The sequence below is a fragment of the Acartia tonsa genome, chromosome 2 (genome assembly GCF_053477335.1).
Source record: "Acartia tonsa isolate MP-2025a chromosome 2, ASM5347733v1, whole genome shotgun sequence".
Taxonomy (NCBI): domain Eukaryota; kingdom Metazoa; phylum Arthropoda; class Copepoda; order Calanoida; family Acartiidae; genus Acartia; species Acartia tonsa.
The window spans coordinates 29,314,078-29,439,455 of record NC_137261.1 but is presented as its reverse complement, the minus strand read 5'-3'; the positions used below and the strand labels follow the sequence as shown (position 1 = coordinate 29,439,455).

The following is a 125,378-nucleotide window of genomic DNA, read 5'->3' as shown; positions in this document are numbered from 1 at the left end:
AAGATAACTAAGGGGATCCAAATATCTCCCTTTCCGTCAAAACACCCAATGTATTGGTTAAATTTCACCTAACAGACAACTAACTCTTTGATTGCACGACCTTTGTCTGAAAATCTCATGTTATTGAGTTCGAACCTATCTCCTCCTCGTGTTGAGCCACGGTCGCATGTTCATTGTGCGCTTCTATACTACCACCTGAAATTAATTTATGGGGGTGTCAAAAATCATAGAAGGGGAGTAAATTTCACAAAATTCTATGCACGCGTCTGAATTCGTGGTTCATGTATTAGCTTTTATTGTATTGACTCTTGTAAATTATGTATCACTATCTACTCAACAATCTTACAACATTGAAAATTCAGGGAGGGGGGGGGGGGGGAGCATTGGGCTGTTTTATAACTGTTTGTATCACACTAGTTCTCAAGATTTTATAACAACGTTTTTCATTCGTTGACTGAACAACTTTGGGGACTTACAGAAGGGTTGATTTTGTGTATCATCGTAACCCTTTAGATCCCAGGAAAAATCACTTATTTGAAAAACGAAGCTATTATGTAATTTAAGTCTGTCCGTAGGTTAGTAGAACGTTAGAAGCATAGGAAGAATAGCTTCTCTATTGTCATTATCAAAAGGTTAACAGGTTTTTAGCTATTTTGCCACAAAATCTAAACATTTTAGAAATATTGATAATGATTTGATTTTTAAATGGTGATTTATAGGAGGTTTTGGAATAGTTTTTATACTATATTTACATATCAATAGGTAAGTTAAAATTTTTGTTCATAAGCCTACTTGAGATTTTTGTAAATTTCTGCTTTTTATTACGAATTTGTAATCCTTGATAAAGTACAGTTATTGCATAAAAACTCTGACCTCTGGGAAAATAATTTTATATTCAATAAGAAAAAACTTGCTATTTTAAAAATGCAGGAAAATTGGAAAAAAACACAATTGCACCGCTTGTTGTTTGAAGGCTAACAATATAATAGCTGGTATAAGCTTATTAAAAACAATGAATTGATAATATATGTAGTGTGTAATGTGTATAATATCCAGGGAGTAGGGGAGGGGACAATGGATCGAATATTCAATTTTTAGGAGTCTCAGACTTTGGGTACTGGCTTAAAGGGAATGTGCAAGAATTTAGCAGTTTCTGACTGAGTTTACTAGCACATGAAATGCCGCTACTCGCTGTGTTAGTTTTTGACAACATTCCCATTATTAAGGAGCCCAATTAACTATAAAACATCAATGGCGGTCAGACCTCTTTTTAGCAGGTTTTATGCTATTTTTGTATTTTTCACATTTTTCTCAATATCATTGGTGTTTGTGGTCCAATTTCAAAATTTTTTTCAGTTTTAGATATCAAAATAAAATTTCCTGTCTTTTCAAGAAAACAACTATGACGGTCAGACTGCCTTTAAGCAGGTTTTAGGCTATTTTTCACATTTTTATCCATACCTTTGGTGTTTATGGTCCGATTTCCAAAATTTTTTCAGTTATAGATATCAAAATTAAATTTACTGTCTTTTCAAGAAAACATCAATGTCGGTCAGACTGCCTTGTTGCAGGTTTTTGGCTATTTTTATATTTTTCACATTTTTCCTCATATCTTTGGTGTTTATGGTCCGATTTCAAAACTTTTTTAGTTAAAAATATTAAAGTTAAATTTCCCGTTGTTTTGAGCATCCAGTATGTAATTTATTTTGACCGTCAGTCTGTTAGTCATAGTACTGATATATAAGTATTAAATTTTTTTTAAAGATGTTGAAAAGGTTTCGTGATTTTTCCTCAATATACATGTTTTTGACAACTAATCTTTAAATTCTTATACATAATTTTTGTGCTTCGCTACTTATGGATGTTGTCATCCTTGTTTAATTACAGATAAATAACTAAACTTTGCTAAGAGAAATTAGAATTTAATTAAAGCGAAGCTCTGAGCGGTTGGACAAACAAACAAATCACTTGTAGAGTGTCAGAACTGAAATTGCAGAATATTAATATGTATATATAAGTATAAACAAAATTGTAAGTAAGTTTATTGCAAAACTGTTTAAATACAGGATACTTTTATAGGACATATTTACATTTTTAGGACTTGACTATAGAGATGCTTAGCTTACAACACTGAACCTTGTTGTCCTAGGAATCAGTAATCCAAAAATCAGACGAAAAGGGTAATAACATCATACAAAAAAAATGTTATAAAAAAATGTTTTCAATGGGCGTAAGGACTTTCTGGTAAAGGTTATTGAGTTGTAGCTTTCTAAATCGGACCTAACTGTTATAGAAATCATCAAGCAAAGTTTAAAATCGATATAACAATTGTAACATGTCTAAACTAACAAAAAGAGCTTACCGTTACGGACATACGAACCATCCCTTATTGTAGAAAAGCTTCGCTTTAAAAAATAGGTTAACTTAAATAACATAGCCCTTAATCTTTGTTTATGTGAAATGTGCCTATGGCAATTCGATATCTCTTGCTTAATTTTGCCAAGATGCAATTTGGCTGGAAATTTGTGGTTCAAATATGGTTTCATTCATTAATAGTGGCGAGACTTCTCAATTCAAAATGTTGATCCGTTAGTCTGTCCAGCTGAATAAAAATAAGAATAGCTACTTATTTGGAATTCCATTATAAAAATCTATTGACCATTAAATAAGGTCCATATAAGCTAAATTGCCGACAAATTTTCCCCTGTCAATATATTCACGTATATCATATATCCATTATTATCAATGAACAACTGCTCTAACTGTGCCTATTAGTCTTTTAATTTTGCTTTGCTATCAATCAATATTATCATCCTTGTTACAGACTATAAGCTCTTAGCTTGCAATTAATTGATTTAATTGTAAATGGGCTCCTGCAAGATAAATAATAATTGGCGTGGAAATTAAATTTTATTGTCTATTTGTAATAGGAACTTTATATTGGTATAATTAAGGATAAGTAGATTAAAACAATTGATATAAATATATCTTTTGGTCACTGTAAATAATTAAATACAAAAGTATAAGGATGTCTATCTGTGAGTCTGTTGTAAAAGATTTTCTAGCCTATAAACATATAAAGTTTTATTTTATCACTGAGAAAGCACCCCTAGAAAATTGCTCTCCCAAAAAAAATTTATAACAAATCTTTCTTAAAAATGGGGAGGGGCTTCTCTCCCACACCATTGCTAGTATACTAATAAATCAATAACTTGTTTTGTCCGATGCCTTTAAAAGAATTTTCTATAATTTTGCATGTAAAAGCATTGCAGAGAGAAAGATTTGACATTGGCTAATTAATTTTGATGCCTTCGAAATTTTTTCCCTCATAATAAAAAGTTAATGTTGTGTAGAAAATTAATTATAACGGTCAAGCAGCTTCTTTTAATAGATTTCAATAGAATTAGCAAACCTTACTTTTTCTTCCAGATTTTTATCTCCACCAGCGAATTCATTGTAAATTTAACCATCTTTCTGTGTTTACATTCGAATTATGGTGTATTCATTTCAGTTTTTTAAAAGTATGATAATTATTTATAGCATCGTATTATACACAGCTTTCCGCGAATATTGAAAATGAAAAATTGTAAGATTAAAACCAGTTTTGTTACACCCCAAAGGTCCGAAGTCCTGGGCTATTAAAACTTTCCAGAATTTTCCTAAAATTCGCGAGAAAAAAAATCAAATCAAATCAAACGATTCAGAGGTGCTAATTTTTATATCTCTAGTTTAAAATTTGTGGAATTCATTTTTGTAGAATCATAATATACTTTACTGTGATTAATGATGTTCTTGTTTATTTTAAAGAAGAGTCAAGCTCTGTTTAGTTTTATGGGACAGTTAAATCTTTAAACCGAGAGATTCTTAAAGAGACACTCTTGGTAAAGTGGCTATTGGCATTTTGTTGACATATAATAAGAGCTAATTTGTCTGATTTTTTCGTGGACATTATGCATTATGTACAAGTATTGAGTTGTTAATAAAACAAATAGTCTGTAGTTTTGATCACATGAATTGAAGATTTAATCCTTACCAAACTATTAATTTTATTATTTTATTTTTCTAAGGGTAAGAGACGCAGGCACAAGCGCCATAAATCGAATTAAAGCAAATAATTACACTGAATTAAATAGCCAGTCCAAGTGGTAATTGAATCAGGGATCTGAAGATATAGGACAATTTCCGATAAATTTATCATTCTATATAATGATGCACACAATTACTCCTTCTGTAGATTATGATTAGTGGTTGAAACGTTTGGACATTCATCTTAATGAACCAACCAATCAAAATTTAACAATAGTCTCCAAAGTTTGGTAGCTAACGAATAAGAACGTTTTTTTTTATAAAACTTTGGGGACTAGTGTAATAATGTCCCCTTCCTCCGTGTAATTGAACACCTATATACTGATTATTGTTACCAAAAATAAATATTTGGTTCATGCCTCCAACTATTATCAAACCTAAGAATTTATGGTAAACCAAAATAAATTGAAAAATAAATGGTTGAATAATAAATATTTGAGTGGTAGCTGTGTTATTAGAGAATTCATAGATTTTGCTCTGGTGGAATATAGAAACCAAACCTTGTTGTGAAACAAGAACACTTTTCCATATTATGCGCAGCAATCTTTTTTTAAAATCTTGTGATACATTCAATGAATTTAATGATAATTTAATGAATTTAATGATAATTGCTCTGGTGGAATATAGAAACCAAACCTTGATGTGAAACAAGAACACTTTTCCATATTATGCGCAGTAATCTTTTTTTAAAATCTTGTGATACATTCAATGAATTTAATGATAATTCTTAAACATATAGATAATGCAAAAATCAATTTTGAATGGTGTTCATTGCTAGCATGTTTGTTTGTTATGAAGTACGTGTCAAACTAAGGGCCGGACATACGGACTGACAACCATAATTTTAAAGTAAACTGGCAAATAAAGAGAGCAATCCCTATAATGAAGTAATAGGATGTATGTTTGTTTGGATGTCTGTCTGTTTGTACCGAAGGATCTCGCTAACCGCTGGACCGATCGGGTTCTCCTTAACAGGGTAGCTTATCATAGGTCACGGAAAGGTTTATAACTATTTTGGGGAAGGGTACCACCACCATCCCAAAATAAATCACCCCTAGAAAAAATAAACTCCCCCCCAAATTTTTTTAAAATTAAAATAAAATGACGTTGTGGGAGGGGGGGTCATCACCTCTCCTGCCCTACCAAAAAAATTTAATTCCTTTTTTAAATCGAAATTTAAAAAAAAAATGGGTTTTGGGATTCAACTTCTCCCTTAAGTGCCCATAAACTGCCACTTAACTAAAAATAAAAGTTTATGAAAATTTAGGAAGGATTTTTTGTTATATCCTGCAGTTTGGTTTCTGTACTTGAACAAAGTTAAATTTATGGGTCCTCTAGAATCAGTGCAACCTATGTATGTTTATTATTACTGCGTTATTGTAATAATTATAATATCATCATATTGTATGTGTATTGTGTAATGTCTAGTACCTAGTAAGAATACAAAACAAAAAATTATCATAAAAGGAAAATAGCTTGGAAAAAAGGAACTTTGGCTTTTTCCATTTAAAAGTTTTAAGCTCATAAACGAATTTAATCAAACATAAATTTTAGTAATGTATTTTTTATGATTGACAACTAAGCAATGCGAGTGGTTTTTATTTTCCATTTTTCCAATCTTTCATAACTAACTAAGTTTACTGATGTCTAAAGTCTAAAGCCTAAATTGGTATTTAAATTATATTTCTGCAACTGACGGATATTATTAGAATAACGTTAAATGATAGATTTGGTAAATTGTAAAATTTGTTTTAATATTACAAATATTATAATAATTGATATTCAATAAAAAAAGGTCATGTGTAAGTAAAATACTCTTTAATATTTTATTTTATAGTGTGTGTGTTTCTTGTTCAGAATTATTAAAGGATGAAAAACAATTTAAATTTTGCTGAAATTAATTTTAAAGATATGATTTGAGTACTTATATGTGTAGGTCAGGGTTACCCTTACTACCCAATATGGTAGGAGGATACGAAATCGCAATAAAACATATTTTCTCTTGCAAACTTTCTTCATCTACTTTCAAATACTAAAAAATTCATCGATGTGGAAAAACTTTTGGCACTATATCAATGCCAAAGATAGATTCAAATTAAAGAAAGTTAAAAAGGCATTATGATTCACTATAATCTATCAGGGATTGAGGGGACATTAGGCTGTTTATAATAACGTTTTCTTGATAATTTTGAGGACTTTAAAAAGATTAGGATTGGTTGGTTTATTAAATTGAGTGTCCAAACGCTTCAACCACTAGTTATAATCAACAGACTGGGTAGTTTTGGGAATCATGTTGGGAATGTATGGTATATATTAGCGATTTTACTGACAGTTTAATAAAAGTTTGAGTTTTGGTAGCACCTCTTCACCAAATATTAACCACAAAACCCCCATGATGATCAACTGTATGGCTCCCTGAAAAGGTAGGTTTTGTATTACAGCAAAGTAAAAGTGTTGGCAAATTGCTGAACATGTAAGATATTTAAATGTTTCTTCATTTAACCCTATTTATTTTTCAAGCTATCCTAACATTTAAACATAAAGAAAAAATTGAAAATTATTTTATAGAAGGCATTTTAAAATGCATGTGTCTTAAAACCTCCTACAAGAGTTTACACTTTATTATGATTTATATGTACCGTCCCTATCATAAAACGCCCCAGTTTGAACAATTTTTTTATATTTTTCTTGATCTAATGCAACAAGTAAATGAAATAAACTTACCCATTATTATATGCGGAATCGCGGATATATAAATTACTCATTTAAAGCAATAGTCGACGACGTACAAACAGAGGTTGAATGTACAGATATATCATAATAATTTAGTGCTACGCTATTAATAAAATTTGCTGCTTTATGAGAGCACAAGTGCCTGATTTTCTTCATGTAGCAGACATGAGAGGAACAGAGGGGGGGGGGTATCCTAAAGATTGGGGTTAATCCACTTTAATTTGGCATAATTATGGTTGATGCTTTGCTATTGTCCTACCAGTACACAAAACAAGAAGGGAGGGGACATTGGGCTGTTAATTACACAAGTCCCCAAAGTTTTATAATAACGTTTTCTTATTCGTTAGCTTAACAATTTTCAGGACTTTTTGTATTTTGATTGGTTTGCTAATTAAGTTGAGTGTACAAAAGTTTCCAACACTAATTGTAGTATACAGAAGAGGTAATTTTGTGTATCATCATTGGGGATGAACATCTATTTATCGGCCATTGTCTTACCCCTTTATATCCCTGTGTGCTACTAGTACACCGAAAGGATTATGTTATTAAAGTTAAAAATTAAACAAAAGTGTTTAAGTATTAACTGAAATTTTTTAATGCAATCTCCTATTTCTCTTTAGAAATTTATAGTGTATTATTCGTAGTGATATGTAATTTTAGCGACTAAGCCCCTAGAAACTATGAGGGGAAGGGGTGGGGTTGAGACTACCATCTAATTTTTTAGCTTTTAAGAAAAAGTAAACAATGTTAGTTTATTGTTGGGAGGCAGTTAAAAAAGAACAGAAAAAACCTATAGGAGATTAACTGTAAAGATATCTAATGAAATATACAGACAAACATCCTGTAACTTTAAGATAAGGACAAAATAAGTTAATCTATAACCTTAAAGTACGTTTTTCTTGAATATATCCAGCTCTCTATTGCAAATGAGGCAAAACGAGCAAATTTTCTGCACTCATGGTGAAGTTAGTATTCTTTATGTCTACAAAGAAAATAAATTAGACTATTTGTGGAGGTCTCTTATGTTTTTAGAGCAGATAAGAAGATCTTCTTTTTACTTAAATTAAAATTTTAATTATGACTTATTAAGCAAGAACCTCTTTATAGTGCCTACAAAAAGATGATGATATTAGAATAGTTTATTATTATTCTAATATGACTTAAATCCTGGTTTTTAGGCCAAAAGTTTTTAAATTTAGTGCCTATAAAAGGGGCCGAAATATCCCGATTTACGTCATATTAGAATAATGGACTATTTTTCATAGGCACTAAAAAGAGCTTCTTTAACCTCCGATTTGTAACTGTTATGGTTTTGTAAAAAAACTTGCTTGATGAGAACTTTTTAAATTTTCTTAAAAATTTGTCAATTAGATTATAAATTAAATCAAAGAAATCAAGGCGACCCTGTCCCGATGTTGTAGGGGGTCTTTAAAATAAGCTACTAGTGTCGGAAATATAAACACAGCCAAGTTCCCGTAAAAGAACAATAAGCAATTTGTAAATAGACGAAAAGAGTCTTTACAACTGAGGCCAAGTAGTTGTCTGGATTATACATCTACACTTATACAAATATTGATAATATATTTGTTCTTTTGCCTATTAAATGCAATATATATATAACTCTATTTTCATACATTTTATAGTTTTTTTTCCAATATGGCTTCAAAACCGATTAATATCCGCTGGATTACAACCAGTTCTCATGGCCAAACTGAAAAATCATGTACATATAGCATCGTATTAAAGACAATTTGTCATTTTAATATCCACGGAAAGCTGTCTATATCACAATGCGATAAATAGCTATTATCTATCTATTTTCCTATTCATAATTTTGAATGTTATTGTAAGTATAAACAACACGCTGCCACTGCTTTAAGTATTCGCAAATTAATATAAATTAAATTTTTATAGGGACTGCTAAATTGAACAATACCATTCAGTCTAAGTATGCATTGTTTTGCTTTTATGAGTGTTACTACAATTCGACAAATAGAAAATTATATAGAATTTTTGCAGGCTCGTTGCGAAATTTTGCTAAATGTGTGCGCGAAGCGTTCAAAAATTCCCCCCTGTAGACAGACATACATACATATAAACTGACAGACAGAAAGATAGGCAGGCTGACAGTTAGGCAAACAGTTGGATTGACAAACCTAAAGTTAGACAGACAGACTTTAGATTGACTGACAGACAGACAGTTAGACAGACAGAAATTGGGGGAGGGTACTACTAACCTCCCAAGCTAAATGGCCCCAAGAACAAAAGAACAGAAAAAAAGTAGTTTACTTTTCTACTACTAAACTACTTTTATGTTTAGTTATAAAATATTCGATAAAAATTCTGACTTTATAATGTTATAAACAATTTTGAAAAAAATGTCATGCTAAAATGTTGGGACGACTTTCTTATGAAGGAAGGAAATACTTCCCTGAGGAAAATTCAGGGACAAAGGAATAATTAACAGAGTTGTCCATTTAGATATACTATTGAAAAATAAAATACATAATAGTTATTTATCGCATCGTATTATAGACGGCTTTCCGCGGGTATTAAAATAAAAAATTATAAGACTGAAACCAGTTTTGTTGGCCCGAGGAATTGAGGATTTTATGATATTTATTTTATACCCGTAGAAAATTGTCTGTAAAATGATACTATGCAGGATTTTTCAGTATGGCTGAGACCTGATTCTAATCCAGCGGATATTAATCGGTTTCGAAGCGATACTGGAAAAATTTAAAACAATCACAACGGCATTAGAAAATATTTGAGGTATGAAAATTTTGATTACTTCTTTCAATCTATTCTATACTAAAGTTTTAAAATCTAACAATTACATTTAAGGATATATACAAACAGTTTTGAATCAAAATTTAATGGTTTATGTTTATAGTTTTTCTTATTTCCTTATCTCTGATGAGGCATAGAGCCTGCAAAGATGGAGAGTGGGGGGGATTCTTATTGAAGTTAATATGTTGCAATTTCCACAGTGGTCGCAGGATACCCTTTGTTACCTAGCATTGGGGGACAAGCGTGTCACTTATACCAGGGTGTCCCAACCGCATTTTCCTTGGGCGGTGGCTTGGCTACCACTATTGCAATCTAGTCTAAAATGGATAAAGACTTATTTTTTGCTGTAAATCCTATTACATAAGGTTGTAAATAAATTATTGTGTGTTTGTTCTTTAAGATTCTATTAACCACGGCACAAATAAAGTAATATTACTGCCCCACTCCCACCCCCTTCGAATTCAGAGCCCTAGATGCTTGGGGCGCAGCAGCTAATTCATAAATCAAGTATCTGACTTTAACTGAATAAAAAATGTTTACTAGTTGGTATTATTCAGCTGCCAACAGCCGCCATGGTTTCTTCAGCGTCTGTTGCTGCCCATTTTTAATTACTAAGATTGGGTTACTTCAGAATAATGCGGCTCAGCTACGGCGGTGAGTTATCAATAATATCCAAAAACTGTAATAGTAAATGGTTGCGAATTCATTGAAAAAGTCATCAGAATGTGAATGCATTTGCCGAGCCCTGCTTATACAATTCCTTTTTATGCTGCTGGGTTGTTGCTATTTTCATAAAATTAGTATTTAATTCAACCACGGAAATTAATTTTTTAAAATTCTCTGTTGGATTTTTATGTAGGAAAAGTGCAAGCTTTTAGATTAACTTTTTATCAGCTTTTACCAATAATGAAATTAATTCGAAAAAAACACGAAACCTATACGTGGTTTTCGGCTGTCGTCGGGGGGCAACTATTGGGGCAACATATATTAAAACTGACGACCTTTCCATCCCCCCCCCCCCCATTATACCTTTTACCTGACTTTTTATTAGAAAAATTAAGCAAATTAAGGGGATTTAAAGGTTTGAGGGGGGTAATTTGCTGTATTTTTAAAAATTTGAGGAGGGTAAAATTAGGGGTTTCAAAGTTTAAAGGGGGTAAACAACCCTCTATTAATATAGAATCTATATATTGCAGAAACATTGCAAATTATAGTATTTCCTAAACTTGTAAATTATCGCAATACAAACTTGTGCCTTGTTACACATTAGTATGATATTGAGTGACAGTTTGGCAACTTAAATATATTATTAGAAAATATTATGGTAACAAATTATTTAACATTTGGAACATTTTTGGTAGCGAGACTTCGTTATAATTCCAACACATGTCCGTGTGTCTTTTGCTCTTTTGTCACTCAATGGATGATAAATTGACGTACATCCTTGATGATTGTTGACCCAATTACACTGCAAGTTTGAAAACAACCAATAAAAATTCAATAAAATTACTCAAAGTTTTTAGCTAACGAATAAAATAGAGTGGTAAAGCTTTTGGTTTCCAGTGTAATTACAGTAAAATGCAAAAAAGATTTGAAGATTTCTTATTCTATTGATTTCTGAGCTTTCATACTTATGAATGGTGGTTTTTTACTTGTTTTTTTTAACATAAATCAACACTTTAACTATTACATTGTAATTTCTTGAAATTACATAACTTCAACAAAAATATGATTTCTCTTTAAATTTTTATCTCCTTTAATAAACAGTTGTATATTGTATATTAAGAGATATAAGTTTTTCGGAATTTTAATGTAGGGAGTAGATTTGAAATCTGCATCAAATTTTAAGGATTTTTTATAAAATTCGTTTTTTGTAAAATTCTTTATCTAAAAGCGAAAATACATTTTAAGTTAATTAATTTTGACCAATAGGATAGGTGGATTTTAAACTACCTGCGCTCTAATTGGTTGAATGATGTACGACATCCAATCAGAGCGCAGATTTTTTAAATCCACCAATCACAGATGCCAAAATTAATTAACTTAATTTGTATTTCCGCTTTTAGATAAAGAATTATACAAAAAACGAATTTTATAAAAAATCCTTAAAATTTGATGCAGATTTCAAATCTACTCCCTACATTACAATTCCGGAAAACTTATATCTCTTATTGTATATATCTATGTACTAGAGTTGGGCTCGATATAATTATCTCGCTATTGGCTAGGTTTATTCAATGTTTTATTTACTTTCTTTTGGTTATCTGAGTTCTGACTATTAACCCTATTCTTCCATTATCTTTTCCCTGACGATTTCTTTCTTTTTAACTATTTTAGGATCTTAATATTTTTTATTTCAAATTATCGTCCTAAAAGGGTTAAAATGTTTATTTAACTGTTAATTTTAATTCAATATCTGACCACATTACGCATGTATTGCTAGTATCAAATTATTTTAAAACTAAGTTTTCTTTTATTTCCTATATTATAAATTTAAATTTTCTGTTTTATGGATAGAAATTTAATACTTCAATATAATTCAAATAGCAACATGAAATAAAAAAAATTAATCTATTCTTCATACAGTAAAATAATGGGTCTTATAGTTCTGGTCAATGAGAGTTTATTACGGATTATTGGAGCACTATGAGTTTTAAACATTTATCGCTTGGAAAACTTGAGCTCATATATATAGACACTTATTTCCTATACAGATCTGTCATGGATCTTGATGCAATAAAGCAGGATGTTTTGTAAATGTTAAAAATTGGAAGATTTCATTAAATAAAAGTTGTCGCAAATATAGGTATTAAATAATACAAATTAGAACTATGTCTGTCTGCCCGTCCATCTGAAGCTTAAGTTTTCGGCAACGGCTGAACCGATAGGGTTTTACTTTATATTGGTGGTTTTAAGCTATTTTCTTGGTTTGGGATAGGACATCACAAATTTTTTATTTTTTTTGTGAAAGGACGTGTTCACAAAAATTCTTTAAAATGTGACTTAACTTTCTACAGAGAAACTGAGTTACCCCAGTTCATTACCTCTTGGGGCCTAGCCCCTAGAGGCAAGTGGCGAAGCCGCTAATAATAATTATATGTACATAATTAACTATATGTATACAAACTTTATTCAACAAAAGAAGCTGAAAGACCTTGTCGTGTTAAATCCATTTTCCAGAAGCAAAACAAATTTAATTTTAGTGAAATTATTTCTGCTTATTGTTGTAATAATAATCAAAACAAGGATGTACACGCACAAAGTATACAGAAAAACTGAAACAAAATGTTTCTCTAAAACTATCTGGTATCCTAAGTAGTAAGTTTTTTTTGTCTGTAGCAAAGGATCTTGCTAACTACTGAACGGATATGGTTCTCCTTTACAGTGAAGCTACTTATATGTCCAGGGAACGTTTTTGGCTATTTGGGGGAAGGGTATCTCCACAACCTGCCCACAATCCCCCTTTAATTTTATTTTGAAAACTTTAATTTAAAATAGTGAGGGATGAACTCCTTCTATTATAAGCGCCCCTAGAGGCTTCTGGAAAAGTTATGAAATGTTTTTTCTATGAAATCATTGCTATATAGAAAACACTGTGCATAATAAAACAAAAGTAGTACAGAGGGCAAGATCATTTACTTTTATATGATGCAACCAGTATATTTTTCATACGTAGTGCAGTGGTAAGTAATGAAAGATATAATCATATCCATACCAACATCACCCCCCTTCAAGATTATTTTAAACTACATTTTAAATCAAATAAACATTATAATGACCCTTAAACCATTAGAAACTGATTTTTTAGTTCTTAGCTTTTTAAAATCTTTATCAGACAGAGGTTTTGTGATTTTTTACATAATCCAAAACCTAGCTGCTATTTCATATTTTAATTTATAGATGAATTTGTGCACATAAAAAGGGGGGGGGGATGTGCCACTTTTTGAAATTAAAGGTAAAACGCGCATGATCTCAGCCATAGGCGTCCAAGGGGGGGGGGGGGGGTAATGGGGCGATTACCCCCCCCCCCCCCAAAAAAAAAAAGTTTTTTCATTTCCCCCCCCCCCATTTAAAATTTACCCCTACCCTGGGGGTGCCGTAGGCACCCCCAACCATTTAGGAGGGGGTATTTACCCCCCCCAAAATAAAAAATCTCTAATAAAAAAATTTTTTGCGCGCTTCGCCGGGGGTAAATTTTTTTTTGGGGGGGGGTAAACTAAATTTACCCCTGCCAACAGATTTCAGGGGGGGTAAAAAAAATTTCGCCATTTTACCCCCCCCCCCCCTTAAAATTTTTTACCCCCCCCAAAAAAAAGCTTGGACGTCTATGATCTCAGCCAATAAAAGAATTACAGCTCTAAAAGTTGGCACAGCAGTTGCTTTTGTGGAGAACAATATGGAACTGTGAAGAAACGGCGGCGGAACTGCCGCTCCCGCCGAATTTTTTTTTGCCTTTTCTCGCCATAATAGACAATTTTCAATCATTTCCTTATATTTTCACTTGACACTTAAAAGATTTTACACTTTTAAACATTGACATGTTTGAAATATTACAAGTGTCACGTGAAAATATAAGGGAATTTTTTTTATGAAAAAAAAAGTTATCTCAGATGATTCAAAATTGTCTATTGTGGCGAGAAAAGCAAAAAAAAAATCGGTGGGAAAACGGCGATTTTCGGCGGGAGCGGCGGTTCCGCCGCCGTTTCTTCACAGTTCCATATTGTTATCCATAAAAGCAATTGCTGTGCCAAATTTTAGAGCTGTAACTCTTTTATTGGCTGAGATCATGCGCGTTTTACTTTTGGTTTCAAAAAGTGGCACATCCGCCCCCCCCCCCTTTTGTGATCTGAATAATCCAGGGATAACCCACCTATCGCGAGTCCAAATAAACATCCCTGAAGCACTTCAAATGAAGGTGTTAGGGACTCGGATGGAACGACTTTGCTTTTATGAAGTTCTTCTTAAAACCTCTCTATATATGATTTATTTTAGGCTGAATTTTCGTGACCTTTGCAAAGCAAGTGATAAAAATGGCCATTTATTAACTCCCTTCAGGAGTGGTTTTATGAAGAACTTTATAAAAGCAAAGTTGTTCAAAATTTAAAATAAATAATATTTGCTTTTCTTGTCATGATTATGCGGCAACTCCTAGGGGGTGAAAATTGAACTTGAAATTTTCAAATCTAATTTTCTCAAAAAGCCCCCGCTGAAATATTTTGGTTTTACCTGGAATAATCATGGTTTTATGTCTATTTTCACCATACATAGGTCCCAGGGCTCGGCACTTACTTTTGTCTTGATTCAATTCTAGACCACAGTGACCCATATCCTGTTGTTTTTGTTAGGGCATGCAAAGATATTCCTGAATTTTTCCCCCTATTTTTTTGGTCCAATTTTTGGGCAAAAATTTGCTGAAGTAACAAATGAAAGTATAGGCAATAAACTACAACTTTGCTTTTCTAAAGATCTCTTGCAAACGTTCAGAACATCGTTGAAAAACGGTTTTTAAAAAGTTGGTAGGGGTGACCGGAATTGTACCCCCCTTCCGGAATAACCAGAGTTGTGGATCCGGATCCGCATTTTTTTGAGTCCAAGGATCCGGATCCGCAAAAAATGCGGATCCGGATCCTGGGGTATAAATCAGGGGTGTATATTCTGCATGGGATCCCCGGCTCAGGGGGGGGGGGGGAATAAAAAATAAGTGGTTGGAGGGAAAAATTAAGAAAACTGAAAACATTTATTCCATTTCGCCCCCCTCCTTGGTTAAAAAAACTAAAAAAATGTGTGGTAGGAGGGATAAAATAAATAAAATATAGAGTTCTTTATATATTTTTCTATTTCCCCCCCTACTTTTTAAGAAAAATCTAGGGGGGAAAAAAAATAAAAAATTTTGTAGCAGGGAAAAAAAAATAAATCTTGTGCAGAATATACACCCCTGGTATAAATTTATGGAAAATCTACCTAAATTTATATAAAATAGTCACTTACAAAGACATTCTCGTGATGAGAGCCAATCTTTAAGGTTTAGGTTCAGACTTAAAAATTAAAAGTATTTTTGACTTCGAGATTAAGGAATAAATATTTTTTGAAAAAAATGGTGATTTTATTTTTATTGTCAAGGATCCGGAGTCGGATCCGGATCCGCATTGACCAAATTTTGAGGATCCGGATCCGCATACAATCAATGCGGATCCACAACACTGGGAATAACCCCACGCTACCCTATTTAAGCAGTTTTTCAACAAATTTACTAACCTACAATTTATTTAGATTTTTTTATTCTGCTTATTCAGTTCTGACATGTGTGAATGTTAGCTTGTCCAGCCGTTTTAGCTTCGCTTTAAAGGATGTTGTCCTCATTGTTATTTCAAAAAAAGGCATAAAAATTACGTTACAAGTTTATTATCGAAATGCAGTTATTACATTTGAATATTTCTAATTATAATGAACATATTAAAATTATCATTTATCTAAAATAAAATAATTAATCTAAAAAATGGAGAAAAAAACATTCACGCGTTGGTGTCAAATTTTGACAACTTGTTTAGAAAATGATAATTTTTGACCATATTATTTAATTTACAGCCGACAAAGGAGAACAATAGTATTTGTGGTTAAAAAAAAAGTTAGTAAAACCTGAAATTTTGTGTAAGAGGAGGGAGGGCATTTCTTACTGCCTTCGTTAAAATTATCCTTGAGATTAAATGACATTGGAAATTTTAACCAAAATAGCCAAAAAAAAGTACCGAAAGTTGCCCAAATTAAGTCATTCTCTTGTCATAAAAGAACAGTTTTACATAAAAAATAAAGATACATAGTACATACTGATAATTATTACACCCCATTTTGTCAACTTTGCTCAAATAGTTTTGATACAAAATCAATTTGAATTTTTAATACTTTTTTTTGCAAAAAAAATCTTTGGAAATATTAAAATTCTGCCATGACAGTACTTTTAATGAATATGAAAAAAATGGGTTTGAAATAAGTTGGGGGGCTGGTATAATTATTTCTTAATGATCATGGTGGTGCGTACACTGAGTTTTTAATTAGCTGGCATGTTGTTTGTTTGGTGTCGTTAGGTTGGCTTCAACCTCATTTTAAAGCAGCCTTGGGTAGGAAAAGTGTGTGATTTTATAAATTAATTTATAACGTCAAATTATCATTCAGTCATATAGAAACCAAGGGCCAATGACGTTAAACAAAATTTCCCCTTTGGATAAAATAATGGACTGAGAAGTTTAGACTAAAGTAGATAGGTACCAATCAAAAAATAAATCAAAAGATAGGGGTAGGTTTCTGGTAGAATCCGTAAAGGTTATGTGTTATAAGTTAAAAACAGTAGTATAACGATAAAAATTTATGTTAACTTTAAAAAAACAACAATTTGTCTACCTATGGTTCTTTTCAATAAGAAAAACACATATTTAGTGAATATTATCGTTCTATTACTATTGTTAAGCCTTAAAACACACCTTTACGGATTCTACCAGAAACCTACCCCTCTCTTTAAAATCAGTACCCAAAGTTTCATATAACAATGGTAATAACAACGTTGTAATAAAACTTTGGTTACAAGTGTAATTTGCGTCCAATATCCCCTCCCTTCAAGAAAATAAGAGAGCCTTCTTAGTTTCTTAGATCTTAACAGAACCTAAGTATTCAACTTTTCCAAGGTATTAATTAAAGCTTAACTAATAACAAAAAATACAAGTATAGATGTATAACCCAGACAACTACCTAGCCCAAGTGGCTGGACATTATTCGTCTGCTAAAAAATTGCTGAATGCTCTTTTGTAGCAACTTGGCTTTAATTATATTTCCGACGCTATTGGCTAATATTTAAAGACCCAAATGAAAGTTGGTTTAAGATCCCTATATCGTGGGTAGAGTTACATATAGCTCGTGCCCCCTCTTTTCTTTAACTTTAATGTAATAACACACACTGTTCTCCTGCCTTATTGTATTGAAATTATTCTCCAGCCATGGCTCTAGCCTGGGCCCTCACTCTGTTCTCATACTCTGATCTGTTCTGGCAGTAGCATGTGTAAGCCTCGGCCTGCGCGGGGTCCTTGATGTTAGGGTCGTTCAACAAATCCTAAAATCAGTTACACTATTTTATTAACTATATTAGAAATTCAAAACATTTAAAGTACTTCAGAAAAAAAAACTTTAAGATTTAATGACAAAAGACTAATCTTAAAGGCTTTTTTTAAAACTGCGTGTTTATCGTAAGAAATAGTGCAATGATTATGGAATGTTTTTTGCTAGGACTTATTGGGTTAAGTTAAAAATAGTGTCTAAAAGCAGGCTCATAGATTACTTCTAAATTTACCAGTTCTAAAGGATGGCATCCCTTGTCTTTTGAAGCCGGCCCCTTAAACTTTACCTGGATTCCAAGAAGAATTTGTTTGATGGTAATGGCGGGTCTCCAATCCTTCTCTTCGTCCAACAAGGACAGACAAACTGTGCCGGATGGGTACACGTTGGGGTGGAAAAGTGGGGGAACAAACTTCACCTTGGGAGGGGTGCTGGGGTAGTCATCCTGAAATATGTTAAGCATTATGAACAATTCTAAAGTTTAAGAAATGTAGTTAAGTTTTACCCTACATGGACAAGGATATAATATTAAATACGTCCATAGTAAGTGCAGTTAGAAAAACAAAACATTGTGCCACAGGTTTCTAAAAGCCACACAGTCAACTTAAAGTGCAGTTAAAAAGCGGATTGGTGACAAAAAAAAACCTTAAAACTTGGCAGCTACATAAGACTCAAAATAGCGGTTAAGAAATGGTAAGCTCAACTGCAGCTGTGGCTCCCTACAAGTATTTAATATATTTTGTCTCGTGTGTATTTTTGTCAAACAAAGCATCAAATTCAGCACCTTGACAAAACACATGAGAATCAATACACTATTACTTGGATGTTGCACCAGATTTTTATAAAGAGATAATCGCATCCACCCTCTTTACCCCATCCTCTCCCCTCCTAGTGGATAGACGAGCTGACCAATAGATAAGGTTCATATTAGCAAGCTAAATTGACGACAATATATCCACATATAACTTATTCACACAAGTTACCTTGAAAATCATCTGTCCCTTGTACAGGCCTCCTTCCCATGGAGTTCCCTTCTTGCCTGGGATAGCATACTCCCACAACATCAGGTTCATTGTGCCATCAGCGTTCTTCATTGGTCTACAAATATGAATATTATTGCTTGGATGCTGCAACAGATTTTCATGTACGAACTGACCAATAAATGAGGTTTATATTAGAAAGCTATATTGACAACAAATTTTCCCCTGTCAATATTTCAACGTATATCGTAAAGCCATTGGGCTACAAAAAAAATTCCAAAATACTTGGTCTGTACTCTAAAATGAAAAGAAAGATTCTAATAATACAAGAAAAGACCGCTATTCAGGTGAAATTAAGAGAAATATCAAGGCTAGTAGCTAGGAGTACTTTTTGATGGTGTGCTTGCTTTGGGCGTTGATTTTTATATTTTAAGAGAAACAAGGACTGCTCAGTCTCTCTAAATTCTTTACTTCCCTCCAATAAAATATCTGAATTATTTAAAATGAGATTTATTCATCTAATATCGATCTAATTCTAGAACCTTACATTGTTTTTAAATCCCCCCTACACTAGAAAATGTTTTGGCATCCCTGAAAGGATGTGTACTTCAAATTAAACCATTAAATGTGAAATGTATCTACCTTGCAATGTAGCCGAAAGGATGATCTTTACGCCAGTTCTTTCTCTCCTCAGAGAGACGAGCCTGTGCAATTCCCGCCATTTTCTCTGAAATTTTCACAGTTTCGTATCAACATTAACAACATAAAGAGGTACGTTACATTGGTGGGATCATTCAGGGGACTTTATGCAGAATTTTAATTAGGTTACTTTATTTGCAATATGGGGGTTAAATAAAATAGGAAATCGTTTCTATCTCAGAAATCTAGTAAATCATGTTTTAAGGAGCATTTAAGCACATTTTTTCAAGGAAAATGTCTTTAAAATTTTAGGCCCCCGTGATGTTATCAAGCATATTAAAAACTGGATTACGAGATCCTTCAATATCACCCTTCCCCATTTGTAAGGTATCTTAAGGTTATAGAAATAAAGGTAGTAGAAAAGTTACTTGAACTGAAATTTTTTTCATCTACTAAATCACCTGAACCTGTTTCCCTATCGTGAAATGATCCCTTTACTTACATAAACAATAAAGCAATAACATACGATTTTTTACACTGTAGGAATATAATATGTTAAATCAAACTTTAAATTGAGTTTTATAAAGCACAAAAATTTGAGAATTTAAGACAAGAATTTGAGAAAAATAAATTCTATGAAAATCAACACGGGTAAATAAAACTCCTAAATCAAAATAATATTCTATCACAGTTCTATTATTAATATTAAATATAGTCATTAATAATAATGAAACAACAGTGGGCTAGAAAATAAAAAAGGTTTAAAGAAAATAACTTAATATTATCTTAAACTTATTATATTTTCTAGCACATAGTAAAGACAGTATAAAGAAATATTCAATATGATTATGTATACACAATACATAATTACAGTGGTTTCTAAACTAATTCTCGTTCAGTTCTGACAAAATTAAGGTTCATGTGAATGAAATGTCTTTTTGAGTAGGTAAATGAAATTGAAATTAGAAATTTACCTATTTTGTTGGTTAAACTTTTGAAACCTTTTTCGTAAATAATATCCAATTGGGTAAGTTTCATCAAAGTTTTCTTAGAAAAAATAATTTAAATTAAAGCAATGATCCTCTATAAATTAAGTAGGTAGTTTTAAGTATTAGCAAAATGAATTAAACAGCATAGTTTTTGAGAAACAAATAAGATATGTAATGTATGATTGTATTATCCCCGATGCTTTTGTTAAAAGAAGAAAAGTTTTTCATATCATATCACTGGAACGTGAATTTAAATTTTTTGGTAGAAATTAAAACTATTTCGACGATACTGTTATTGGACGCTCTTTTGGGGACTAACCCTTATTATGATATCTTGACAAACAACACAAATAAAGTAAAAAATCCAAACAATCTGAATTGTCTACATTTCCGGAACATTCCAGAAATCATAGACAGTAAGGGAGGCTGTGTAGACAGGACTGTAATTATCTTCTTCACTCATCAGCAGAGCATATCTCTCCAGGTCTATATTCAGATCAATATGGTTCTCTTCACTTCTAAACAAATAATTTCAAATTAGTCAGTCGCTTTCGCTCATAAAAATGAAGAAAAGCCCCTCTGGGCTAACAAAATTGGTATATATAATATGTACAATGGGATGAAATAACCAATCTAAAATTTAAAAGGCGAGATATACAAAGTTTCATATGTACAGACACACGTACATTCTACACCTTTAACAACCAATAACTAAATAGAAAAATGAAATTATTTATATAAAAAAATTGGCTGCACATACCAGTTTTTGAATTTGCTAGCTTAATCTTTCCTATTAAATAAAGAAATAAGGTTTTATATTTGTCTAAAGCTCAAGATTTCAATAACTACTGAACTGATCGGGTTCTCTATTTTAAATAAGATTCACTGTGACGGTTCTATGCTATTTGATTTTCCGTTTTAAGTCTGAGTTTTAAGCTATATTTCTAGCCACTTGGAATACAGAGCCCCAAATTGGGTTTACATGAATTAACATTAAAATTATAGATTACCGGTAGCACCAAAAGCCTTAGCATAGAAGATTTATTTGGTAATAAAAATTCTATTGGTTTGTGGGCTATCAGATTCCCTCTGCTATTAGTACCTATTAATATTATCAACAATAAATACTTACGTATCATTTTCTAAACGTTCAAGTTTTGTTGACACTCCATAAACAGTTGTACGATCCAGGTATATTAAGTCTCGGCTACAGTTAAATACTAGTCCAGGTATCACTTTCAATCTGAACAACAATTCATATTTTAAAGAAATATAAAAATATTGTTACATACCTACTCAAATTCCAAATTACATCTATTAAATATTAGCCTTGCAATAGTTAAGTGCAATAAAATGTAACCTTTAAATAGGAAACCTAAAATATTGAGTATATATAAATAATAATACCCTAGACCCTTAGAAGACAAAGCCTTGTACACCACCATTAAGTATTATTTAAAGGTTTAAGTGGTTGAGATGTTTCAACGTTTATCTTCTTTGTAGGTTAATAGAAAAAGAACATTGAGACTAAGGTTAAAAAAATATTAAAACAAGATACCTACCATGGGAAAGGCAGATTTTATAAGATTAATATCTTTTCCATTTCTGTAGTAAGTAGTGGTTTTAAACGATGTGAAGATTAGTATCTTAACTTTGTCTATCGTTTTGTTAAGTTTATTTGAAATCAGACACATTTTACATCTTGGCATAAGTAAAAGGCAGGGCTAATACCTGCGGTCTGTAAGATCCAGGTATCCCAAAGAGACGCCAAAATCATCCACCATCGAGGAGCTGCTGTCCGTCCTCTGGGCACCGCGGACAGGAATTATTTTCAGGAATAGTTTGTTGTCCTCCCATTTTAAAGGAATCTAAAATACAAACAGAGTTGAGTAAAAATATAAAACTGGAATTTAGTTTCTGTCTAGTCGTGTTTTACCTTAATAAAAAAAATTGGAGTTTAATAATCTAAAATTATGATTTTTCCCGGTCTGATTCGACAGAATACTTTAAATAATACTCTAATAAAGTAACCCCAACACTAAAAATTTAATGCTAGATATATTTTTTGGAAATAATTTAAAAATACATTTTTAGTGAAATGATTCAGTACTTAGTTACTATAAATAAGTGTTTCTTTCTATGAATCTTTCATTCATCCTTCCTCTCTCTCCCTTACGAAGTAATGTTTACATTTACCAAGAAAAGTTTCAAATTTAACGTTTGTTCAACTTTGAGATAAAGACCCCTATTTATCGGATAACCTGTCTTAATTTGAAAATGTAATACATGTTTTGAAGGACATACGCTCGTAATAAAGCTGCTATCTAACAATATAAAACCTGTATGGAAGAAAGAAAATGATGGGACTGTATTGTGTGTATCCTATCCCCTGTTTTCAAGTCCATGATGGTCATGAGACCCTCCTCCAGGACCCTCCAGCCAACGGCCAGGAGGTTACCTGTCCCGTCAGACAGGGCCATGCATGTTGTCTCATATACTGTATCAGGTAACCGTGAACTTAAAATATTTAACTTTATTTTCAAAGATTTAACATTAGTTGGTAATTTTTAAGATAAAATACCTAACGAAGACAACTATTGGATAATACAAATTGTAAACTGTAATCCAGATAAAAATATTTAAAATGTGAGGGAATAAACATGTAATAAAAAGTTGTGGTGTGTTTAATGGTGCAAAACTGTAACCTATTCTAAAATGCAAATTGTGTGACTTATGTAACACAATCAATCGGCTTTAATCGGCTGGATTAGAACCGCTTGTCTGAAAAATTATGTATAGCATTGTAATTTAGACAATTTTTCACAAATTTCAAAATAAAAACTTAAAAAATTAATATCTACCAGTTTTGTTAGTCCGGGCCATTATTGCGAAGAATTTAGTGTAAAGGTAAGTATATAATAAATGTTCACCTGCTAGGTCTAACAATAGGACCTATATAGCCGCTGTTTGCAACCATTCGAACATTTAGAAAGTGGGTGATTCGCATTCCTCCTTCCTCTAAAATTATAAATCAACATTTAGTTAAACTTTAATGGAATTTCGATTAAATTCACAGTGGGATCCAGTGGGACATCCAAAAAATTTAAAATTGACTTTTATCTATCCTAGGAATTAATAATGGCTGTAAGTAGACAGCTAGAAAAGAAATTTTTTTAAAATATTCATTTTTGGCGGATTTATGCCATTTTTAAAAAAGGTAGTGAAAAATTTCTTTTCAGTTTTGATGATTTTCCAGATTTTTTTACACAATTTTTTCAAAGCAACAAAAAATACATTTATGTTCATCTTATGAAAATAATTTTTGATTGAGGTACTTTTCAGATACCTGTACCAATGTCTAATTAAAGAAAAATTTTTAAAAAATATTTTTTTGGTGGTTTAAATTGACATTTTGTGAGAAAATTTCACCAAAAATATTAAGATTTTTAACCCCAAAAAATCAGTTTTCTCCATTTTACCCAAAAACGGCCAGGATGCCCCGGGTTTTGCAATAATAATATTAATATGCAACATGTATTGTGTTTAAAACAGTTTTCATAACCTGGGGCCTCCCGGCCGTTTTTGAGTAATTGAGCATTTTACATTGCATGGTTTGAACAATTTCGTTCTTGTTAATTTGAAATTTTCCCTCGTTAGAGGGGGAAGGAGTCATTTTAGAGCCCAAAGTCATCTCTTCAATGTTTTCTAACTTTTTGAGGCGGAACTTTCTTTACTTATGCATTATTTGCCTCCGGCCAACCGTTTCGCCGTTATTTGCCGCCGTAGGTGTGATTTTTAACGATTTTTGCCGTTCTCGCGGTTTTAATGGACATTTAAGGGAACAAGGAGTCCTTAAAAAAAGATGACTTATAAATACTTTTATTTTAGCAATTAAATTTGCTAAATTTCATGTGTTCTTAAAAAAATTGTATTTCTAACTGGTTTTGGTTCAGCAGAAATTTAAATTCGGGGATTAATTATAATATTGCAAAAACATTATATATGCGTCTGAGAGAGAGAGAGAAATATACGTTTGAGAGAGAATATAATATGAGCAATTATGTTTATATTCTTATACAAACTTTAAATGAAGGTAGCTAGACTTAGAATAAAGGTATTAACACAAAATCAAAAGTGTTTTGAAAATTATGTTATTGTTGTTTATATCTGTAAAACAAAACATTAGAAAACATGCCTCATTAGTGTCCTATTTTACTTATACTGGACCTACCTAAAAATGCCGGGACTCGAACTGGGTGCACCTGACGCTATATTCATGTTCACAAACATTGTTTGCATTGAAGAAATATTTACATAGACGTTTATTTTGTTAAAATATTCCTATCATAACTAAAGTTATGAAGGTTTATAGATTTTTTAAAAATAGGGCAGCTTCGCTCCTCCAAAACCGCCAGACGTACTTACCAAATGCACATTAAAAGTTAAAAGGAGCAAAATTTATGTTATTTTTGAGTTATTTATTTCGTCAAATACAAGCTTTTTTATTGATGTTTACTTTTGTCTACCCTTAATGTCCCGTTTTTTGGCAAAAGATCCCACTGTGAAATTGTTATCACTAAATACTGGTTAGGTACAGTTATTTTATAATGTGTAAAAATCATTTAATAAAAACATGATTTATTTAACAATCAAATACTATTAGAACTTTAAACCATTATTTGCCAATTGACTAGAACATATTCAATGAATATTAAATAGAGATTAAATAAACTTTAACCCTATAGTGTATGAATATCAGGTCCATCTGAAAAAACTTCAAAGGTGTATTTGTATTGAATTAAATGAATAAGCTGTGCTATAGGTATTATATTTTGATATTTAAAATAATTCAAGATATATATCATTAGATACTAACCTAAGAGCCTCATCCTGCTAGCCCTAGTAACCAACCAGTTGGAGTTAACTGCAACTTCATGCGCTTCCAGCCAATTTTCAAAGTTATCATCGGGCTCAAAATCAAGCATACTTCCCATAAACTCACCACGCACGTTTTCAGGACACATAGAATCTATTTTCCAGTAAAAAATTGTCCATCCTAAAACATGATTTCAGATTAGGTGAAAACATTAAGTACCTACATGTTTTCTTCAACAAAAGTGCAACATTTTTAGTTCATTACTTAATCTTAAACTTTAGTACAGTAAACCGTTCATTGATTTTATAGATAACTTGCAGCTAAACCTCTAGGTGCACTTAACATTAATGTTGGGGAAGGGAGTATTTTATATCAACTTTGGAAGGTTGCTCAAAGGTACCCTAACCCCAAATGAAAAAAGCCGTCCCTACGTCTATGTAAAGTTTTCAAAGTACAGGAGACCCTTACCTATTCAACGAAACACTAACAAAAAATAGTCATCCTCTTACTTTTATATCAGTTTAATCACAAATATGTTTTAAATAAATTAAAATTGTAACTTTAATGGATTATTTTTCTACTTGTATTCAAAACAAAAATACTCACGTGATAATAAAATTAGCAGTTTGTTTGAGATGGCAATATTATAAACTCTTCCAAAATTTGTGGCAATCTCCCCAACCATTTCATCAGTTATTGTATTATATAATCTGACTCTGGATCTGTCAGCCCCAAGCACAGCGAGGGTGTGGCCATGCAGTGCTAGTTCACAGGGCCTGAATAGAAATTAAAAATGAAATGGGACATTTTATTTGATTGTTATGATTCCAGACGGATCAAGAGGTCCATTAAATGACTATCATATTGTCTCTGGAATCTAGTGTCTTTTAACAAACTTTTTAACTTAAAAAGTGACTTTTTTACATGATTCATGCATCATTATACAAGATTACTTTTCAACAAAACTTGAGCCTTAATTAAAAGAAAAAAACACGTTTCGAAATTATTGTCTGTTAGGTATCTAAGCAAGGAAACATCTGATGAAAAAGGGCAAAGATACGTTAAAAAAACACACATATATGGTACTGCTTGACAAAGAGTCATCCAATTAATGTATAGACTGGTACTTGATTTTTTTACTTGTAAAAATGATTGTTAACAATTTGTTAACCACAGACTTACTAGTCTGTTGTATCTTATCATTTGATTGGTGAAAAAATTGAAGGAAATCAATATACCTAATAATTAAACACTTGCCTCATAAATTCTGTTGGTTCTTCAACGGATGGAGTATGGTTTATTGTTCTTAAGAATTCAATATTTCTGGCGTCCCGTACATCTACAGAACCATTGGCTATACCCAAATATATTTTATCCTAAAATATTTAGTCATTTAGTTTATTAGTTACTTAAAAAACGAAAAAGGGGGAGGTAGGTAGTCCTAAAATCCCGTAAAGATGTGTGAGTTTTAAGGCTTAAAAACAGTAGTAGAGCGATAATATTCACTAAATATAAAAATATGTTTATGGTTCTATTTACTAAGGAATACACATAAGGGGGGGGGGGGGGGGGGCGTAATGACATTTATTCGTAATCCGTGAGCAAAATGGTCTAAATATTTAGCTAGACCCTTCAAACTTGGTATATAAGCCTAGTCCTATAGGTATTACATCTAAATGGCAAAAAAATCCAAATTTTTTTATTTTAAGGTTAGGTTAGGTAAGAAAAACCCTGCGGAAATGGGGTTTTTAGGCTTTTTTGATCTATTTTGATGTGGAAACTTACCTTAAATTGTTTTTTTTCTTAGGGTTTTCACTTAAATACACTGTATCTATTCATATGGATATTATTTAAGATGATTCAGCAAGTCGGGGACCGACCCCAGGGGGCTAGGTGGGTGGCCCACAGGGGTAAAGTGCATTTTTCCCAATACATATGTTGTGATACATCTAATTATAGGTTTTTTAGGTCAAGGAACTCAAATTCAGAGCAAATATAAGCATTAGACTAATCTGAAGCTAGCCCCATCGGGCTAGGTTGGTGGCCCGCAGGGGTTAAGTTCATTTTTTCCAATATATATCTTGTTATATATCAAAATATAGGTTTTTTTAGGTCAAGAAACTTAAATTCTGAGCGAAAATTAACATTTGACTAACCTGAAGCTAACCCCCCTAGGTTGGTTTTCTGCAGGGCTTAAGAGCATTTACCTAACCTAACCTAGAAACTTACTTATATTTTTAAATGTTTTTTCTTGAATAAACTTTGTCTATTAATGAGGACTTTATTTAAGATAATCCATCAAGTCGGGGACCGACCCCAGCGGGCTAGGTTGGTGGCCCGCAGGGGTTAAGTGCATTTCTCCCAATATATATGCTGTGATACATCTAATTATAAGTTTTTTAGGTCAGTTAACTCAAATTCAGAGCTAGAATTAGCATAAGACTAATCTGAAGCTAGCCCCAGCGGGCTAGGGCGGTAAACCCGTAGGGGTTAAGTGCATTTTTTCCAATATACATCTTGTTATATATCAAAATATAGGTTTTTAAGGTCAAGAAACTCAAATTCAGAGCTAAAATTAGCATAAGACTTACCTGAAGCTAACCCCTGTGGGCTAGGTAGATCTTCTGCAGGGCTTAAGTGCATTTTACCTAACCTAACCTAGAAATTTCCTTTTTTTTGGTTTTTTTCTTGAATGAACTGTGTCTATGAATGAGATTGAGGACATTATTTTAGATGATCCAGCAAGTTGGGGACCTCCTTGAGTCAGCCTCCTGTATGAAGAATCTTTTAAATGATGGCTTTAGAACTGAACACTGTGTATCTATGTAAAACCTAGCCCGCCTGGGTCAGTCCCTGACTTGCTGGATCATCTTAAATAATGTTCTCATGAACAGTTTATTCAATTAAATAACCTTCAAAAAAGTAAGATTCTAGGTTAGGTTTGGTAAAATGCATTTAAGCCTTGCAGGCAACCCACCTACCCCGCAGGGGCTAGCTTCAGATTAGTCTGATTCTATTATTAGCTCTAAATTTTAATTTCTGGACCTAAAAAACCTATAATTTTTTGTATGACAGCACATACTTTTTGAAAGTGCACTTAACCCTGGCGGGCCACCCACCTAGCCTGCTGGGGTCGGTCGCTGACTTGCTTGATCATCTTAAATAATAAATAGACACAGTTTATTCCAGGTTAGGTTAGGTAAAATGCACTTAAGACTTGCAGGCATCCCACCTAGCCCGCTGGAGCTAGCTTCAGATTAGTCTGAAACTTTTAGTAGCTGTAAAGGGGGGGGGGGGGGGCGAAAGTGACACTTTTTGTAACCAAAACTAGAAGTCAACAAAGGAACTCAACTAAAAAAAGAGTTACAGGTCTGAGATTTTGCATGGCAGTTGCTTTATAGGGGTACAATATGGAACTGTGAAAAAACGGCGGCACAACCGCCGAAAACCGTCGTTTCCCGCCGAAATTTTTTTTGCCTTTTCTCGGCGGTTTTCGGCGGTGCGCCGCCGTTTTTTCACAGTTCCATATTGTACCCCTATAAAGCAACTGCCATGCAAAATCTCAGACCTGTAACTCTTTTTTTAGTTGAGTTCCTTTGACTTTTAGTTTTGGTTTCAAAAAGTGTCACTTTCGCCCCCCCCCCCCTTTGAGTTTCTTGACCTAAAAAACCTACAATTTGATGTATGATAACACATACTTTTTCTAAAAAATGCATTTAACCCCTGCGGGCCACCCACCTAGCCCGCTGGGGTCGGTCTTCGACTTGCTGGATCATCTGAAATAAGATCCTCATAAATGGACAGTTTATTTGAGAAACAAAAACTAAAAAAATAATATTAAATGTAAGTTTCTAGGTTAGGTTAGGTAAAATGCACTTAAGCCCTGTGGGCAACCCAACTAGCCCGCTGGGGTTAGCTTCAGATTATTCTAATGCTTATTTTAGCTCTGAATTTGAGTTCTTGACCTTAAAAACCTATATTTTGATATATCACAAGATGTATTTTGGAAAATAATGCACTTAACCCCTGCAGGCCAGCCACCTAGCCCGCTGGGGCTAGCTTCAGATTAGTCGGTCCCCGACTTTCTGGATCATTTTAAATAAAGTCCCCATTAATAGACCCAGTTTATACAAGAAAAAAACCTGTAAAAATTTAGGTAAGTTTCTAGGTTAGGTTAGGTTATATTTTGATATATTACAAGATATATATTGGAAAAAATGCACTTAACCCCTGCGGGCCACCAACCTAGCCCGCTGGGGTCGGTTCCCGACTTGCTGGATTATCTTAAATAAAGTCCTCATTAATAGACAAAGTTTATTAAAAAAAAACCAAGTAAAATTATAAGTAAGTTTCTAGGTTAGGTTAGGTAAATGCTCTTAAGCCCTGCAGAAAACCAACCTAGCCCGGGGGGGTTAGCTTCAGGTTAGTCTAATGCTAATTTTCGCTCAGAATTTGAGTTTCTTGACCTAAAAAACCTATATTTTTATATAACAAGATATATATTGGAAAAAATGCACTTAACCCCTGCGGGCCACCAACCTAGCCCGCTGGGGCTAGCTTCAGATTAGTCTAATGCTTATTTTAGCTCTAAATTTAAGTTCCTTGACCTAAAAAACCTATAATTAGATGTATCACAACATATGTATTGGGAAAAAGGCACTTAACCCCTGTGGGCCACCCACCTAGCCCCCTGGGGTCGGTCCCCGACTTGCTGAATCATCTTAAATAATGTCCATATGAATAGATACAGTGTATTTAAGTTAAAACCCTAAGAAAAAAAAATTTAAGGTAAGTTTCCACATCAAAATAGACCAAAAAAAGCCTAAAAACCCCATTTCCGCAGGATTTTTCTTACCTAACCTAACCTTAAAATAAAAAATTTTGGATTTTTTTGCAATTTAGATGTAATACCTATAGGACTAGGCTTATATACCAAGTTTGAAGGGTCTAGCTAAATTTTTAGACCATTTTGCTCACGGATTACGAATAAATGTCGTTACGCCCCCCCCCCCTAGTGAATATTATAGTTCTACTACTGTTTTTAAGCCTTAAAACTCGCACTTTTACGGAATTTTAGCACAATCTACCTCCCCCTTTTTTATCATATTGACTGTTGAAGGATTTTTCTTTAAACCTTTCCCGGTTAGTTATCAGAAATTGGTTGAAAAGTGTATATCCTTCAAAATACCCAAATCTGCTTGTTATTGTTAATTTTGTTATGAAATGGACAAGTGAATAAATCTAGGTCCCTTTTATTCTCTTGAGTGAGTGGAGATAAGATGAATCCTAAACTATTACCTGGAAGACTGCCATGGAATTGACTGCTCCATTTTCACCGGCACTGAAATTTAAGTCGGGTATAATAAATCAAATCATAGCTTCAAAATATGTTAGGTACAAAATTAAATAAGGCAATTTCTATGTAAGGTAAGTATCAGACGGACATACGGATTTATTCATTTAAAAAAGAAATAGCTCCGCTGTTTTAAGGCTTACCTATACTCCGCGACTAGATGGCTGTTTGACTGTGAATACCTTCCCTGCAGCCAATTACTTGGAAGCTCATTGTGTAATAAATAGAAAATTTGTTTAGTTTCTGCCAGGGAGGTGATACCAGGGTCCCATGACGAATAATGCTTCCTAAAATAATCAGAGGTCAACAAAACATAAAGAATATTATAAATAGCATTAATGAAGTAAGCGAAAGTTAAAAAACAGTACATTTACGAAGCGGGGATAATTCTAAAAGTAAAAGATTCGCACCCCTCGATCCTATCTTAAACTCGTTCCGTCATTGGTGAGCTTCAACGTGTTAAAAAAAAACAAAGTAACATTTTATGTACAATCTTTTCAAGAAAGATTTCAATACAGATAAATCTTTTATAATCTTAATCATACTTGTATGGGGAGGGGAGCCCAGGGTGTGTAGGTATATTGACTAGCTTAATTCCCTGCATGGTCGCGATTATCTCATAAACAATCATGATTATTGTTTTTCTGGTCATAATAACCATACAGCTACTAGATAATATAGAACAAATTAAAGTGAACTTGTTAAAAAAATTACCTAACACAGAAAGGTTGAGATAAAAGATGTTTCTTGTAAAAATTTTCAATAATAATCTGACTCCATCTAGAAAATAAATAAATAATTAAATATGAATTAACTTATAAAAATTCACTGTGGAACAAATAAAGGAAAAAGTTGTCTAGTCCAATGTCGAATGTAACAAAATTTTATTGTTGAATCAAAATACTTATTTTTCAATTTACTAAAAAACCCAAAAAGAAAGAAGACTCGATCATAGCTTCTATAGAACTATTTTTATTGTGATGATTGAAAAAATGTAATTTAATCCTATCTTTACCCCCCTGTGCAGCGTAGCGACCGTGTGATGATAAAAAGTATGATCTTATATATTTTATGAATATATTAGTTACCTGATACACGTATCTTCAATTATACATAAACTTTCCAAATTAAGATAATCAAATATTTTAACCAACAATTCTGTTGGTAAATCATTTATATGTACATTCATAACCTCTTTACATTGTAATATCTAAAATAGGTAACAATTCAATAAATAAATATCACTAAATACAAAAATATTGATGATTTTAAAGTAAAAAATAGAGAAAAAACAAATGACAAACTTTTGGCATCAAGCTCCTTCAACAGATTTGCCGACACAAAGTTGCCAACAAAAAATAAAAAAAAGTACACATATTTTTTTTGTTCAACTAGACAAAATATTATCAAAGCTTTCACTGATATCAATTTAACTTTTATCAAGATATATCCATAAATAAAAATAAAATTTATTGAGATTCAAACTTTTATTAAATAAATTTATCATTACAATACAAAAAATACATACAATAATAAAATTTTAACTTATTAATGAAACTAATAAAAATGATTGCTGCCAATGTTGTAACATGAATGATTGTTATAGCATGAAACTGGATTAAACTGGTTTTATTTGTGTGAAACAAGAATTATCTACAGTACAAAAATGTACAAGTTGGAGTCTGAACCTTAAAAAAAACAGGCTATTTTAACAAATTTCTTACGACTGAACCACTTTATTAATAGAACCACATAATTTCCATTAAAAACAAAGAATTTAAAAAAAAATTTTTTTAAGTATCCGTCTCCAGGTGGATTATTCAACATCATACATTATGGTATAGAGAGTATGGTGTTGGCGGATTTTTCTTTTCTTCTTATCCGCGGATTTTCATACGCGGCATTCAATAGAAAAGAGGAAGGAAGATAGAGAGATGAAAATTGAGAAGGCATGTTGGGGGGGGGGGGGGGATAGAAGAGAGAAAGGATAAGAGAAAAAAAGGGAAGGAGTCGATAAAAGGAGAGAACCTCGACTATTCTTGGGAGGGAAATGTTGCCAGATATAAAAGTCATTAAAAATCATATGTTAAATATATTCTTTTTTCATGCTAAGTTTAAGATTAACGTGAAAAACAAAAAAAATGATTTTTTTATTACATTTTGGGTAATATTTTCAAATTTATCTGGCAACACTATTTTATACCCGTCCCTTTTTTCCATGAATACTTCCCCCCATTCTCGACTCTTTATTATTGTTTTTCAGCTGATTTAGGATTTTGTATTTCTCTAAATTTCTCTCTCTCTCCTTCGTCTCTGACTCTGAGAGTGGAAAGAGGAGAACTTGAGAAGTGTTGTCAGAGAGGAATAGGTAGGATTGGGGGATTGGGGACATAAAGCAACAGAGAGAGAAGAGAAATTGATATCCTTATTAATGGATATATATTATAAAGTATGTACGTATGTTTATACTTTATATGAATGAGTATGTTATACTAATAATATTGACATATGGAAAAAATCATATGAAAACAATTAATATTTCGTTGTGGCAAACAATATTTTTTATTTTCAGAATACAATGTAACACAATCATATTTTTGTTGTTGTTGAAATTGTGATTTGATGTAATTAATAATGTCTTATCACCAAAGTGATTCAACTTTTATCTCTTCCTCCTATGGCTGGTTTATTTATATAGTTCAATATATTAGGTAAAAGAGCATGACATTTAACAAACATTAAAAAAATATTGAGTTTTATGCACTTGCTTTTTTTTGATAATTTTTATAAGTATTTTAACAGCTGTTATAATAAAACTTTATTTCATTTATTTTAAAATTAGAGTTTTGTTGTGAAAATTTAATATTGATTTCATATCTATAAAAGCTTTACTCCTAATTTTGTTTTAAATATTAATTATTATGATATGACATCTAAAATACTAACTAAAGGCGTCGTCAAATTTAATTTAGTATAAACTAGTTTTGATATTGGTCTTTGACTTATTTTTAAAGTTTTGATCGATATACGAAACATTAATTCAAAGGGTCAATTGTCCTTTATTTTATCACTGAATAAATTATTAATTAAATATATATTAAAATTTTCTTTATAATTTGCCTTAAATGTTCTTTTTATCAGGAAAATGGGATGTGGCCTTTTCAAGCCTTCACTTGTCATAGAAGGCGAAAAATATAATGTACTAAAAGAAATCGGCGAGGGCGGTTTCAGCACTATAGAGCTAGCAGAAAACAACAGAACTAAACAGAAAGTTGCCATCAAGAGAATTACCTGCCATTCAATAGAAGATCAAAATGCTGCAAAATTTGAAATTGAGGTGCACAAAAAGCACCCACACGAAAATATTCTTGAATTGTTGGGATCGAGTATTGTCGGTGAGGCCGATATTGTTCATAATTTGACTAGCGAGGCTTTCTTGGTGCTCCCCTTCTATCCTTCTGGTACTTTACATGTAAGTTAATGGTTTTTTTTATCTAGTGCTCGATAATCATGGCAGGGCTGTTTATTACACTAGTCTATAAAATATTAAAATGACATTTTGTTATTCATTGGGCCAATAACTTTGGGACCTTTACTAAATTTTTATTGGTTGGTTTATTGAGTTTAGTAATTGGGGTTATTTTTGTATTATATCATTAGGAATGTACATAAATTTATCGGCCATTGACTTATCCCTTTTAAATGTCTGGAATGAGGGACTGGAGAATGGATAAATACAATATTTTTTTTATTGCAAAGTTTCTATTTTACAGTCTTATTTATGATAATGTGCATTGTAATATTTCAGGATCTGCTTGTTATGTGCGGTGAAAGTAAACCAACTAGATATTTGAAAGAGAACGAAGTATTACGGCTATTACGTGGTATAAGCTATGCCCTAAGAGAACTACATTCAGCCAACCCTCCACTTGCTCACAGAGATATTAAGCCTCAAAATGTTTTGTTGGAACCAACAGTAAATGGCGGCAACAAGCATAAGAACAATAATATTTCAACCCAGGGATATATTGATTATTAACTATTAAGAGTATAAACAAGTAAAAAGGTCCAGTAATTTAAAGAACTTGCGCCATTTTTATAGTTGTTATTATCGTAAAGGTAGGCGTTTTAAGACTTTAAAGCAGGAGTAGAACTCTAAGATATTGCATGGCAGTTGCCCTTATGGGTACAATATGGAACTTTGAAGAAACGGCGACGAAACCGCTGCTACTGCCATGCCCAAAACAGTTTAATCTCGCCTATTATTTGTTTGCTATTTCTCGCTAAATTAGACTATTTTAAATGATATGTAAGACAAACTTTTTTCTACTAAAGATGTCTTTATATTTGCTACTGATTGATTTTATTTGTTCTAAATATATTAAATATGTTCCACTCTTTCCAAAAACAAATACTTTTACGGAAAATAAGCATAAAAAGCGCTCTTTATATCAACTTTAAATCACCCTATGTACTGATACGTACGACCGCACTTTAAAGCTTTAAAAATCAATAGATCATCTTATAGTTACCTGAAAACTGTGATTTCAACCCAATTTTGATGGATCTTGGTTCTGTGGCTGCGGCCAGAGTGACAGTAAAAAATTCCAGAGACGCTCAGTTTTTACAGGTGCATAGTTTCTTATCATTATCATTAGAGCAGTGTGAGTACATTTGCGACCCAAATGTAAATTTGATTTATTTAACATTACATTATCCAAGAAAGATACAGTCAGTCTATATATTCCTATTCAAGTACATCTAATCCTATTTTACATTATTTCTGTATTGGAACTAAAGCGGATACGCCGAAGCCCTAGGGGCACTTGAGATTGTTGGGAGTTGAATTCGACTCCCATATTTCTATTTATTTTGGTTTCATAAATTTTTATATTTTTTTAAAATTTGATAAGAAGGAAATGTTTTGGGTGTTAATAACCTCCTCCAAAAAACTATAAATCTTTTCAGGACCTATGAGTAGCTACACTGTAAAGGAGAATCGTATCGATCTAAAATAGCTTTATGTTGCTGTGCTTCTTATCAAGAAAATCATACACTGAGTATTGTGTAGTAAACAATTTTGTTGAGGAAAGTAGAAAAATAATACATTTATTTTAACAAATAGATCTGAAAACCTTAACTGTGTAGAGGATAAAACAGTTAGAAAACTTAACCTAAATATAGATTGGTAAATGATACTGAATTACAGGATACCGCAGCAGAACGTTGTTCCATGGCGTACAGGCCTCCAGAACTGTACATGGTCCCCTCTGTCTGCGAGATAACAGAACGTACAGACATCTGGTCCCTTGGCTGTCTTCTCTATGCCATGATGTTTCTGAAGGGTCCTTTTGATGCTGTGTTTGAGAGAGGGGATAGTGTTGCGTTGGCTATCCAAAATGGAATAGGTGATATTCCTGATTTAGGTGAGACTTTGCTCTTTATTAAGGGGGGGGGGGGGGGGGGTTTAATGCAACCATCTCGTAATCAATGTATAAATGGCACTTAGAATTCGAATTTTGATCTGAAATTTTGCATGAGTTATACTTGGTAGGTCTATTTTCCCTAAATCGAACAAAAAGTTGGAAAAGTAACGGCTGGCAGCTGGCGGCTCAGCCGTTTAGCCGTTTTTTGCCTATTTTCAGGGCAAATTCATCATTAATTACGTAGGAATCAACTTTTAAAAACATATTTTTGGTTTAATTCATGTTAAATGATAGCAATAACCATTTTTAAAATTTCTAGTGCCAGCTGCTAAACGGCTAGAACCGGCTGAAAACGGCTGGGAGCCGCCAAGAGTATGATGAGTAGATAGGGCATGTGACATGTCTAGGGGTAAGTTTTTATGGTTGCTGAGCTCAAACAAGCTACCAAAAATAGTGGCAGCCCATCCATATGGCAGCTGGGTAACAGCTGCAGCTCAGCTGATAGCGGCCAAGAGTAGAATAAGTAGATGGGGCTTGTGACGTGTCTTGGGGTAGGTTTTTTATGGGTGCTGAGCTCAATAATACTACAAAACATAGTGGCAGCTCATCCATATGGCAGCTGGGTAACGGCCGCTGCTCAGCTGGGAGCGGCTAAGAGTAGAATGAGTAGATGGGGCTTGCGACGTGTCTAGGGGTAGGTTTTTAGGGGTGCTGAGCTCAAAAATACTACCAAAAATAGTGGCCGCCCATCCATATGGCAGCTGGGTAACGGCCGCAGCTCACCTTGGAGTGGCCAAGAGTAGAATGAGTAGATAGGGCTTGTGACATGTTTAGGGGTAGGTTTTTATGGTTGCTGAGCTCAAAACTGTTACCAAAAATAGTGGCGACCAATCCACATGGCAGCTGGGTAACAGCTACAGCTCAGCTGGGAGCGGCCAAGAGTAGAATGAGTACATAGGGCTTGTGAGGTGTCTAGGGTTAGGTTTTAATGGGTGCTGAGCTCAAAAATAATACCAAATATAGTGGCCGCCCATCCATATGGCAGCTGGGTAACAGCCGCAGAGTGGCCAAGAGTAGAATGAGTAGATAGGGCTTGTGACATGTTTAGGGGTAGGTTTTTATGGTTGCTGAGCTCAAAACTGCTACCAAAAATAGTGGTGACCAATCCACATGGCAGCTGGGTAACAGCTACAGCTCAGCTGGGAGCGGCCAAGAGTAGAATGAGTACATAGGGCTTGTGAGGTGTCTAGGGTTAGGTTTTAATGGGTGCTGAGCTCAAAAATACTACCAAAAATAGTGGTGGCCTATCCATATGGCAGCTGGGTAGCAGCTGCATCTCAGCTGCGAGCGGCCAAGAGTATAATGAGTACATAGGGCTTGTGACGTGTCTAGCTGAGCTGTGGATGGGCCGCCCCTATTTTTGTTAGTATTTTTGAGCTCAGCACCCCTAAAAACCTACCCCTAGACACGTCACAAGCCCTATCTACTCATTCTACTCTTGGCCGCTCTCAGCTGAGCTGCAGCCGTTATCCAGCTGCCATGTGGATTGGTCGCCACTATTTTTGTAGTAGTATTAAGCTCAGCAAACATAGAAACCTACCCCTAGACACGGCACAAGCCCTATCTACTCAATTTACTCTTGGCCGTTCCCAGCTGAGCTGCAGCTGTTACCCAGCTGCAATAGGGATGGGCCGCCCCTATTTTTGGTAGTATTTTTGAGCTCAGCACCCCTAAAATCCTACCCCTAGACACGTCACAAGCCCTATCTACTCATTCTACTCTTGGCCGCTCTCAGCTGAGCTGCAGCCGTTACCCAGCTGCCATATGGATGGGCAGCTTCTATTTTTGGTAGTAGTATTAAGCTCAGCACCCATAAAAACCTACCCCTAGACACGTCACAAGCCCTATCTACTCAATTTACTCTTGGCCGTTCCCAGCTGAGCTGCAGCCCTTACCCAGCTGCCATATGGATGGGCCACCACTAATTTTGGTAGAATTTTTGAGCTCAGCACCCATAAAAACCTACCCCTAGGCAATAGACATGTCACAAGCCTACCCTTAAACATGTCACAAGCCCTATCTACTCTTCATACTCTTGGCCGCTCTAAGGTGAGCTGCAGCCGTTACCCAGCTGCCATATGGATGGGCTGCTTCTATTTTTGGTAGTAGTATTGAGCTCAGCACCCATAAAAACCTACCCCTAGACACGTCACAAGCATTATCTACTCATTCTACTCTTGGCCGCTTAAAGGTGAGCTGCGGCCGTTACCCAGCCGCCATATGAATGGGCAGCCACTATTTTTGGCAGTATTTTTGAGCTCAGCACCCCTAAAAACCTAACCCTAGACATGTCACAAGCTAAACCTACTCATTCTACTATTGGCCACTCCCAGCTGAGCTGCGGCCGTTACCCAGCTGCCATATGGATAGGCTGCTTCTATTTTTTGTAGTAGAATTGAGCTTAGCACCCATAAAAACCTACCCCTAGACACGTCACAAGCCCTATCTATTGATTCTACTCTTGGCCGCTCCCAGCTGAGCTGCAGCTGTTACCCAGCTGCCATATGGATGGGCCGCCTCTATTTTTGGTAGCATTTTTGAGCTCAGCAACCATAAAAACCTACCCCTAGACATGTCACATGCCCTATCTGCTCTTCATACTCTTGGCGGCTCCCAGCCGTTTTCAGCCGGTTCTAGCCGTTTAGCAGCTGGCACTAGAAATTTTAAAAATGGTTATTGCTATCATTTAACATGAATTAAACCAAAAATATGTTTTTAAAAGTTGATTCCTACGTAATTAATGATGAATTTGACCTGAAAATAGGCAAAAAACGGCTAAACGGCTGAGCCGCCAGCTGCCAGCCGTTACTTTTCCAACTTTTTGTTCGATTTAGGGAAAATAGACCTACCAAGGATTACTCATGCAAAATTTCAGATTGAAATTCGAATTTTAAGTGCCAATTATACATTGATTACGAGATGGTTGCATTAAAAACCCCCCCCTTAAAGCAATAAATAAATACCCTATAGCCATGTTCGTACAGAGGTGGGTTATCCTTTTTCAGGAAGATATAAGGCTTCACATAAGCATCCTGTTAATTTTAAGAGGATACCAGCGGCTTTTTTTTGAGGCGTGGGGGGGGGGGCGTGATTTCTCTTTGAATGGTGTAGTGTTACCCTCCTCCAAAAAATAGTTATAAACCTTTTCAGGACCTAAGACAAGGTACACTATTAAGGAGAACCATATCGGTTCAGTGGTTAGCAAGAACCTTCTGTGCAGAAAGATAGACACACAGACCTGTTACTTTTATAAAAGGTCATAATAAGAATATTTTTTTGCAGGTAAAACCGGCCCATGTTACAGTCAGGGCCTCCTTGAACTATTGCAAAAGATGACTAACTTAGATATCAACTTCAGACCTTCTATTCATACAGTTATAGAAGATACAGAAACCTTAATGAATTCATTTAAGTCTAGCAATAAGGAAGCTTATGATATATGTTAACAAATTGCTCTTAGAAATGTAATTCATGAATTTTTTGTCAAATCTCAGTCTTATTTTGAATTATAGCCCTAAAAAAAATTGTAATTTGTTTGCATTTAATTAATTTAGCATTTGTGTAATAGGAGTCTGCATTTAACATACTCCAAATTTAACATAAGCAATATTAAAAGCTATAGATTTAATAAAGCAATTATTTCATGGGCAAGAATATATTTTTATATTGCCAAGAATTTTGTTTTAAATATTATTGTCTTGCATATTAAATGTTAAATAGGTATTTTACAGACCTATTGTATACCTACTAACCAGCAATTATCCCTCTAAAGCTTATATCTGTGTTATAATTGTTATGTGATGTATTTTTTTTATATCTTTACCTACCGAGTGAATTTTATATCAGCTTACCTATATAAATTCAGAATGGAAATAACGGATAAAGTCGTAAATGTGAATTTGTGAAAGATCCTTATTTCTTTTGTTTATTGGTTTAAAGTCTTCGAATAGCCAAGCGGCTGTCTGTTTGACTAATGTACAAATTCATCATAAAAAAAACGGCCTACAAATATGAATTTGTAATTCACAGGCTAGCAATTAAACACAGTCGTTTTCAGCACTTATTCTCTGGGATCCTAAACATTTCCGACTTTGTCCGAGAAAATAAAAACAACCCTATTTTCATATTTGATATATTTTATTACAGAAGTGAATATGTTTATAAAGAAATTAGAGCTTTTGTAAAAAACTGAGTGAAAATGAGCTCCGCCCCTAGTATTGCTAGTATTATAGACGGAGGGGTCGAGGACGTGACGCCCCTGGCCCTCCCCGTACAAGATGACAACTCGCATCAGGATACCTTCCCGGACATTACGTGAGTATTAGTTATTTATCTGCAAATGTTATCAAAGTAATGATATTTTTTCTGTATTGCTTCATAACCGGTTAATATCCACTGAATTAGAACAGGTTCTCAGCAAATTCATGTATAGCATTGTATTACAGACAATCTTCAATGAACTATACCTATTTGGTTTTCAGGATGACTAAGTCATTTCTGCAGAGCAGCGGTAGCCGAGGATTGGCAGGTTTCTGTGTTTGGACAGCTCTATTTCTTACTGGTTACCAAATATTTCAATATCTAAGGTAAAAGATATTGTTGTTGTGTTGATTTGAGGAATATCATTACGAGGAGAAAATACAGATAAATAAAGCAATTTCTAAAGTGGTGGGGGTTGAATTCGACCCAACCCATATATTTTATTTAAGTTTTAAAAAGAAAAAAATACATCTAAAAACTATTCTGGTCATTTTTTCTTGGAGATTTCTCTGGAGATGGCGGTGGTACCCAGCTCATACCAATAACGAAATTAATTCGGAAGAAAATCACGAAACCTATACGTGTTTTTCAGCTGTCGTTGGGGGGCAACACATCGTAAAATTGACGACCTCTCCATTTGCCCCCCAAATATTATTTTAGATTTATTTTGCTTGTTGGTTATACCTTATTCCTTCCCCAACATAATTATAAACCTTCCCAGAACCTATGAGAAGCTACATTGTAATGGAGAACTATATGAATCGGTTCAGATGTTAGCGAGATCCTTCGGTACACACAGACACACACCGAAATACTTTCTTATCTAAAATTAATATTTAGATTGAATGGGAAATAGATATCTTTGTATTTTGTTCTTTTTAGATATTACACGAACCCGGCTGAGCAGCGCTGGATAATACGTATCCTGTTCATTGTTCCTGTGTACGCCCTGACCTCGTGGTTGAGCCTGCTCTTCTTCAGCTTTAATAACTTCTATGTGTACTTCAATGCTGTTAGGGACTGCTATGAAGCCTTTGTCATCTACAACTTCTTGAGGTAGAATATAAAAAAGTAAGGATGACAATATCCATAAAAGCGATGCTCTACAACTAAAAGGAAGGACAAACGTACAATTGTAGATTGTCGGAACTTAGTAAGCAAAACATTAATTTGTATAAATTAAATTGTTGTAAAATTGTGTTAATACAGGACAAAGTAAAAAGATATACATAAATTTTTAGGATTTAACTGTAGAGATACCTCGCTTATAATGTAGTACCTTATAGTAATTTTAGTAAAGATTAGATACCTTCAATATTATTATTATTATTATTTACGTAATAGTATTAATATATGATAAATATTTGTTTTCAATTAACGTGGTTACTCTATAGTCACGAATGATATACTTAGAAACAACGTTCGTTTAGTCGCTACATAATCGTTTTCGTAAAAGAAACTAATGACACTTTCTGCTGACTGATGACAAAATTCAAAATGTCACACTAGATTATTATTGACTAAAATAAAGAGGTAACCTTAAAAATTGTTTGATCTTATTTTTGTTGTGTTACTTAATGTTATATACTTTGTTTTAGTTTGTGTTATGAGTATCTCGGAGGCGAAGGAAGTATTATGTCGGAAATTCGCGGTAAACCGATTAGGTTAGTATTTAAAGATTTAGTCAGGGATCTAAAGGGGTAAGACAATGGCCGATAAATTGATGTACAATGTACATCCTTAATGATTACCTATACACCCTTCTGCATATTAAATAAGAAGTTAAAAGTTAGAACACTAAACTTAATAAAACGACCAATCAAAATTAAGGGGCGCCGTGGCTGAGTGGTAACACACTGAGCTACGGTGGTGAGAGTTCGAGTTCAATTTTCCATGTGTTGACTTGAATTTTTCTTTCGCAATAATGATCACGCAACTTCCCCGGGTTGTGTTAGAAGGGGATTATTGAGTAAGTTTGGATACTCATTTGTCACGTACATAATATCAGTACTACCCTTATCCCAAGCTCCTCTGCGGAAAGCGTCATTCATTACGGTGACTTAATTTGGGACACCTGTCATACTCTGCGAGGGTGAGGTAATAATGAGTAGCTCTCATGAGACAGCGGGTCAAGTCATAATGTGCTTGAACGTGGAGCTTGATAGCCCTAGTGACAAAAGTGTCTCAGCCTACTCAATGACTACTTAGGACCAAACCCTAAGAAACTATGGGTAGGTAATCAATCAATCAATCAAAATTCAACAAAAAAAACAAAGTTGGTAAGCCAACGAATAATAAAACGTTATTATAAGCCTTTGGGGACTAGTGTAATAAACAGTTAAATGTCCCCACCCTTCATGTATGATTAAGGTATTTGTTTTAAAGGTCCTCTTGTTGGTATGGAACCTGTTTGATGACTGGACAATCTTACAATATTGGATTCTTAAGGTTAATATATTTTTTCTGGGAAAATAAAATTGGTAGGTAGGTATTGTTTTATGTTTGAAACAACACTAGAAGAAGATATAGGTAGGTATGATTTTAAAGGAACAAAAAAGAGTAGGTATATGTGAAAGGTAATAGAAATAATTTAGGATTCCTCACTAATATTTTGAAAAAAATTACCGATTCTATTGATTAAAAAGCAGGAAATTTTGTCAGTAATAGGGATGGGAATCCGTCGAATTTTTGGGCCGGATTCGGATTCCGGATTCAGAAGGAATCCGTCAAAAAAAGTGACGGATTCTTGCGGATTCCGGATTCTTATTTTTGGCGGATTCCGGATTCGGATTCCGGATTCTAGCAGTATTTTAAAAGGCCGTCCGTCACAGAGGGATAGCTTTTTTCGTTAATTTATCACTCTGTTACTTGGTTGAAGCCTTGATTTGTTTAAAGTGTTGACTTCCAGCATAACTAAAACATTTACATCACATTTTTTTTGATCTTTGCCTTCAAACAGAGGGAGTTGTAAGAAAAAAGACGGTAATTTTAGCCTACCAATATAGAATCCGGAATCCGCTATAAAAAACGGATTCCGGATTCGGATTCCAAAATTGGCCGAAAATTGGGCGGATTCCGGATTCCGGATTCGGATTCCGGATTCCGGATTCGGATTCCGGATTCGGATTCCGGATCCGGATTCCCATCACTAGTCAGTAATTTTTTAAAATTATCCAATAATTTTAGGTTTTGTAAGCAAGGAACTCTTCAGTTCTGTATCATCAAACCTTTCATGTCATTTCTGGTCATTATTCTTCAGGTATTATCAATATCCTTTTATAAAAGTAGCAGGAGGTCTATCTCTGTGTGTGTGTCCTTCTCAAAGGTCTTGGGATGAATTATTATTTGGGGGTGGGTAACACTACCCTCCCGAGAGAAATCACCTCTTTAAAAAAATTACTCCCCCCCACAATTTGTTTACTTTAAAAAATCACAAATTGGGAGGTCGACCTCCTTTCTTCGTCCCACCCGAAGTGTTCCTAGGGACGCAGCCGCTAATTACATGCCCATTATAGTGTATTAGTGCTTTTTATACAGACTAGCGGCTACGACCCTAGAAGCCTCTAAAGGCACTGCACTGGTAAGAGGGGGAAAAGTCGACCTCATCCCATTTTAAGTTTGAGTTTTTAAAGAGTTAAAAAACATTTTTTTTTGGGGGGGGGGATGTGAAGACACCCTCTACAAAATTAGTTTAAAACCTTCCCAGGGCCTATAAGAAGCTTTACTGTAATGAAGAACAATGTCGGTTCAGCGGTTAGCGAGATCCTATGGGACAGACAAAAAACGCTTACTACTTTATATAATAGGATGAAGGTACAGACAAAGGAATCCGTTATTAATAAGTTTGTTAGAACCCAACATAAAAATACATTATCTATTCCCATTAAAATGCTAATTGAATCTTGACATTTTATTATCTAACTAGCGGCTTCGCCCCTAGCCTCTAGGGGCTTTGCCCCAAGAGATGACAACAACAAAATTCAACAAAAAAAATAAGAAGAACTAAAGAAATCTTCTACAAAAGAAATTTTCTACAAAAGAAATCTTCTACAAAAGAATTCTTCTACAAAAGAATTCTTCTACAAAAGAATATTTCTACAAAAGAATTCTTCTACAAAAAAAAAAAAAAAAAAAAAAAATGGGGGGGATTTTTTTTTGTTTTTGGGGGGGTTGGGGGTGTCCCACCCCCCAAGAAAATAGCTTAAAACCACCACAGGACCAATAGGTATATACCCTGAAGAGTAGAATCCAATCGGTTCAGCGGTTACCGAGATCTTAAGGGACAGACAGACGGACAGACATCAAGCTACTTTGTATTATAGATATTTCAATGGAAATTGTTATATAAAACTGTAGGTATGTTTTTTAATAAAAACTATTGGATTTGCGAATCGCACCTAGCCTCTATGGGATTAAACTGGGGTAAAGTATCCCCATACTTTTATTGGCATAAAATAGGCGAAAAGAGCGATTGGGGAGGAATGAAACTCAATGCAGAATCTTTGTTTTGTGCCTCTCCCCTAGTTTTTTTTTTGCAGAGTCATCAATTATTTAACTAAATTTTATATTGTGGAGGGTAGGAAGTATTATTTTTTTTCTTGAGGTGTGGATTTAAATTAAACTTACCTTGAATTTCATTTAAAAATCAGTGCAGTCATATCGAAAAACTTAGTTGAGGGATATATAATAGAAAAAAATCATATTTTTTAGGCATTGGATTTATACTACGACGGAAACTGGTCCCCTAGTCAGGGCTATCTGTACACCACCTTGATCAACAACGTATCCATCTCCCTGGCCCTCTACGCTCTGTTCCTCTTCTATTTCGCCACCCACGACCTGCTGCGCCCCTTCAACCCGGTTATCAAATTCTTCACCATCAAGGAAAAGAAATTAGTACACAAATGACTTGTTACAAATGAGCTTTTAATAAATACTATTAGAATTTTATCAACTATAAACGTTAAATGCAATATACTAATGTCATAAGAGGATCTAAAGAGATAAGACAATGGCCGATAGGTTAATGTATAGTATACCCCTAATAATGAGATGCAATATTATCTCTTTTGTTGATTATAATTAGTGGTTAAACGTTTGGACATTGAACTGAACATATACTATTACTAAACAATCAAAATTCAATGAAAGTTGTGTCAACGAATAAGAAAACGTAATAAAAAGGTTGAAGTCTAATGTAATGAACAGCCCAATGTTTCCTCACTCCATGTGTAAGAATAAACAAAACTGTTTTAAAAAAATACTTTATCACGAATGACCCCTCTTCAATTTAATTTAAGAATTAGCAAACTATCCTTGTGGGTAAATAAGACACATTTTATATATTTTAATTTCTTAACTTTCTGTAGGCTATAATTTTCCTGTCCTTTTGGCAAGGTTTCATCCTGGCCGTTCTGGAGAAAATGGAGTTCATCTCCTCCATCAAGTGGGAGCACGGAGCTACGGAAACCAAGTCGAGCAGTGTGTCCGCAGGATATCAGAATTTTATCATCTGCATTGAAATGTTGTTTGCGGCAATTGCGCTAAGATACGCGTTCCCTATCTCTGCATATATGTCTAGTGGAATTGGAAGGTAGGTTTTAAGAAACTATAACTTTACCAGAATTTTACATCATCTAAATGTTTGAAAATGCAATAAAATTAATAATGTTCTTGGACTTGGAGAAAGAGATATATTATTACTTGGATCTTACACCAGATTTCATGCTTTCTAATAAAAGGAAACTGGCGGTTAAATAACGATTTCCCCTTTCCATCTCTTGACCCCATCCCCGCCCCTCCTACTGGATGAACGAACTGTCCAACGAAAGAGTTTCATGTTAACACGCTAAATTGAAGACAATTTTTCCCCTGTCATAATATCCACGTATTGTATATTCTACATCCATTTTTGGAGAATGTAAATATATAGGCGGATTTAAGTAAATTAAGAAAATATTACCTATATAAAAATCACCTAAACAGTTTGAATTACCGCATAAAAAATCTCTTTTTGCTCTTTATAAAGATTACGACTCCAAATGATTTTTTTCAGTGGTGGCGAAGGATTCGGACGTAGCCTGACAATGCAGAGTATCTCCAACACCCTGAAGGAGACCATTAATCCCAGAGATATCATGACAGACGCGATACACAATTTTCATCCACAGGTGTTATATCTACTACATCCTATTATATAAAGTAGCAAGGTTTCTTTGTCTGTAGCATAAGATCTAATACATTCTATGATTGCCAATGTTGTCCGTCTGATTCGTCGAACTTCGCTTGTATGGATGTTGTAATCTGTATTAAAAAGATATGAGGTTATATTTTTCCAATATGACTTCGAAAATATCAGATGGATTAGAACCGGCGCGGTTCTAAGCTATACTAAAAAATCATATCGCATTACAGCCAGTTATTTTCTTCGACTGTTGCATATTTATATAAAAACATGATGAAATACCAGTTTTGTTTGGCCGGGCCTTCATCCTAATGGGGGCTAACAAAACTGGTTTTAATCCTAGAATTTTTCCTTCAAATATTCGCGGAAAGCTGTTATCAATACGTTGCGATAAATAACTATTCTATTGCTGCCTAAGAGTATTATTTGTCACTCTAGCTGGTAATAAAAATTTTCTTATTGAATCATAATATTATATTTGTTTTTATTTCTTATCCTTATCATCCGAAATTGTAAAAGTGAAAATGATTAAAAATACAAACTAAATCTGGCTAATAATTTTTGTTTTGTTTTAGTATCAACAGTATACTCAGTATAATTCATCTGGAAAGAATAATGAAGATATGAACTCTGCTACCAAACCAACAAAGTAAGTTAATTTCATATTTTGAAGTATCATTTGAAAGTATCATATGTTAATTTAAAAAGTAATCGCTTGATATAAATGTTAAAATTCACGAAACCTTTAAAGAGTTCACACTCAACATCCAGCTAAACTACATTAATATATTAACCCTTAACGGTCGGGGGGGGGGGGGGGGGGCGTTGAACGCCCCCCCATCCGGTTTTTTCTATCTCATTTTCTGTGTGTGAAAGATAAAGAGCCCAAACTGCTTGACTTTTTAAGTATGGGTATGACACATAACTGAGAGTTGGAATTTTTTGAATATCTCCATCCTGGCGGGCACAGGATGCCAGCAAACCTGGCAGGGTCATCCAGGTAAAGAGCAAAAATATTTTTTTGACTAAAACAAAGCATTTTATCATACCAAAATACTAAAAAATCCTCTAGTAGTACATCCTTATATGAAATACAGGTGTTCAAGTCACTTTCAGGTTCCAGGTATGATCCTGCAGGTCCTGATCCTCCAGGTCTCCAGAAATCTTTAAAAGGCTCCTGTGGCCGCAATTTTTGACCTAGAGACTTCAAATTTTAAACTTAAGCTTTTCTTACATGTCTACATAACGTATTAAAATTTCATGAAGATCCGCCGCCGTTTTCCCGCCGACCGCCGACTGCGGCGGCTGGCAGCTGCCAAGTACAGCTGCGGCCGCTGAAATTTATATTTTGATATTTCTAATGTAAAATTTACATAAAAATAAACATTTTCTGGGAAAAATTTTTTCTTCTAGCTTCAAAAATAAGAAAATTACAGCCGTTTGAAATTTTTAAATAAAAAAAGACCTAAAAACAAAGGTTGTTAAATAAAAGGGTGAAGGAAGCGAAAATTGACTTAGACTTATAAAAGGTCGGAAATTCATTATCAAACAGGGGACTTGCACAAAAAAATTTAGCCCTCTAGCTCTAATAGGAACTGAGATAATTAGGGGGGGCGTTGAACGCCCCCCCCCCCCCCCGACCGATTAAGGTGCGGCAAGGGGCCCGACTGTAAAGGGTTAATGTATATTAATGGATTTATTATTATTTGGATCGTACACAAGAATAACATTGATGTATTCTAATAAAGTGAAACCTTAGTTCAGCTGGCTAAAATAACGATCATCCCAATTAACACCCTTTACCCGGCCCATTACTTCCCCTCCTACTGGAAGAACAAACTGACCAATAACAAACTTTCACCTGCCTCTATATCCACAGATATCCTATCCTATATCCATTACTGGATCTAGCTCTTAAATTTCAGGGAGAAACCAGTAAGCACATCAGTGACCATGGAAATCAGAAAGAATGGAAAACCAAAGGATGCTGAAAAAACACTCCTCCTCTCTTCAGATGACGAGTTCCAATAGAATCTTCAGTAAAGTTTTGACATATTTTTTAAGTCGATTTATCTCGAAAAAAATTCAATGTAGGTAACTAAGTTTTACTAAAATGAAAAAAGAAAAAAAAATGATATAAGTACTTAATTGTTCAAAATGTTTTAAATTGATCTCAAAGAAATCAAATTAATTTTGATCAACTCATTGTTTTGTTTTCATAACATACCTAATGCCTAAGAATCTTAACTTTATACTTCTTATTAAATTTAATTTGCCAATTTTTTGCTTTTAGTTAGTAGTAAGAATGTTTCAAATACTCAGATTGCTATTATTTTTTATATTTGTATATAAATAATTTTTGTTGTTGATTCATTAAAGTCTGCGGCCTAAAATCATCATATAGTTACCGACCTAGTTATATTATTTTATTTGTCAGATTATTTTTAGTTTCCCTACCCTTTTTTTACCCATTAATTGTACATATAATTGATATTAAAAAAACTAGTCATTTTATACAAAATAGATATTCATTATAACATTTAAAGCACTGTAAATAAAATCAAGTCATAACAAAATTTCAAAAATAATAGAACTTTAGCTAAATATAAAAGCAAACAAATGCTTTTTGGATTAATTATCATTATTTATTTTAAAAGCCTTATGTTAAATTATTAATCATGAGAATATGAAACTTATAAATGCAAAAACAACTCACACAGGTTGTACAAATAAAAGAATGTGTTCGGGGAAACTTATTTTTTAGTTTGCCTAAGATTATTTATGTTAAAATATAGGATCTAGTGCAGTTCACGCTAAAATGTTCCTGGTAACGATTATCTCAAATCGCTACCAGGAACATTTCACCATAAACTGTACTAGATCCAAAATATATTTGTCATTGAAAAAAAGAGAATGTTTCAGGTGTGTTAATATGTGTTGAAATCTTGCTATTTTTCTTGAGCTAATAATATTTTGTACCAAAGATAATTTAAATTGTAAGTGTATCAATTATGTAAATTTATCTACTAATCCTTTAAGAACATATTATGAATCTTTAACACAGTGTAAACTTTTAAGTAATGCACTTTGATGTAAAAATTGTGTCAGCAATTGCCTACTATGGTATGGCATGCTGTCCTAACCTAATTATATACGCTGTCTCTTCACAGTAGTTTCATTAATGGATGTAGAATATACGTGGATAGTGTGACGGGGGAAAATTGTTGTCAATTTAGCTTGCTAACATAGAACTCATTTATTGGTCAGTTCGTTCATCCAAAAGGAGGGGAGGGAATGGGGTAAAGGGGGCTGGATGGAGGGTATTGTTATTTTAGCAAGTTTCACTTTATTCGAGAGCATGAAAATATGGTGTAACATCCAAGTCATTATATATCCATTATTTTATTCTGGATAATAGAGACACTTTCAATCTTACTCTCCATTCACATTTTTTTATGTGCCAAGGCAAAAAGAAAATGCTTTTAAGGAGAGAAGAATGAGAGTTTACTTCAACTTTCTCATTTTCCCATGCAATGGGTATCTAATCAGTTGCAAAGGAATTTAACTTGTCTGAGAATGTGTGTGTGTGTGTTTTGATGCTTGAATTTGTGAAATTAGGTTTATAGAGCAAAGGATCTCTAAGTTCTCTTTCTTTTCTTTTGTCTTTGCTTTGCATCAAACAACATGAAAAAGGAAATACTAAAATTTTCTTTTTAGAAAATAAAATTGAAAAGCATGGTTCGCAGGGAAAATAGCCTAAAACCATCACATGACCTATGTGAAGATTACCTTAAAAAGAGAACCCAGTCGGTTCAGTATTTAATGAGATCTTATTAAGCTTCAGACCAAAAAAAATCTACTTTATGTTGATGTATAAATATATTTGCATACCACCTTTTATAAAAAAATCTACGTAGCAAGATTGAGAGTTTTTTTTTTATATTTGTTTCTCATTTTTGCTGAATGAGTATGATTCTAAAAGATTTTTTTGTGTCATACCAGAGTAGGTACTATGTTTTTAAAAAATTTAAAAAGTAAAACTATTAAAAAGCAGTTTGATTGAAAAAGTTACCTAGCTTTCTCGTATTGGATTTGTAGTATATCAAGAAATTAAAAGGAAGTTTGTGTGAAAATTATTTTGTGTATTTTATGTAAAGAAAAAGAATGAGTGACTGGGTAAAAGAAAATTGTATTTTTTTATGATTTGTACTAAGTACAATTTAAAATGTTTTCGTAAAGAATTAAAATCAGAAAGGGGGGGGGGGGCGTAATGACATAAGCTCTTAAACCGTGAGCAAAATGGTCTAAATATTGAGCTAGACCCTTCAAACTTGGTATATAAGCTTAGTCCTAAAGGTATTACATCTAAATGGCAAAAAAATCCAAAAAAATTTATTTTTAGGTTAGGTTAGGTAAGAAAAACCCTGCGGAAATGGGGTTTTTAGGCTTTTTTTGGTCTATTTTGATGTGGAAACTTGCCTTAAATTGTTTTTTCTTAGGGTTTTAACTTAAATACACTGTATCTATTCATATGGACATTATTTAAGATGATTCAGCAAGTCGGGGACCGACCCGAGGGGGCTAGGTGGGTGACCCGCAGGGGTTAAGTTCATTTTTCCCTATATATTTGTTGTGATACATCAAATTATAGGTTTTTTAGGTCAAGGAACTCAAATTCAGAGCTAAAATAAGCATTAGACTAATCTGAAGCTAGCCCCAGCGGGCTAGGTTGGTGGCCCGCAGGGGTTAAGTGCATTTTTTCTAATATATATATTGTTATATATCAAACTATAGGTTTTTTAGGTCAAGAAACTCAAATTCTGAGTGAAAATTAGCATTAGACTGACCTGAAGCTAACCCCCCCCCCCCCCCCGGGCTAGGTTAGTTTTCTGCAGGGCTTAAGAGCATTTACCTAACCTAACCTAGAAACTTACTTATATTTTCAAAGGTTTTTTTCTTGAATAAACTGTGTCTATTAATGAGGCCTTTATTTAAGATGATCCAGCAAGACGGGGACCGACCCCAGCGGGCTAGGTGGGTGGCCCGCAGGGGTCAAGTGCATTTTTCCCAATATATATGTTGCGATACATCAAATTATAAGTTTTTTAGGTCAGTTAACTCAAATTCAGAGCTAGAATTATCATAAGACTAATCTGAAACTTGCCCCAGCGGGCTAGGTTGGTGGCCCGCAGGGGTTAAATGCATTATTTCCAATATAGATCTTGTTATATATCAAAATAAAGGTTTTTAAGGTCAAGAAACTCAAATTCAGAGCTAAAATTGGCATAAGACTTACCTGAAGCTAACCCCAGCGGGCTAGGTAGATTTTCCACAGGGCTTATGTGCATTTTACCTAACCTAACCTAGAAACTTACTTATTCTTTTTGGTTTTTTCCTTAAACTGTGTCTATTAATAAGGACATTATTTTAGATAATCCAGCAAGTTGGGGACCGACCCCAGCGGGCTAGGTGGGTGGCCCACAGGGGTGTAGTGCATTTTTTCTAAAGTATGTGTTGTCATACATCAAATTATAGGTTTTTTATGTCAAGAAACTCAAATTCAGAGCTATTTTAAGCATTAGACTGACCTAAGGCTAACCCCCCCGGATTGAGGGGGCGCCGTAGCTCTGTGGTACCGCACTGAGTTACGGTGATGAGAATTCGAGTTCAAACCCTGCATGTTGCGATCACAACATGTTGTCTCGAATTCTCCAATGTGTATTCACGCAACCTCCCCCAGTTGCGTTGTAAGGGAGATTGTTAGGTAGTTTGGATGCCTAATAATCAAGTGTATAATACCATCACTTCCCTTAATCCCAGGCTCCTCTGAGGAGAGTGTCATTCATTACGGTGACTTAATCTGGAACACCTGCCATACTCAAAAATCGGCGAGGGTGAGGTAATAACGAGGAGCTCTCATGAGACAGCGTGTCAAGTCATACTTGAACGTGGAGCTTGAGCTGACCATGGTGGCTATACAAAAGTGTCTCAACATACTCCAGGAGTCTTAGATCCAAACTCTAAGAAACTATGGCTAATCAAACAAGGTGGGTGGCCTGCCGGGGTAAATTTTCCAAATTATGTTTTGTAATACATCAAACTATATGTTTTTTAAGTCAATTTGGAGCTTAAAAAAACACAAAAGCAACCTGATGCTAGTTTTTTCGTGGTATGTGGTATACATTAAATTAAAAAATTGTATCCTATTAGCATATTAAATTCTTCCACCGCTAACATTGTACTATCAAAATTGTAATTCTTTTAAATATATGCCATATAAATTTAGTTTAACCAATTAACCAGGAAAAAATATGCAGTTCACTAAATTAAGTTCAAATGCATTTCGTGAAACTACCCCTTTGAATTTCTGGACCTAAAAAACCTATAATTTTATGTATGACAACTAAAAATGCACTTAACCCCTGCGGGCCACGCACCTAGCCTGCTGGGGTCTTAAATCTTAAATAATGTTCTAATAAATAGACACAGTTTATTCCAGAAAAAAACCATAAAAAAACAAGTAAGGTTCTAGGTTAGGTTAGGTAAAATGCACTTAAGACTTGCAGGCAACCCACCTAGCCCGCTGGGGCTATCTTCAGATTAGTCTGATGCTTTTATTAGCTGTAAATTTGAGTTTCTTGACCTTAAAAACCTATAGTTGGATGTATGACAACACATACTTTTTAAAAAAATGCATTTAACCCCTGAGGGACACCCACCTAGCCCGCTGGGGTCGGTCTTCGACTTGCTAGATCATCTGAAATAAGGTCCTCATGAATGGACAGTTTATTTGAAAAAAAAACCTAAAAAAAAATATTAACTGTAAGTTTCTAGGTTAGGTTAGGTAAAATGCACTTAAGCCCTGTGGGCTACCTATCTAGCCCGCTGGGGTTAGCTTCAGATTAGTCTAATGCTTATTTCAGCTCTGAATTTGAGTTCTTTGACCTAAAAAACATATAATTGGATTTATCACAACATATATATTGGGGAAAATGCACTAAACCCCTGCAGGCCACCCATTTAGCCCGCTGGGGTCGGTCTTCGACTTGCTGAATCATCTGAAATAAGGTCCTCATGAATGGACAGTTTATTCTAGAAAAAAAACCTAAAAAAATATTAAATGTAAGTTTCTAGGTTAGCTTAGTTAAAATGCACTTAAGCCCTGTGGGCAACCCAGCTAGCCCGCTGGGTTAGCTTCAGATTATTCTAATGCTTATTATAGCTCTGAATTTGAGTTCTTTGACCTAAAAAACATATCATTTGATGTATCGCATCATATATATTAGGGAAAATGCACTTAACCCCTGCGGGCCCCCCACCTAGCCCGCTGGGGTCGGTCCCCAACTTGCTGGATCATCTTAAATAAAGTCTTCATTAATAGACACAGTTTATTCAAGAAAAAAACCTGTAAAAACTTAAGTAAGTTTCTAGGTTAGGTTAGGTAAATGCTCTTAAACCCTGCAGAAAACCAACCTAGCCCGGGGGGGTTAGCTTCAGGTCAGTCTAATGCTAATTTTCGCTCAGAATTTGAGTTTCTTGACCTAAAAAACCTATAGTTTGATATATAACAAGATATATATTAGAAAAAATGCACTTAACCCCTGCGGGCCACCAACCTAGCCCGCTGGGGCTAGCTTCAGATTAGTCTAATGATTATTTTAGCTCTGAATTTGAGTTCCTTGACCTATAAAACCCATAATTTGATGTATCACAACAAATATTTAGGGAAAAATGAACTTAACCCCTGCGGGCCACCCACCTAGCCCCCTGGGGTCGGTCCCCGACTTGCTGAATCATCTTAAATAATGTCCATATGAATAGATACAGTGTATTTAAGTTAAAACCCTAAGAAAAAACAATTTAAGGCAAGTTTCCACATCAAAATAGACCAAAAAAAGCCTAGAAACCCCATTTCCGCAGGGTTTTTCTTACCTAACCTAACCTAAAAGTAAAAATTTTTAGATTTTTTTGCCATTTAGATGTAATACCTATAGGACTAGGCTTATATACCAAGTTTGAAGGGTCTAGCTCAATATTTAGACCATTTTGCTCACGGTTTAAGAGCTTATGTCATTACGCCCCCCCCCCTTTATTTCACTCCTTATGAATGATATGTTTTATTTTTTTTTGTAGTTTTTTTTTGAAAAGATTTATAAAAAGTGAGATAAATGCTCAGGTTTGGTAAGATTGTTTGCTGATTTTCAAAACTTAGTTCTACTGTTTGTACAGCATATATAATATTGTGTACTTTCTAACTTAAACTTCTAGATTTAAGAATATTACTTCTTTTTTTCTCCCAAGTATTATTATTTTTTAAAATTTCAGTTTGTTAAATTTTACATGGTGTACAAATCTTGATAATAAATTTGATCAATTCGTCTGTCTAGTGTGTATTGAATCCTGTCCGAATACAATATCAACACTTTTTGTTCCCCACGCTTCAATACAATTGTTGCCATAAAATACAAATAGTTTTGATAAAAATTGCCAAAAAAACACAATTTTGTCTCAAACATTTTAAAATTTTATTTGCAGTCCATAGAAGGTCCTTTCCAACGAAATTGTTTTTCCAGTAAAGCTTCAAAACTGTTAATTATCCGCTGGATTAGAACCGGTTCTTAGCCATACTGAAATTATGTATAGCATCGTATTACAGAAAATTTAACGTTTTATTAGAATACATAGATATCTTTGTACATTTTTTTCTCGTATTCATTCGAATCCGGTGGATAGGAACCAGTTTTCATCCATACGAAAAAACTATGTCTAGCATCGTATTATATCCAATTTTCTACGAATATAGAAATGTACATTCTATATCCGCGGAAAGCTGTTTATAATACGATGCGAGAAATAACTATTAAACCGTCTGTCTTGAGAAAATGTAAATGTTTAGCAAAGTCTTATTCTGCTCATTTTCTCTCCTCTTGAAGCAAAACAGACACAAAAACTTGGACCCCAATACAATTTATTCTATGGTAAAGACTTCTATCTTGTGAAGGCATGAATGGAGGGGACATTGGGCTGTTAATTACACTAGTCCCCAAACTTTTATAATAACGTTTTCTTATTTGTTGGCTAGACATCTTTGGGGACTTTCATTGAATTTTTAATTAGTTGGTTTAGTAAGTTGAGTGTCCAATCGTTTCAACCACCAATTGTAATTTACAGAAGGGGTAATTTTGTGTATCATAATTGGGGACTGACATTATCTACCATTGTCTTATCCCTTTAGATCCCTGATGTGTGGGTCTGTTTGTTTGTGTGTAAGGAAAGATAAAACTTTTACAAAGCTTTTCAAGCCATAATCATTCATCATCTTTTCAACAAATTCTGATTCTATTTTTGCTAACATCAGAATTGAATGAGGATTTACTCAGGGAGATAGTGGACACTGAATTGTAAAAAACTTTCCATTATGGCTGCGAACCGTTTAATATCCGTTGGATTATAACTATTCTTCAGCCATACTAAAAAATCATATATAGTATTGTATTACAGACAAATTTCCACGAATATTAAAATAAATATCATGGAATTAATATTCATTCAGGGCTAACAAAACAGGTTTAATTTTTTCATCTTAATATCTGCAGAAAGTTGTCTATAATACGATGCGTAAAAAACTAAAAACAATCCCCTTCCTCCCCCCCAAAAAAAATATAATTTCTCTTACAAGAATTATGGGTCAAGCTTATTTATCTTCCATTGTCCATATGTCCCTAATTTCCATATAACATAAACATACATTTTAATAGATTTTTTTTTCCAAATCATCCTAAAACAAATGATTAGATTATAAAATTATTTCTCATTTTTTTCTTTGAATGTTTCTAATGGAAATTTAAGATTTAAACATTTATTTTTTAGATGATATTCATTCTTTTTATCAAAGTTCCTTTAATTAAAGAAGTAACTCTATAAGTTGCTTACATTGAGAGTTAGGTTAACTTTTTTTAACCACTTTCATTGTATCCTACAAAATATTTTATTTAATAACAATGCGTCACTTTTTTTATGCACATAAATGGTTTTTACATTTTTTATAATTCTCTTTGTTGCGATATTTATGGACGGTAGTGTCCTTTTGTGTATATAGTTTAATCTAACACAATAAAAGAAAAGGATGAAGAAATAATCTCATTTTCAAAAGGAATTTGACGTATAAACAAGAAAGAATGTCAGATAAAATAGCTCCAGCAACCTCTTCACAATTTTTTCTTTCATCTTTTCTCACAAGTTTTTTCTTGGGTGCACAACGTCTCTAGAAGTTGGTACCTCCCATTTTATGTTGCAAACTTTAAAATTAATTCTTCCCAGCTGTTTACTAGATATTAAAGGACACGGACTAATCCTTTAGTAGTAAACTTACCACACATACAAGAGTCATTTGAATCTTCAAATAGTTATCTTTAATAATTTCCATTGAATCAAATCATTTAGAAGCAAAACTATGAAAACAATGCAACTTGTTTGTATTTTTTCCTTTGAAAAATGGGTGAAATTGTTTCAACTCTTGTAAGAGAACAATAAAATACCAATTCTCAAAATTGAATCAGTTCACATTTCATTCATAGACGTAAATATTTTATCTGCGTTCAATTTCAAAACAAAGAACAAGTTTTAAAAAAATGTGAACTGAATTTGGTTTATTAATCAATTAATTGGAAATGGAATAAAAGGTCAAAACTAATTTTTTCTAGGAAATGTTTTTTGTTGCATTAATTTTTTCAACTTAATTTTAATCAATTTGATATACAGTAGACACATGCATGTTTTGGGAGATTTTATATGGCTTACCACCCAGTACATTTTATCTATACATAATTGAGACAAATTTGAATATTACAACAAGAAGGGGGGGGGGGGGAGGGGGGGATTGAAAGGAAAAGATTTGTGGGTTGAAAAGGATGAGAGAAAAGGATTAAAAACCTATTTACTGCCGCCTCAAGACCTTGTGGCCCACGCTTTGTGGATATTCTCCGGACTAAAGAAGCAATTTCCGATAATCTTAAGAATAGAAAAGCGTCTCCTCCCCCTATTATCCCACGAACTAAATACAAAACAGCTGAAAAATAAAATTTGCATGACAAAATTATCTTTAATAGCTTTAGAATCAGTTTAAAGTTTACAAATCTGTAATAGTATTTCTGTTCTTAATTCTTAATAAAATAAACCTTTGAAGTTTTAATTTATATTATTGTGCTAATTTTAATAAGATTTTTCTTGGATTTTTTAAGTTTACTATTCTATAGCTGGGCTCAAAAGATTTTGCATGAATTACTTGGGATTTATGTCTACTCTGTCTTTAATAGATAAAATTGTTTTCACACTTACTTTATTTAATTGTTCATTTATTAATCCTTTTGTTTGCTTATTTTTCTACATTATTCTTATTTAGTTACTTAAAATTGTATTTTATTTGCACCAAATAATTGAATTTCTGAGCTTACAAGATCAAATGATATTTTCCTAGAAGTTTTTTATTGTTTTTTGATGATTCATAGTCTAAAATGACAAATTTATTATTGCCTAATTTGAAAATGACACACAAGTTTTAGTTATTTACTTTGAAACAAGATAAGAATTGGTCTTTTGATATGATAATTTAAGTTGTTTAGTAATGTCATTTTCATTTAAATGTTACCATTGTTAGATTAAAAAGTAACTTAATTGTTTTGTTAATTTAATACCTACCTACGTTTTTTTGTTTTTAGTATGATTTATTTTTTTCTGCTGGATTAGAACCAGTTCTGAGCCATGAGGAAAATTTGTATATATTAAAAGAAAATTATGAAAATGCATAAGTTGTCTTTTGATATTTTCTTTGATTAAATATTGTACTGGAAGATTATTTTTTTGCATAAGGTTTACATTATTTAAATATTTGTCTTTTCATTATTTTTACAAGGAAAAGCATAAAAATGCACCTAATCTAAAGGGAAAAACATCCTTTTCTGTACATATTTACAGGGAGGGAGGGGACATTGGGCTGTTTATTACACTAGTCCCCAAAGTTTAATAATAACGTTTCTTGTTAGTTGGCTTAACAACTATGAAACCCTATTTATTTTTATGTGTTGGTTCATTGAGTTGAGTGTCTAAACGTTTTAACCACTTATTGAAATCTACAGATCGGGTAATTTTGTGTTTTATCATTGTTGATGTACATAAATTTATCGGCCATTGTCTTTTCCCTTTAGGTCCCTGACATATTTAACAAGCCAACAATTTGAAAACTTTATGGAAAATAGTTTAGCACGAAAACACTTAGCCTAGTCATTTTTTTTTAGTTATTTACAAACTTTGTTTGGCAAGTTTTAATGCCTTCAAGTCAACACAATTAGAAAATTATTATCAACTCTTGTAACCTGGGACACGGAAAGTTATTATGAAAATAATAGACATGCAGTTTTAGCACATTACCCGAATTTTAAGGAAAAAAAGTGCTTGTACATATTTAGCACAGACAGAAATACAAAACTTAAAAGTTTTTTAATTTACAAGTACAACTTTTAAACATCAGAATAATTAAGGTTGAATCTAACGTAGTACTGTACTGTGCATACTGTCAACTGTTTTTTAAATATTAATTCTTGTCCCTTGTTGAAGCTGCAATACTTTTATGCTCAAGAAGTTTGAAAGTTTGCATTATTAGTCCTTGAGTGGTTTTAGGCCAACATATTTTCTCTTGGGTGGGAGGGACAATTTTTGTAATGAAAAGTAATAGATGAAAGTGAAAACAGTATGCTATAAAGAAAGTTAAAGTCAATAGAATTTAAAAGTTGAATATTTACCTTATGGATTAAATCACCCATATTGTAATAAATAATCCTTGTTAAAAAATATTTTTGTTTTTAATCTTGTCACTACCTTTATTTTTCTTACAGGGAGGTAGAGGTCAATTGAGGTTAAATTAATCTAGAACTCTTACAATTTTCCAGCTACCAAAGAAATAATCCAGGCATAATAACTGAAGGTTAAGATTAATTTATCATCAATTGTCGTACCACTGTATCCCTGATTTTGTTATCTAGATGTGCAAATTCAAATTCACAAGATCAGCCAAAAGTATAAATGTTTCATTGAACATTTACTGGCCAATTTAGTCAACAAAATCTTTAAAAAATGTCTTAAAAATTGGATCAAGCCGAAAATTTGAATGTTTGTCTTTGTTTAGTTAACTGAAACAGCTGCCAAAGAACACACAACTGACAAAATTCCAACATTATTAGAATAATCTTTTAATAAACTAGAATAGCCAAGACCCGCTGATCCATAGGGATTGCGTGGCCCTTGTAAACGCGTAGAAAATGCTAATTTTATACGCGGTATCTTGGTTATGATTGGTATATTTTGTTTGCCTTGGCCATATGCTTTGAGGCAAGTTGTATGGATATAAGTAATCCTAAAAACATTGAAAAATACCATGCTTCGTATTTTTGGCTTGACCATTTGAATTTACATATGGCTATTTAGTCTTTGTTTACAGTCAAAAGATTTATTTTATGAAATATTTAATTTTACAGTGCCAAAAAATAGGGTGAAAAAATGTAAACTTTTTTTTAACATAGAAATTCTAGTCAATGAGATGATGTAAGAATGAATTAGTTTTATATTTATTTACCCTCATTAAATATTAATTATTATAATTAGTTGATTATTTTTGTGAATGTGATTGCTTTAATTGAAATAGAGTTTATTATGATTGTGTGTATTTAATGTTAAATGCTTTTTAGATTAATAAAATGTCAAAATGAATTTGCCTCCGACTTTCAGAGATGGATACCCTTAGTATACACACATGGATATATTGACAGGGGAAATTTTTTCGATAATTTAGGTTTCTTTAATGGCACTCATTTATTGGTCATTTCAATTATCTAGCAGAAGGGGAGGGGAAGGGGTAAAGGAGATATTGTTTTTTGACCAGCCGTGCTGTAAGTATCACTTTATTGGAGTACATGAAAATCTGGGGCGACATCCAGTTAATAATATATCGTTTTATAGAAAATATTTGGAGATTATGGGAAAGCGACAAATCCCCTCTTAATAAGTTTGTTTGAACTTTAAAGCCTACTAATAGTTAATAGTTATTTATCGCATCGTATTATTGACAGCTTTCCGCGGATATTTAAACAAAAATATAAGATTAGAACCAGTTTGTTAGCCCTGAAAAGCCGAAGTCCTGCCTGTGCTAACAAAACTGGTATTTATTTTGTGATATATATTTTAGAAAATTGTCTATAATAGGGTTGGCAATCCGTCCAATTTTTGGACCGGATTCGTATTCGGATTCTTACAAAATCCGTCAAATCTAGTAATATTTTGAAAAACCTTTTTTGAAATGAATTAAAAGAATAAATTTTACCGGGCGCTGGGAAAAATCTTAAGCTGCCTTTTTTCATGTTTTCACAGTAGCTTTCCTCCTATTTCTAGACCCTACATCGGCCGTTTTCTAACCCTTACTTAACCTAACCTAACCTCTAATAAGCATTAAAAGCTACTGTGAAATATTCGGACCAAAAAACTCAATTTTAGCATAAAAATTAAGAATCCGAACCCGCTAGCTATTAAAATAACGGATTCTGGATTCTAAAATTGTCCAAAACTTGGACGGATTCCGGATTCGGATTGCCAACCCTAATTAGGTTTCACATTTAAAAACTGAATGAAAACATAGAACCGCTTTTATGTTAGTTTATAGTTTAAGTCAGACATAAATAAGTATAAAGCAAACTAGCTGTTTTTAAGAATCCATATCTTTAATTTTCATGGAAGTATTAGGTATTAAGTTGCATTTTTCAACAAACTTTTACAAAATCTGCAATTTGTCAATTATATTACATGATAAGATTTAGATAAGGGGGGGGGGGGGGAAGTTTTGCCACTTTCGCGTAATCCGTGATTATTAGGCTAGGTATTGATGTGAGACTAAAGGTTATTTGGGATAAAAGTTTACTTTTGGATAGTATTTCTCGTATATTTAATCATTTTTTGGATAACCCCACCCCCTAGCCCCCCGGGGCTCAAAACCCCCCTAAAAATGAACCTAACCTTAATTTTCTCAGAAACCCAGGGGTGTATATTCTGCATGGGATCCCCGGCTAAGGGGGGGGGAAAAAAAATAAAAAATAAGTGGGTTGAGGGAAAAAAAATGTAAAAATTAAGAAAACTAAAAACATTTTTTCCATTTCCCCCCCTCCTTGGAGAAAAAAACTAAAAAAAATGTGTGGTAGGAGGGATAAAATAAATAAAATATAGAGTTCTTTAAATATTTTTTCATTTTCCCCCCTACTTGGAGAGAAAAAACTAGGGGGGAAAAAAAATAAAAAAAATTGTAGCCGGGGAAAAAAAATAAATCTTGTGCAGAATATACACCCCTGCAGAAACCATTTGACCTATAGGGATGATTTCTTAAACTTAAGCTCTTATGCTTATGAACTAACTTCTAGTTTAGAAGTCACCCCCCTGCCGCCAACCCCTAGCCCTCCGGGGCTCACAAAAACCCTAAAAATGAACCTAACCTTAATTTTCTCAGAAACCATTTGACCAATAGGGATGATTTCCTAAACTTAAGCTTGTATGCTTATAAACTAACTTCTAGTTTAGAAGTCACCCCCCTGCCGCCAACCCTTAGCCCCCCGGGGCTCCAAACCCCCCTAAAAATGAACCTAACCTAAATTTTCTCAAACCATTTGACCAATAGAGATGATTTCTTAAACTTAAGCTTTTATGGTTATAAACTTACTTTTAGTTTAGAAGTCACCCCCCTGCAGTCAATCCCTAGCCCTCCGGGGCTCAAAAAAACCCTAAAAATGAACCTAACCTTAATTTTCTTAGAAACCATTTGACCAATAGTGATGATTTCTTAAACTTAAGCTTTTATGCTTGTAAACTTACTTTTAGTTTAGAAGTCACCCCCTGCCACCAGCCCCTAGCCCTCCGGGGCTCAAAACCCCCTAAAAATGAACCTAACCTTAATTTTCTCAGAAACCATTTTACCAATAGAGATGATTTCTTAAACTTAAGCTTTTATGGTTATAAACTTACTTTTAGTTTAGAAGTCACCCCTCTGCCGTCACTCCCTAGCCCTCTGGGGCTCAAAAAAACCCTAAAAATGAACCTAACCTTAATTTTCTTAGAAACCATTTGACCAATATTGATGATTTCTTAAACTTAAGCTTTTATGCTTGTAAACTTACTTTTAGTTTAGAAGTCAACCCCCTGCCACCAACCCCTAGCCCTCCGGGGCTCAAAACCCCCTAAAAATTAACCTAACCTTAATTTTCTTAGAAACCATTTGACCAATAGGGATTATTCTTAAACTTAAGCTTTTATGCTTATAAACTAACTTCTAGTTTAGAAGTCACCCCCCTGCCGCCAACCCCAAAAAGTTAGTTTATAACCATACTAGCGGCTATGCCCCTAGAGGCCTCTAGTGGCACTTTTAATGTTTTTTTTTATTTAAAATATCTAATTAGAGGGCTATGGGTTAGCGGCAGGGGGGTGACTTCTAAACTAGAAGTTAGTTTATAAGTATACAAGCTTAAGTTTAAGAAATCATCCCTGTTGGTCAAATGGTTTCTGAGAAAATTAAGGTTAGGTTCATTTTTAAGGTTTTTGTGAGCCCCGGAGGGCTAGGGGTTGGCGGCAGGGGGGTGACTTCTAAACTAGAAGTTAGTTTATAAGCATAAAAGCTTAATTTTAAGAAATCATCCCTACAGGTCAAATGGTTTCTGAGAAAATTAAGGTTAGGTTCATTTTTAGGGGGGTTTTGAGCCCCGGGGGGCTAGGGGGGGGTTATCCAAAAAATGATTAAATATACGTGAAATACTATCCAATATTAAACTTTTATCCCAAATAACCTTTAGTCTCACATCAATACCTAGCCTAATAATCACGGATTACGCGAAAGTGGCAAAACTTCCCCCCCCCCCCCCTTATATTTGTTGAGAATGATTAAAGAAGTTTTGTAATTTTATTTGATAATCATCTTCTCTACTTCATGTGTGCAGATATATTTGCTAAATTTTGTACATTTTCCCCTTTCTTCTCATTTACATGCAAAAGGTGTTTTTACTATTATGCAATTTTGACAGCCATACAGACAAAACCTATAGGTATTTAGCGACGCTGTGATTTAAGAATGGATATTGGATATATCTGGATATATTGACAGGGGAAAATTTGTAGTCAATTTAGTTTGCTAATATGGACCACATTCATTGGTCAGTTCGTTCATCCAGTGGGAGGGGAGGGAATGTGGTAAAAAGGGTATCATGCGAGCATTACTTTATCAGAGCACATTTAAATCTGGTGCAACATCCAAGTAATAACATATCGCTTGATTTCAGATAGGTACCTATATTTTATATTTTTCCCCATCAAGACGAAAGACTGGAATTTCTTTAAAACAGCCAGATTATGAAGTTAATCTAGACATTTTTTGTCCGGTATGGCTTCGAAACCTATTATCTGCTGAATTAAAACCAGTTCTTAGCCATACTGAAATCATGTTTAGCATACCTAGTTGTAAGTGGACACTCATATTCTTCTTTCTCATCCTATATTTCCCTAATGTGTTGGCTAATGCAAAGAAATGAAAGAGAAATGTTGGCATTTTCTCATTAAACTGATCTGGAGGACAATTCAAACCCTCTTGGATTTATTCAAATAAACATCTACTACATACTTATTTGTTTTACTAGCTAAGAAAGTATAACTATACACCATGGCAGAGACGTCCGTGCTTTGTTTTATTTTCCTGGGGATAAAATGATGCGTTTCAAAGTTTTTGGGGTGGGGGTGAAACCATCCCCTTTACTTCCACCCCTGTTCGTCTATGCACCAGTTGCTTGATAGATATGATATGACTGGTTTCGCCTGTCTAAAATTAATATCTTATTCTGCAGACAGTCAACAAACAATTTTATTGAACTTTATTTAACGATAAGTCCCTACAATATGGGACACGTTTGCCTTTAATTGTATACACGCAACTGACATGGCATCATTATTTAAATAAAATGAAAAATGTAGAGTGAGGAATAATATTTTGGTCCAGATAGAAAGGAAGCTTGTGTGTGTATATATATTTGCATCGAATGCAGAAGAACACACACAACTGATTATCATTAAATCATTTTTGCAAAAAAAATCTTCCAAAAACTGGTGACTCACATGCACATTATGTAGAGTTTTTATGCAAATGTTTATATATATTTACAAAATGAAAATAGTAATATTTATTCCTTTCGAATTAAAATAAGAATTCTCATAAAGGTTCTACGGTTAATTTATCTCCTTAGATAATCTGAACTACAAAGCAATAAATTATTTTTTGCCTCTGTTTCACATTTTTTAGAGGGTTAGGTATTTTTTTAGGAAGATGGGTAAGTAGGTACCTTCTTCAATCTAAGTAAATCAAAAACACTTTAGATCTGATAAATGACAGTATAAAATCGAGATGAATATACATTTATTAGATCCTTTGGTTTAAGTGTCAGTTCAAATGGGTGGCTGAAATTATACTTTCTTACTTATTTGTTATCGTATGAAAACATGTTCTTTATTATAAGTACCAGAACCATTTATATAAAGGATTGATAAATATTTCTTTTGTACTTGAAAAATTTGGCCTTGATGTATTAATATGTGAGCTTTGTTGAAGGTAATGATAAATTATACAGTTGTATTGTCAAAATAAACTTACTTTTTACTGGCCTAAACATAAAAATCGGACATACAAAGCAAGATTTGTTTTGTATACCTGTAAAGATCAAAATACCAGGGAGGGAGGGGACATTGGGCTGTTTATTACACTTGTCCCCAAAGTCTTATAATAACGTTTTCTTAATCGTTGGCTTAACAATCTTTGGGACTATTGAATTTTGATGGTTGGTTCATACTGTAATGTAACGTTTCAATTACTAATTGTAATTTTGAAGGGCTAATTTTGTGTTTTATCATTAGGAATGTACATCAAGTTATCGATCATTGTCTTATCCCTTTTAGATCTCTATCAAAACCCGCATTTTGTTATTAAAATTAAACGCAAAATAATCCCCTTCAGCTTAAAGTTTCTTGAAACTCTTTAAAGTTAATAGATAGGTTTGTTAAGTAGGTATCCGGGGATGGGGAAATTAAAGATAGATTATTCTTCCTCAAAATTATTTTGGATTTAAGGCGGATGATATAGTGTTGTAGTTTAACTTACACTGTCCTCTCCCTTCCTAGAATAAAACAAATGAGTGAAACTGCACGCAAACTTTGTAGTTAGGTAGGTACCTAATAAAATAAGGAAAATATATGCAAAGTTAGTTTCAACAAAATACGAATGTTTGTTTCTTCAACTCAGTTGAGTTGTTAGTTTTCAAGTTTTAAACTATTTTCAGGGGTTCTAACTTTTACTTTTTACAGGAATTAGATCAGAATTATTTCTTACTGTATTAGACAAATGTAATTTCTTAATTCATATTTAGTTTTCTATAAAATACAAGATAAGATTTGCTCTGTCAATTTAGAAAATAAACATACAGATGTTACATACCAAATATTTTTAAATTCGTTGATCAAGTTTTTATATTATTGGCTTTATTGAATGCATTGTCTTTTATTGAATGCCTTATCTAACGTTACATTTAGTACAGTAGACTTATGTAGGACACTTGCCAAGCATAGGCTAGATGTATTTAATAATGATAAGGAATAGATTGGCAAAATCCCGCTGGCTCAGGAATCCCCCCCCCCCCCCCCTTCTAATTCTTGTTCTTATTCCTTAATATATGTGAGCAGTAAGCACTGTAGTTAACACAACATCCACGGAAATTGCGGTTTTTTAAACAACAATTTTGACACCCATGCTGTTGTTTCTAAATGCCGTGGGCCTTAAGACCAACATTTGGAACAATAGGCCTTCTGCAAGTGAGATTTAACATTCATAAATTATAAATTTCAACAGAAATGCAGTTGTTGCTGTTTTTAAAGACAATTGAGTTAGTTTTCCATTGAGTTTAGACTCTCCTTTCTTTATAATACGTTTCCCTTTTTGTACAGAATTTTTTTTATGAAATAAAAATTAAATGCTTAGGTACCTATTAGAGCTACTTTTCCAACCGATTTCAATAAACAAGGTGTCATTTTTTTCAATATGTTGGGGCGTTTTAAAATCCGCAGTTCAATTAACAAAAATCCTAGAGTTTTTTCCTTATTCGCTTAGAAAGTCATGCCACTAGAAACTCAGTTTTGCCAAACATGCGCAACTAAATATCATGCACAGTTAAGACTTCCAGATAAAAAGCTTGTGCAATCAAAGAGTTAATAGTTTAATAGTTGTGCTGTATGTGTCTTGGGATCTGACCCTACGTTGATATTAACCGTCCCCATTATTAAACTTCCGAGCTATTTCGTCCAGTCGAAGTCTTGTGCATAGGACTACGTAATCATACAAGCCTCTAACAAGATTTGATTTATAGAAGATACAATAAAATAACACCTAACTGAGTCTTTCATCCTCTAAATGTTATCTATATTATGAATTATCACATTTTCTTAATTTCTTTCTTAACGAGTCATGATTAATCTAGAATTATTATATCTATTATAATTCTAAAGCTTAAAGTTTGTACCCATGTACAATGCCACATCATAAGAGTGAGGTTTGGTTTTACTTAATTATTTCTTTAAGAACCATATTTTGGAAGGTTTATGATTTATATGCATACAGTACTATTTCATTATTTTTAATTTGAAGTTAAATTATTGATATTTATTCAAATCTTCAGTAATAAAAAAGACAAAAATCCGTTTTTGTGAACTCCTTTTTTAGGATTTTAATATTGTAACTAGTTCCATACCTTGGCAACTAAACTTTTTTTCTTCAGACTTTACAATGATGACCTAAGTTTATTGAACCATTTGAATATAAACAAAGAGAAGGAATAAAAAATAATGGGGCTCTTTGGAAAATCTAAACCAGCTGACCCAAAGGTATTTTAGTGTTAGAAAGGCAGCTACTTTATATTTATTACTAGCGGCTGCTTTCCTAGAGTCTTCTTGGGGCCCTTGAGGTGTTGGTTTGTTTTATTTTCATAAATAAAATAAAAAATTAGGGATGGGGGGGAGCGTTTAATTTTTTTTATGTTTTGTGGTACCTCCTCCAAAATAGCTATAAACCTACCCAGGACCTATTAGAAGCTAAAGAAGAAACGTAGCAAGATCCTATGATACAGACAGACAGCCTGTTACTTTTATACAAGGATTGCAATGTGCATTGGACCGTCCTCCAAACGGGAAGGACCTTTTTATTATATGATTAGAAATGATAAAAAAAGCTGTTGTTGCTGGGCCTGAATTTTGTCAAGTTCATGCATCTCTGGTGGGAAACCAGAATGCGGTTGTCATGGTGTTCATACATTGTAAATAATATTTTATTAGGAAATAAACTTTGTTCATTTTTCTATGGGGTTGAATAAGAACACTTAGGTATAGAAATATGGGTCTGAATTGATGTTTTGACTCTTGTATAAAAGGATGAGAAACAAAAATTATTAAATCACATACATAATGCTGTTGACCTAATAATGAATTTTGTTTTGTTGTCTTAAAGATCAACATCACAAATCTAAACCGCATTTTTAACTGAAGCCTACTGAATATTACCAACAGACGTCCAAGGTTGGGGTAAAAGGGTTGTGTTTACTGTATACCCCCATCAAACCTATAAAACCCCTCATTCTACCCCCCCTCAAAAGAAAAAGCTTGGATGTCCCTGTTTTAACAATGCCTGAAAACTACCTAATCCTCAATTTTTATTTCTTTACTATCCAGTACATTGTTACCTAGTTTTTGTGACTTTCAAAACATTTCAATATTATTTATTTTGAATAAACCCCAATGTGGTCAACGCAACTATAATTAAATTATTCTTCTATATGAATAATCTATATTTCCTGAAAGCAAAGCTTGGAGTGTACATACTATAACAACAACAGAAATTAAATAGTAAAATTTGAGTTACTGTCAATACAAAGGCATACATACTCATTTTTTACTTAGCTTGATCAAATTTTCACCAATCCAAGTTACGTTTTTACCAGGGAGGGAGGGGGCATTGGGCTAAACTAGCAGAGTGCAAACTTTTCAACCAATGATATTATTAAATCTACAGAAGGGGTAATTGTGTTCATCATCGTTGTGGGATTTACATAAAGGGGGGGGGGGGAGGGTAATGCAACCATCTCGTAATCAATGATTAAATGGCACTTAGAATTCGAATTTCGATCTGAAATTGTGCATGAAAAATCATTGGTAGGTCTATTTTCCCAAAATCGAACAAAAAGTTGGAAAAGTAACGGCTAACGGCTAGCGGATGAGCCGTTTTGCCATTTTTTCGCTATCTTAAGAGCAAATTAGTCACGAAACCTATCTCTACATAATACTTTTTGTCGCTCAAAAACCTTATCAAACGGTTCTAGCCGGTAGCTGTTGGTACTAAAAATTTTAAAAATGGTTATTGTTATCATTTAACATGAATTAAACCAAAAATATGTTTTAAGAAGTTGATTTCTACGTAATTAATGATGAATTTGCCCTGAAAATAGGCAAAAAACGGCTAAACGGCTTAGCCGCCAGTCGTTACTTTTCCAACTTTTTGTTCGACTTAAGGTAATAGACCTACCAAGGATTATTCATACAAAATTTCAGAACGAAATTCGAATTCTAAGTGCCATTTAATCTTTGATTACGAGATGGTTGCATTACCCCCCCCCCCCCTTTAATCGTTTATTGTCTTATCCTTATAGATCCCTATGATTGTACATAATTAAGCGATTGTGCCATATTTTATTATCCGCTTTGTATATACAATACACTTTTATCCAGCAACCTTGGCCTAAAGCTTGTACTTGCTATGTACATCAAGTACAGGAAACACAGTTAGTTTCATTTGTGACAATAATGGATATCGGAAACACGTGGATATATTGACATTAGAAAAATTTGTCGTCAATTTAGCTTGCTAATATAGACCTCGTTTATTGGTAAGTGCGTTAATCCAGTTTGAGGGTAGGGGATTGGTTTAAGGGAGTGGATGGGTAGTATCATTATTTTAGCCCGCTGCGAGTTTTACTTAATTAAGGGAACATGAGAATCTGATGTAAAATCTAAGTAATAATATATCCATTACTTGTTAAGAACTATTTTGTTGGAATAATCTGGCAAATTGTGAAAATCTGTCACCAAAATTAGATATAAATATATTTGGACATTGCAAATCCCATATCAAATTATACCAGGTTGTACTCAGTTAGATCTCGGAAACCACTTGATCGATGTATGTCTACATTTCTACAATAATTAGTAAAGCTTTGTACTGTTTCTGGTCTGGTCAAGGTTTTTAGGATGTTTTTTTTGGCGGGAGACTAGGTCAATTTCCCTAAAAACAAATAGTCCCAAAATAGAACCTTTAATATCTAATAAAAAAAATAATTGTAGAGGGGAGTGCGGGTACCCCTTCCTTCGATATGGGGCGATAAGGTGTAGAATGAATCGTGCTGAGTAATAAAAAACAATTCAATGAACTATTTTTATTTTAAGGAGCAAGTTAATGAATGGACCAAGAAAATTCGTAAAGAAGGATATCAACTAGACAGACAAATTAATGCCATCAAACGGGAAGAATTAAAAGTAAGTTGACCTAAATATCTTTGATTTCAAATTGTATATGGACCACAAACGAACCTTTAATGTAAGGTTTAGTGAGTTCCGCAGGTGCTAGAAATATTTTTTTCTTAATAAAAGGGAAAGTCTTAGACATCACATGTTTCTTGAATGAAACTTCAAAAGGGACTTTGTACGAACGAGAGCAAGTTACATTCAGCACCTTCCAGCATTGATGTAAGGTGCCTCTTGGTGCGTAGCTGGAAGTAATCTTAATTGTAGCAAATTAACTTTCTCCATAGGATATAAAATAAATATTTAAAATCTTAGGTGACAAAATCCTTAAAAGATGCAGCAAAAAAAGGAGATAAGGATGTTTGTGCTATTCTGGCCAAAGAAATTGTTCATTCCAGGTAATGTTTCATTTTATCAAAAAATAGTTATAAACCTTCCAAGGACCAAGGAGAAACATATCAGTTCAGCGGTTAGCGAGATCCTTCGGTACAGTCAGACACACACAAAGATTCTGTTACTTTTACATAAGGATAAATATAAAAAAAAACAAATACAAAATTTATTCTTTTATAGATTGAAAATTGATCAAGAATGCCTTTTTTTCCTGATGTGTACTGAAACGCATCTTTCTGCCAAACAAATTAGCTGTCATCATAATAGTTAGTGTGTGTGCTAAAGTTATCATTTGTAACAGCAAGAATATTTGCTTTCTTAAAAAGATTAAAAATATAAGTATAGAAGTATAATACAGATAACTACCTGGCTCAATATAATTCAATCAAGCCTCTCAAAATAAGAATTGTGTTGCTACTTTTTATCGACAGGATTTGAAAGTATGCTGATCTTGGCAAAATATTTGATGCTAGTTTTAGATTTTAAACGTAGGTCTAAGTAAACTGGAAGCAAAGGGATGCTGGGATTCTAATAGCCCTTGCTACGATAATTATCTTGATTTAAAAGTAACAGGATCTGTGTCTTTGTGTGTGTCTGTCTGTGTGTATTGAGTTATCTCTGTAACTGCTAAACCGCTTTTGTGTTTTTAAATATAAATTCTGATTTATATTGTTTATCCCTGAATACACGAGTTTCTTGCAAAAAATCTTATTTATATAGCTTTCAGAAAATTGATTTCCCTAATATTTAAAATAGTTCAATGTATTTTTAAACTTAAACTTTACGAATAAAAATTATTCAATATAATTAGAATTTTAATGATTGGTTATAAATGAAATTATTTCTATTTGTTTTCAGGAAATCCCAAGCCAAGCTCTATACAGCAAAGGTAAGAGTTAACAATAGTTATTTATTGCAAAGTATTATACACAGCTTTCCGCGTACATAAAAATTAATATTCATGGAAAATTTCTATAATACGATGCTATACATGCTTTTTCAGTATATCTTTGGAACGGTTCTAATCCAGCGGATGTCAATCGGTTTTAAAGCCATACTGGAAAATTTTTTTTTCCTCAGTTATTTTATTCTTCATTATCCGATACTTTACAAAGTCAAATACCTAATTATTTTTTTCTTCTTTGTTTAGTCTTAAAAGAATACACTAAAAAAAGAAACCATTATTTTGAAACCTAAAGAAATATATAAGGCCGGATCTTGCATATATTCCCACTTTAGATTTTGTAACGCCTGGTCTACCTTTGATAAGTTCAACCCAAAGTTCAATATTTTTGAAGATCGTAAGCATTCTTCAAATTGTTCCCTATATCATACTGTAGTCATTGAATCGGTATCAGTTATTAAACAAACATAGGTGTACTATAGATTAGTTGGATTAGCAGTAAAGTTTTAATTTTCGATTCTATAACTAAGATTTGTTTGGATTTTGTTAGGTTTATATGCAATAAAATATAATAAGATTAAATATCATAGTTGTTTGTATAAAAGTTATGCAGAAATATTTGTTGCAACAAGACGGTAATATGTACGTAATGGCAATGAAAGCAGGGAGGAAGGGGACATTGTGCTGTTTATTACACTAGCCCCCAAAGTTTTATAATAACGTTTTCTTATTCGTTGACTGAACAACTTTGGGGACTTTTATTGAATTTGATTGGTTGGTTGATTAAGTTGAGTGTCCAAACGTTTCAACCAATAATTGTTATCTACAAAAGTGGTTATTTGTGTTGTCATTAGAGAAGTACATCAATTTATCGGCCATTGTCCCTTTAGATCCCTGCAATGATAGTGTTCAATATCAGGGAGGAATAGAACAACGACATTTCTTTTTTCTCCCATCCCTGTATTCTTGGTTGAATATGTAGATTACCTAATCAAGAAAATGAATGCATGCTTCTCAGTATGCCTGTACTTGCATTATGGGATCAGGGGAATGGTAAATGTGAACAAATTTCTATAGGCCATAATGATTGTTGACATTGATATGGGGATTTCAAACCCCCCTTTGTTTTAATTTACGAGGGCAGGTACTCTGAAACTAAGTAAGGTATGCAGATATGATTGAGTATGTCAGTAAAATTGGCGATAACTCATTTTTAGTAGCGAAGCTACTCTATAATTCACTTTGTTAGTAGCGAAGCTACTCTATAATTCACTTTGTCCGTCCGTCAGTCAGTCCGTCCGTCAGTCAGTCAGTCCGTAACGCTATGGGGGAAATGGGATTTACTCAGCTCCTATAAAAGATAGAATGCTGAAATTTTTTGACAACATTCCCATCATTAAGGAGCACAATTGACTTTAAAACATCATTGGCGTTCGGACCGATATTTAGCAGGTTTTAGGCTATTTTTATATTTTTCACATTTTTCTCCATATCTTCAGTGTTTATGGTCCGATTTTCAAAATTTTTTCAGTTACAGATATCAAAATTAAATTTCCCGTCGTTTAAAGGAACAACCATGAAGGCCAGACTGCCTTTTTAGCAGGTTTTAGGCTATTTTTATTTTTTTCACATTTTTCTCCATATCTTCAGTGTTTATGGTCCGATTTTCAAAAATTTTTCAGTTATAGATATCAAAATTAAATTTCCCGTCTTTTAAAGAAAACAATCATGACGGCCAGACTGCCTTTTTAGCAGGTTTTAGGCTGTTTTTTTATATATTTAACATTTTTCTCCATTTCTTCAGTGTTTATAGTCCGATTTTCAAAATTTTTCAGTTATAGATATCAAAATTAAATTTCCCGTCTTTTAAACAAAATAACCATGACGGCCAGACTGCCTTTTTGGCAGGTTTTAGGCTATTTTTATATATTTAACACTTTTTTTCCATATCTTCAGTGTATATGGTCCGATTTTCCAAATTTTTAAGTTAAGGATTTAAAAGTTAAATTTTTTGTCGTTTTAATAAAACTACCATGACGGCCAGACTGCCTTTTATCAGGTTTTTGGCTATTTTTATATGTTTTACATATTTCCCCATATCTTTGTTTATTTTGATGCAATTTTCAAACTTTTATGGGATATCAGTATCATAATAATTTTTCCTATTGTCATGAGCATCTTTAATATAATTTACTTTGACCATCGTCATCATGCAAAATAAAACAAGGTTTCATGTTTATATTATCCAATAAATCTATTCTTGATTTTAGTAAAAACCTTTTAAATCTACCTGTACGTATTCCCGTCAACGATTTTTTGTGCTTCGCTACTTATGGATGTTGTCATCCTTGTTTATTGATAGATTAAAAAATTGCCCAAGTAAGAGATTTAGAGATTAAACAATTTTTTTAAGTTTCTATGAATTAGATATTTTAAAACCACAAACATTTGGCTTTTTCCACTTGCATTCTGATCTTTCAACTTGAAACTTTTTTTTAATGAAAATAAAAATTATTGTTTTATCCTATCTTAATTTCTGTTAATTTAATTCACCCCTATCCCCCCCCCCTCTTCCTTGTTGTGACCATGTATGTGATTTTGCAATAGTAAGCTATTATTGTCAAGTGCTATAATTAAGTAATATAATCGATATATTACAACTTGGATGTTGCACCAGATTGTCATGTACTCTGAAAAAGTAATACTCACAGCTGGCTAAAATCATGATATCTCCTTTATACCATTCCCTCTCCTCTTACTGGATAAACGAACTGACCAACAAGTGATTTCCGGATCATGGAAAGAAAACAAAGTCATTCCTAATTAGGACAGAAGTCACTGAAAATTGGTCTAAGGAAGGCTACTTATGTCCTTCATCTAACAAAATCTAACTTAAGGGAGGTGACTTATGTCCTTTGTCTGACAAATTCTTACATTAGGAAGGCTGCTTATGTCCTTCATGTTGCAAAACTTAGCTTTTCTGTCCTTCACATAGCAAAACCTCACAAAACATAGCATTTCTGTCCTTCACATAGCAAATTCTTGCAAAACATAGCAAATTCTTGCAAAACATAGCAAATTCTTGCAAAACATAGCATTTCTGTCCTTCACATAGCAAATTCTTGCAAAACATAGCAAATTCTTGCAAAACATAGCAAATTCTTGCAAAACATAGCATTTCTGTCCTTCACATAGCAAATTCTTGCAAAACATAGCAAATTCTTGCAAAACATAGCAAATTCTTGCAAAACATAGCATTTATGTCCTTCACATAGCAAATTCTTGCAAAACATAGCAAATTCTTGCAAAACATAGCAAATTCTTGCAAAACATAGCATTTATGTCCTTCACATAGCAAATTCTTGCAAAACATAGCAAATTCTTGCAAAACATAGCAAATTCTTGCAAAACATAGCAAATTCTTGCAAAACATAGCAAATTCTTGCAAAACATAGCATTTCTGTCCTTCACATAGCAAATTCTTGCAAAACATAGCAAATTCTTGGAAAACTTAGCATTTCTGTCCTTAACATAGCATTTTGGTCCTTCACATAGCAAAATCTCAAAAAACATAGGTTTTTCTGACCTTTTTCTATCAGGAGATCAGAACTAAATCAGAACACACATAACAAGAGTTTTTACATAATACATTAAGATTATCAATTATGCATTTAACTCTGCATAAATTATGATAATTTTTTATTATTACCCCTCCCCCCCCCCCATTTAAAATCTACCCCTGCATAAATTATGATAATTTATGCTGAGTTAAATGTACTGTTTGAACTTCTATCTAACAGGATATGAGAACTTAATCAGAACACACAACACAGAACATGGGAAGGAGGTTGAGGAGCATTTTATGCAGCCTAAATTCCACTATGCTATGCCACTTTTCCTAAAAGGCGTCACAGCTGGCCTCTTTTGTGTCCATCATATGACATGGGAGGTGGTGCCATGTAGGAAAAGTGGCATTGCATTCTTGGGAATTTAGACTGCATAAAATGCTCCTCAACCTCCTTCCCATGTCATATGATGGACTGAAAAGGGGCCAGCTATGACGCCTTTTAGGCCCAAGAATGCAATGCCACTTTTCCTACATGGCACCATAGTTGGCCTCTTTTGTGTGTTCTGATTAAGTTCTCATATCCTGTTAGATAGAAGTTCAAACAGTACATTTAACTCAGCATAAATTATCATAATTTATGCAGGGGTAGATTTTAAATGGGGGGGGGGGGAGGGGTAATAATAAAAAATTATCATAATTTATGCAGGGGTAGATTTTAAATGGGGGGGGGGGAGGGGTAATAATAAAAAATTATCATAATTTATGCAGAGTTAAATGCATAATTGATAATCTTAATGTTTTATGTAAAAACTCTTGTTATGTGTGTTCTGATTTAGTTCTGATCTCCTGATAGAAAAAGGTCAGAAAAACCTATGTTTTGTGAGATTTTGCTATGTGAAGGACCAAAATGCTATGTTAAGGACAGAAATGCTAAGTTTTCCAAGAATTTGCTATGTTTTGCAAGAATTTGCTATGTGAAGGACAGAAATGCTATGTTTTGCAAGAATTTGCTATGTTTTGCAAGAATTTGCTATGTGAAGGACATAAATGCTATGTTTTGCAAGAATTTGCTATGTTTTGCAAGAATTTGCTATGTTTTGCAAGAATTTGCTATGTGAAGGACATAAATGCTATGTTTTGCAAGAATTTGCTATGTTTTGCAAGAATTTGCTATGTGAAGGACATAAATGCTATGTTTTGCAAGAGTTTGCTATGTTTTGCAAGAATTTGCTATGTGAAGGACATAAATGCTATGTTTTGCAAGAATTTGCTATGTTTTGCAAGAATTTGCTATGTGAAGGACATAAATGCTATGTTTTGCAAGAATTTGCTATGTGAAGGACATAAATGCTATGTTTTGCAAGAATTTGCTATGTGAAGGACAGATAAACTATTTTATGCAAGATTTTGCCATGTGAAGGACCAAAAAGCTAGGTTTTGTGTGGTGAAGGGAGGCTACTTATGTCCTCCATCTTGCAAAATCTTTGTTAAGGGAGGCAAGTTATGCCCTTCATCTAACAAATTCTCACATAAGGGAAGCTACTTATGTCCTTCCTAGGAAGGTGACTTCTGTCCTAATTAAGGAATGACTTTGTTTTCTTTCCATGATCCTGATTTCCTTATTATCAAGGTAAATGGACGACAAATTTTCCCATGTCAATACATCCACGTATATCATATATCCATTGCTACTTCCCAGAGATAAATAGCCAACAAAAGCATCCTGCAGTTGCAATACATAGCAACCTTATCTATATCTAATTATTCAGTCAACAATTCAAATTATTTGGCTTCACATCATTTTAACGTTCAAACTTTTCCTATGTTTTATCAACTACTCTAGCAGTTTGTTTGAGATTTTGTTTTATCTCAGCCGCCTGTTTCAATAAATGTTTGATCGCTATTGATATAATTAAAGGGAAAATTAACTATGGATCAATGCCTTAAAATCATATTTTCGTTTGATCTGTTATTGCATATTTCTCTTTTTAATACCTAAGTAGTTTTCTTACATTTTAAAAGTGTTTTTTTATTCCATTTTAAACATTTTTCATTTTTTCATATAATTTGTTTGAATTATCTGTGATAAGTAGTAAATTATCTAAATTGTTCTATTAATTGTTTATTTCATGAAATAAGACTTCTTTCCATGCATCTTTGATACACAAGAAATGGGATAAAACTATTTTTATGTATTTTTTTAATGCAAAATTGTAGGTAATGTTTCATTGTATAAAAAGTTTTTACTGTTTACCCAAACTTAGGAATGTTAGTGTAGTACACTGACACAGATTTGGTTCTTAAAAAATAATGTTGGATTGGTTTAGGGACTTTTGTTCAACCTAACCCGCTGCTAACCTTTTTTGGGACAAAGTTAAATGAAGATTTTTGTAAAAAGTAATTTAATTGATTTTCCTATTCCTAAAATTTTAGTGGTCAAACAATAGAATTCATTCTGTTGAATAATCCTTATAAAGTAAAATATCTCTGCCTGTCTTTACGGAACTAGTTCACCGCTGAACCGAAATGTTTCTCTTTTATAAAGTAGCCTTTCAAAGGACATGGGAAGGTTTATTTGGGGTAGGGTGCTACCACCAGCCCAAGAGATTCGTTCCAAGAAAAAAATCCCCCTCCCCACCCTCAAAAAAAAAATATATTTATTAGATTTTCTTTTTAAAATTAAAAAGTGGGGGGGGGGGTTGGTCATCTTTCCTTCTCCCCCCAAAAACTAAAAACTAATTTGAAAAATTTGAGTGGAAGAGGGGGAGGTTCGAATTCAACCCACATGTTTTCTAAGTGATATCCATTCTATGAGTTGGATTCTACCTTAAAATTTATTTGTTTTTTGTTATCTATATTCTATACCCATGTCCTGAGTATAATATTGGGTAAAACTTTGTTTAATCAAACCAACACCTCTCCCAACCTTCTTTCTGACTCAAATAAAACTTTATTCAAGTTCCGGTTTAACAAGTATTTCCTTTTCATTCAAAAAAATTTTATGTCAATTTTTATCATTATTTATATTTTGTTGTTTAATAAGGATGAATAATGTTCATTATCGTTTTAATCAGCTGTGAACTGATTAATTCTACAAGAAATAATATTAGGTGTGTATTATCTAAACTACAAAGTAGAACGATATCTTTCCTTCTGTCTGTCTGTCCGTTTGAAGCTTAAGATCTCAGTAACCGCTGAACCAACCAGGATCTATTCTTCTTGGAATATAGATACTGGTCTTGTGAAAGAGAGGCAAAGGAAATAGATATGATTATTATCTACATTTTATTTGCCCGCCCAGTTATGTGAATTATAGCTAGAGCCAAAGTATAATGTGTACTCAATAAATCTACTTTTTATTCCACCCCCCCTCTACCCCTCTCTACCCTTCATTGTTTTTATTTAAACAGGAGAAATAGTTGCTTCTTGCACAAATGGATCGACTTAAAATCCCCAAAAACAATCAAATACTAACAAGATTTTTTCCTATATGTACTACATATTATTTAGCACAGCGTCCAGTGGCACTTGAGTTGCTGGGGCTTGTATTAGACCCTTCTTTTTTTATCTCATGGGGGGGGTCCATTTTTTCTAGGGGTGATTTCTCTTGGGAGAGTGATGGTGTCCTCACCTAAAACACTTATAAACTTCTCAGGACCTATGAGATGCCACATTGTAAAGGAGAACCATATCGGTTCAGCGGTTAGCGACATCTTTCCGTACAGACAGACAAAAAGACAGAACTTGTTACTTTTATATAAGGATTAAAAGGTACACTACAAGCATACCATTGTTTGGGAATAAAAACACAATTTTAATGAAATAGGTAATATTTTATTTAAGCATTGCAATTTCTGGTCATTCAGTGGACATATCACTTTAGTATATTTTCAACAAGAAAATAATCAAATACTTTATTAAAGTCTAGAAAGCATAAATGGATGCTCTTCTTTTACCCTATCTCTTTGTTTCTAAATAGATACTGCTGAGTTGGTTTGTATTTAAGCCATAGGCATTAGTTTACTAGTAAAAAGGATAATTTATTTCCTTTCTGAGAAAATTGCAATTAAAATTCTTTTTATTTTGAAACTATGTCTTTATCATATATTAAAATACCTTTTATGTCTCTAAAACTCTTAAAAACTATTTGGATCTTCAGAAAAAAATATTTTCTCTAAACATTGCTCAAAGCAAACAGAAATTATACAAAAAGTTTAAGCAGATAAAACGATTCTTTAGTGATCTACATTTAAAGTAGAAAAGTGCTAGTCATAAAAAGATTTGTATGGGGAAGAACGAAATTTGCTACTGTTATAGGTCTACTCATGTACAAATATAACTAGGTACCCGAAACATGGATAAATATTTTGACAAATTATAACATACCATCAAAAATTAAGTGTACTAGGCCATTTAATTGTTTAACTTTGAAATTATGGACGGCCAGACAGACAGTCATAGTAATAGTTAGTGGAATCTTCTCAAAAAAATTCCCATGCAGTTTTCAGAAAGAAGTCAAATAAATCATATGTTTCTGTCAGTGGTTTGAATAGTCATACGGACTAAGTTAAAAAAAGTATATTTGTCATGGGATTCTTTACAAGAATTTTCAGATTTTTTGCAGCTGGGTAATTCTGAATCTTAGTCTTCTAGGTAGTAGAAGGGTGACACAGAAGGGGTGTAAATTTTCCATCCTAGTTGAATTTCTAACCCCCTATCCTTCTTTATTTAGTGTAAATATGGGATATTTCCTTCAAATACAAAGTTTATATTTAGAAACAAAATAGAAATTTTTAAAAAGCTCTTTCATTGTTTTTTTTTTTATCTAACTCATTGTCTTTTTGTGTTAAAATAGTTATTTATCGCATCGTATTATAGACGGCTTTCTGCGAATATATAAAAATGAAAAATTATAAGATTAAAACAGGGTTTACAAAACTGGTATTTAAATTATTATTTTTATTATAATATTCGTATAATATGATACAATTGATGATTTTTTAGTATAACTGAAAATTGGTTATTATTAAAATTATTTTAAGATTTACTTCTCTGTCCGGTGCCACAAAAATCCTCTAAAAGATTCCACAATTTCAATTTTAGTTGAAGAGAAAATTTTATTCAGTGGACGATTAAGTTGGGACCAATTGTTAACAAAATTCACAATGGCGCACAAAGAACAGTGGCATTTTACTGGAGTTAAGAAAAGAAAAACTTAGTTTTGCCAACTAATGCTAATTTAAATTTTGATTGGATGGTTCTTTTTTATAATTTTCACTTTAAAAAACACATTAGTTTAAGCTCATTGTAGTTCGTCTTTTGTTCTTTAGATTGTAGTTTTATTCCCTACCATTTTGTTCAACTGTGAAGGGAAAAATGATAGATAGATAGAATAAATTGGCTTAATATTATCAATTTCTACCATATATTGATTAAGTGTGTATTAAAATTGTCATAAAATGAAAATATTAATTTTCCTCCATCATAAAATCTACAAGACTTATGAAGGATATTTCTTTAAAGATATTAAAACTTTTTAAAGTTTTCAAATGAATTGTTGTCAATAGGTGTTACAAAGTTTGATGCTATCATAATATCAAGGATATTCAGCTGCTTAATGTTAGACAAGCAGGTTTGCAACCTCTCAGTAAATAGCTAATGGATAGGCTAATCTAGATCAAGTTGGGTTATTCAATGTTTTTTTAGTTAGTTTAGGCTAGCCCCTTGCAGACCCTCGGAGTTGCGCTTCTGATCGTCGTCGGGAGGGTGATTGGTTCGAATCGTCTTAGATTACTACATTTATATTGTGAGTAGTGGGAAATTCCTTGGCTCAAAACAGTTGCAACTCATTTCCACATTGCCATGCACAGTTAGTTCTTCCAAACAAAGTTCGTACAATCAAAGAGTTGGTTGTCTATTTGATGTTACTTAATCTAATACATGGGTGTTTGAAACGAATAGGAGATTGGCTTCCATTAGTTATCATTGGTTGTTGGACCTGACGTTAAAGTGGCATGGACAGGTATATATGACGAAGTATAGGTAGCCCTTGCAGTGGTTAAGCTACAGAAAGGATTATATCCCCTTGTGAGCTATAAATGAGTGCAATTAAATTGGGAAGAATTGTTGAACTGTTGAAAGATATGTATGTTGTAAGGGGGGGGGGGGGTTGCCTGTATCATTATTCAGAGAATTTATCCCCCCCCCCCCCAAAGGAAAGGTTAGATTTGATAAGGAAACACGATACAAAATATTTTGGTATATTTCAATCTTTTGTGGCTAACCCACCCTTAAGGACAACTTAACTAAATGAAGTTTATCCCGACCAAATATATTGAATTGAGAGATAAATTCTAGTAACAAGGGAACCAAAAGTTTGACAGTACAAAATAGATATGGATTATACGTGGATATTATTGTCGTCAATTTAGGTTGCTAATATGGAACTCATTTATTTGTCAGTTCGTTAATCCAGTAGAAGGAGAGGGGATGTGTTAAAGGGGCGGATGGGGGTTAACGTTATTTTAGCCCGCTGCGAGTTTAGAAAACATGAAAATATGGTGTAACATCCAAATAATAATATATCCATTGATATTTCTCATTCAAGTTTAAAATTCTGTATCGTTTGTTAATACATGTAAGTACAATTTTTATTGCCTACCCAATTTATTAATGTTTAGGTATAAATTGTTTACTATAATTTTATACTACTAAACCTATAATAAACCATTATCAAATATTTGAGACTTAACAGCTAGGAGACGAAATTAAGAATATCTTTATTTGTATTCTCTTCTACTTTATTTGTCTCTACATAAAAGCCCAATAGTATGAGTCTTGGCTTATTAATATTTCTGTTAATATTTTTTTCTATTTTAGGCAAACTTGAATTCCGTCCAGTTACAAATGAAAGGCCAGCTAGCTACTCTGAAGGTAAAACCTTTTTTATAATTTTTGTATCAGGGAAATATCCCAAAAAAATGCTAAAAACGGTGCTTTCAGTCAAAGTGCTTAGCGAGCATATTTTTTTTATGATTACATAACTATTGCACTAACCGAAGTGTTTTACATCTAAATATGAATAGTGGGCTAAAATGTCAAATGAAATATGAGAGAAAGAGTAGGTAAAAGGGAGGAGAAATAGAAATTGACAGGGAATTATGGATAGTTAATGACACAAAACCTGGAAACAATTTAGAAAGGATTTATATAGAGTATCCCACCAGAACTATTGTAGTATGATTTCCAGTATGTCTTCGTAACCGATTAATAATATCCGCTGGATCAGAACCGGTTTTCAGCCACCCTGAAAAATTATGTATGTGAGATTAATAACTATCATTTATTCCCAATAAGATAAAAAAAAGCATATGTATATATAACACCGGCACAAGCAGTTATTTGCCTATACAAGCCACTTGACGCGGAATTTAAGCAAAAAACAGCCAATAGTGGAAGCTTTTTACGGTATTGACCAACACTTGAATTCAATCATCGTGACAAAACTACATCATTTTTAGTAGCGTAGGTACTCTATAATTCACTTTGTCTGTCTTCCGTCAGTCTATGGGGGAAATCAGATATAATCAGCTGCTATTAAAGCTAATTCTATAACATTTTTCAACATTTACATCAATTTTAGGTTTATTTCGATTTTTACATATTTTTTTCTGCTGCTCTTGAAGTTGATTTCCAGTTTTTTTAAAGATTATTTTTATCTAAAGAGCATCCATTTTAAAACTTAATTTGTCTGCCAGTCCATGGTTAATGCAATAAAAGACATATGCATATTTTTTTGAAGGTTTCGTGATATTTTATCAATGTTAATATATCCTTTTAATGTCCTTTCTTTTTATATGACCACTCAACATTTGCTTTTTTCACTTTGTCCGTTTTTTTTGCTTTTGGATGTTAAGTTCCTTTTTATGTTTACAAATACAAATAAAGTTGCTCAATAATATCGATTCCTTTACACAAAAATATCTAAGTTTGGATAGTAATTTTCAATTTCATTTAAAGGAAAAATAAAGACACGCAATCCCTATATCTGTGACTGAAATGGATGTAGAATATACGTGGATATTATGACAGGGGAAAATTTGTCGTAAATTCAGATTGCTAACATGGACATCGGTTATTGGTCAGTTGGTTCATTCAGTACGAGGGAATGGGATTTGGTAAAGGGGGTGAATGGGGGTAATTGTTATTTTAACTCGCTGCAAGTTTCACTTTATTAGAGAACATGAAAATCTGGTGTAAGATCCAAGTAATAATATATCCATTAGAGTGAGTAGCCTCACCTGAATTGTTTCAATATGTTTATTGTATGCAAACTGGAATGATGCCCAATTAAATGAATGGGATTCGAGGCTCTCAAGGGATACAGGGATTATTCAATCAAGTTAAATAAAATATTTTAACTCTGAATTTGTTGGTAAACGACTATTGTGAATTTTACCTTGACAATCAAATAAGTATAGGTTTATTTTTTCTTTGCTTGATTTGAACTAGGTACGCAGTTCTGTGTGAAGTTCATTGTTCTTAATTATTTTCATACAAAGTATTTTTTAAGTATTATTTTATTGGTAAGGTTAGAAAATTATCCAATTTTGTTGGTAAAATAGGTAACTTGGCTGTGACTTGTTGAAAAGAAATACGGTTTTAGTTTTGCCACGGATTGTTCCAATATATGACAGCCGTGATTAGATTTATGTCCTAAATCTGATAAATTTTCAGCTGCAGATTGCTAAAAATTCATAGGATTGTCCAAATGCAGCCGCACAGGTCTAATTATAACATTTAAATAAGTTTTTTATTCTTTTAATATTCGTGAAAGTTGTCTGTAATACGAAGCTGTTCATGATTTTAAAGAATAGCTCTAAACCCGTATTAATCCAGCGGATATTTATCGGTTTCGAATCCATACTGAAAATTTAATTCCACCAATTAATTATTAATTTTCAAACACTAAATCTTCTTAAACTGAGTTTGATGGTCCCACTTTTAATCTAATTTTTACAATTTATAATAACTTTTATTCCTGTGGCTTACCTCTCTCATTCTCTCTCTCACACACTTTGTCCCTTTTCATATTCAAATTTGAATGCTCATCAAAATAAAGTTTGTAGAAATCTGGGAAAATGAATAATACAAACAAACATACAGTTCCATAACCAGTAATTCAATTGGCTTCTCATAATTCTCACCACATAATACAAATTTTAATTCTTTTCACTCAAGAGAGGGCTTTAAAATTTCCCATTGTTCAGCCTAATATGCCTATTATACCTAGGTATGTTTTTAAAATGCAAAATTGTTTTAACTTACCCCATTCATAATTTTGCATTAATAGTAAATATTCAGTGGAGTAGGGCAAAGTCGAAATTATTATGCTTATAAAACAGTTTACATAGTATGAAATTAGATGCTTAGTTGCATTGTTGATGTATAGATACATAAAATACATTTCGTTGTTATCCAGGGATCTAAATTGATAAGACAATGGCCGATAAATTGATGTAGCACAATGGTAGCACACAAAATTATCCCTTCTGTAGATTAAAATTAGTATTTTAAGCGTTTTAACACCAAACTTAGTAAATCAAAATTCAGTAAAAGTCCCCAAAATTGTTAAGCCAACAAATAAGAAAACGTTATTGTAATATTTTGGGGACTTTAATATTAAACAGATCATTGTCCTCTCTTTCTCTGGTTGTTATCATATTTTAACAATGAAGATTATCCAAGAGATAACTTCTTACAATTTGAAAGTTTTTTTTATTATATTTTAATGAGTATGGGAATGAAAATAGGCAGCATACCAAAAAAAACAATATTATTTTTATTTCAGGTAGGAAGAATGATTAATATTAATCAAATACTTACTTGGAATGATTTTGGAATTTAAATATATATCATAAAAACACATGTTTTCAAACAGAAAAATACTTCTCATAAATATTTAAATCATGATAAAAATGAAATGCTATGGGGTACATTTCATTCCTAAAGTCATTTTAGAATAAAGGGGGGGGGGGCGAAAGTGACGCTTTTTGAAACCAAAACTAAGAGTCAACAAAGGAACTCAACTAAAAAAAGGGTTACAGGTCTGAGATTTTGCATGGCAGTTGCTTTATAGGGGTACAATATGGAACTGTGAAGAAACGGCGGCGCAACCGCCGAAAACCGCCGTTTCCCGACGTAATTTTTGTTGCCTTTTCTCGGCGGTTTTCGGCGGTTGCGCCGCCGTTTATTCACATTTCCATATTGTACCCCTATAAAGCAACTGCCATGCAAAATGTCAGACCTGTAACTCTTTTTTTAGTTGAGTTCCTTTGACTTTTAGTTTTGGTTTCAAAAAGTGTCACTTTCGCCCCCCCCCTTTTTTATACCATCCTAAATAATATATTAGTGTAGTTATTTTATATTGTATTTTGTCAAGGCTGAATTCAGATAGAAACAATTTCTCATATTTAATATTTTGTCTCTCATATTGTTTTGGAAAATAAGACTATACAAACAAATATTTTTCATGGTTTGGTCAAAACAACAAAAGTTTATCATAAATAGCTCAGCAACTATGAGTTATATTAAATTAAAATGAATCGAAAAAGGAGGATGTGCATAAGTCCCATTTGGGCAGGGGGGGGGGGGTTTACTCGAGAACCCTTAGTGCTAGAGGGAGCTAATTTTGGATTTAAGCTTCTATAGGGCCAAAGTTACTTTTAAAATTATCGTCGACCCCCCACCCCCCCCAAAAAAATTTTTTATTTGGGGGGGGGGGGGGTGGAAATTTTTTTTATTGAATTTCTCGCCGAATTAGGCAATTTGGAATCATTTGAGACCATGTTATTTTTTTCAAAAATTTTTCCCCTTATAACCAACCCTGCGGGGGGACTTGGTCATTTTTTTCAGATTCTCGTTTATCAAGGTATATCTTAAATTCAGTGCCTCTCCTAAGGTTTTAAAGATATTGAGACAAAACCTTTTGAGGTAGATCAGTAAAAAAATATTTGAATAAAAAATGGCGGCGGTTTTTTCAGATTCTCGTTTATCAAGGTATATCTTAAATTCAGTGCCTCTCCTAAGGTTTTAAAGATATTGAGACAAAACCTTTTGAGGTAGATCAGTAAAAAAATATTTGAATAAAAAATGGCGGCGGTACCGCCGCTCCCGCCATCCACCGCTGTCCACCGCCATTTTCCGCCGCCTCTGCCAAAGTTTTTTTATTGCATTTCTCGCCGAATTAGGCAATTTGGAATCATTTGAGACCATGTTATTTTTTTCCAAAATTTTTCCCCTTATAACCAACCCTGCGGATTCAGTGCCTCTCCTAAGCTTTTAAAGATATTGAGACAAAACCTTTTGAGGTAGATCAGTAAAAAATATTTGAATAAAAAATGGCGGCGTTACCGCCGCTCCCGCCGTCCACCGCCATTTTCCACCGCCAAAGTTTTTTTTATTGCATTTCTTGCCGAATTAGGCAATTTGGAATCATTTGAGACCATGTTATTTTTTTCAAAAAATTTTCCCATTATAACCAACCCTGCGGGGGGACTTTTATTTTGGGTGCTACTCCCTTAGTTTTAGAGATAATTGGGTGAAATCTTTTGGGCTGGGAAAAAAAATGGCGGTGGTACCACCGCTCCCGCCGTCCACCGCCATTTTCCGCTGCCCACAGGACAACTTGTAAGGGGAAAAATGTTGGAAAAAAATAATATGGTCTCAAATGATTCCAAATTGCCTAATTCGGCGAGAAATGCAATAAAAAAAATTTTGGCGGTGGAGGCGGAAAATGGCGGAGGACGGCGGGAGCGGCGGTACCGCCGCCATTTTTTATTCAAATATTTTTTACTGACCTACCTCAAAAGATTTTGTTTCAATATCTTTAAAAGCTTAGGAGAGGCACTGAATTTAAGATATACCTTGATAAACGAGAATTTGAAAAAAATGACTAAGTCCCCCCGCAGGGTTGGTTATAAGGGGAAAAATTTTTGAAAAAAATAACATGGTCTCAAATGATTCCAAATTGCCTAATTCGGCGAGAAATGCAATAAAAAAAATTTCGGGGGGTCGACGATAATTTTAAAAGTAACTTTGGCCCTATAGAAGCTTAAATCCAAAATTAGCTCCCTCTAGCACTAAGGGTTCTCGAGTAAACCCCCCCCCCCCCCTGCCCAAATGGGACTTATGCACATCCTCCTTTTGTATTTCATTTATTTACTGTTTATATACTATGAGTTTTGTCAATATTAAGAACACTTAGACTTAAAAATAGCTTTTGACTGGAAGCTTACTTACACTTTTACGGATTTTTAACACAACCTACCACCTCCTTTTTAATTCCAGTCTTTTTATGTATCTTTTTTTATCAGCCCTTTCCACTTTTTGCTTGAAAGCAAAGATCTCCTTCCCTTATAGTTGTGAGCTGCACAGGACAATAATAACTGTAATAATAACCAAGGAAATGAGTTTGTAAGGTGCTAATAAAGACCAGTGGTGTGGATCCAAAACTTTTTCAATTTGATTCATATTTGAGATGAGTAATCATGATGCCGTTTAAAGCCAGATAATAAAATAGAAAATTTTGTATATTAGACATTTCTTTGATACTATACACTCTGAACAAGAAATTATAGAACTAGCTTATGTTAAATAAGACATACATTCATAAGATCAGTGATTCAAATGGCTCTGTTTAAAAGCACTAGTTTGTCTGTTGGTCTGCCAGTCATTCGACATACTATGAATATTAGACAATATAAAAATCAGAGAAGGGTTTCGTGATTTTTTCTCTCCAATGTATATTATTATTCTTGATTTTAGCAAATTTTTGAAATACTTAAATCTACTTTTCAGTATTCCCATCTATGAATAATTGGTGCTTCGCTACTTATTGATATTATCATCCTTGTTTTTTTTTGTTGTGAGCCGCATCTCTTATGAGGGAAGTGGCTGAGATTTGATGTGAAATTAGAATTTATGGTAAGTTGGTGCAGATCTACACCCAACCTAGGATGCATTAAGATCCAGGGATAGGGAAACAACTTTGAAAACAAAAAAGTGATCATTTATAGAATACCTAGGTATACTAAAATGATAGGAGAAATAAAACATAACCTTTTTTGTCTATCATTATAATTAGATTATTTTTTCCAATAAAATACCTACTCCACTTCCATATTCGTTTTTAACGAAATAATATGAACTATCGAAGAAAAAAAAACATTCAAGAAATTATAATTTAAAGTATTCTTTATCTGATTTCATAATTTAAAATTTAAAGTCGAACAAATTATGTACCTACCTAGATCATAAAACGTAAACAGTTAAAATTCTTTTTTTATTATTATGTAAGTAAATAAAAAGTTTTTTTTCGCTTTTCTACATTCAATTTATCATCCATAAAAGCGAAGCTTAAATTATTTTGTCTGAAAATATTATTATTTAAGACTAACATATTTTTTTTTTATAAAAATTTCCCTTATACTTTCACTTGACATTTATTTTTTTTAATAGGGACATGTCTAAAATATTAATTTCAAGTAAAATATATAGGAAATTTTAAGAAAAAAATAAGTTATAAGTTCTTGACATCCCATGCCTTCACATAGAGGCTAGGGGCGAAACACCTAGTTTTCATATAAGAAGACTATTTCGTCCATTGCCCTATTCCCATGCAGAACTGCAGTTTAGTTTGCAATAACACAGATTCTATTATAAAAATAAATTTATAGTGTGGCCAGCCACATTATTAAAAGAATACTCTTATATTTATTAATATTTAAAGAAAAGAAATTTTAAAATTAATTATGGGCTCATTAAATTGAGGTCTATGACTTTATACCCTACATTTAGAAGTCAGGAAGTTAGATCTGTTTATTACACTAATCCCAAAAGTATTAGAATAATGTTTTCTTTTTCGTTGGCACAAAAACTTTGGGACTTTAATTGAATTTTGATTGGTTGGTTCACTAAGTTGATTGTCCAAATCTACAGAAGGGTCAATTTTGTGTGTCATTAATTTATCGGCCATTTTCTTTCGCTTAAGATCCCTGAGAAGATAATTTACAGATGTATATGACAATGATATTTGACCTAGCTGTTTTTCATATTTTTTTCTTAAACTTTTGTAGCCAAGGCTTGTATATACGTTAAAAAAAAAATAAGGGACAGTTAGCTTTTCATTTTAAAATGGCATAAGTTTTCAATGATTCTAATTTTGTTATGATATATCTTTTCCCTTTTAGCAAACAAAGTCTGAGGTTAACAGCTTTCGTAGACCAGCCAACCTACAAAAACTAAAATAATTTTAGTGACAAACTTGAAAAAACTTACTCACTAGCAAATGGTTATTATATTGTTTTTTAAAGTCAGGCAAAATTGAACTAAAGAGTTTCCTGTAAAGGTCCACTATATTCTGTAAACGTGTTGTCATTCTTAATAATTTATAGAAACATATTTGATTTTTCTCTTTATAATTTTGTTGCATTTTAATTTATGCTATCTTTAAAAAGTAGGTAATAGGTTTTATTTATGAATGGATCTATTATTACTTGGATTTTACACCAGATTATCATGTTCTCTAATAAAGTAAAAATTGTAGCTGGCTAAAATAACGATCTCCTCACCCCCATCCCCTCCCCTCCTACAGAATGAAAGAACTGACCAATAAATGATTTAGATTGACGACATAATATCCTGTCATAATATCCACGTTTATTCTACATCCATTTATGTGTGTGTTATTAATCAGTCTAAAGCACTAAAAGTTGAGCGATTTAGCTGTGTTTCTGTAAGGACTTTTAGGCAAGAACTGTTCAATCAAATGGAAGGTTGGGTCTAGGATGTGGGTGTAGATTATATAAGAATGCACATCATTTACCAACACCAATTTGTACCCGTTCTTGACAAGTGGTTTGGTTTAGATATTGAAGTCTTTTCAATGAAGTTTAGAATAGGTTCCCACGAATATGTTAATAATTTATAACTTTCCAGGTGACTGGAGCTCTACAGACTTCTGCAGAAGTGATGAAGTCTATGCAGAGTTTAGTAAAACTTCCAGAAATCCAGAAAACTATGCAAGAAATGTCCAGGTACATTATTTGTTCAAGAAAGGGGTTGTTCCATGGCAGGTCAACATATATTTTGGGAATTCGAAAGGTATGGTCCTACGTTGTTTTTAAATTACAGAAAATTATAGCGTTTGAATACTAAATTGCATAATACAATTATAGTTCATACAATTGAGCAAAATTAATATTAGAATCATTTACCCTTAGGTATTTATTTGTATTATCCTATCAGGTTTTCTGTTTGTAGCTTTGGATTTTGATAACTGATCAATTGATTGGGTTCTCCACTTTAGCGAAGGTTCGAAAAGGTTCTTGGATATTTTTATTCTCCTCACATCCCCTTTTATACAGCGCCTCTTAATTTTAGGGGCTTAGCCACTTGTTTATATTTATACAGTTATTGTAACTTTCTTTTTATTAAAAATGTTCAAAATGGAACACTAAACTTTAGGAATAAGAAATGATTTTTAAATAAAAAAAAAACAATTTTATGATTATTGACTATTGATTAACTAAGTCTGGAAAAAAGTTATTAAATTATTGCATTTTTCCTGCTTCAACAATTTTAACTAGAATAATGAGATTCATTAAAGAGTTTTATATAAAATTTCAGCTAGAAAGGGTTGGAAAATAAATCTGCCTCGATTTTTTTATATTTTTGTGATCATGTCCTTATATTTTTTTTTTTTGGGGGGGGGGAGAATTAAGCTTAGATTTAATTTATCTTGCCAAGTCCTCTCCATCTCTGATTTACTTGCACAACAATTTTCAATCTCCGTTCTTGTTATTGTTTACGCCAGGGAAGGTGAGAACATTGGATTAGAAATTATACACTGGTCCCAAAAGTTTTATGAATAAGTTCTCGCATTCGTTGGCCTAATAACTTTGAGGACTTTTATTTCATCTTGATTTGGCTGTGTTCAAACTTTTCATCAATCTATACAGGGGGTATTTTGGTTATCATAATTGATGATGTACATCAATTTATCTTCTATTGTCTTATCCCTTATGTAACTTGAATATAGCAAGAAAGAAAAATAAAAACGATTGACACTTCGTTTTGGTATTCGTTACTTTTTGTGTCTGTATGAGCATAAAGACAAACATAATGTAAGCTTTAATACTGGTAAAGTACCAAACCCATTTCCTTCCTCTTTGTTTCAAAACTGCAAAATTTTAAGGTGTCCTTTCTATACAGGACAAAACTTTTTGTTATAATTTTCTCCTCGAATTAAAGATTAAACAATATTTAAACAACTCTAACTGAAATTTAATGTGAATATACTGGTAGGTACTCCTTACTCAATTTTTTTAGTGGCAATTTCTTTTTTTTCTGGGTTTGGAATTTCAGGCTTCCTTGAAAAGTGATATCAATCGGTGAAGTGGTTAACGAGATTTTACCAGACAAACAAATATACTGGTAAATGTAGCAGACTAACAAAAATCCAGACAGACATCTTATTAATTTTATTTCGAGATTGTATGAACTCCATATTTTGTTTGTTGATTCTGTTTGGCCGGTAGTGGACAAATTTACCTGGATTCAAATACAAATCAAATACTTGCTTTACACACACACACACGCGCACTCAAAACTTATTTCTCATTTTAATCTCCCATTCAAATGTTTAAATTTTGTATTTCATTTCTATTGTTACACACATGGGTAATGGATTGTGGATAACTGAAATAAAGAGAAAAACAAGGATGACAACATCCATAAAAGCGAAGCACTGAAACGGTAGGACAAACGGACATCAACACTTGTATAGTGTCTGAACTGAATAATCAGAATATAAAAGCAAGTCGAAGCAAAAATCAGATCACGTAAAAATTTGTTGTTAAAAAAGTAGAAAAATCAACATGTTTAAAATAAACGTACGGACATTCTGGTAATGATTATAGAGTTGCTACAATTTCTAAATCGTACCTAACTACTACAAGAATCATCATGCAAAGTTTGAAATCGCTAGGTCAATTATAACATGCCTAAATTAACGAATAAAAGCTTTCTATCTCGGACGGACGGATGAACCGACCCTAATTATAGAAAAGCTCGCTTTTAACAATAAGAATTTTAAAAAAAGATAATAATATATTACAATTAACCCCAAAGTTATATTATTCGTTGGCTTAACAACTTTGTGACTTTCATTGAATTTGAGTGGTTGATTCATTAAGTTGAGTGTCCATTAATTATAATTTACATAAGATGTTATTTTGTGTAATTGGGGATATATATTACCTATACATCAATTTATCGTCAATTATTTTATTCCTTTAGATCCCTAAGTATAATACATATAAGAGACAGAAGACTAAATAAACTGAATGGACGTATGTCGATAACATAGTCAAGTCTAAGTACCTACCTAATTTTCTTCATAACTTTTATCTGTCACAACTCTTAGGTAGTCCCTAAAAGACTTGGACAATTTGATCCTTTAACTGATACCCTCGGATAGCTATTGAGCAAGGGATAAACAGAGGGATCTTATTTTTAATAACTGTGCATGGTAATGACTTACCCCTGTTTTGGACAAGGTATTCCCCCCTACTATTATGTCGCGCACCTTACATAGGATTAGTAGGAACCATTTTTAACGTCTTTAGTTACGACGTGGTGTCGTGGGGGATCCTTTAACTGATGGTAATTATCTTTATAGGGAGATGATGAAAGCTGGAATCTTAGAGGAGATGATCGAAGACACAATGGAAACCTTGGAGGTAACAAAACAAGACTAGGGCATTTTTTTCCTTCTTGATAATTTAGCCTATTTAAATTAAGCAAATACTAATTTGTTTACAATATATTCGAGCGAACGAGTCCCTAGTATTTGAGGGCTCTGCATTCAGATTGGGGGCAAAAATAGCATAAAATCACCTGGGAACTATCTAAAGATTCTTAAAAATAGAGAAAATTGATAGGATACTTTGAAATACCGTTTAAATAAATCATTAGCATAAGATCCTAATGATTATTAATTATTAGTGATGCGCTCTGTAAAGGGGGCATACTTTCCCATGACTTAAATAAAATAGCCTCAAAGGCTAAAACCATTCTGGGTTCTATGTAAAGCTTACCTAAAAAGAAGGACTTAATCAGTTCAGTAGTTATAAGCAATTTTTTCTTCAGGTGTAATAAAATCAAGCTTAAAATAAGGGGGGGGGGAGTTTTGACACATTTGCGTAAACAGGGAGTATAGGCTTTATCTTTGGACTGAGAGTATAGGTTATTAGGGATAAAATCATTCTTATATGATGAATTTTCCCAAGTTTTAAGATTTTTTGGATAGGCCTCCAGGTTCCGGAGCTCCAGGCCTCCAGGTCCTCTCTGTACAGGTAAAAATTAAAAAAATAATTTTTTTTTTGAAGAGTTAGAAGTCAACCTATGAAACATAATATGCATATTTTTGAATGTTATTCACATATTTGAAGAAAAAAACGCATATTTTGTTTCATAAGTTGACTTCTAACTCTTCAAAAAAAAATTTTTTTTTTTATTTTTACCTGTACAGAGAGGACCTGGAGGCCTGGAGCTCCGGAACCTGGAGGCCTATCCAAAAAATCTTAAAACTTGGGAAAATTCATCATATAAGCATGATTTTATCCCTAATAACCTATACTCTCAGTCCAAAGATAAAGCCTATACTCCCTGTTTACGCAAATGTGTCAAAACTCCCCCCCCCCCCTTATTTCTCGCAAACAGCTTTCCGCGGATATAAAAATGTACAATTATAAGACTAAAACCAGTTTTTTAGCCCTGAGATGCCGAAGGCACGGACGAAAAAAAATGGTTTTAATCTTATAATTGTACATTTTTATTTTTTATATTCGTAGAAAACTGGATATAATACGATGCTAGACATAATTTTCCGTATGGCTGTGAACCGGTTCTAATCCATCGGATATTAATCGGTTTCGAATGAATACGGGAAAATTATATCTTTTTTATTTCTCAGGAGGATGAGGAGAATGAGACCGAAGTTCAGGCAGAAATTGACAAGGTCTTGGCTGAGTTGACTGCAGGTGCTCTTGGCAAGGCTCCAGATGCCCTCACAGGTAAGCTCATAGATTTAAGGACGGTTTCAATAGATAGATAGAATTAGCAGCAAGGGATTTAAGGATTTACTGCTAGTACTCTTGGCAAGGCTTCATGCAATCACAGGTTAAACTCGATGGAAGAAAGATAAATATTTACTGTAAGATCAAAATCCTCCTATTGATATGCAACACATGATTAACAGGACAGATAAATGTATTGACAGAATTAATAAAGTAACAGGATCTGTGTGTGTGTGTCGCTAACAACTGAACCGATATGGCTCTTCTTTACAATGTATTTTCTTAATGGACCCGGGAAGGTATTTTTTTGGGATGGTCACCAACACCCTCCAAAGAGAAATTGCTCCTAGATAAGAAATACCAAAAATATTTAAAATGGCCGCTAGGCGGCGCCAGTTTTTTATTCATGTTTCAAGAACCATGATCAAAAACAGCTGATCTCAACATGGACAAATTATTTCTCAACTAGGATATTTTAAAAGAAAACACTTTAAGTACTGCTAGTTTCCTCTAGAGGTTCTACCGCGAGTAACAAATATGTATATTTTGTGTTGTAGAGTGCCACACAAAATATAAACCTTAAACATAATAATCATTTACTTTACACTTTTCTCATATGATCTTTTGACATGTTTTTTAACTTAAAGTTTTTTATTTGAATTTGATTGAACAATTTGGCCAAAGAAATAAATGCAATAAACTTTTGTATAACATCCCTTCAAATTCTTTTCCTACTAGTTTGATATTATTTACCGCAAAAGTTAGAATTATTTTGCATAAAATTAACATAGATAAATAATGGTAGGTATTGTTGTGTACTATAAATCATTCAAATATTTACGTCCTTGACGAAAATAGAATGTAGGAAATGGGTTAGAAGAATAAACAAGGATGAAAACATTCTCTAGTATAGAATGACAGAAATAAAACAAATATTAATAAATATCAGACAATGTAAAACACGTGGACTAACAAAGCAACGTGAGATAAAATCTCAGTCTAGACTTTGGAATCCTTACATGTAATTATTGCATATCTTTCAAGTAAATAATGCAATCCTGAAAGGACGTATAGACAATATAAGGTAAAGAAAAGAGGCTTACTAGCTAGTATTTTCTTCACGTAAAAATATAGAAATTCCATATCTTATTTCTCAATAACCAGACGGAAAACGTAGTTCTATAGCAGATTGCTACATATTTTTTTGGAAGGTTTTGATGGAAATGAAAATACAATTACCCTGCCACTATACCTCAACCAGGCATTATAGCAAGAAAATTTATCATCATACAAAACTGCATAAATATTTTATAATCAATTAAAATATTTTATATATTACCTAAACTTAAAAAGAGAAAAGAAAAATACTTCAAATAGAAAAAAATAAAGGAAACTTATTTACTTGCCCAAAATAGTTAGATAGGTTAATTTTTTTGGCTGCTTTAAAGATAATCACTAAGAGGTTGTCTCCTTATCACTTATTCATTTTTTAAGCTTTTAAAAAACTTTCTTCAATTTTACCCTTTAATTTTTCTCTTTGTTAAACAAACACCTAAAACTGCATTTAATTCTGGGTTAAAATTGCAATGGATTCTAGGAGAGGCTGTTTGACAGTGCATCTTGCTTCTGATTGCATACTTATCAGGACTAAAGGGATGCTTTCCTCATTGTTTATAAGGAATATAAGGGTGTAGCAGTTTTAATATTTCATTGTCCCATCTCTTTCTGAGATTCTTTACCTATTCCTTTTTTAAGGATCCAAATCAATTGATCTAAAAGGCTTTGATTCAAATTGAGTTGTGGTCTTATTCAATTTTAGATATATTTTAATGCCAATATTCACATTTTTCCCTAGTTTGAAGTTAAATTGCCTAGCAAGAAAAATTTCGTTCTTGTCAATTATATCGCAACCCGTGGCATTAGCGTTAATGATAGCGTTCCTGCTTGCCTTCAAAAAGGTGTTGGGTTCTAGTTTGGTCCACACTACGTCATACTAGAGACGTTAAAAAGGTTCCTGCTGCTGCTTTGTCTGGCACGTGATGCATATAGTAAGAGTATGAGAGGAATGGGCGTTATTGTAAGAGGCTAAAGGTTGGTTATCTGTTGGATGTACATTAACCTTAAATCCTTTGGTGTTAATATTATCGTATCCCATAACGCGCGGATTATGCTTTGGATTCTCTAGATGATTACTTCAAATATCGATGTATCTAACTGAGTGTAAATATCTATGTGTATATTATATCTAGAAATAGAATGGATTTTTTATTACTTGGATCTTACAACAGATTATCTTGTATTCTAATCAAGTGAATGTAGCTGACTAAAATAACAATCCCCCCATCCACCTTTTTACCCCACCCCCTCCGTTCCTACTGGATAAACGAACTGACTTGACTAATAAACTGACCTGACCATGTTAGCAACGAAAATTGGCGACAATTTTCCCCCTGTCATAATAACCTTGTATATACTATATCCATTATATCTAGATACCCTGCGTCCAGAACCAGAGGCTGACCTGCCCGGGGACATAATATTCTATCTATATCTAGATACCCTGCGTCCAGAACCAGAAGCTGACCTACCTTAGGACATATTATTATATCTATCTATCTAACTAAGTATAAATATCTTTCTTATATCTAGATACCCTGCGTCAAGAACCGGAGGCTAACCTGCCCGGTGACATATTATTCTATTTATCTATCAAACTAAGTATAAATATCTATCTATCTATATATCTAGATACCCTGCGTCCAGAACTGGAGGCTGATCTGCCCGGCGACATATTATTCTATCTATCTATCTAACTAAGTATAAATATCTATCTATCTATATATCTAGATACCCTGCGTCCAGAACCAGACGTTGAACTGCCTGGCGAGGAAGATGTTGAAGCTGACCTAGAGGAAATGAAAACAAGATTGGAAGCTTTGAGAAGTTAAAAATAAACAATACTTTAATTTCCACACCTTAAATACTTAATTAAAATGTAAGTATAATTTAGATTTTTAATAAGTAGCTGACATGGTTTGTTAATTATAAATTTGGAATCGATATAACAATGTACATTAGGATATATAAGTTGGAAGGAATTTTAATGTTAGGGGGAGATTTGAAAACTGCATCAAATTTTAAGGATTTTTTATAAAATTCGTTTTTTTGTATAATTCTTTATCTAAAAGCGGAAGTACAATTTAAGTTAATTAATTTTGACATCTGTGATTGGTGGATTGAAAACTATCTGAGGTCTGATTGGAGAAGCTTAAGTGTCGCACATCATTCAACCAATTAGAGCGCAGGTAATTTCTAATCCACCTATCCTATTGTTCAAAATTAATTAACTTAAATTGTATTTCAGCTTTTAGATAAAGAATTATACAAAAAACGAATTTTATAAAAGAAAATCCTTAAAATTTGATGCAGATTTCAAATCTCCCCCTAACATTAAAATTACTTCCAACTTATATATCCTAATATACATTGTCATATCGATTCCAAATTTATAATTATAAGCGAACCATCTCTATAATAAAATCCCGAAAATGGAAGTATGTCCATTTACAGTAAATTTTATTTAGACTAACAAATTAATGTTCTGCGTATTAACTTCTGAAACTACAAGAGTTATTGATCGTATATTCTTCTTTCTGATTTTAGAGCTTTGCTTTTATTTTATTTGTCTGTTAGGCAAAACATTTTATAGCTGAGGCCATAATAATTTAATATTAAGTCACTATGTTGAGTTACTGCGTCTATATAGGGACATTTTTGCTTGTTTGGTAGATTTTACGTAAGTTTAAGGATGTTAGGGGTGAAACAGAGTTTAAACTCATTAGTTATTACTTGAGATATTAATGTAATAAAGTTATGTTGCTCAAATTAGAATTGTTACCAAACTAAATTCTGTCGATGTTTCCTCATAACATGTTCTAAAATAGAAATAGTTTTAGGTATATTTTAGGAAAACTATTTTCTTTAAAAAGCACAATAGAAATATGGAAACATGATTATATTACTTTTATGTATTAGTTATTTATCGCATTGTTTTATAGACAGCTTTCCGCAGATATTAAAATGAAAACTTGTAAGATGAAACCCAGTTTTGTTAGCCCCGAGAGGCTGTATGATTTTTATTTTCGTATTCATGGAAAATTGCCTATATACTACGATACTAAACATTTTTTTCCAGTATGGCTGAGAACCGGTTCTAATTCTACGGATATTTATCAGTTTCGTAGCCTGCAAGGCTATTTTTGCAATAATGAACGAACATTTAATATGTTGATTTATTATTCATTTATTAATCTCAAGAGATTTTGGATGCTTTGTTAAAAGTCATCGCCTTCATAGGATTGTCAAGTGCTTTTTGGGCTGGATTTATATTTACAGAGACATTTTATGTCCATGGAATCATTAATAAAAAGTCGAGAGTTGCTACGCTTCCCAAATCGTACTTAACTGGTAAAGAAATCATTATTTAAAGTTTGAAATCGATAGGGTAACTCCAACATGTCTAAATCAACGATAAAAGCTAACCGATAAAAGATAAACGTACGGAACGACTCTAATTATATAAAAGCCTCTAGCAATGAGAAATATGACCAAAATTGTTTTTATTTTAGGTTTCCAGATTCCAATTGCTAGAACATTCATCTTTATTAATACACCAAGAATTTCAGCAATATAAAAATACGCAATTATTTGCTGTTTATAAAAATCATAATATTTATTTGTAAAGAAAATTTAGTTGAACAAGAACAAGTTAACATATTTATAAAAATAAGTTTAGAAGTTGTACAGTAAATATTAATATTTTCGGTTTTGTTGTAGTTCACAGTAAAATATTCCTGGTAACAAAAACTATTTCTAAAAATCTATGAACTTTGAAGGCTGCTAGTGTCAAAACAGCTAAACCTATGTAATAGGTTCTCAAAAATTATAATTGACAAAAAGGCCTACAAATAATCGAGAATAGCCATTACTAATACTCAATAATTACAGTTATCTCGCAGCGCACGTAAATGCGCGAACTTATTTTACGCGAGTTTTCTTCAGACAATCTTTCCCTGTGCATCATTTGATTTGGATAAATCAGATTATTTATAAGCCTGCTGTTTAGTAGTCCTCTAAAGTTCTTAGATTTTGAAAATGTCGTTTCCAGGAACATTTTACCTTGAACTGCACTACATCCAAATTATTCATATTATTTTAGAATCCAATAAAAACTTAAAAAATTAGATATATACCTATGTGATTTAGTTGGTGGCCATGTAAAGACTTTTTTCCAACCTATTTTATTCACAACTAGGGGTTTGTGAATTTTGTATGTAATTTTTTATTGATAATTATTAACAAAAAATCATTGTTTGCTGTTTCAAATAAGAATTATTAAAGAAATGAATTATGAAATAAAAACCTGAAACAAAGTATTTTATTACTTCAACTATACTTACTGACAATATTCTAAATCAGTATTGATAGAAACAAGAAACATTTTTCTTGAAAAAATTATTCTTTTTTAAATTCAGCTAAAAATTGTAAAAAAAAATCCACCATTGATTTAAATTATATTTTTCTGTTTCCTATAAATATGATAGAATTATATTTATATTGTATTTAAATATATTTAACCATGTTAATTTTATTTAAAGGACAAAATTTTTCTTGAGTTGCCACATCTCTGCATTTGAACTCCACCCTTTTTCTTTATCCAAGAATCCTTGATAAGATTGAATTGAAATTCCATAAGTCCCTGTCCTCCCAATGGATTTATTATTACTTGGATCTTATACCAGATTATCATGTACCCTAATAAAGTACAACATGTAGTGGGTTTAATAACCATCCTCTCTTGTATCCCCTTTACCCCATCCCCTCCACTCTTACTGGATGAATGAACTGACTAATAAGTGATGTCCATTGTTAGCAACCTAAATTGACGACAATTTTTCCCCTGTCACAATATCCATGTATATTCTACATCCATTTGTCCTCCCAATATTTCAGACATTTTATGCATTCATCAAATTATTTCAGGGAGAGGACAGTAGACGATAAATTAATCTTTCCCTACCTGTGTGTAAAATAATAATGATAGTGATAAAGATTAATTTTATTGACTATTTTATTTCTTCCTTAAACTATTTGTATTATGCACGCTTTATTAACAAGGACAATATAATACATAAGAACAGAACAAAGCCATTCATGGCTCTGCAGCCGCACGTCAGCTGCGACTAAGCCATAAATTTAAACCAGTTTGGATGATTTTAAAAAAAAAGAGTGATTGCAATACTTAAGTCATGACTTACAGCTGATTTTTGAGAGTGTAAAAGGTTGATTTCCCTGAGGTCCTTGCGTCATTTATTCATTGTATTTTATTGTATTTCAATCCTGTAGATTTTTTGTCATGAAACATTAATTTTCACCACTAAAATGTAATCTAAAGTTTTATTTTAAGGTAAAAAATCTAAGATAAGACAAGACCTATTGAGTTTCGAAAAATCTAACATTGGTACTGGGATGGTTTTAGGCAATTTTACTTTCAAAATAAAAGTCTTGGAATGGAGTTGTGCTATTTTTCCGCTATTATGCTATTTTTCTTCTAGATGCTAGGCGCGCAGCCACTAGGTAAAATTATATAACTGTGCTAATTATTTGTCCATAGATGAGATAAAATCAACCTTATTCGACGTTCACTCAAAGCCCCAAAAATAATGGACTTAAAAGTGTATTAAACTGTATATAAGACATTTGCGAATATATTGATACCATTAATTTGCCTCTTAAATCAAAAAAAGTATGTTTTTTTAATATTTTTCTCTTGCTACAAATCAAATTTCAAATTTGAGTCACCAAAAATCCTAAACTAATTTTTGCTCTAGAAGAATCAATTTTTGGAGTTAGAAAGTGCTTAATACCTCATTTTAATCGCCTGGCATTGCTTTATAATATATAGGAAATAACTTGGTTTTTTATAGAACAGCTGACTAAAAAATCGAGGTTTTGTGATAAACCCACTTTAGTTGTTGCTCCATAAATGATATTTTTTTCCCAATTTTTTTGGCTGTAAAGAAGCTTTATATATTCATATAACATCCACCTAAATTTGACTTTTGGTATTTTATTTATAACATCACCAGAGGGAATTGAATTTTGGAAAAAAAATATCAATTTATATTTTACACTGCTATGCATTGTTCTTGTTCTTGTTTCTAAAAAATATTTATATTATTAAAAAGAGAATTATTTAACGCTTCTATAGGTATGTTTATCATTTTTCTAGGCTAAATATAACTATAATTACACCATTTTAAAGTTAGACATCATAACATATTAACACAATTATTGAATCGGTCTGTATTATTAAGCTGGCAACCCTTAAAACAGCTGCATTTCATTATCCTATTATATAAAGTAGTAAGCTTTCTTGTCTTCAGCTTAAGATTTTGACAATTACAGTACCTATTGAGTTCTCTGTTTTATGGAAGCTTCTTATAGGTCCCTGGATAGTTTTGGAATTTTGAAAAAAATATCAATTTATATTTTACACTGCTATGCATTGTTCTCGTTCTTGTTTCTAAAAAATATTTTATAATTAAAAAGAGAATTATTTAATGCTTCTATAGGTATGTTTATCATTTTTCTAGTCTAAATATAACTATAATTTCAGTATTTTTTAAACATCATTATATTCAAGTTATTGTAATCTATAATACAAAGTAGAACGATGTCTGTCTGTCCGTCTGTCCGTCTGTCTGTCCGTCTGAAGCTTAAGATCTCGGTAACCGCTGAACCGATTGGGCTCTACTCTTCAGGGATTATACCTACTGATCCTGTGGTGGTTTTAAGATATTTTCTTGAGGGGTGGGACACCCCTAACCCCCCCAAAAACAAAAAAATCCCCCCCTTAGAGGAGACTTCAACGTCAAATAAGGTGGTATCGTACATAAAAAATTAAATTTAACAAACAAAAACATTTAAAGTGCCACTAGAGGCCTCTAGGGGCGTAGCCGCTAGTTTTAAATAAAATATCAATATCAAGAACTATTGGAACAATTTTTACCTTGCAAAACAAGGTGTTATAAAGTGTAGGATCCCTCACAATACCTATCTGTCTGTCTATAATGCATTACACATGTAATGCTAATAGAGAGGATGCTATAAGAGTGCTATTATAATGTGAACTTCTCATAATTGAATGGGCTTCCTGAAACCAGAGACCATGAAGTTGGCCTAGTCACTACAAGGGGGAGTGCAGGAATATCCAGGGGGAGGTGCTTGTAAAAGGGTAATTTTTTTAGGGATGGGGGTAATCACCCCCTATAATATATTATGGGGGGTATAAACCCAGCCTTTTAAATTTTTTTTAATAGAAGTAAAAAATCCTGAAAACTTAAAAATCTAGGAATCAAACTAGCACCCCAACCAATAATCGGTTCCATGCCAAATGTAGGAGTGGAAAAACATTGGAGGGACAAATGCATGAGTCCCAAACGTCAGAGTGGAACAAATGCAGGAGTGGGACAAACATCGGAGTGGACAAATGCAGGAGTCCCAAACATCGGAGTGGACAAATGTAGGAATGGGACAAACGTCAGAGTGGACAAACATTGAGGTGGACAAACGTTGGAGTAAAAAACATTGGAGTGGACATAGCTTAAATAAAACCTAGGAGTGACTGCTATTTTAATAATATTACAATTTTGAAATTTTTTATACCTCTGTCTACAAAATAATGACTATGGCTGCAGCGCTCGGCTGGGTTTATACCCCCCATAATATATTATAGGGGGTGATTACCCCCATCCCTAAAAAAATCACCCTTTTGCAAGCACCTCCCCCTGGATATTCCTGCACTCCCCCTTGTAGTGACTAGGCCAACTTCATGGTCTCTGGTTTCAGGAAGCCCATTCAATTATGAGAAGTTCACATTATAATAGCACTCTTATAGCATCCTCTTTATTAGCATTACATGTGTAATGCATTATAGACAGACAGATAGGTATTGTGAGGGATCTTACACTTTATAACACCTTGTTTTGCAAGGTAAAAATTGTTCCAATAGTTCTTGATATTGATATTTTATTTAAAATTACAATAACTTGAATATAATGATGTTTAAAAAATACTGAAATTATAGTTATATTTAGACTAGAAAAATGATAAACATACCTATAGAAGCATTAACCCTTACAGCTCGGGCCCCAATTCCCACCTTAATAGATAGGTGGGGGGGGGCTCCAAGAGCCCCCCCCTCTATCTCAACTCCTGTTACAGATAAAGACGTAAAAATTTTTTCTGGTGGTTCATGTGTATTTTTAGAGAAAATTACTTTTTCTAGTCATAGCAGCCAGGCCGCTCCTTAGCCGCTTTTTAGCGGCCAGCCGCTAAATTTTAAAACAGCTGTAGAGCGGCCAATTTTGCAGCTAGGATGACCAAATTTTAGGACGAACTTTTATTTTTTATATCAAAAAAATTACTTTTTCTGATCATCGCCAAAAAAACGGCAAATATCAGAAACCGCCATTTTCCGCGGTTACGGCAGTAAAACGGCGGTTGGCGGCGCCGATTAATATTTTTATCTGTTTCATGTTGCTCAAGGATTTACCAAAAAAATTTATAGGACTCTAGCTGTAATAGAAGCCATGATATTCATGATATATGTCTGTAGTAAAAGCCGGACAAAAATCGGTCATAAAGTCGGTCAGGGAGCGGTCAAACGGTCATAACACATTTTTTCTCAGAAGGTCATTGATATCTAAGTATTCACCAAAAAAATTTTAGGTTTCTCCTTATACACAAAAGTCATAATGTAGAAATTAAGATTTTTTTAGAATTTGTTTCTAATTTTGGTGCTACCCAACCGACTTTGACCGGACACCACGACCGACACAGACCAGATATCCTAATAAAATCAACTCTTGCTGACGTATAATTACTAAACTTAAAAAGTCATGAAGTCACAGCACTCCATCTTACCTACAAAAAAAATGAGATCGAAAAAACTAGAGGGGGGGGCTCTTGGAGCCCCCCCCCCCGATCTGTAAGGGTTAAATAATTCTCTTTTTAATTATAAAATATTTTTTAAAAACAAGAACGAGAACAATGCATAGCAGTGTAAAATATAAATTGATATTTTTTTCAAAATTCCAAAACTATCCAGGGACCTATAAGAAGCTTCCATAAAACAGAGAACTCAATAGGTACTGTAATTGTCAAAATCTTAGGCTGAAGACAAGAAAGCTTACTACTTTATATAATAGGATAATGAAATGCAGCTGTTTTAAGGGTTGCCAGCTTAATAATACAGACCTATTCAATAATTGTGTTAATATGTTATGATGTCTAACTTTAAAATGGTGTAATTATAGTTATATTTAGCCTAGAAAAATGATAAACATACCTATAGAAGCGTTAAATAATTCTCTTTTTAATAATATAAATATTTTTTAGAAACAAGAACAAGAACAATGCATAGCAGTGTAAAATATAAATTGATATTTTTTTCCAAAATTCAATTCCCTCTGGTGATGTTATAAATAAAATACCAAAAGTCAAATTTAGGTGGATGTTATATGAATATATAAAGCTTCTTTACAGCCAAAAAAATTGGGAAAAAAATATCATTTATGGAGAAACAACTATAGTGGGTTTATCACAAAACCTCGATTTTTTAGTCAGCTGTTCTATAAAAAACCAAGTTATTTCCTATATATTATAAAGCAATGCCAGGCGATTAAAATGAGGTATTAAGCACTTTCTAACTCCAAAAATTGATTCTTCTAGAGCAAAAATTAGTTTAGGATTTTTGGTGACTCAAATTTGAAATTTGATTTGTAGCAAGAGAAAAATATTAAAAAAACATACTTTTTTTGATTTAAGAGGCAAATTAATGGTATCAATATATTCGCAAATGTCTTATATACAGTTTAATACACTTTTAAGTCCATTATTTTTGGGGCTTTGAGTGAACGTCGAATAAGGTCGATTTTATCTCAGATACGTTATAAACTTAATTCCTTTACAATCCTTTTTTTGATTACTTGTGCCTTCTAACTAAAATAGGGTAAACAAAATAAGAAAATAAACCTAAAAGACACTTTTACTTATTGTTATTGTGTTTTTAAAAATAAAATCTTTGAGAAAAGCCATCAATGATATATTTTTAGGATTTTATAGATAAGTTTATGACCTTCTTTCCGCTATATATCTAGAGTTAAGCAATTGTCTTAATGTTGTGCAGTTTACTGTGGTGAAATTTTGGCAACAATGTAGCAAAATAACACCAATAAAATACAATCTAGTTATAAGCCAAATTCATTAACGATTTTGGATTAAATTACACCAACTAACCTAGGGAGAAGGGGGGGGGGGAGGGAGTAGGCCTGCTTTTATAATTCTCCCTTTCTCTTATAGAGTGTTTTCACATCCTCGACAATGCTTTAATATCTAGCAAATCTATAACTGCTCTGTTTGCTCTAAAGAGCTTTGTTGTTGAAAAATTAACTTCTTAATAATGTAGACACTCTTGCGTTTTACAAATAAAATGTCCATTCCTGACGTTTGTCACTCCTGCGTTTGTCCTGGAACCCATTTAACAACATATGTTATTCGCTTTTTGGTTTTCAAGCTATTAATTTAGACAGATAGATAAATAGATATCTAGCTTGTTACTTCATCTAATCATTTTACATCTTCAACAAAAGGGTTTTGGACTATTAAAGCCTTTTTTCCCCCCAGACATTCAATTAGCAAAGTATTTATTTAATATAAAATAACCAAGCTTTTTCTAATTTTCCGCTATTTTGAATGTACATTGTTCTTGGTGTGTGAGTTTCAATTTAACTTTGTTCATTTAAAGTCCAAAATTTTTACGGCATTTGTTTGAAACATTGTTGCTCTCTATGTATACTTTACCCTTTCCTGCTCTTTTTTGTAGCGAAGCTTCTATAAAATTTACTTTGTCCGTCAGCCAGTCAGTCCGTAACGTTTTTGGGGGAATATAATTTCACCCACAGAAATATGACAGCTGACATAAACCTAAATTTTTAAGGTTTCGTTCTTTTTGAGTTTTCACACATTTTTCTCAGTTTTTTTTGTTTGTTATGAGAACTAACCATCTGCTCTAGAACTCACTTTGCCTTTTTGTTCATTCTATGATACGTTTTGCTGCGCTACTTGCTTTTATGTTTTTATCCTTGCTTTCCTTCACCCTTACTAATACACAGGGCTTAGCAGCTCAGATATCCATGTCTAGGGCTTGTTGCGGACTGACGAAAAACGGATTGCTCAGCGACGCGACAGTGTATTCGGCTGAGCAAATTTCTAAGCGGCTTCGATGAGTTTTCACTTTTAAGTGCGTTGTGGTTGTAGATATACTAACATAATGTAACCGCAGCTTGTCTTACTATGAATATGGCAAGGAACTGTAGTTACAGCTGCTGCAGCTTGCTTGGATACCTGCAGATTTCGGCTGCCGAACCCTAAGATTCTACATATTTCAATCATTTGGGATGCTTTTGGGGGATACATTCAATTTAGATTAAGTTTATTTTAGTCTCGTAACCTTGGAAATTGTAAATAGTTATTTATCGCATCGTATTATAGACAGCTTTCTTCGGATATTAAAATAAAAATTATAAGATTAGAACCAGTTTTGTTACCCACTGCACGAGGGGCCCAAGGCCTGGGCTAAAGAACTGGTATTAATATTATGATTTTTTCCGACTCTTCGTAGAAAACTGTCTATAATGCGATACGATACATTATTTTTCAGTATGGCTGAGAGTCGGTTCTTATCCATCTGATATTAATCGGTTTTGAAGCCATACTGGAAATGATAGTTAGTGCCTCGTCATAAGATTTTAAGCAAAGTTACTCTAAGTATCTTCATGTATGTCTTTCAGTCCGAAGGATGTCCTTTCAGTTTTTTAGGATGTAAATTAAAAAATATATAATATATTTATAACACATTAATATATCTTACCATTTAAAAATGTTTTTCTTTTATTTGAAAATAATTCTTTTTTTAAAATGTAAGATTAAATTATAAAACTAAATTAATTAAAAAAAACAATATCTATTTAATCTATATATGTTTAACAAAATCGCCATGTATTTATGTTACTTAATCAACAATGTGTAATCATTTTACTAAAAATTATTTTTTGTAAACCTAAAAATAAAAGGAAAGCTTTACTTTTATAAAAACATTTTGACGTATCTTTTAATTTAAAATTTTGTACTAATATTTATGTAAATCTTGATGAAAATTTTAAAATATATAATTAAACTTTATCATGATGGTGTTTTATTGGCGAAGCCACTCTATAAATTTTTAGTCTGTTGGTTAATAACGCAATGCAATGGGAAATATTTTCTATTAAAGATACTATTCTGAATTCTTTTAAGTTTCTCACGGCCAGCAATTCTTTGCATTACAAACTATCTGCCTTTGAGGTAAATGTAAATTATCGGCTGCTTTGCGATATTATTAGCAGGTATTTCCTTAGAGACCTCTAGGGGCACCAAAGGAGGCCAGGAGTTTAATTAAACTTCCCTCTATTTTTATTTTAGTATAAGTAAAAATTTAGTGGGAGGAAAATTTTGTTTGTGGGATGGTCCTTCCCAGAACCTATATCAGTTCAGCGGTTAACGATATCCTGCAGTATAGACACACAGAGATTCTGTTACCTTGTTAAGAAACCAATTATTTTAATTATTATAAATTTATCTCTGCTTTGTAGAGCGTAGGCCACTCACAATGGTTCTTCAATCTTCTTTGGAGTTGGCACGGCTATAGGCATCGCTGAGAGATGGGATTTTCTCATCTTACAGTTCATAGAGAAGTTTTCTTCTCCAGGTGGGTTTTGGTCTTCCTGGTATTCTCTTTCCTTGGGGATTCCATGTCAAGGCTAGATTGTTTAAATCATCATGTCCTTTCCTTGTACCCCAACCATCTACATTTTCTCTGTTTTAATGTCAGTTTGATGTCTGACATATCACTGCACTTTAGAATCTCAGCACTTGTGATCTTACGAAATCAATGATTATACCGAATCTTAATCAATATTTACCTGGGTGGTCATCATCGTGTACTTAATATTTTGTTTGTACTGCCATTTCCTGTTTTCAGAATATTATGATTTACCCTGGTGCACTTTTATGTTTATAAAATGAAAATTTAATACCACCACTTCTACTGGGAAACTGCATTCCTCCAGGTTGTAAGAGTATAGCAAGTTGGAAAGAAAATTTTCTGTATGGCTTCGAATTGATATCTGCTGAATTTGAACAGGTTCTCAGTCATACTGAAAAGTCATGTATAGCAGCATCGTATTACAGACAATTTTTAACGAATATAAAATGAAAATCATGAAAAAATGAAAGTTTTGTTAGCTTGGCCCCTCGGGGCTAATAATACTGGTATTTATTTTTCATTTCAATATTTGCGGAAATACTATGCGATAAATAACTATTCTAAAACAGTTTTCACTGAAAATAAGGTTGAAGATAGAAAAACTTGGTCACTTAACAAAAGTAACAATTTTAGAATTCTTTTTGCATCCGACACAATACGATTTGATGCATAAATCAATTTGACTTTGTGTCTTTATGTCAGGGCTCGGCAGCCGCGACGAAGCCTCAAATTTAAACCTGTTTGTGTATTTTAAAATATATAAAAACACTTGAAGGGAGGACAAACCCTACATACATACACGGTAACTTTTAGAGTAACGATTAAAATTACCAAATTACTTTTTACCAAATACCTTTCACCCTTGCACATCCAATTCTCTGATATTCATTTAAATCCTAGGTCAAATATTGGCACACACACAGTTATGAGGGTGCTATATGCAACACTCCACGTACACCACCCATAAAAACAATCAAGATATGAGGGTGCTATATGCAACACTCCACCTACACCACCCATAAACACAATCAAGATATGAGGGTGCTATATGCAACACTCCACCTACACCACCCATAAACACAATCAAGATATGAGAGTGCTATATGCAACACTCCACCTACACCACCCATAAACACAATCAAGATATGAGAGTGCTATATGCAACACTCCACGTACACCACCACTAAACACAATCAAGATATGAGAGTGCTATATGCAACACTCCACGTACACCACCACTAAACACAATCAAGATATGAGGGTGCTATATGCAACACTCCACCTACACCACCACTAAACACAATCAAGATATGAGAGTGCTATATGCAACACTCCACCTACACCACCCATAAACACAATCAAGATATGAGAGTGCTATATGCAACACTCCACGTACACCACCACTAAACACAATCAAGATATGAGAGTGCTATATGCAACACTCCACGTACACCACCACTAAACACAATCAAGATATGAGGGTGCTATATGCAACACTCCACCTACACCACCACTAAACACAATCAAGATATGAGGGTGCTATATGCAACACTCCACCTACACCACCCATAAACACAATCAAGATATGAGGGTGCTATATTCAACACTCCACATACACCACCACTAAACACAATCAAGATATGAGGGTGCTATATGCAACACTCCACGTACACCACCACAAATATTTGCACACACAGTTATGAGGGTGCTATATGCAACACTCCACGTACACCACCCATAAACACAATCAAGATATGAGGGTGCTATATGCAACACTCCACATACACCACCACTAAACACAATCAAGATATGGCCATTTGGAATTACTCATACTCATAGAGTTCAATTTGTGAGTTAAATACTGGCAGATTACATTATTTATATCTGTATCAGTTTTAAAGGTTTGAGGGGGGTTATTTAAAGTAATTTTTATATTTTTAGGGGGTTAAAATGAGGGGTTTCAAAGTTTGAAGAAGTTAACCCCCCCCCCCTTTTGACGTCTATACACCGTCCCCCTTAAATTGAAATCGGAAAGGCATGCCTTACTCCTTGTTTAACCCCCACAAGAAATACACTCTCCGAGTATAACCAAGTGCACGCCAACGCTTGCACATAATAAGGTAAGAAGGGAGAAAAATAATCTGGAATGAATCAAACAAAATACACAGAGAGCCCGGATATATAAAATGTTCAAAACAAGCCTTGTTCGCGCATTCAAGTGTACTGCGAGATATTTATCTGTAATTGAGCATTGGCTATTCCAGATTATTTCTAGGTCCTTTTTTTGCCATTTAGCCGTTTGGAAGTTCTAAGGTTTAATCGATGCCAGCAATATTTTACCGTGTACTGCACCAGATCCAAAAATTTAAATTTAATATGTTGCTAAGACACTGCTGAAATATTCTCATTTTTGCTAGAAAAAATTCAACCTAAATGGAGTTATTGGCCTTTACGAGACATGTCTTGAATAAATTAAGAGACAGTGTGAAGGCTATACATAGGGACATGTATTGTGAACTCATATAATATAAATTAGTAAGGTTTTTAAGTCTGTCTGTAAAGATCTGGCTAATCACTTAACCACTTAGTTTTAAGCTTTCAAGACCTTGTTTGATTTTGGTTTCGACTTAAGTGATTTTGATTAAGTGAGTGGGAAAACTTAAAGATATTTGAAAGTTTATCTTGGATTATTTTGTCAAACACTTTGCTTATGTCTAAGTTACATTAAATTAGGAAAAAAGGCCATTCACAATAAAAAGGACGCTCAGCACCATATATGTATTTACGACACTATTAGCTGATTTCAAAGACTCGATGAAAAATTGGAATAGGGTCCTAGCCCTTTGGAAATAGTTACATAAATCTCATTTTCAAAAAAAATATGTTCCAGTGATGGGGGAGGGAAGGATTAAATTGCAAAGGGACGGGGATGAGGAGGGAGTAAGAGAAAGCAAAATTTTCAACCCTCCTAACATTAACACTTGTAGAGTAGCTTCGCTACTAAAAAAAAGATTAATTGTAAGTGTAGTTAAGATACCCTTACTCATTAAATAACATGCAAGATATCCATTAAATAATATTCTAATTATGTGTAAAATATGTAGAGTTTACTTAGGGTGCATTCAAAACTAAATTATAGAGTTGCTTTATATATAACTAGATGCTTTGCCCTCAGCCTTTAGGGGATGGTGGAGTGTTCAGAAAAAAGCCTAAAACCACAATGACACATTTATAGGCTTACCTGAAAAGTAAAACCCTTTAGCTTCAGAAAAAAAAACCTTACTACTTTATATTATAGACTAGCGGCTACGCACCTAGAGGCCTCTAGGTGCACTTGATGAGGGGAGAGTCGAATTCAATAACCTAATTTATAATTTTAGATTTGAAAATAATAAGTAAAAAAAATGTTGGGGGAGGGGCGGGAAATTTTTGTTTGGGGAAGTGCCGCCCTATTTTTATCTTTACTTAAAAAAAATTGTAAAAAAAATTGGAGGGGGGGGGGAGTGATTTTTTTCTAGGGGCGATTTCTTTTGGGAGGGTAGCGGTACTCTCCCCCAAAATAATTATAAACCTTCCCAGGACCTATGAAAATCTACCCTGTTAAAGAGAACCTGATCGGTTCAGCGGTTAGCGGTACAAACACACAGATACACAGACACACAAACACATAGACACAGAGACAAATTGACATCCTGTTACTTTAGTATAAGAATAAAACAAGAATGGCATCCTCCACAAAAGCGAAGCCGAACAGATCAGACGGTTAGACAAACAAATAATAACAGATCATCTGATAAATTTCACCAGAGTTTGACATCGTACAATTCTAATTAACTGAATTAACGACAAAATTTTTATTTCATGACTGATCGATTATTAATGTAAAAAAATCTTAGCTCATAACTTATAACTTAGTAATCATAGGCGTCCAAGGGGGGGGGGTAATGGGGCGATTACCCCCCCCCCCCATTCAAAATTTACCCTACCCTGGTTGTGCCGTAGGCACCCCCAACCATTTAGGAGGGGGTATTTACCCCCCCCCAAAACAATTTTGGGGGGGTAAATACCCCCCTCAAAATAAAAATCTCTAATAAAAAAAAATTTTTGCGCGCTTCGCGCACATTTTTAATACTATATATTTAATAAAATTTAAATTACCCCCCCCAAAAATTTTACCCCGGGGGTAAATTTTGGGGGGGGTAAACTAAATTTACCCCTGCCAACAGATTTCAGGGGGGGGGAAGCAAATTTTACCCCCGGGTTAAAAAATTTGGGGGGGGTAAAAAAAATTTGCGGCGCGCTTCGTCCGCCATTTTACCCCCCCCCCAAACACGAATTACCCCCCCCCCCTAAAAAAATTTTACCCCCCTCAAAATAAAAAGCTTGGACGCCCCTGTTAGTAATAGTAAGTTATGCTAATAAAACGGCAATCCGAATTGATATTTTTAAACCACCTTGTATTTTACCTAACCTATTAATAATAAAACCACGAAACTCTTGTTAATATTTGAAAATTACTTCTCTAAAATGTTTTCAAGGATGTATTGTTACTATACCGGTTACGGGTAGGTATATAATATTTAAAACAAGAGTGAAACTATCCAAAAATAGAAATATGCTTTATTTTTACGTAAATTATTCATTAACTGTATTGGGTTACGTTTTTTATCAACTCGTCGTCGAGAAGGTGATAAGTTTGAATCTCGTCACTAACGCGTTATAAAGAGCACTCATGTATTACAATTCAAAGACAGGATTTCCAATCAAAGGTCGTAAAATCAATGGGTTTGTTGTCTGCATTAGATAGGATGATTGTACAATTAGACGAACAACAAAGGTCTACATAGTTCTATGATGATATCAATCACCCCCAGGGGTTTTCATCAGAAAGGTACTAAATGATCTAACACATGTAGTGTTAATGATAAAAAAATGAAATGGCGTACGACATTTAAATCCTTAAAAAATATAGAGAAGTACTGCATCTTTATTATTAGTATGTAAATATGTATATCGAAATAAGGTGATAAAATGTAAACCGATAGAAACCGTTTGATGAGGTGGGTTGCAAGGACAGGTAAATAACAGAGTTCTCATAGAGTGTCAGGAGGTGGGTTGCAAGGACAGGTAAATAACAGAGTTCTCATAGAGTGTCAGGAGGTAGGTTGCAAGGACAGGTAAATAACAGAGTTCTTATAGAGTGTCAGGAGGTTGGTTGCAAGGAGAGGTTGTGGAGGGGTCGAGAAGTGATAACTCTATTACAGAAATTAAAAGCATAAGTGGTCTAGAAGTAAAAACTCTATTACACAAACCAAGAGGAAGAGTAGAGGGTCGAGAAGTAAAAAACTCCATTACACAAACCAAGAGGAAGAGTAGAGGGTCGAGAAGTAAAAACTCTATTACAGAAACCAAGAGGAAGAGTATAGGGTCGAAAAGTCATAACTCTATTACAGAAACTAAAAGGATGAGTGGTCGAGTAGTCATAACTCTATTACAGAAACCAAAAGGATGAGTAGAGGTCGAGAAGTTATAACTGTATTACAGAAACCAAAAGGAAGAGTATAGGGTCGAAAAGTCATAACTCTATTACAGAAACTAAAAGGATGAGTGGTCGAGTAGTCATAACTCTATTTCAGAAACCAAAAGGATGAGTAGAGGTCGAGAAGTTATAACTGTATTACAGAAACCAAAAGGATGAGTAGAGGGTCGAGAAGTTATAACTCTATTACAGAAACCAAAAGGATGAGTAGACCTAAGTTTTCATCGGGAATATTTTGCCAACCAAATTATACAAAGTTATATTGACTTTATATCAATATATGTAAAGAGCAGCTACGCTCATAACCTCTAGAGGTTTTCTGGCAGGGTTATTAAAAACCACCTAACCCATCTTTAAACTACTATGCGACCCGTAATAGTTATTTATCGCATCGTATTTTAAAAAGTTTTCCGCGGATATAGAAATGAACAATTACAAGATTAAACCAGTTATAAGCTCCAAGTTGCCGAAGGGATTATATTCGTAGAAAACTGGATAAAATCGGATACTATACATATTTTTTCATTATGGCTGAGAACCGGTTCGAATACAACGGATATTAATCGGTTTCGAAGCGATTAATCTTTCTACCAAGGATGACATCATTCATAAAAGCAAGGCACTGAAATCAGAACGTAGGAAAAATCGAACATGAACACTTGTAGAGTATCAAAAATTAATCAGCAGAACATTAATTTGTAAGTTTAAACAAAACTTTAAATACATTTGTTGCAAAATACAGATAATGGATTATAGATATGCTTCGCTTATAACATTATACTTTGTCGTCCTAGGACACTATTCAAAAAATCTGATAAATTGATTATATTTCATAGAAATTTATTGTCAAAAAAGTAAAAATCAACATGTTTCAATTAGGCATACGGACATTCTGGTAACGATTATATATCTGCTACGCTTTCTAAATAGTACCTAACTACTACAGGAATCATCATGCAAAGTTTGAAATCGACAGGACAATATGTTATGTCTAAAAAGGCTATTCATTACAGACGAACGGGCCTATTCAAATTATAAATAGAATAGCCTATAAAATATAAAATGATCTTATAGCGAAAAAAATAAAAAATAAAGCTGAAAAAAGAAAATAAAGAAATGAAGAAAGATAGTTTTAAAGAGATGCGCTATACACAGAGAGAGAAAGTTAGTTTTGAGAGAGATAAAAAGAGAGGGATAAAGACAGGACATTTGTAAAGGAAATATGCATCCCAGTCATTCTCCACTCCCTTTTTACTCCCTCCTCTTTGTAGTCAAATTCTACTTACCCCATCCTAACCATCCCCCCCCCCGGGCACCCTCGATTTATATTATTCCAAACCTGCCTTTAGCCGTCTAGTCCCCGGTAGGGATCTTTGCTCACGTACGTCTCCCCAGGGAATGGCTGGGGAGCCAGTAAATTGGGGCGGAGAGGAGAGAAGTCCCATCTTAGTGTAGGCCACTAGTGTAGATTCTTTACAACATGTCGCACACTGACTTTTAGTGACAATTTTAATATTTAAAAATAGGATTTAATTTGTTTCTAGAAAATGTGATTGATTACAAAAATGAAAACTATTAGTGACTATCTTTTTTTATAACATTTAGTGATGATATTTACTAATACATTTTTTAAAAATGTAATTCCACGTGATTTAATGGTATTGTTTGCATTTTAAAATTAATCAATCGTTATCTTATTTCAAATTATCATCATTTTTTATAATTTTTAAATATTTCTATTTCTAATAGGTAGGTATTCTTCTAAAAACTACATTTTTAGAATCGAAAATATTTTAAACATTGAATCATTTTAAGATATGCGAAATAATTAATCTGTGTATAATAAATGCTTCTACTCTATAACTTAGGTCTGTCCGTCGGCTTCCGTCTAATAGAGTCACTTAACTAAAATGAAATTTTTATAAACAAAATACCACTAGTCCAATGATTAAGAGTAGTAAGATGTTTTTGACTGAAGCTAAATATCTCGTAAATTGCTGGTCTGAATTGTTTGTACTTTTAATATAAGCTTTATAGATATCTAGGGATGGTTTAAAGCTGTTTTCCTGGCGTCCCACGCCCTCTCCTTGTGTATGAGTGAAGTAACTAGTTCTGTTTATGAAACAAAACTTCTCTATGACTTGTTTCAGGGAATTTACTATTTTATTATTCTTATTATTCTTTTGATGGTTGAACAAATAGCCAAAATAGCTAAAAACCTGCCCTGGACCAATACTAAGCGTTTCTTTAGTGTTTCTGTCTAGCCGTTAGCAAGATCTTAATACATGCACCCAGTCATTTTAGTAATAAATGTAATAAGTATAGATGCATATCCCAGGTAACTACCTTGTCCCTTACCTTTTTCGTCTGCTAGCAAACTGCTTTCTGCTCTTTTGTAGCGATTTGACTGTGTTCATATTTTGGATGTTATTGGCTGATATCGAAAGTAGGCACAAGGTCCACGGGGTGGGGACATACAGTTATTTAACCCCTCTATTGTTTATTCTAATATTTTAGCAGATAGGTTCTATTCTTATTTCTTGGTATATATTACAATCAAATGAGACAAATTAGATAAAGAAAGAATTATGCAACCAGCATTTATAAATAGACATATGTAGATTAATATATACCGGTGTTTCATTTATATTTAATTCATTCCATTATTTACTAGGAAAATTTGTTTAAGGCAAATTTAAAAACCTTGTCTGAATACAATTATGATTATTCAAGAAAGTCACGGCTGATATATTATTGACTAGCGGCTGAACCCTAGTATCTAGGAGCTCTGTATTCAAACGGATAAGTGGAGTTGAAAAAAAGCTTAAAACAACTCCAAAGAATAATTTCTAAAACTAAAATAGCCTAAAACACTTATTGGTGGATTAAATTTCACTTGGAACCAGGGGCGTCACCACTTTACCCCCCCCCCCCCTTAAGACGTCCTTGCTTGGAACCCTTTTTTCTTTGATGGGCTGACAATTTCCCCCTAAAAAATAGCCTAAACTGCCAAGGATCTAGCTTTATAAAAATCTTGAATTATGTTTGTAAATTATGAACTGATAAATTAACGGAAAATTGTCTAATCTTTTAAATGGTCTAATATTTTAAAATATCAAGGAATGATTTTACGATTCTTAAAATGATGTATCCATATATTTTAGTCTCCATTTTGTTGTGTGCACTTTCTGTTGTTGTCATCAACATATATAAAATTCAATTTATGGTTGGACATTTCAAAACATGCTTCTTCTACATCAAGGCATATATGGGATTTAAATTTGGGTGGATTCATTAGACAAGAAGCTTATTTAAACTTCACGTCTTACAATGTGGTAAATTATTTTGTGATTCTCCTCTTACTAAATGTCCAAGGAAAGTACTGTCACTGTTTTGAAAAAAATGGTGTTTTCTGTCAATTCACTGTTTGATGTATGATTGGCAATAGTTTTTAACACTAGAAAAATTACGCGTTTACCAGTTGCATATATTTTTAAATACACAGTGACTGTAATTTTAGTTGTTAGTTGTAAAGGTGCCTTTTATTCATCAACAGTTATCTTACTCACATTCCTGACTGCACTTTGCATAGTTTTCTCTAACAATTTTCTTCCCCCCTTCCCTTTTTCTTCCCCGAAACGTATATGACGTCACTAGGATCGTCTTTCTCAAAGTGGGCAGTTTGGGGTTCGTCATAATCCACATTATGATTTGTTCTAGCCCGATAAGATTTTTTAATAAAATTTTCTAATATTTTCATCATGTATACATTATACAAGTAAAAAAGTAAACATAACTTTAAAAGATGTTTAAATACTTTTAAAATTATAACTTTCTTAATTGTTTCTATTAGATTAACTATTAATATTCTTATGTAATAAGGTATTTTTGATATTGCTAAATGATTAAAACAACCTTTAACCATAATATCAATGAGCAATTAATTGCTTGTGAACTTTTTGTTGTTGTTCATCAACCCCCCTTGCATCCGCTACTATAGAGTGCAAAAAGCAGAAAATATTGACCTTACATAAGGGTGCAACAGACATCCCATTTCAGATCTTAAATCAATTAGACTTGCAGCCTCAAACAAAGGTCATAATGTTCCATGTAAAATGGCTTTGAACTAGTTTTTAAATTTCAAAGAAAAAAGATATCTATTAAGCGAGACATTTTTGTTGCTTTGTTGTTAAATAACTAGCGGCTTCGCCCCTAGCCTCTAGGAGCTTTGCCCCAAGAGGTGATAAAAAAAATTATGGCGAAAATCGTAAAGGACCATGGAAATCTCCTTAAAAAAAAAAAAAAAATAATAATTGGGGGGGATTTTTTGATTTTTGGGGGGGTTGGGTGTGTCCCACCCCCCAGAAAAATAGCTTAAAACCACCACAGGACCAATAGGTAGATACCCTGAAGAGTAGAATCCGATCGGTTCAGTGGTTACCGAGATCTTAAGGGACAGACAGACAGACGGACAGTCAGACATCGTTCTACTTTGTATTATAGATGAACAATACCTGAAATTTTTTATAAACGCCGTCAAATGCTATTTTTTAGTCAAACTGACAAATAATTACGATGATTAATGAATGAATAATCTAACTAGGCTTAAGTTTCACTAATAGAATTTAACGACTAAATGAATATATTGCAACGAGAGAAGTTATGAAAATATTCTTAAAAAGATAAGAAATTGAAAATAGATCGAACAAAACGTTGATTACCAGAATATTCAGATGGATTTTCTTTAAAAATGAAAAAAAAAATATTTTCTTTTTTGGAAGCTTAACTTTTCTAGATCCAAAAGATGTCTGTTCGACTTGAAATGAGGAATATTTAGGACATAATTGGATATATTGACAGGGGAAAATTTGGACCTTATTTATTGGTCAGTTGGGTTGGGGATGGGATAAAGGTGGTGGATTAGGTATCGTTACTTTAGACGAATTACTTTATCAGATAATTATTTTAATATTCGTGAAAAATTGACTGTAATACGATGGTATACATGATTTTTCAGTAAGTCTGACAATCGGTTTTAATACAGCGGATATTAATCGGTTTTGAAGCCATACTTGAAAATACTTTTCTATTTTTTTTGTCATGCTTGAATTTTTTATTTTTGACTCACTGCTAACTAAAGTGAATGTTCTAGTTTTTGTTGAAAAAAATCAAAGAGTTGAAATATGAAAATGAAATATGTTTGTACTTTAGATAAAAGATTGGAATGTGTACACTGTACACTGTACTTGAAAAATATTTTCAAGTATGGCATGGAAACCAATTTATATCCGCTGGATTAGAACCAGTTCTCAGCCATACTGAAAAATCATGTATGGCCTCGTATTGCTGACAATTTTCCTCAAATATTAAAAAAATCATAAAATTCGGCCTCTCGGGGCTAACAAAACATGTTTTAATCTCATAATTTTTTAGATCAATATATGCGGAAAGATGTCTATAATACAATGCGATAAATAACTTTTTTGATAGGTCAAGACATTATTTAATAATAAGGTCTTAACAAATATACTTTTTAAAAATCGACAATAAGTACCTATACAAAGAGAAAATTTAAATTAAGAGGCGGAAAATTTTTACCTTTTAAGACATTTATCACATCTACCGTTAAAGACTTGAAAAAAATTATGACATTTTTGTATAATTTATATATTTAATAAAGTCGCCTTGGGTTTGACTGTAATATGCAATTATACAACAAAATAAACTTTGATTCGTTTTCTAAATTTGGAATAAAAACTTTGTTTTTAATTTGTTTTGGTAATTCAGTTAACTTAGTTGACATACAAAGCAGGAGAAACAAACTTTTATAAGTTAGCATGTTCATAAGATCTCTTAAACTGTTCAAATTTGATATTTTTATGCATATTGTTAACTGTATTAGACTTTATTTAGGAAAGTTATCTCTTATCAAATGCTTTGGCGAAATCAATGAAAGTTTTTCTTAAAATATACATAACATCAACAAAAATTTAATATATTTGACTAGTACTTCATAGTACGGTAATTATAAAAGCATAATCTAGTCTTATATCATTTTTTTATATTTTGCAAATAATTTTTGCAATGTTTGAATATTATTTGGAATAAATCCGGGCGCATAATTAATTAATATTACGCAATTTCAAACTTGTTTAATAGTGCATCAATCTCTTTCTCTCTCGCCTCTTTCTCTCTCTCTCTCTCTCTCTCTCTCTCTCTCTCTCTCTCTCTCTCTCTCTCCTCTCTCTCTCCTTTCGCATTCTATTTCTCTCTTTCAAAACAACTTTTGCCATCTCCAATTCAAACTATATTCAATTTTGGAATAAAGTAAGTTCATATAAATTTTGGCAATTTTCAACTTTATTTTCACAAGTTCAAATAATACCATTTATGGTATTACTAAACTGTACTTTCCTCTAAATTGAATATTACATAAACCCAATGTTTTTTTCCGAAACAATACAGGGAAGACAATAATTTAATAGAATATTCAATTTTTAAATGAAAATAGAATCTTTATATTTCAATAAATGCTACTATTCTACAACCTTAAACAAGGATGACAACATCCATAAAGGGAAATCTCTATAATATAAAGGAAAGACAAACGATTAATAACTATTATTGAGTGTTATAACTTAATAAGCAGAAAATTAATTTGTAAGCCGAAACAAAATTGTACATAAATTTGTTACATAATTGCATAACTACAAATTTTATAAAAAAACATCATTCAAAATTTGAAATTGATAGAACAATTCTAACATGTAAAATTTAACGACTAACCGACCCTGATTATAGAATAAGGCTCTGGTTACAGCTGTTATAGGAATACAGCTGTCGAGCCCCGTTATTTATATTTTGTAACTTTACCAAGTTCATTACCAGGAAAAATTAAAACAATTTTAACAATTTGATTGAAACTGCAGTGTAACCGCTGAACAGAGCATTGTAATAACATATTATCAACCATTGCTGAGGCGAACACATGAAGAATTGGGGGGGGGGGGGGGGGGTATAGATTGGTACGTTTTCCTTAAGGTACAGAGAGAGAAATGGTTTTCACAGCTTCTGTTATTTAATAAATAGTGTTTTTTCTATTGTTGAAAATTTGTACATGCTATTGAAATAGACAGCTTTCCGTGGATATTAAAATGAAATTACAAGATTAATTTTATGATTTTTATTTAAATATTCCTGTAATTCATCTGTACCACTGATTACCAGTTCTAATCAAGTGTATATTAATCGTTTTCGAAGCCATTCTAGAAAATATATTATTTGATCAAACATGATATTTAATATGGAAAAGTTAGAGGTAAAATAGTATTTCTTATGTGACAGATTTAATTCTTAAATTCACCTTTATTAATCATAATTTAAACCGCCGAGATAAAACAAAGAAAATGATAAAAATTTGCAGTGTGTATAAAATTAAAAAATGGATGAAAAGAACCTCTCTCCTTTGCACGTCCATATACATTATACAATTATCATTGAATTTGTAAAAACAATTAAAATGTTGCAGTAAAATTTCATTATTTTACCACAAACTTTTTGTCATAAAATTCACGGATTTTTATTCACTTAATTTTAATGTTAGTTAATAATATGAGCAACACTATAGGCTAGTTCATTTGGTTGTGCTTTAGTGGGAAGCTTGATTTTAACTCCACTAATTATGAATTTCGCATCTAAATTTTGTGTTATTTCTACTTTAAGTTCATAAATTATATTTAACTTATCTTTTCAAAAAGCTTCGCTACAAGAAATTATCATCCTTGTTTTAATGTAATTTATTTTACCTAATCAGGGAAGCTTTTCTTTTTAAATTACTTATAAAAGTTTCAAAGTTTATTTTCCCTAATTTTTAAAGTAATACAATTTAAATTGATTAAAAGCTTTTTTTATAAATATGTTCTAGCAAGGATGACAACATCCATAAAAGGTCTTTTAACGTGTCAGAAATTAATAAGCAGAACATTAATTGAAAAGAATATTTTAGATGGACGTACAGAGTTTCTGGTAACGATTAGAAAGGTACTTTCAGAATCGTACCTAATTGTTAAGCAAATCATCATGCAAAGTTTGAAATTGATAGGACAATTCTAACATGTAAAATTAACGAAAAGAGCTATCCATTGTTTATTGCCTTTGTTTATTTTTACACAATTATGCAATCAAAATAAATTTAAGCAGAATACATTGTATTACAAAGTGTTTGAATTTGTTTGATAATTTGAATAAGTTTTGTATCAGAATATTCATAGAAAAATTTAGTTTCAACAAGGAATATGCATAATCATTATAGTTCACTACTCTCCGTAACACGAGTTTGAAATTCTGAGTTGCAACAGGGTAGATTTATTACTTGAGTAAGGAGTTTAGGTGACAACAAATTATTTTACTAAAACTTTTAATAACAATGGATGTAGAATATATGTGGATATAAGGACAGGGGAACATTGTCATCAATTTAGGTTGCTAATATGGAACTCATTTATTAGTCAGTTCGTTCATACAGTAGAAGGGGAGGAGATGAGGTAAAGGGGGGTGCGGAATCGTTCTTTTATCCCGCTGCAAGTTTCACTTTATTAGAGAACATGAAAATCTGGTGTAAAATTTTGCTTCGACTCTTATACTTTTATATTCTGATTATTCAGTTCAGACACTATACAAATGTTAAAGTCCGTTTGTATTACCGTTTCAGTGCTTTGCTTTTATAGATGTTGTCATCCTTGTTTTTCCAGTTTTCATTCTCATCTTCCAGAGAGACGTGTGTAAACTTTATCTACATCCACAGTTGATAATATTTCAGCTGCTTTTGCAAATATTTTTAAAATAGAATAGCAGAAACATAAAAAATCAAACATATTTGATACCATAAGATGAATTGTAAAGTGCACAAAACAAAAAAAATTAATATATTCAGGAAGGAAGGGGACTTTGGGCTGTTACACTAGTTCCCAAAGTTTATTATAACATTTTCTTATTAGTTGAATTAACAACTTTGGGGACTTTTATTGTGTTTTTATTGGTTGGGTCATTTAGTTGAGTGTTTAAACGTTTCAATCACTAATTGTAATCTACAGAAGGGGTAATTTTGTGTATCGTCATTGGGTATGTACACCAATTTATCGGTCATTGTCTTATCCATGAACAAAACGACTCTAAATGGAGCCAACCTTAGCTTAAATGATGTGCAAGTAGGAACCTTGAGACAAACTGAAAAATTTGGATGGATTTACTATCTCATTGCGATTTATGTAGTGTTCCGACAATACTACAACTTTTGAGCAACAAAAAAAGGGAATAAACATTTTATTATATAAAAATCGCGGATATGCCCTTAGTGAAATCTATGGTCGCATTAGGTGAGGTGGGGGGTTTGTCGTTTCCTCCTCAAATTTGAATTTTAGTTTTAAATAGAAAAGAAAATGGGGTGATTTCTCTTGGGAGAGTGGATTCCCTCCCCCAAAATATTTATAACTTTCCCATGACATTTTTGTAGCCATTGGTTCTGCGATATCTTTTGGTACAAAGAGACACACAAACTCTCAGACATCGTATTGTTTTTAAATAAGGATAAAAGGTTTCATATTTTAGTTTTCATTGATACTCTTCCCATTAGTACCACAGCCTTGCTTCTCTTTAAATGTTGTGTGTCCGCAGGGTTCAAAGTTTGCCGGAGCTAAAAACCTCTTTACTTCCACCCATGGAGGTCTATGATGAAAATTAATTAGTATTAAACATAATATGGAAGCTGTTAATAGTATTTAAGGCAGCTGCAGTTTAAGGCGCAGCTGTATAAAATATGCATGCGATAAAATTTGCTTTTGCAGATTATCTAAAAAGAGTACTGAATATGTATTTCGCAGCTGCCGTTAAACCATTGTTCTAAGATTTTATCAAAAAAATGGTAGTTTCGTATTTGCATTAGGATTTGTAGTATATTATGGTCATCTTACTTATACTTATCATTATTTTACCCAGGGGATGAATAAAATATGTGACCACGCCTAAAATATGTGAGATTATATTAACTTAAGGATAAAGGCACACAATATAAAAGTTTTAAATTAACGTTTTCTTATTCGTTGGCTCAACAACTTTAGGGACTTTAATTGATTGGTTCATGAAATCTGGTGTCCAAAGGTTTCAAATACTAATTGTAATCTACAGTAGGTGTATTTTGTGTATCATTATTGGGAATGTACAGCACTTTTTATCGGCCATTATCTTATCCCTTTAGATCCCAGGAAAAAATAATCGCATATTTGGCATGATATTCTTTTTTTAAAATAATTAGTAAAAGTACAAGTTGTTTTTATGCCAGCCATAGTTTGTACATCTAGGTGGGGTTGTGTTTTGGATAAGAATATCAAATGTTATAAATAATAATCCTTTTCATGAGTGCTTAACTTAAATTTTCTATAATATAGTTACCTTTATAATAAGATCTTTATAGTGCCTACAAAAAATGACGTCATACAATACAAATGACTAATGATATGCCATTACAAAGACAAAACTACCAATTGCAGGCCAGTTTGACGTCATTTTTTATTGGCACTAAAAAAAGCTTCTCTGTATACATGTATGCATCTCTAGACTAATAAATATATTGAATGAAGAAACAAACTAAGTTGTTTATATATTAGTTACGCTTGTACACATTTCTGAGAAATAATAATAATAATCCTACAGCAAAGCACAACTTTTCAGGGAGGGAGGGGACTTTGGGCTGTTTATTACACTGGTTCCCAAAGTTTTATTTGCTGGCTTAACATTTTTGGGGACTTTTATTGAATTTTGATTGGTGGGTAGATTAAGTTGAATGTCCAAACGTTTTAACCACTAATTGTAATCTAGAGAAGAGGTAATTTTGCTTATCATCATTGGGGATGTACACCAATTTATCGGCCATTGTCTTATCCCTATAGATTCCTTGTAACTTTTACTCAATGAAAGGGAAAATAAATCTTATATGTGTTTCTACAAAAATCCTTGAAATTTTGATTTTTATCTTAATCATATCCCATTCATAACTAAAGGCTGCGCCCCTAGACACCTCTGGGTTGTGTGTGTGTGTGTGTGAGGGGGGGGGTGCTGAACCCTCCCCCACTTTTAATATTAGTTTTAAAATGAAAGGTTTTTCGGGGGGTTATTTTTTCTAGGGGCGATTTTCTTAGCAGTGTAGCGATACCCTCCCCAAAACAGTTATAAACCTGTCCATATCGGTTTAGCGGATAGCAAGATTATCAGGTACAGACAGACAAACAAACTGACACCCAGTTTTTTTCGTATAAGAATAGGGTTTTATTACCGGATCAAAGCCTACTACCCAAATGTCGAAATAGCTGATTAATTACAGGAACAGAACAGATGAACATAAAAATATGTTGATCGACATTTCAAATTGCATTTTTATATTTCAAATACTTGCAAAACATAAAAAATTCAAATTTAAACATTTTTTTCTACATATCCTAAGTCTTTTTTTAATGTACTGCTTTTTCTTAATTTTTCAAAATTGATTTACTGGCTGTTTTGCTGGACAAACAATGTTGATTGCATCGTTCGCAACGAGGCCAAAACAAATACTTGTAATAATATAATACAGCTTGGAATATTTCCTACTCATGTTTATAAGTATCGCAGCTACTTAATAACTAATGGGTATGTCAGTGCGTGCAAGTGTAGAATATTTAATACTCTTGTGTTATGTTAAATAAATTATATAAGATAATTAA

General features: G+C 33.0%; 5 protein-coding genes across 18 annotated transcripts; 3 read left to right on the top strand and 2 right to left on the bottom strand.

Annotated features, from left to right (window-relative positions):
* Positions 1–15,998: 15,998 nt before the first annotated feature.
* LOC145309379 (SUMO-conjugating enzyme UBC9-A-like) lies at positions 15,999–19,476 on the bottom strand. The gene is made up of 5 exons (XM_080150333.1): positions 19,335–19,476; positions 18,696–18,810; positions 18,002–18,157; positions 17,570–17,710; positions 15,999–16,722 (listed from the first exon to the last, which is right to left on the bottom strand). The coding sequence occupies exons 1-4, from the start codon at positions 19,412–19,414 to the stop codon at positions 17,585–17,587; spliced, it is 477 nt and encodes a 158-aa protein (XP_080006459.1). The 5' UTR covers positions 19,415–19,476; the 3' UTR covers positions 15,999–16,722; positions 17,570–17,584.
* LOC145309332 (uncharacterized) lies at positions 19,414–31,837 on the bottom strand. Of its 7 annotated transcripts, none has more exons than XR_013876512.1 (13): positions 31,638–31,837; positions 31,264–31,329; positions 30,693–30,836; positions 30,495–30,537; positions 26,454–26,572; positions 25,803–25,972; positions 25,197–25,376; positions 23,251–23,338; positions 22,660–22,837; positions 22,052–22,188; positions 21,453–21,563; positions 20,640–20,838; positions 19,414–20,074 (listed from the first exon to the last, which is right to left on the bottom strand). XR_013876512.1 is itself a non-coding variant. In XM_080150332.1 (12 exons), exons 1-12 carry the CDS (start codon positions 31,736–31,738, stop codon positions 20,703–20,705), a joined length of 1,473 nt encoding a protein of 490 aa, XP_080006458.1. In that variant the 5' UTR covers positions 31,739–31,837; the 3' UTR covers positions 20,569–20,702. The 7 variants fall into 7 exon arrangements, 1 of the variants encoding a protein (XP_080006458.1); XR_013876515.1 differs by having other exon boundaries at positions 19,807–20,122; XR_013876516.1 differs by having other exon boundaries at positions 19,807–20,024.
* Positions 31,838–33,095: 1,258 nt separating this feature from the next.
* LOC145309316 (serine/threonine-protein kinase 16) lies at positions 33,096–39,922 on the top strand. Its single transcript, XM_080150331.1, has 6 exons — positions 33,096–33,260; positions 33,691–34,021; positions 34,358–34,570; positions 35,078–35,179; positions 35,759–35,975; positions 39,318–39,922. Exons 1-6 carry the CDS (start codon positions 33,184–33,186, stop codon positions 39,479–39,481), a joined length of 1,104 nt encoding a protein of 367 aa, XP_080006457.1. The 5' UTR covers positions 33,096–33,183; the 3' UTR covers positions 39,482–39,922.
* Positions 39,923–40,151: 229 nt separating this feature from the next.
* Positions 40,152–59,677, top strand: LOC145309300 (transmembrane protein 184B-like). The gene is made up of 12 exons (XM_080150330.1): positions 40,152–40,349; positions 40,517–40,621; positions 41,178–41,351; positions 41,894–41,959; positions 42,681–42,743; positions 43,482–43,554; positions 45,006–45,180; positions 45,666–45,888; positions 46,351–46,465; positions 47,055–47,128; positions 48,405–48,518; positions 59,660–59,677. Exons 1-11 carry the CDS (start codon positions 40,234–40,236, stop codon positions 48,508–48,510), a joined length of 1,290 nt encoding a protein of 429 aa, XP_080006456.1. The 5' UTR covers positions 40,152–40,233; the 3' UTR covers positions 48,511–48,518; positions 59,660–59,677.
* Positions 59,678–67,328: 7,651 nt separating this feature from the next.
* On the top strand, positions 67,329–100,432 carry Vps24 (vacuolar protein sorting 24). 8 transcript variants are annotated; one of them, XR_013876511.1, is made up of 11 exons: positions 67,330–67,470; positions 70,078–70,167; positions 70,471–70,553; positions 71,407–71,437; positions 81,900–81,953; positions 90,018–90,115; positions 92,761–92,821; positions 94,057–94,156; positions 97,007–97,154; positions 98,788–98,964; positions 99,378–100,432. XR_013876511.1 is itself a non-coding variant. In XM_080150327.1 (10 exons), the coding sequence occupies exons 1-9, from the start codon at positions 67,432–67,434 to the stop codon at positions 97,105–97,107; spliced, it is 657 nt and encodes a 218-aa protein (XP_080006453.1). In that variant the 5' UTR covers positions 67,330–67,431; the 3' UTR covers positions 97,108–97,154; positions 98,788–100,432. The 8 variants fall into 8 exon arrangements, 2 of the variants coding, with proteins under 2 accessions (XP_080006455.1, XP_080006453.1); XR_013876509.1 differs by having other exon boundaries at positions 98,788–98,983; XR_013876510.1 differs by having other exon boundaries at positions 98,788–99,001.
* Positions 100,433–125,378: the final 24,946 nt, after the last annotated feature.

What these genes read in the sequence shown, in the direction of transcription:
- LOC145309379 (XM_080150333.1), bottom strand. Translation starts at nt 19,414, where the DNA reads ATGGCGGGAATTGCACAGGCTCGTCTCTCTGAGGAGAGAAAGAACTGG. An exon ending in AGGGACAGATGATTTTCAAG is followed by an intron (nt 18,158 to 18,695) that starts GTAACTTGTGTG and finishes AACATATTTCAG; the next exon opens with GATGACTACCCCAGCACCCC. An exon ending in AAATTCTTCTTGGAATCCAG is followed by an intron (nt 17,711 to 18,001) that starts GTAAAGTTTAAG and finishes AACTGATTTTAG; the next exon opens with GATTTGTTGAACGACCCTAA.
- LOC145309332 (XM_080150332.1), bottom strand. Translation starts at nt 31,738, where the DNA reads ATGAATGTACATATAAATGATTTACCAACAGAATTGTTGGTTAAAATA. An exon ending in TAGCAGGATGAGGCTCTTAG is followed by an intron (nt 23,339 to 25,196) that starts GTTAGTATCTAA and finishes TTATAATTTTAG; the next exon opens with AGGAAGGAGGAATGCGAATC. An exon ending in CTGGATCTTACAGACCGCAG is followed by an intron (nt 21,564 to 22,051) that starts GTATTAGCCCTG and finishes ATTGTTGTTCAG; the next exon opens with ATTGAAAGTGATACCTGGAC.
- LOC145309316 (XM_080150331.1), top strand. Translation starts at nt 33,184, where the DNA reads ATGTCTTATCACCAAAGTGATTCAACTTTTATCTCTTCCTCCTATGGC. An exon ending in ATCCTTCTGGTACTTTACAT is followed by an intron (nt 34,022 to 34,357) that starts GTAAGTTAATGG and finishes GTAATATTTCAG; the next exon opens with GATCTGCTTGTTATGTGCGG. An exon ending in ACAATAATATTTCAACCCAG is followed by an intron (nt 34,571 to 35,077) that starts GGATATATTGAT and finishes ATCATCTTATAG; the next exon opens with TTACCTGAAAACTGTGATTT.
- LOC145309300 (XM_080150330.1), top strand. Translation starts at nt 40,234, where the DNA reads ATGAGCTCCGCCCCTAGTATTGCTAGTATTATAGACGGAGGGGTCGAG. An exon ending in GTCATCTACAACTTCTTGAG is followed by an intron (nt 41,352 to 41,893) that starts GTAGAATATAAA and finishes ACTTTGTTTTAG; the next exon opens with TTTGTGTTATGAGTATCTCG. An exon ending in TACAATATTGGATTCTTAAG is followed by an intron (nt 42,744 to 43,481) that starts GTTAATATATTT and finishes CAATAATTTTAG; the next exon opens with GTTTTGTAAGCAAGGAACTC.
- Vps24 (XM_080150327.1), top strand. Translation starts at nt 67,432, where the DNA reads ATGGGGCTCTTTGGAAAATCTAAACCAGCTGACCCAAAG. An exon ending in GCCAGCTAGCTACTCTGAAG is followed by an intron (nt 81,954 to 90,017) that starts GTAAAACCTTTT and finishes ATAACTTTCCAG; the next exon opens with GTGACTGGAGCTCTACAGAC. An exon ending in ACACAATGGAAACCTTGGAG is followed by an intron (nt 92,822 to 94,056) that starts GTAACAAAACAA and finishes TTTATTTCTCAG; the next exon opens with GAGGATGAGGAGAATGAGAC.